Source organism: Aquila chrysaetos, chromosome 19 (assembly GCF_900496995.4).
Source record: "Aquila chrysaetos chrysaetos chromosome 19, bAquChr1.4, whole genome shotgun sequence".
Lineage (NCBI taxonomy): Eukaryota > Metazoa > Chordata > Aves > Accipitriformes > Accipitridae > Aquila > Aquila chrysaetos.
In genome coordinates, this window is record NC_044022.1 from 25,136,118 (window position 1) to 25,280,296 (window position 144,179).

Below are 144,179 nucleotides of genomic sequence, written 5' to 3' on the forward strand. Positions count from 1 at the left end.
GGGGTGTGCAGAGCCGGGCAGCACAGGCTGGCCTCTGCAGAAGGGGTAATCCCATCACACAGGGATGAGAAAAGGTACCCTGCCAAGGGGATGCCAAATGGAAGTTTAAATCCCAGGTACAAGTCACATTTTGGATTTTAAAGTCATTCCAAAATAGAAGCCAAGAATCAGATACACACCTTCTCTAAATAAACGGTTTTGCTAAAGTTTCTATGAGCTAGGTGCTAATGTTATTATCTGCAACCTTGGTGTTCTCCCCAATTAATGTCACATTCCCTGAGATTTCCTCCTAAATCCTTCTCGTGGAGACTCTACAGCCTGTTATGGTTAGCTGGATGGAGAAAATACTTGGAGACAAGGAAGGTCAAATTTGGTTCCTTCAACTGAAGGTCATGGGACTGGAGTCTTAAAAAACAAAACAAAAACCATCCCTAACCACCCTCCAAACAAAACCAAAAACCACCCCTCACCGTCCCCCCAAAAATGAAAACACAAACAAAAAAACCCCAACCAAAACCAAATGACAAAACCAACCAACAAACCCAGATCTCCCCTCTCTCTCCCATAACACTCTAGCCAGTTTGTCGTGAAGCTGGCAATGAGATTAGACCATTATTTGCTTTGAGGAAACTTTGAGTTGCCTCTCCCTTGCACATACACACACACACATGCTCAGTTGGGAGACCGCGGCCGTGGGCCCCAGTGCAGCTATCGAGGTCAGGGATGGGGTTTGCAGGGCACTTGCAGTCTCTTTTCCTCCCTGCAAACCTTCAGCCACATGAGGAGCTGGCCACCTCCATCCCTTCATCCATCCCTCCCTCCCTCCCTCTGGCTTCCAGTCACCGGGAACAGCTCACGGTGGAGGTGTTCACCCCAGCCAAGTAATTGAGAATCCCCCTTGGAGACTGCATGCTCTCCCTTCCCTCCTCGATTTCAGTGACTGCTTGTGTGATTTATATTCCCGAGCCTTTAATTCACTGCGCTCTCACAAACTACACCAGCACCAAAATGAAAGTCAGGGATCTTGGGTCGTGTTTTAAACTGGTTTTGTCAGGGAAGAAGGTAGATCACAGAATCATAGAATCATTTAGGTTGGAAAAGACCCTTCAGATCACCGAGTCCAACCGTTAACCTAACACTGCCAAGTCCACCACTAAACCATGTCCCTAAGCACCACATCTACACGTCTTTTCAATACCTCCAGGGATGGTGACTCCACCACTTCCCTGGGCAGCCTGTTCCAATGCTTGACAACCCTTTAATGAAAATAATGAAAAGCCTTGGGTCTCCTTTGCTTTGGCAGGTAGGGAAGGGTTGATGGTGTATCTGTTTTACTTGTTCATCTTACACTGAAAATCACAGCAGAGGCAGAGGAACTGAAAATCACAGTTCAGAGATACTCAGCCAAAGAGCAGGAAAAATGCTGCTCTACTCTGCTGGTCCCCAACTCAACAAATACTCGCTCGAGGCAGCAACACTTTGTTAATGCTGGAAGCCTTGCTGCACAGAGCAAGCCCACGCTAACCAGCCCACGTACTCCAGTGCCCGATATCTGGCTAACGTCAGGGCAGGGAGGATTAAAGCTTCCCTCTTCGGCCGTCTGCAGTTCCCAGCAAAGCTGACAGCATCTTGGACTTCTCACCCAGGACAAATCCTACCCCAATTTAGCAAGTCTCCTTCGTGGACGAAGAGGTAGCCAAACAACCGCTTCGTGTTGTCGCACTACGCGCTGTTGACAAAGTTATCGCTATAAAAACAAGCCGGAGCCAAGTCAAACGGGGCCCTCCACCTACTCCAGCATGAGAGCATTTCCTGCTAGCACGGGGGAAAAGGTTATTAAAGATACATATGGAGGCAAAGGCAAAGATAGCTGCCGCAGGTTGTGGAGCTGCACTTGCTGTATATCAGTGTTCAGGGTCTGAGAAAGGTGATCTGTAAAAGGACTCCTCCATCTGGTAGATGAAGAGTATGAAATCCAAAGGCTAGATGTTAAAACTACTCTAGGCAGATGATAAAAAGGTGCAACAGGAACACGGTTGAACGCGCTTAAGCTCAACCGGGAATTAAATGAGAAGATGCTGTGGTTGCAAGTACAAGTTTTTAGCTGCCCAAGTTAATGCTCTGAACAGTCCTTGTCTCTTCCTCACCATCTGCTATGCTAGGAAGGATTTCCACACTTTTCTGAAATACTGTGGCTTATATTGCAAATAATACACTGAAAGATCTAGGTGAAACTCTGCAGCCCATACAGTATAACTGGTTAGGCAAGACCAGCCTAAAAACTCAGCCCAGCCCATTGGCACATGCTCTTCTAGCAAATGCAGATGGGAAATGGGACCGCGTGTAGTGTTATATAGATATTAAACACCCCTTTCACAGAAGATCTATGAAGCAGAACATCTCAGTGCCTCTTGCCCTTTCTCCACATGCAGCTGGATCTCCTCCAGTGGTTGCCCTACACGTGTACAACCAGGTCTTCACAACTGTGATACTAATTTTTCAATCGAGCACCAAGCCTATGGTTACAGCTGACAGGAACATGCTTAAACCTTGCTGATGGCTTGTGGTTTGGCAAACATACGAGGAGAGAAATATCTAGGTAGATCTGTTATCAAGAGTTGCTAGTAGAGCCTGGCAACTGCAGAGCTTGCAATTAATTGCATTGCAAACACCTATTCTGCAACGGTGCTAATGACAGGAAAAAAGGGAGAGATGACAGACATCAATGGGTGGAGAAGCCCTACAGAATCCATAGGGCACTCTCTCCTTCGAGGGCCATCTGAAGATATGTGAAATAAATTAATCTCTTTTGGAAGCAAATGAATTCGTATTTTTTTTGTTACAAATTTTACTGAGAAACAGAAAATGGGGAATGCTTTTAGAGATCCCCAGCTATCCTTCAGCCTGCCAATACTGTTTTAAAGAAGGGGTTCCTGGACTGCAGGAAACCACCAACCTGTTGCTTTTGTCCTTCTCTTGCACAGGAACTGAAGGTGTCCTGCCCGAACACACAACACAACCCGCCAACAGGGGAGGAACAGCCCATCACCAAAGAAGGGCCGTGTTCCTGCTCTTCAGACCAAGTATCTTGGAGCTGGAATCACAGTCCTGTGTTTCTCATCACCAGGAGAGGTGCTGCATTTGTGCACTGCCCCAGCTGCCCTTACAGCCAATGTGGCATTACCTTTATTTGCTTACAGTAAGTTGCTTTTTAATTCCAGCACAGCAGCTGAAATTCCTCCTTTTAATCCATCTCACCACACACGCTGTTCCAACGCGATGCCCACCCCAAGGCAATCACAGCCAGGTCATAAGGAGGGACCTGTAGCTCCTCTGTAGCTGCTCAGCTCTGCATTCACTGCTGGAGCATTACCTGTAGTGAACATCTGAAAAAAACAGCGTTGTAACCAGCGTTTAGTTTTTGAGGTGAAGGAACAGCACACTGATGCTGCTGTTGGCAATAAGAGCACAGAGCACCTCTGCCTGCTGCAAAGGACTGAGGAACCCCAACGTGCTTCTGGAGCTGAGTAAAACTAGCAATTGTAGTGCTAAAAGCTCAGACTCCTCCAGACCCATAGCTGTAGTTGCCCAGGGATCTTTTAAAACCAGGCATATGGGATTTCGGCTCTCTAAGGGACAGGTGTTAAGCTGTGGCCAGGAGCACCGTGGTCCATTAACAGGAATCCTCAACGTCTTTCAGACCAGGCATCAAGACACAGGAGAACTTTGTAGGGACCAAGTTAGACAGAGGTGAACTTGGTTTATTGCCACTCCTTCCAGCATCGGTTTAAACAACTGTGAAAGAAAGGAGGAACTCAGTGAGGTTACCACAAAGCTGAGATGTTATCAGAACATCTGCACTGTGTCTGTCAGGTGCCCAATCTCCCCTCGAGGAATCGTTCCCTTTCAGTCCCCACATAGGGCACGTACAACCAAAGCCATAGAAAACAGACACACATAAGAGTCCTCTGTCTTTCTGCCAGCGCACTCATGTCTCCAATTAAACCATCGAGGATGTATCGGGTTGCAGTGAAATTTCACCATCATTGCAAATTTGCAGGGAGAAGAAGATTAATATGAGAAAATGATTTCCAAACCCAGCAGCCATGTTCTGAGCAGTGCTAGCCAGGTCAGATGAAACCGCAGAAGACAACCCCAAACTCTGCCAAGACTCTTTCTAATTTCAGACCAACAACCGAAACCAGTCTCCTGAAAACAAGACCAGAGTAACAAGAGCTGAAAGGAAGGGACAGATTTCTGCTGCAGGAATGGCAGAGGAGGCATGCATGTCCTCCATCAGGAGATATCCTGCAAGGAAAAGATTTTTTTTCCTGAAAAGTGCCTCACTTGTAGCATGTGTAAGTCTTAGCTGAAAATACAAGCACTCAGCACTGGCAGCAATGAACCGGCCAGCTGGAAGAATATTGCCTTCCCGAGTGGAGAAGCCCAAGGAGACTTAAAAGCAGAACAGTCGCTGAGAGGTAGAGCTAGGATGAAAATTTGGGTAGGCACAGGTAATCTAATCATTGTACCATGCTGCCCTGATCTTGCACCTTTTGTAAGAAGGAAGATGAAGAGATAAATTTCTCCTCAATGGCTGGATTTCTTCTGCCTGTCCTGTCCATGGGGTGCAGTCCCCACATCCAGGCCAACATGCTTGGCAGAAGTGTGACGGCTGGGCTGGCCGGTTTTCCACCTGTACCAACTGCACATCCAAGCTTAACAGCTTTTCATGCATGTGCAGCTTAATTGACTGAACTACCTTATTACACTATTTAAAAAATACAGGCATTTTATATGAAATTTTTAGGCAGCTGGGACTGTTCTATGTTTGTAGATCTGTTTATATCAGCATTAGTATGCTACGGCACTTCAGGAGTTGCCCATTAGGAGTTGTCCATGATTTCAGTTTAACACTTGAGACATGACCACGCAACCTGATCTGCAAATACTTTTTTAACAGAGATGTGAAAAACACACCATGTAAGACAGCTGACAAGATTGACTTTGAGCAGTTTAGGCTCAGCTCACGTTTCAAGCACCATCACTAAAAGGCATTAGCTGCTTTCAGTGATATTCGTTGAAGAGCGTTCTCTCTCTCACAAAACCGGGACGAAGGTCTTGCTGGCACTGCCTGCGACCAAGGTAACAGCACAAACCCCTTCTGACAGGTACCCTGCAGGAGCTGAGGGTTGGTTGCTGCAATTACATGATGCCTCTGGCACTGGCACACAGACCGTGTACCACTGCTGGCAGGTGGACACGTGACGGAAAGCCAGAGCGCTGCTGCCAAAAAGCCAAAAAAAAAATCAATAATTAGAGCAAGTGTTAGATTTATTCCCCATCTCACCTCCATCTGGCCAAGCAAACTACATTTAGTTTTGCCTAAATAAACAGCCTGAACTTGTTTCAGTTACCGTGGGTAATCAATACAGGCGCTCAGCATCAGGCTGAGGGCTGCTGCCCCCCTCTCCTGCGAGAGCTGGCTGGCTGTCCAGGCTTGGAGGCACAGCAGAAAACACAGGTTACATTCTCCTCCGCTAACGTTCTTGGGAGAATGCTTCCCCTGTGCAAGAGCAGAAAGCATCTGCTTGCTGTAGCTGGGGAAAGCAGCTCCAGTTCACATGGGTTACCCGAGCCAATTCAAGGCTTAACAGACCTGTGTCAATGAAACCTTTGTAATGCCTGACTACCAGAAAGCATTTTTTCTTTTTTAATATTTTTTTTTAAATTTTTTGATGGCCAGCGCTTTAGTTTCTTTTAACAAGTCAATGCGACACAGAAAGGGACTTTCTGTCCCCGCTAAAACCAAGACAATCCAGATCAGAATGGATACGGCTGTTCCAGAAGTCAGAAACTCAGAAATTCAACTGTGTTTTTATCAAAACAACCTATTAAAAGTAACTTAATAAAGCTAGATTGAAGAGTCCAACAGTTTAAAAGCCAAGCTAGTCAATGCAATACATACAGGACAAATTTCAGCAGCAGCAGAGCTGACGTCTGACAATCAGTTACGTAGTGGAAAAAAAGTTTTCATACTACTTAATGAAAAATCATAAAGCAATGTTGCATTCTTCCATATACAAAATAAGCTGATATCAACATAACCAGCAATTAAAAAAAGTCTTAGTTACTTTTTTTTTCCTGGAAAATATTTTTTCACCTGGGGTTAAGATGACCTTGCCTGCAGACAGGAGGTGCTCATGGCTGCCCAAAGATACCAGCTACACTGGATCATTTCAGAGGACAAGAGCACCTGCAAACACTTCCATCTGAAAAAACGTCAAAATCTGGAAACCAAGGAGAAATACCCTCTCTGGCCATTTGAAAGGTGACAAGAATGACGTTCAGAAGAGCCCAAGGTTTATCTAGAACAAGTCCATTCTCAAGCAGCACCTCCAGTTACATTTCAGTAAAAACCTTTTCCATTCATAGTTTATGATTTACTTTAATGCAACTACATTTCAATAAAACTGTTCAATGTTGCAAAACAGCTTAAAGTAATATTTTTCTCCTGTTATCTTCCCACTTCAGCTCCAGGACTATACAGTTGGTGTCTTGGCATTTTACTCTCTGCTGACAGACAGATTGGGTGGGAGAAATGAAAAAAAAAAAAAACAAAAACCAAAAAACCACAAAACCAACAACAAAAAACCTGTTGCTCTGATGATGCCTGGAAAGTTCCTGTAGCTCTTCACATTACACTGCTTCCCACCAGCGACTCCGTATAGTGGACAGTCTCCTCCCAAGACTTGTGCAGTAGACTCCTGTTCAAGGGGAACATAAGCTTTTTAGGCAGACATATGTTGCTTATTAGCTCGGATCACAGAAGGTGCTGGATGAGTAGCAATGCCTCCCTGATGAGGGAACACGGCATTTCCACTATCCATAAAAGTTTTGCAAATCCAGCTGTCTCCCAGCCCCACCATACGCTGTTTTTCCAGCTGCGTGCCATCTTTTTGGAAAGAGCATGAAAAACAACTGCAGTACCAGCTTGTGTGAAATAGGATTTGGAACCAACAAGGCAGTCAGGTCTTCTAGCAAACCCTCTTGCCCAAAAATTCACATTTTGACCAATATGGGCCTGATGAACAATAAGCCAAAGAGTTTGTGGGGCTGGGGAGGACACTGTGGTTCAAATCAGGCTTGTAAAGAAAACAAACACAAAGGAGCCATTAAGAGAAGACACACAAGTTGAGAGATACTAATCAGTTTTATTTTATAAATACAGATGAGCTTTCCCGCAATTACCAACATAGTTTTAATGTGTCATTTACTATGGGATATTCTGGGTTTGCTTATTTTAAATACCTGGTCAAGCAAGGATAAGCCAATGCTGTGTGCTTGCTATAAAAATATAGTGGGATATGATCTTCCAAAACTAATATTCTCAAAAATCTTAGGAATTCCTAGTGAGGGGAAAAGATTGCAATGAAATGTTTTCTCCACTTGAAGACATTTGCAGACATTTAACAGTGTCACAGCTGTGCAGGAACTGAAAGGCTCTTGACAGTTTAAAGCACACTGTGATATATCATCTCACCTTCAAACCTACTATTTGTTTCTCTCCCACTATGCTATTTTCAAAGTAATTTACAGGGGGGAAAAAATAAACACAAAAAAGCAAGCTATGAGGTGACTGCAGTCTGTACAATCCCCCATCCTCACACCAACGAGAAGTTTGTCAGTGCTTTAATTAGCCCTGCGATGCTGTCGCCCTTCACACCACCTTCTACATAGAAAGCGATGAAAGTGGAAGAGAAACATGGGGACAATTTAAGGCCTACTAAAGATACAACCATAGAAAGCCCGTGAAAGAAGCTTTGTGTGACAGATGCAGAAATCAACCATCGTGTTTGACACATTAACAATTACAGGACTCAAACAGGAACAGCAACACAACATCAGGGAGGAAAACTAGACTTCATTTGGTTGGGTGCAACCTGAGAAAGTGCGCAACTAATGAAAAAAAAAATATCCAAAGTCCTGCTGATGCTCTACGAACCTAATTTCAGATGTCGCTTAATTGCACTGAGACGCTCCGTGTTTGCCTACGAAACATAGCGACTTCACAACTACTCTTTGGGTTGCTTTTGAAAAGTCACCACCACACGCAAGCTAATGCCTTTCCGTTATAGAAGAAAAGGAGTGTGCCTACAAACAGAAGGTCTGTGCTGCTTTGAGCGTGCCAGATCCCATCCCACAGGGTACACAACTGACTCAACATTCCCTGATTTCACCTATAATTACAATGCTATCAGAAGACGGTAAGATATAGTCACAGGACAGAGTACCTTATGCCCACTTCATTAACAAGGGCTTCAGGATCCCAAAGACAGTGAGAATTTCCTGTCTCTTCTCAAAGATGATGGCAGTGCTTTAAGCTGCTGCAGCATCTGGCTTTAGGGAAGCTTTTCATGAGGTTGGAACAGACGAGCTTATTCAGGGAAGAAGATACTCATGAACGTGTCCAACTTCATGCCCAAGTTTGCACCTGGCATCACGTTCAATGTCTTACGGAATCGAGGTCTCTGCTTCTGAGTGCTTTCAGCTAGCACATCGTACTGGGACAGACCAAAGATAATGAATCGCTGTAGAAAGGCTCGATCCAACAACTCAATTGCAGACACAACCATTAAAAGCTAACAGAAGAAATGTGAATATAATTTTAATACAATCATTAAGGTGTTACCTGGAAAAATGCATATTCTAGAAGAGTGCTATTATGTATATTGGTTCTCACATACACGTCTTGTTCTGACAACAAATAGCTGAGATTATACATATCCACATTTTAAAAAGTTAACTTAGGCTAGCCTTACGGTGAAGTTAGGAAAAAGACTAGGCCATTGGTTCAAAAGAAAGCATAGACCAGGGAGGAAAAAAAGCCAGGCATGATGAAGTGTTTTTTATTCTGCTATATATTTTTATATTTGAGAGCTCACAACCGAGCCCAAATTCTTGGGTATACAATAATAGAAAGCAAGAGCAATGAAATCCAAACTGAAACAAATACCAGGAATCACAAAGCAGGCTGCAAATTGCTTTCCCATTAGTGCAGCTGAACACATGTGCCAGTGGTAACCTACCTAACAGCAAACCACACCTCCAGTGAACCGCTGGAAGTTTCTTCCTTTAAAGTACAGATGGTTAAAAAGATATTAATTTAGATGAATAATGTTAAGTGCCTCCTTTCTACAGTGGGTGGAGCGATTCCACAAATTCACCTAATTCCAAAGTGCTGACTGCATTTTTCAGTCTGGGTTTTTACGAAGACGTCTGTGAAGTGCCTCACAGCACGCTGTCCCTGTTCGACACCTCGGAGGGTGGCAGCTGAACCCCACCTAGGAAGCGCATTCGTTAGGTCTCTACTGATGAGGTCTGTGCCCAACTGAAGTGGGGAATGGTCAGGCTGAGATTTTCATACAAAACCTTAGAGGAGATTTACTCCTCAAGGCTTCTACTGGTAGGAACAGCGAAGATGGAGGAAAGGAGGGGGAGGAAAAGTCATTTCTGATTAATCAGGTGCAAGGAAACTGCAGATATCACACGGGTGCTCATTCTCTGGCAAGTTTACACCACCAACTGAAGACCCATCAGTGCAAACTAGAACTTCAAAGGCTACAGAGCACAGCCAAGAGAAAGCTGTCCAATTATAACAAATTCATGGTATTCCTGTAACACTGACTACGTTGCTCAAAAAAATCACAGGAGTACATATGGGAGAAAGTAAAGAGGTCTTACCATAAATGGTAATTTATGGTCTTTTTAAATTAACTTTTTTTTTCTTCTTAAAAGATTAAAATAAATTTAACTCTAAATAATAATTAAGAAATTAACAAACATTCATAGAAGGGCCTGATCAGCACTAGAAGTTGTTTCCAGGAAAGCCTTTATAAATGGATTCCAATGCCTAAAAAAAAATTTCCAACAGATTACAAATACCAGACATAAGAGGACTGGAAGCAGAATCAAAATTTACCTGGGCTGTGAATATACCATGATCCTGTGTTATCGTGCTCAAGTTCATTTGTCTAACACCATAGGAATAGCTTTAGCTTTTTTTTTTTTTTTTTATAATTATATAAAGAATAAGTGCAATTTTATCTCTATTCCAGATCACTGACTTCACCTCAATGTCTGCTATCAAATCCCTGTCCAAGCTCACTTGTCCGAACTTTTACGCGGTCTGCGGAAGCTGGACATGTTTTCATTCAGTGCATAGATCCTTCGAGAGAACTCCTCAAACTCCCCTAGGACTTGTTCATCACACTCCACTGCCACAGCATGCTCCACCGGGATGGAGTTAAAGTCTTCTAGCTGATCCCCCGTGCTGAACCCTGTCGCTTCCATCCCCATGATCTCCTCTGCTTGCTCCACGGTGCAGCAAAGGACAGGGCCGAGCGAGGGTCGAAACTCACAGGGCTGCTCGTTACTTGCAGTGCCAGAGCACTCACCAGGCAGAAACGCCCCATTTATTGCACTAGTATGTCCTAGGAAAGACTCCTGCCGCTCTTGGGTATTGTTTAGGCTCCCGTTCTCTCCATTTAAACTGCTGCACATGTCCTCGCCTTTCTTGGTATTTCCTTTTGAGGAGTCCATAGAGGTATCCAAGGAAGAAGATATCGATCCAGGTTTTTTATCTAACTCTTCTACATGGGCTGTGATGGCAACAGGCTGTGTTAAAGCAGAGTTGTAACTAGGAGGAGGAGTTTTGTACTGTAGTCTTTCATTTCCCGTGCTGGCTCGTTTTCGGAGTCCTTTATCTGGAGAAGGAAGCCCACTGGAAAAGCCAATATCCAATCTGCCGAAGCTAGAGCTCTGTCTCTTTGGAACAGGAATTGCACTGGATGTATGGTGTCGATCACTATAAAAGAAGGAAAGGATAAATCACAGCTGTCAGGCATGCTCACGAGCAATACAGATGTTTAACCAAAGGCTGAAGCAATTATTTTATCACAACTCTGGGCTCCGTTTGGCCAACTACTTGTATCCTAAAGTGCTAAAACCCCAAATGTGTTTAATGCTGTATGAACTACAGAAGACACCCCAGAGGACAGCTTTACTGAAAACCAGTAAGATCGTGTAGGAACATTCACAAAGCTCTATGGTTTGAAGAGTCAATCACCCAAGAAACCACCACGTTATGTTAATTCGTACTGTTAACACCATTTTATAGGACCAAGCTGTACTTTATGAATTATTACTGTTGACCGTATATTTATGTATTTATGGCCTGTACTGGGCCATCATAAACTCTTCAAAAGTGAGTAATAATCACCGAATCCTCTAAGAGCGACTTCTTCCAACAGTGGACTTTCCTGACAGCTGCACAAAGGAGAAAAAAACACACTAACTGCTATTTGCGGAGGATTGGTTTTGCCAGATCTTCTGCTCTTCTGTGCCAATCCTTCCAAAACTTTTTGGACAAGCGTCAGCCTCGGTTTCTTGAGGAACATGAACTAATCAAGCTTAATTTACAACTTTGATTTTACTATTTAATACAGTTCCACAGACCACTTACACTGTCTCAGGTCTATAATTTGGAACATCCGCTTTACGTCATCTGGGGTGTGTTATATGAATTTTCCTTCATCGGCTTAATCCTTATCCAAATATAATCACCATCCTATATGCAAATAGTATGTTGTAGATTAACTTAAGCAACCGGTTCATTTTCCTTCCAAATTTAAAAAAACAATAATAATAAAATACAGCTATTACTGATCTGCTGAATATGTAACTCCAAGGTTCAACTGCTGTCAGTACGAGTCTCCTTCACTAACTCCATTTAAAAGAAACTCCTCCTACTCAAGGCCTGATACATTTTGGGATCTGTCTTGCAGGGGAAAACCTTGGAATAGCAGTTACGAGTAGTCCCTATCGTGGATCCTTTTCCATGTTATTTTTCTTTTTTTGCTCCCCTTTGTAAATAGGATAAGTTAGATTGCAGAAAGTCCCTCTGAAAAATAACTACCTCTCTTTAATTTCCCCTCCCATCTTACCTCCTCCCAGGCTGCCCCTTAATACATGTGTAGGGTTTCCTTCTCTTCCATAAAAACCACAGATTACCTTAAGAACAGTTGCTTTTCAGAATTTACAGTTGCGGACAGTGAAGTAGAGAGATAAGTGCCACACATGCAGCTAGCAGCAAAAACATCAACTTTCTTCTTAGATTTCAACTCCTGTTTCAAACCTTTTTAATGCAAACTCCGCATAGCATTTGCAGCTTTGTTTGCAAAGGTTTGGAGCATTCTTAACAGAGGTGACTAAACAGAAAGCAGTACATGACACAGATGCTAATAAGTGCTGTAATACATGGTCTTGGAGACTAGCCTGCAAGTCCCTTACTGACCAGAGACTTTAAAATACTTCAACTAACCCCTACACAATCAACCGTTTATTTTTAAAAGGATGTAATATGACAAACACAAGAATCTGAGGCAGGACACTTGTGAACTTTACTTAGGAAATGTGCGCTGCAGACATATTGGGGATGGTCTGTTTTCTTCTCCCCTTGCCCCAGCTTAGTGCTTTCTGCCTTGATTCAGAAAATAAATGAATACTCAGTATTACTTATTTGATTAGATTCTCTTTATCTTAAATCTCAGCTAAGAAACTTTTTCACTCTAGGTCCCTCTAGGTTTGCTGAATCTTCCTTAAGAGGGAACACAGAAAATAGAGTGCAATGTTTGCAGCTTTAACAGCAAAATGCAGCAAAACAATGTATTTTGCTCTATATCGAGTTATTAGAAACTTTACAATTAAATTGTATGTTTTAGGAATTTACCCAAATTTCAAGATGTGCTTATATTCACAAAGCCAGATACCATTCAAGACACTTCTCTGGGTCCAGGGGCACATCATCCTATGTTTACATGAACTAATTCTTCATGGACAAGTGATAACTGACTACTACAGATCACTGTTCAAATTATAAGACACTTTGCAATTAAGTAGATGGTGCTTTTTAGTGCAAGACATCTAAGGTTTTGCTACTGTTTCCATTCCAGATATAGAGATGCTGCAGAGCTGAATTATCTCCCTTCCACTCAGACAGGATAGTATGTAACATGGTGATCTGCATGTCTTACCAAAGAGATGTGGCAAGATGCATGTCCCACCTTGAGGCACAGAAACAAGGAAAAGCAGCGGCTGTGTGTTGTGGAACTGGGCAGGAAAGGCCTCCCTCCTACCCTCTTCCTTACAAAACCGAGCCCAAAGCACAGGCTGGGGCCAATCTTGCTGCTAAGAGGAACCTAAGCCTGCCATGAGTCTTGAGGAATACAAAGGGGAGCCTCCAGACAGGAGAACTACGAGCTTTGTGCTACAAGGGCTTGGATATGTGCACTGTGGTGATCCATCGCTTTGTGGCTCTAAATGCAGGAGGATCAAAAGAGAGATAGGCAAAAAGGAGAGATGGGTCCCGAGCTCAGTCTAGGATTTTAGGTTGGGGGAAAACAAACAAACAAACAAACAAAAAACCCCAACCTTGTTGCTGAAGTTTATTTTGTTTTGTTTGTACTGTATTGTCAGTTCAAGATCCTAAGGGCAACACACTTGCTTTTTGCAGCTCTAGAATGAGCTGTATAAAATGTGTTCCTAAGCCTGGACCTATTTGACAAATCAGTTGTCTAATACCATTTAAAATAGTGAGCATGTATGCAATTCAAAAAGGTGGGGTTTACAAGAACACCATTCTCATAGAAGCTCCTTTTCAAACTCGAAGGCCACTCACCGCCAGCCCTTTCCAAAGAAACAGGCTGTTCCCAGAACTGATTCTGGTGTTACATCCCCTAAAACAGTAATGATAAAAATCATTCTGCTTGGTTTCTATCAAAGTGTCAGGGATGAGTCAAATGGGAATGTATTCCTGCTGAAGTGGAACCCAGGAGGGCTGCAGATTCCAGAGAAAGAACCCCACAATTTTGAAATAAAAAAAGCAAGAGTAGGAATAATAGAAGATGTACAGGCAGAAAAGGATAACTTCCCCCCCGGCATGTACAACAGATGGCAGATGCATAGATATATCATGTTAGTTGTTCTGCAGACAGCGTGGGTCCAGATTCAGCAAGGGACTTCAGCAGCAACAGCTGGAACAGTCTATGTGCTAGCTGCAGAAGTTACGGCACAAGACACTTGTACCCTTTACAAAGTAAAGGAAGAGTTTGACATCAAAGCATCAGATCTGCAACACCCCATATAGCAGTGAGGACTTCCTATCTCCTGATCTAGGCACAATGACAAGAAGGATTTATAGGAAATTCTGCCATTCCTCTGGATTTTATTCAACCATCCACAGGTTGAAATAGGCATTTAAGAAATTAAAATCTAATCTAGCAAGAATTTCAAGCTGTACTTGTGGCTTTAAGTACAGGTACAGATCAGCGTTTCTCAAAATAGTCACAAGGCTATCTACTCTTTGCACAATATTTTAGTGATAAAAGCTCTTGCCTGAAACATAAGCAGTCAGAAGAGGGTCCAGACAAGTTACAAACACACCAGCCTACAGGCAGGTTTGGAGTGGTCCCTCCTGTTGAACACATCACCTTGCAGCACAAGATGCAAGATCTCACAAGAGTAAGAGCCATCTCAGATGAGGAGGACATGTAGGGAAAGAAGGGCAGAAAGCAAGCCCAGGTTTAACCCTAGCTCCTGAAGTTGCAGAGGCACACCGTCATGTAAAACACAAGTAATTCTTGGAGAGATCAAAGTCAAAGCAAAGCCTCTTCACCATCTGAACGAGTAATAGGCGCTACTCTTATTTGTTGTGCCGGACTGTGCTTCAAACTTACTCAAATTCATTTATCTTACATCAGACTCTTTAAAGGACAAAGACTTGAATATGGCATTAAGACTGGCTAATTGGCAAACCCCAAATTACCTTCAGCAAGTGCTGATCAGCCCAAGTTAGGCACAACAGCAACTTTTCTATGCAGCAGAAGAAATTTAAGCGTCTGAGTATACCAACATGAAAACTGGTGTCTAATTAGGTCGAGAAAAGTAGCTTTACAAACTGTTCCGGTGGGCATGTAAATTTAAGTTCCTCCTAAAAAGAAACATGCCTGAATTCCTTTGTAAATCTAGGCCTTACAGGCAAATGGGTGAGAAATTAATTAGTTTGCAGGACCAGGAGAGTTTTCAAAGAGCTTGTTATGACAAGACTATTCAAGCTAACATGTTATGTATGCCTGAACAATACCTCTTTAGTCCAGCAGCCAAAAAAATCTTCCCTTCCTTAGTAAGTTGAACTGGCAGAATGATCTATACTAAGTGATCTAACAGCCTAAACGTAGCAGCAATACAAAGCTAATCTCCCTCATCTACAAAATAACTTCCCAGTTAATAGAGTATGTAAGGGCTGCCCCATAGGGCAGTAAAGCAGGAACGATCTTCATTTATCATGCAAGTGTTCAAACTAATGAATTAGAACAAAAAGCACTTGCAGCCAGGTTCCTTAAACTACATGCAATGAAATGGACCTTACTTAAGACTGCAAAACTAGGTTTTAAGCTGCTGGAGACATATATGGGCAGATTTCTGAAACTGTCCATTGCTACCAATAAACATGAATAGGATGGGTTTAGCTTCAGTCAGGAATAAACATGAGGATAACAGCCCAAACCTGAGAAAGCAGGAATGAAGTCAATATTTGATAAGCAGTTAAGCCATTCTATTGTCTAAGGCATTTAGATAAAAGTGAACATGCATGAAGGACTTTGGGGATCAGCTATCTAAGAGTTCATTGCCTAGGCTCCTTCCACAGTCATTGGAGAAAGAAAATGAGTATTGGAGAGAAGGGTGGGTAATACTCTATTAATAGAGAGCCATTTATGATGAGTGGGAAAGTCACCCTCTCTAGATGCCTATTCTTGACCACAGGGGCAACCCAGGCAACTAGTTTAGGCTAGTGTCTAGAAGGCAAACATGAGAAGATGAATAGCTCTCTGTATACTTTTAAGTAGAACAGTGGTCATAGTCTTGCAGGCAACTAAAACCAAAATGGCTCTAAGTACAGTGGGTTAAGCAGTTAAGGCAAGGGGTCTTCTCCTGCTCCATCACCTCCCCCAGGTGAGAATGAGAAGTCAAATTGAGGGTTTGGTTCAACAGTAATGTTTACAGAATGGCACAGAGCTCAGAAATACTAGGTTGCTATTAATCTTCACAAAAACAAGCAGCTGACGAAGGGTCACTATTCCATTTGCAACTTCCTTGAGGAAAAGGCTGTACTGTTACCAGAATTCAGACCACTGTATCAAGGCAAAGTCCAGAGAAAGAGATGCTTTATCAGCTTCACAGCTGATGGAATTAATAAAATGTATAAAAAAAGCAAGTCCCATTAGAAAACTGTCATCCAATTGCCCAGAAACTGTAAAAGACCGTAAGGTATCGTCACCAGTGAAAAGAGTTTGGCTTGCAGGAATATAGCACTTTAAGGTACAACCTTGACCCGAATTACTAGGGTTGAGCTGGTTCAGCTTCCAGCCACAATTACTTGGTCAATCTTCTGAGACAGCAAACAGATGTGGACACCTGTCCAAAAAGAACAGCCTGCAACTAGTGGAGTATAAAAACTGATTTGATGAACTGTCATCAGGCCTTAATGACTTTTAGTCATCAAGTTGGATCAGACTAGAACTGGTTACGTACATGAGTACGTATAGTTCCTATCAGGAAGCAGGATTTCTAAAACTTGAAAAAAAAGAAAAGAGAAGAAACCTTGATTTATTGGACATTATAGACAACAGTTACATCATCACCAATCTCAATGTTTCAATTGCATCCAAATCTCAAAAGCCAATTCATAATAGTCTAACTTCAGCTGTAAGTTCTACTGGCAGCAAAATTACAATGTAGCTGTTTTCTCCCCAATATTACTTTTCACTAGTTAATAATTAGTCGATTTGGGCATTCTTACAGACCTAACGCACAAGACACAGACTCTATGCTGTAAACAGGCAAGATAAAGTGAAGTAGGAGACAAACATTTCTAAAGTTATTTTCTTAGTGAACAGATTCTGGTTGTAATCTGTTTGCAGTTTTGATAAAAAGAAAAAGTTTCTTCAGTCAGATTCAGTTGTGATTATTTAATCTGTCTGCAAGGGGCTCAGAGAAACTGTAAAGCAGTATGAGAGACAGAATACAATTCACAGGCTCAAATATGTATCTTTTCCTCCCCCAAAAATGTTTCCTCTGAGGAACATTACTGGATCACAGCTGGTCAAAATACTAAATCTTGATTGTCTGGCCAAAATCCAAAATCCACAGCTACAGCTCTTTGGTATGAGAATACTTTAAAAAAAACTTAAACACCATTTGATCTTTTTTGTTGCAAACTATGACCTCATGGCAGTAAGAACGCTAAATGAAGGTGTTTAAGTTGGTTTATAGCCATCTGAAATGTTTGAAGCTCCAAGCGCAGCTCCGAGCCAATATCATGTCAACTGTGCTAAAAAGCAATAATAGTTTCTCACCTTCTTAGAGATTACTGGTTAAATAACGCACAATAGTGACAGGGCTGCAAAGGGAGGCTGCCAATATGAAGGTAAGGTGAAATTGCGTCTTTTGGCAGCTAAGAAATTCTGACACACGCTTTAAAAAAAAAAAAAATCTTCATAAATTAAGCTACCAGAGTTTTCTTAACTCAAACATTTAAGTTTTAGGCTCCTCTTGAATCTAGCAGTATATGAATCAAGACGTACCTTCGAAACACAAATTTAAGCCTTGGCACGCAAGTATTTCGAGTAAAGCTTTTAAATGCAGACTCAAAAGGACATCTCCCTGACTACAGACAAGACCTTCTAAAGAAGTACCTCCTATTTGCCAGCATTAGATAAGCCTATTGTCTCATCTATTCACTAAGAAAAAATCTCCTTCTCACTGGACTGCTCAAGTTTGCAGTGTGCTCTTTACTTGCCATTAATAATCACAAATACTATCCCTCAAAAGTTACACAGAGTAAATAAAATTAAGCTGAAGAACGGGAGAGAAAATGAAAGAGTCTCTTGGTTTAATGCAACCATGATCTAAAGAGCCTGACGTGTGAAAAATAAAGCTGAATGCGCAAAAAGGAATAAAGCAATGTTCAAAATGTACAGGCTACCCGTAAGTAGAGATTTGGTCTCAAAAGCTGGAATCAACTGCATTCTCAAAAGAAAAAGAATTTAAGAGAAAAACTGCATAGGGCCATCAGCAAAAGATAATCTTAAAAATGAGCTGCTTTTCTGGAAGCCAGTAAGACTCCAGGACTAAAAAACTGGGAACAGAGAGAATTATTCCCAAAAGGAAACAGAAAAGATTTGGGGGACCACAACTGAGACAGTCTAAATTTGCAACAGCTTTGGTTCATCATCTTTCACCTTAAGAGTCAACATCCAGATCTGATATCAGAAAAAGTAAGTTTTTTGCAGTTCTGTAGCCTCCATAACAGTGTATGCGGGAACCAACAGATCTGTCTTGATTTCATCTCCATACAGTACAAATAATATTTTGCAGTAGGGGTAAGGGGGAAGAAAAGTAAACATAGCAGAATATAGGTGCCAGGAGAGATATGAAGAGGGAAGCAGAGCTTGTAGACCTGCAAGCTTGCTGCAATAAATCACGCGTGTTGGGATGTGAAAACATGTATTAATCATTTAAGTGTCATGCCTGAGAAACCAAAACAACACAAATCTCACCAGGCAGAGGGATCCAGCAGCAATGCAATTAAACCTTGATGCAAAAGCACTGGACTCCACAGACCTTCAACAGGGCTGAGGGCTGCCCCAGAGCTCCAGGCACAACAATGGAGTTCATGAAAGCCTGAAGCAGAGACTTTAAAGAAAAATTTGCTCAGATAAAAGTATGAAATAGGTGGGCTCTTCTACAAAAGTTGTAGGGTTCATTTGTTTGTTTGTTTTTTAATCTGAAGGGGTAAAGAAACTATTTTGTACTCAAATCTAAACTGATGCTTATCAGAGAAAAAGATTAAGCCTGAAATAACTACATATTTCAGTTACCCTATGTATCTAGGGGATTCAATTCCATTCCAGACTGCAGAGAAATACAGATATCTCTAGTCAAAAGCAAAAATGAGGACAATGCATGGGCTAGGAGTTATAACCAGTCCAGTTCAAAGAGAAACTAAGTACCGTGTAAGTATTTTTTTTTTTTAGCAGTGTGATTATGATTTGACAGAACTTAAATTCAGCAAAACCCAGATACAGTGCTAAGAAAGGAAACTGAAGACCAGCAACAACAAAACCAAACAAACCAGGCAATGCGAGTGAATCTGTAGATAAGAAAAACCCGTCACTGCCTCATATGTTCCTGCTCTCAACCTGCAAATGAAGGATAACCTGGAAATACTTTACTGACTACGGTTTGTGGCAGAGGGTCATATGACTCACCTACAGTATCCTGAAAACAAAAAAATTCCTTCAAATCTTCATTTTAACAGCTGGTGGTTTTTATGCTTGTTTAAATATATGTAATCAGATATTATCCACAAGACAGTGGGCATCTGTACTCTGCTATGTATGTGCTCAACTGCAATGCCTGATTATGAAAGTCTAGCCAGTTTTCCCCTTGAGCTAGACTCCCTGTAAAGCCTCATTTCCATTTATATTATTAGGAAGTACTAAGAAGCATTGTTTAGAATCATTAGCCTTAAAAAAAAGTTAAAAATGAACAACTATTCATACAAATTTTGGAGGTGAGAAGGAAATGAGGCATAGACATTCATGGAGGGGGAAGGAGGGAATGTGATACTCCCAGAGAACTATACTTAATATTTCTATATGTTTTGAAATATTATCCAGCAAAAAAATGTGTTTTGTCTTGCTAATGACTGTGTATCACCTATAGGAAAAAAAAAACCCTGGCTGTATGATGGCTAAACCTCTAAGGCATAACCAAAGCTTCCATTATCAGTTCTTCAAAGCCAGCACACACCAGAAGGGAAGAACAAATACCTATGCTTTGAAAACGATTCCCATTTAATATGTCCCAGAGTCATCCCACCTCTGCTTCTTCAAGACTGAAGGAGACATCCACGACCTATACCCCTCCCACTCTACTGATGAGTACACAAAAGCACTACAGAAGTCACAGTTTAGGTATTTCAGCCCTTCATTTTCAGATTTGCTTAGGGGACCACATGTCATCTTAGGATTTTTACATCACAGTGATGGATACCACACAAATACTCATAGTAATACTTTCCTGATGAAGAAAGCTTTTCTTTATGCATCTTGCTAGGGGATAAGAAGAAAAGCAGGGAGAATCTTTTCGGCTGTGCCTGAAATTACTGACAGAATAAAACTGCACATGGGACTGAGCTTCCTTTTCTCAGGGCCTGTTTACTTCCACTGTTCTGTTGGCTGAGTTGAATTTTCATCAGGCAACACTTTTTACAGTATTGCTCAAAGATGATTCTTTTTCTACTCCTGTATTTGTTTTCCTTTGCCAAGACTCTCCTCCCAAAATAAGTGATTTAGATGCTAGCTTAGAGTTCACATGGATCAGCATTTATGTGCAAGGAATGAAAGATAACAAAGGCAAAGAGTGACACAGAAATAAGGGCTGGTAAGAGCTGTGGCATGATGACGTCCCATAGGCTTTTCACCACCATTACCCACTGAAGTAGAATTTTTGTCCCAAAGGTCTGATATATTGAGTTGTGCTACTCTGAGGCACTAACCCTGCTTGAAGCCTGCTCTTATAATTTTTAAATGGAGCAATAACAAAAAGCTTGTTTTTGTTTTTGCATAAAAGGATGTGTGATCACATACTGTCTTTAGAACCGATGTGGTGTTCTTCCCATGTTCTGCATATTGCAGGAAAAAATAAAAAAAGACTTTTAGAGCTTAGCAACATTCTAGGACTCTACTAAAATACAGCAGTAAGAATGCTGTTGGAATAGTAAAATTCTTCAAAAGTTGCAGAAATGGGTACATAAGAGAAGGCTGTATACGAGCAGTTTGCCTGCTGTTTTTCAACCCAAACCCATAAAGGCTTTGCTAGTTCTGCTGGTTTAACATGTAAGGAATTCAGATATAATATGAATAGCACTAGAAAGCTTTAACTCCACTGTTAAAGAAGGGCCAGTGCCACAATGTTTAGTGTCATTTCACGTCACATTTAAAAATTAGTTCAAGCCTAGTTTTCAGTCTCCCCTATAAGCCATGTACTAGCCCAAAAATATTAAGGTTTGGCTATTGGTGCTTTGTAGTTTGTCATCTTACTAAGAATAACTAGTTTCCATTAGGAACACTGGAAGCATTGTTTCACCTCAATTTAACATAATATGGGCCAGAAGAAATTATTTCTCAGACCAACTGAAGCAGTGAGGGAACCCATATCCATCACCAGAGCACCTGGAGGCAAAACCTGATGGGGTTACCTCAGACTGGATGATATTTTCAACACTTTGGAGCATCCAGGACATCTGCATGGGGCCAGGTATGACACAGGGACCACATAAGACCTGTGCAACTTTGGAGCAGTGAATAATTAACCTAGGCATCCTAGAACAGCACAGTGTTATGTTTGGGTGGGATGCAGGCACCCAAAGAATGAAGATGAGAATGCAGGACAAAATAATCGCTTAAGGTAAGAGGCTGCATGAGTGCACACAATTCAAAGACCATAAACTTAAAAAAAAAAAAAAAAAAGAGAGAGAACACAAAGCATCTAACACCTGCAGAAATACACTTGCTAGTGAATTGTGCCTTCCACATTTACTAAAGTTTATCTCAGTGGGTTTAAGGAGAATTAGTCAAGCCTCATGCTCAAACAACTGCTGCAAGATAAGCCCACGCTAGCTTTAGTCTTATAACATAGAAACCAGTCTGCTTTGATTTTCTGCACAGACAGTGGAGAGCAGGTCTGGATCCTTCAGAGTGAATCTGAGCAGAAGCACTCAAGATTTCCCTGGAAGGTTACTATCACCTTCAGTTACTTATTAACATAGCTTCCCATTTAGCAACAACACTCAAGAGGCAACAGCTGTTTTCATTAGCAGCAATTATATTCAACACAAATTGTGTCGACTATAATTCAGATTCCCATGCAGCTCACCTGAATTACACATTTAAAGCAATGGGAAGCCAGGTACTGACCAGGCTAAGAACTCTTCTGCTAAGGTTGTTACGCCTTTCTACTCTCCTGGGCTATCATAATACAGAAGGTGCATCTGCCACCAATCCTTAAACACAGTCTGAAGAGAATGATTAATTTACCTCCCTCTAGAGAAGAACACAGTTTTTCAAACAGTCTTCCTCCCATTCCGTACACCTCTGAGAAGTGTTGTGGGCCCATCATATAGAAGATATTATAAGAGCAGAAGAAAATAGCAGAATACTGTAGACATTTACATGGCGTGTATTCTGGGAAAGTCACCGTCTTCACCAAGCATGCTTACCTCTCGTGAAGAGGAGCTGCTCGTTTGTAAAAAATCCTTACATCCAAATTATTTTGTGGTATCCACCTCTTTCTTCTTAATTATAAAAAAATACTTACCATCTAACCATTAGTCCGAGCTCCATGAAGTTTTTCAGGTTAGGAAGAGTTTGCCTTAGATCTGGAGTACTCAGCCCATGTTGATATCTAAGCTACAAGAACAGAAAAAACTAAATTAAGACCACTTTCCAAATCCCAGATTCCAAGGAATATAACATTATGGTCAGTTAATTTACTAGGTTTTCAAACAAAGTATAGGATAATCAAGCAGTTCCAAGAGATCTATTCCCCTTAAGGAAATGTTCCATTTAATACTCATAACCTCATATTAGCAAAACCCACCCAAGAACAAGGACAAAATAATCAGTCAATCTGACTGTTAAATCTCATTACACTTTTTCCATTTCCTATCTGTAACAGGAGAGCGGCCTCACAGCTTAATAAAACTACAGCCATTAAGCGAAAGACCAAATTTTAACACAAAGTTCTATATTCACTGATTCAAAACATTTATTTGTATGCAAGCGCCATCTGTCATCCTGAGTATATCAATGTATGCTGGAATCAGTAGTGGAATTATTACAGTAATATCAACTAGTAAAAATACATACTGTCACACAACTGATCTAAATCTGTGTTCCTTATACAGTTTATATCAACATTTAAACTGCTGCTATTATTCTTATAATTAAACCCAGCATTCAAATAAAACGCCATGTAGCTAAGAGAAAGGCTTCAAACACTGACTTTAACCCAAGTATTAACTCCTATGTGGGTGTAACCGTAAATGAAAAGATTCAATACGCTGACTCCATGCAAACTGCAACTTGCTTTTACCCTCAGACTATCAAATGAAGTACACATGACTTAACTGTCACCGCTGGTAATTATAAACTACTTAATTAAGAAGAAAACAGCACACGGAAGGGAAAAAGTCTTTCTTTCACTTTTGAATCTCAAAACTTCAGGTAAACTTTGCAGGGAAATTTATCCCTTGTGTGGTTAAAATATGAAAAAAAAAAATATCCCTAAATTCCAGTATCTTTAAGACTATCAGAGTGAAGCAGTATCAACTTAATATGCAGTTCTCAGCAGATGTTAACGCCCACTAGAAGTCACAGCTGACCTCCAATATACACAAACAGTAACTGCACAAATTCAATACTAATAGAGCTACTTGCTGAAACATGGAACAATCCCACTCAAAGTTAAATTTGTTTTTTAGAATTCCACACGTGTTTCCATAATTCATGAAAGTAAGGTGTAGGCAAGCATCCTCTAAGTTAGAAAGTTTTCTGACTTCTCCCAAACAATGGACCAATCAGTTTTTCACAGAAAAAGACTCTTGAAATTGGGAATGATTTCTATGCTTGTCTGAATTTTAGTAAGAAAAATTGCTTTGGAAGAAAATCATCCTCAGTACTGCATTGTACAACAGGAGGCCATTTATTACACAGTTTATTATTTCCATATGGACACATCCAAGTCATATGGTGGGCTTGGATTCATATTTTCTGCTACAGTGACAGAACCTGGATTAAGACAACCATACAATATAAATTACTAAACGATCACCACGTTCTCCTGATGGGATTACTGTGGATTTGGTTAACCAAAGGACTAGCCTGGGGCAAAAGAAATAAAAAAGAAAAAAACCAAAATAAAAACCCATTACATTTGTTCCTCCTACTATAATCAAATGTTCATAGAATACCCCTTTTTACAGTCATCCTTAAATTCTAAGGTTTCAGAGCATGAAAAGAATTGGATTAAGGGATTTCTTTATTTCCAACAGCCAAGATCAGAGGAATGCATGCAAGCCTCTTGTATCAAAACATGAGCAAAACCACTGTTTCTGCTAAAACACATTTTCATATTGCAAATAGTAGAGATGCACAGTTAATAAAGTTAGGATGTCAGTTTTGTGAAACCTCTAGGAAAAAACATATGATTTAAATTTATAAACTGCATTCTATTTTGGCTTTGTAATAGCTTAAAAACAAAGCAATATTCCCTTATGTGTCTGTATCAATACAAGCAGATGATGATGTATTTACAAAACAAACCTACAAGTAAACCCAGATGCTGCTGAAAAACTCATCTGCCTTCTAGTGACAGAAAAAAAAAAAAAAAAAAAAAATCAGTTGAAGCATCAGAGCCATGAGTTACTTCCCAGGTTTTAGTCTGGTTCCAAAATTACCTCCTAATTAATGCCACAAGGTTAACTCCTACTTCGCAGCGGTCTGCAGTAGTCTCACATACACCCAAAAAAGAAATCTCTCTACCGCTACCGAGTCACAGAACCCACTACATGGATAGCACACAGCAAACAGGAGCATTGCGGGGAGCGGGGAGGCAGGGGAAAATATTTCTCTTTTAAGTAAAAGAGCAGAACTCCTCTTCCTCCTACTCTTACCCGCTGACGATGCTGCATCATTAGTAAGGACTGGTTTTTTTTTTCCCCCCAAACCATAAAGCATTTCTCATACACCTTTCCTTAAGTTTAATATTTTTTAAACAGACCCCACTACCCATATAGGTATAGTTACTCCACCTCATCCAATAAATAGTAAGACACTGAACGACAGTAATAACCATCATCTGTGACCTCTTACAGCAGATTCATACAAGTACCTCTGAACATCAAAAATCAATTTTAAAAAGAGAAAAATGTAGGGAGAGGACAGCTGCTTTGCTCATGAGATTTAAAAGGGTAGGACAACAAAAGCAGAAAGAGGTGGCCGTGTGCTGTCTTGATTCTTTTAAGAAACTGCGTTCACATTTCAATTGTTGCTATTAAACATCACCCATTTCCACCCACCCCACACTAAGTTTCCAAAGGAACCAAGTATAATTTGCAAAAGCAGCATTTTATTTAAAGATTAGATTGTTTCTTCAGGATATTACAGACCTGGCCATCCAAAGAAAACGTGCCTGTTTTAATTTGAGTGAACAAGTGTCCAAGATTTGTGTTCACATTTATGACCGTGTATTCTCCATGGGACTGTGAGTAAATCATTAATGATGTTCAAGTAATAAAATATTAATTGCCATTTCCTTACTAATATTTAGCTCCTATATACAGCTTTGTTTTCCCAAGTGCTGTGTGAAATGTTACTTGATTGAACAAAACCACGTACTAAACATGAACTGGAAAACAAATAAGCTAAAGACCTCAGACACTTCAGAGAGGAGTCTGAGTCTGCTCTCATACCAGTTACTAGCAACACTTACTCCACAGAAACAAGATGTAGCAGATGAGATGCATCATATTTTATGAACAGTTCAAGACAGAAGAACTTAAGGGTACTGACATTTAAGGGGGGGAAAAAAAAAAATCTCACTTTGTAATTTCCTTAACTTACACAGATTAATTCCTTTTACTCATCTCAGAGACAGAAAGTTTCAACATTTTACTGTCCTTTGTTACTTTGGATTCTATGTTAACTGACATAATTCCAAGTTATTTAATTAGAGATGTAAAGAAGCAGCTAGTGAAATGTAACTTTAAAAAAAGCACATATTCATGTTTCCATAAGATTTTAGAAAACAACTCCAGATTCATCAAATTTGATTCCTTTCTCAGAAAACTTGTATTCCAAACCTCTGACACTGCAAATCCAGTGTAATAAACTTAAAAGAATTTCAGCATTATGAAAAGACTTTGAAAAGAGGATAGACAGCATTTGTAACTATCAGTAGGTAACTGCCTAGACTGCTTTTGTAAAATCTGAGTTTTTTGTTTGTCCTAAGACAATTTCAGGAAGTACCTGTACAGAAGAATCTGAAGAAAGAGGATATTAAATTTATATTAAGGCCAACTCTACCTCTATAGAAGACCAGCCTATCATACTGTGGGTAGTTTATATTATACTTGCTATTTATTCCAACATCACAGAAAACCATAAATGTTGAAATAAGCTGCATTTAAAACAATGGTTCTCAGAGTGAAAGGTAGATTTATTCTTAAAACTTGTATTAGCTTTCTAATAAACTGTGTAAACACTTAATTTCCATCAAAGACTAAGAAAATTGTTCCAGCTAACACAACCACAGTATTAGCTGTAGCTGAGGCATGACAAACAAAGTTAATTCGTAACAAGGCAGGCATAATTGGTTTAGACTCTTAAGTAAGAGGGATGAAAAAAAAATAAAAAATCAGCTGCTCCAGTTTCTACCTGCATTTCCTTGTATGCAACAGTTTGAACTTCTACTGGAAGGAAGCTGTCAGTCCTCAGCAGTGAATCAGCTCCACCCTGAGCATCTCTAAACCACTCCTGCTATCCAAGCATCTTCCAGGTAATTCATTTTGTCAACCAGACAAGCATACTTAATTAAAATCATGTCAGACAACATAAAAGGTTACCACCTTCCTAAAGGTAACAATTCCATGATAAAACACTCATTCACCAAATCATGACAAGTATAGCTATCTCATTTGTTAATGTATTAAAATACAAATCTACGAAGGCTCAGTTACTCTCTTATAAAGTAAGAGATAAGAAGTACTAGAACTATTAAAGTTTTTTAAAATAAGCTGGCTTAAAAATAAACCATTTAGCTATCTTTCTATTTCCAGGTAATATCAGATTGCACCCATGATCAAAATTGGGGCTTTTGCCACTAAGGGACTGCCTCTTAAAAAAAATAACAATATCCTGCATTTACGTGCAAAGAAGAATAGCCCATTTCCTATACTAATTCCTGTAACAGTATTTAATGACTAATGGTATATGAGCATTTACCTTTACTTCCAGCCAGAAACCACAGAGTACCTGGACTGGAATATCCTTTTTTGGGAGTGCAGAATGAATTCATCTGTTCATCATTTACCATATTGTTTCCCCAGCCATCTTGTTCTAAGACATGTGGAAGCTGTCTTCCAGCTCAGACTATGTTAATAAAGTTCAAAATACCAGCCACTTCAGTACATGTTATGCATAATACTTGAGTCTACATCGAAATCTCCAGCATTTTTGCTCTTCCCTTAGTCTCTACTGTAGGCAACTGGTCCTTGGTGTTGTAGCACTGTCTGTATCTATACAAGAGGTGGACTCAACCCGCTACTACACTATGCAAGCTCATGTACTGCTAAAGCAGTCAAGAGCAATTTTGAATTATTTTTAGTTCAATAAGGAGTTGTGCTTGATAGCATCAAGCATTTAAAAGGACATCTGCTCCACAAATGTGAAAACCCACAAACAAAAATAGAAGCAAAAGTGTTCTTTCAATCAAGTTCGCAGTATTGGTTAGAAGCCAAGCATTTACATAAGGTTTTTAGAGAATGTCAAATGCTGGGACAGAAATATAAAATGCAAGTTTTAATAAAATGACATAGTTAATTGTTTTACAAGATTCTGGATGACTTTTCAGAGTATGAAGGAGCACTGGCAGGGATTCAGATGACTAAGCACTGCAGTAATGAAAACAGAAAGTGTTGTTACAATGCCTGTTGCTATATAAACAACCTTGGGGGATCAGTGAAATAATGCCTGCTGCTACATAAACAGTTGTGTGTGTTTATACCTTTTGGGGGAAATTATAAAATTTTAGATTATTTGCACTCTTAACATGTTGCTTGCCTTTGTTTTATTAAATCTAGCTAGTTGTTCTAGCTCTGAACAGCTATGCGGGTTTACTGAAAAACCCTTAATCTGCAACATCAGTGAAATACATTGTGGTATCAATTAGCTCTTTAGACCGCATATCTCAAAACTAAACATCTAAAATTAATTTTTCATATTTAAAAGACTGTCAGTATACATCTATCACAGTTTGGAAGTAAGCCTAACCAAGGCTTTTTTTTTTTTTTTTTTTTTTTTTTAAGCTTCTTGGGGAAGTAGGAGAGGAAAAAAAGCAACGTAGCAAGCACTGTGATTATAACAAGTCTTCAAGTCCTCAATCTTGCTTTCAGAAGGAGCAAACAGAGGACTGCCACAGTAGTGACAGCCCTCATCCAAACAAGAGAAAGTGCTCAAATACACAGCTATTTTTATGGAAATGCTGACTTGTATGTTGATATGCCAACGCCTGCCTCTCTCCCTCAAGTGGATTTCCATGCTGTTCAGAGGTCCACCCTGAAAAGCAGATGTTTACTTTGCAATTCTTCTAAGAGTACTAAACTAACATGAAAAACAAGTTACATCAACATCCTTGAAGACCTATGTCCTTCATTAATCCATTGGGCACATGCTTTAAAGTTTCTCAAGCTGACACAGAGTGCTTAAAAAAAGCCATCATTAAAACCACCTTAAAGGACTCCCATCACAATTTTGATTTAGCAATAACAAATAAGGCATACAAACAGCAATCAAAGCAGTAACAGGAGATAACTTCATTTTCTGCTGTCCCTTCAAAGCCTACTTACATTCACACTGTTATTTTTAAAACATGCTTAGTCTAAACTAGCCTGATTTCTCCCACGTTTACAAGGTAGAGGCTGCTATCAGTAAAATACAGATCAAAGTAAGAGAAGAGGAAAGTAAGTGATAACTAGCAGTTGAGATGCTGCAAAGTCACTGGTCCAAGACAGTCAATGCTACAGTTAGGAAACATTGATCTCTCCGTCATGGCTAAGTGTCTGCACACATTAGGTTTGCATGGAGCTCTAACTGATTCAGTTCTCACAAACTGCATCAAATTGATATGGTAACTTTTTCTCACCCACTGGTTCTTGCTACCCCAGGAACAGCCTGTCTCCTTTCCTCTCTCCTCTCAGCCTGGAGAATTTTAATTCACTTCCATCTGAAAGGCAGGGGAAATTCATGCATGAAATCTAAGTACAGGAGTGATTTGGCAGTGACCAGGGAAACTATATTCTCATCTGATAACAGATCTAATTGCCTTCTACCTTCTTTGATTTGCCTTAGAATTATATTAAGCTGCTTCTTCCCCTCACATCCACCAAAATAAAAAGTCTGATCATTATTCAAATACAGCAGCAGCCTGGACGCTAATGCTCAGCAACTTGTAATATTCTGCCAAACATTTATGAAGTAGTTTTCTTCTAATTTTTAAAACTGAAATGTGATAATAGGCAATATTTAATACTGGATTTTGGTTTCACAGCAATAGTGTTTATTGGAGATAGACCACAAGAAAATAAGGAAATAGGAGTACGTGTTTGAGTACATGCAGAACACACTGTAGAACTAAACATTTAGATGAGCCAAAAGCCGCGTTTCCTCCAGGACTCTCTTGCTTATATTCGTGAAACCCTTCCTGAGAGTAAACACAATATCCCTCCAGAGAGATCTCAAACATTAGCCTTCATGGTTCAAGTCTGGTATCCCAGTAAGGATATGGGAAACCATCGTCAAAGACAGGCTGGGGGAAACAGCCACTTACATAAGTAAACTATTCCTGTAAAATTTGGTGGTTTGTGGGCTCGTTATATAAATAACATATATGGGCCCCCTTGCCCATAAAGGTGCCTCATATACCATGACCATTTTACAAAAAGAACATTAAAAAAAAGCAATTTAGAAGATAGAGCAGTTACTGGCCTCAGAACAGTTTCCCTCCTTCCCCAGTGAAGCACTCAAATAACTAAAACCATGTTTACTCTTCAGCTGTAGTCTTGCTGCATTATAGCTTGATGAGATGAAACTATACAGCATAACTTTTCCAGGTTCAGGTCAGAACTTCTTAAAACAGCTCGGTATCACAAAGTGATGTTTATTGGATTATAAGACATGGGCACACTTACTTCCTATGACCTCATTCATCCTGAGCTTTTGTATTAAAAATCATTACATCAGGCACAGAACAAAAGGTCAGATGTGCAAAAGCCAGAAGGAGAAAGACAAGTAACATTTTGTACATCTATCTTAAACACATTTTCTTTATGCATTTAGCTCCCCAAGCGTAATTTTGTGTTGCATGAGAACATCTGATGCTTTTTACCTACATACACCAAAAGGGCAAGTGTCAGGAGTGCACAGGTAGGTACAGAGAACTCACCCACCTAGTCCTGGCTGGAAATCAGAGTGAATATAGCACAGAGCCAGGCTGAAAGGCTTCAGGGCTGCACCGGGGCTAATCCAGCAGCTCAGGGGGTGGACGAGCATCCACACCTATCTGCATATGCCTGTGAACTCCTCTCTGCTAGTGATGAGGTTTTATCACTTGATGACAGTTCACAGCAATATAGTAGAAGTTTCCAAATAAGTTTTGGGAAATTTGCATACGGTGCTACTCACTCCTCCTACATTTGTTCATTACCTTCATATTTTTATAAATCCACTCCAAAACCAGGCAATTCTCCCATTTGGCATCAGTCCAGCTTTACTTTGTACCTTAAGACATTGCAGGAAAGGAACCTGCAGAATTATTTCAGTGTGCACGAACAATGTGCTCCATTAGGTATTGCAAACTCCAAGTCTTTCAGCTATTTGTTCTTTCATGCTATGTTGGGAAAGCCCTTGTTTTAAAATAGGTAAAATTGAGCTTTTGTCAGTTTTTCTCAAGCATTCATCCGGGTTTGTGAAACCTGCTCCTTCAAGTGAAAAGGCCCTTGCTTTGAGAAAGCATTACTCAAAGAGCAAGTGATTCAGGCCATGCCACAGAACCTAAATGTAGGAAGAATTTGGGGATTCTCAGCTCCCAGACCCATGTTTCACCTAAGCTGAACTGCTTCCCAGGTATTCATTATGCTATTTTTAATAGGCAAAGGAGATTGACTTTTAAATCAAAAGGGAAAACCTCTCATTTGAAGAGTATAGAATTAATAGTTTAAACTGTGTAAGGCTTGCTTCCTATCAGGTTAACACTATCATTCAGTGAACACCAAATGGCACTAAGAGACACCGATACTGGAAATCTTTTCTCATATGATGGATGATATTTCAAACTTAAAAGTTGAGGTCAGGGAACATTAAACCAAGGTCTGTTAAGCAACAGCCTTCCTGAAAACAACAAGCAACTTTTATTTGCTAAATTGAACCAGAGCTTGTTTTTTCTATTTACACAATATTAACTTGAGAAATGTTCACATGAATTACAAACAAGATAGATACAAAGAAAGAAAGATACAATAGCCCCTTTAGTATTTCCAGTCTCTTGAAAAACAAAATACTTTAAAGCTCTGGATTTCCAAGTGTTCTGGACTGATCAAAACATAAATGAGCCAATACATATCAGACACTTTTATTCCTTTTGTTGGAGAATAACTTGCTCTAAACTTCAACCATAGTATATAATAAGCCTGAAAGGCATTTATGGATGATTAAGCAGCTGTCATACCCAAAGCTTTCAAAACAGGACTTGTGCCCTGATGTGCCAAATCCTATGCATAGAAGTATGAGACAAACTCTGCCTCACAGAGTACAAAACATACATATTAAACTATACAACAGAAGAACAAAGGATGTGGGTGGATGGCAAAGTGAAAATAACAGCAGCTCAGCAAAAAAAAAAAAAAAAAAAAAAGTCACAGCTTGTCACTTGCTTGCTAATGACAGATAAGAGTAATTTTTATGTATTAAAGCAAGCGAGATTTCAGGAAACGATATGCATTTTAGCATGACTTTTTTTTTTTTTTCCCCCATTAAGAGATGGCAACATGGCAGAAAGTGAGAACACTCCTGAAGGAAGAGACAGGCTCACAAATGAGGTCCATGAATTCCACAGGTGTTAACACTTTATATCTGAAAGTCAAGCTTTGTCTCCAGAGCACACACCCTACTCATTAGGAAAAATTATACACTACATCTTTTTCCTACACTAACACATTGTGCCATGCCTTGATAACAGACTTCCCACTTGCCTATCTCTTTCAATTTCAAAATGTAGTGCTTATATATACTACAAAGCAGTTTAAGTTGGCAAATCACATGTGTTTATGTCAGCTTAACTATATCAGGAATCCATTTTCTTTTTGATTACTAAATTTCAGTTCTATTTTAAACACATACTCATTTTTAAAAAAAACTTAGCAGGCTGAAGAGTTAACGCACAGAGATGATGACAGCTACGTAGTACACAAGTGATCTAACACCCAGAGCATGCTTGCAGGGGGGTGATCCCCAAAATTATTTGGGAGAAGTGACTCTAGGCAAACCTGGTGATGCCACCTCTCCTATTCCACCCAACGACGTTCACCCCACCTCATCTGCTCCGTACTCTCTGCAAACAGAGCAAGAAGCACAGCCTCCAGCACTGCCTGGGCTCAAGCTGCAGGTGCGGTGATCAGCACAGGTTGGAGAGCCAAGACCTGCTCCTCCACAGAGCAAGTTAACATTGGCCTTTGCTGATCAGTACAGATTGCCTACAGGCAAGGATAGGCAGGCTTTCATCTGAATGAAAGGGTGACTGTTGTTACAGCTAATCCAGTCTCATTTCAACCTATTTTATCTTGGCATGGGCGATAGGAAAGGAAAAAAAAGAAAGCCGTCCAACAAGTTCGCAAAAAACATATGTAAATTCCCCAATTCTAAATGATCTGGCTAGGTATCAGCCCATTGCTACCCTAGGAGACTTTCAGGAATGAAACTTCTCCTAAAAGGTTTTGGCTCTATGCAGCTGGAGAAGGTACTTTGTGGTTTTTCAGGTGCAGTCCCTTCCTCTTAACATTAAAATGAATGCTTGGCACTTTACAAGATGAGGACTCAACTCTGGCTTCAACCTGTGCTCTTTCAAGAACACTTTTCCCTATGCAGTTAAATTGGCCACAAATTCAGACAGTGCATTCTTTCTGAACTGTACATTTTATGATCTTAGTTTAGGGGCCTCATAAAAGACGTAGTGTGCAAGTCACAGTATCCTACACTCAAAGGGTCATAACCACTGCATCTACACCGATACCCACAGAACTCTTAAAGACACTTCTGCTTGGTAGTGTTTATTGCCAAAACAAATTTCTAGTCCTAACATTTCTGCCGTTCAACTTCCCATGGAAAAGTTTAATAGTTTCTATTATAAAGTTGATTTTCTCACATGTTTGATCGTCTAATGGAGCCAGAAACTGAACATCTTGCCTCATTTCACGTTTAAGAGCTGAATTTCAGTTTAGTTTCTTACATATGGCACTAGTACATAAGCATTCAACTTTTATTCCATGCAGCTATTAGAAAGATATCAGTTTGACTGCAACTAGAATATGTCAAGAAGTATTTTGCTTTTCTTCTATGCTTCTGTAAAAGTTACTTACCTCGTGCATTAGACAAGCAACTGAACCAAAAAGCACCATTCCCACGAGAGTAGCATTGGCTGATCAACATCTCTAGCAGGTTACATAAAGCACATAAATGTTGTCTGCCACCATGTGGACACAGCAACTCTGGACACTTGAAAGGAAGGCTAGACACAAGTTACTTGCTTGGATCTGTATTGCATTGATGTGAAAACAAACATCCTTGGGGGAGCTGACAAAAGATTGTTTGAGTGATTTTTTTTCATGTCAAATAGCAAAGTTCATCTGTTGCTAATGACTGTCAGATGAAAGCAGAACTATTCTTTGGCCAGGGCTGAGCAAATCATGCCAACGTGAATAGGAGTATCAGTCTAACATCACTCAATAGTTGTCTGACAAAACAAATCAGGGCTGGATCAGAAGAGAAACCTTGCCTTGTGGGGCGATCGTAAGCACGCATTCAGCCTGAACAGAAAAAAAACCCAAAACAAACCTTAACTCATGCAGCGTAACAAATCAAAAAGATTTCACAAAACCTGGGAGTAATGCCTGGAAGGTATGCTCCAACTGCCACCAACTGCAGAGCCTCCCTGACAAACACCAGCAATGAACTGGGGTAAGAGTAGACATATTCACTCCTTAGCTTGGCTCTAGGAAATCAAGGAGTTGTAGAACAGTCCAAATTATTTGATACCTGGTTTTGCAAGTCTCCTTTCAAGTGCCAATAATTTAGACAAGGACAGAAAACCACTTCTGAGGCCACCTCCCCTAAAGCCAGATGGAGGCAGTGACCAAGGTCACAGCAGCAACAAGACTAAAAGGGGTCTCGCACTGGTTATAGTTCTGGCCTACAGTTCCATGGCGAAGCTGGGCTGAGACTCAGAATAAGAAATCCAGAAGATCAAGAGACAAATTAACTTCCACCCCCTTCGGTGGCTGACTGAAATACCAAATCATCATTTGATACTCAGAGCTGCAAATAAGCTGATTGTTCCGTGCAAGAAAATAGCTGCAGTAACTCCCCTTCTAAGCAGGACCAGAAGAAACTAGCTCTACAGCTGTAATGCAATTATTTCCTCTCCAAGCAATCTTGCAACTGGACGAGGAATAGTGCCTGTCAAGTATCGTGCAAGAGACTACCTTGTGAATACCTAAAGGAATTAGAAGTTTCATGAACAAGATGCTCATGCTCTCTTCAGTGGCTATGGGTTAGAAATAATGACCAATACAGGAAAGAAAACACGTAATATCATCTTGTATACAACTTCAGGCCAGGTATTCTCCAGTAGTGACACTGTACATGCTCACCAAGGACTCGCCTCAAGGACAGTCACTAAAACAAGATCATCTCTTCATATGTAATGAAGAGCCTACACTGAAGTCAGGCCCAAGCAATCAAGGCTCTGGGAATGAAGGAAAGAGACAGCAAAACAGCAATAAAGCTTCTTTCTTTCTACAGGCCTGAGATTTGAAACTTAAAGCCACTGTACTCTCACCCACACACACTCTAAGGTTAAAAAAAATTTTAAAGAACTGAGAGGAAAAAACCTGGAGAGCAAGACCACTACTCAAGGACTTGTGAGAGCTCAGCTTAGCAAGGTCCATGCCTATGCCTTAGCTGAGCTGGGTGCCACATGCATTACGTGTTCAGAGCGATGAGAACTCTGAGAGATGCTAGCTTGCCCATGCTGTGTTCGCTTATCACCCACAAAAAAACCCAACTCACAATGCTTCAGGGAGTTCCTAATATTCATCCACTATAACAGGAGGTTTTCACAGTGTAATCTCAACTCCTCTGATGTGAAAACAAATGCAGGAGTTAATTTCATTCTCCTGCTAAAGCCTCCTCTTCCTCAGATACTCCACACACATCCATAACTTGGCAGCTGCAGAGTTTGTGAGGCCAGCTACCTACTGAATGATCTCCCAGTGCCTAATGCTTTTGAGAGCCAAGCAATTCCCTCCCATTTTTAGCAACTGTTTTGTGCTTCACCTTTGAAAATGCTCTGGAATGACAGTGATTTTTTTGTTGTTGTTGTTGATATTATTAGACATAAGTCACTAATTTCCCTTTGAAAAAAATAACACGCTTGTATGTTTGTTAGAGTCAAAGAACTGAAATCTTAACTGGAAATTTATGGTTTTACCTAATATAATCCAACTTAAAAAGCTACTCTGCGAACTTCGTGAGGGATTCAATTCAATTTTACAAATAGAAAATATGGGGATTGAAACAATTTGTGCTCACATACAGATGGAAGTTATTATGAACTCTCGGAATTAACACACATTGTTTTGACTTCGGAATGTAACAGCAAAGCAAGTTTCTCCAAATAAATGCTCTACCAAGCTAGCACTGAGCTGCTTCTAATTCCAGCTGAATTCTCCTGAGTGCAAGATGTGGTTTTCATTGTTATTATCCTGCTGTTTTACAAAACAGTACCACTTTATCTCTAGAAGAATTTTTATTTCAGCAATTTTACTTAATATCAACCCAGTCTCACTTCTTCCCCACTCATGTTTCTCCTTGTTGCCATAACTCCAGGTAATTGTGAAAGGAACAAAAATATAAAAATCTGTGAAACCAGGGAAGCTTATACAAATCCTTTCAAGTATTTCTTTTAAGTTGATACAAGTTTTTCTGGGTTCTTTGTTTCTCACCCACAGTGATCAAGACTTGCATGAATGATTCAAGTAAGGCGATGGAGACCCAAGTTCTTTTAACACTCCAGTAGAGTCAGCACTGTTCCTCCTAGGCACCTCCAATCTTCCCACAGCAACCCAGAGGGAATTAAGCAACTGATCTGCATTTATTCATGACAGAATAGTTTGCAGGACTGGTTCTCTGAATTAAGGCCAACACCTTTGGGCCTTAAAAGGATTCCCTCACAGGTTGTGATGGTCTAGAGGTAAAAGGAGGCAGCTGCTCATTCTCCAAACTTAATTATTTTCACACATTCACATGAACTAAACACACCTGAAAGCTTCTCTCAAAGCAGCCTTAAGATCTTCTAAGAGCTACTTAAATCCAACAGTTCCAGCCTCCAAAGGAACACATAAAGGATTCAAACAATTTCAGGTTTTTAGATCAAGTCAGCCCGAGTACAGGAGTTTTGTGATGTATTTCTGCAAGTTATCTACCTGTTCTGCTTTCACAATGGAATTTCCCCTTGGCAGAACTATAAAAAGCTGCAATATTTGACCAAGGATATCAAAACAAAGATGACTACACCAGTTTATATGGACTTCAGTAACACTTTCCTGATTAAATAAGTAGTAGAAGCCTCCCAGAAATTCCGATTTACTTTTATTATGTTTTTATATTCAACAGCATACAATCTCAAGCATTAACATGTGAACCACTGGTGTTGTACAAACCACTTCAAAGTTTGGCCACTGACTTCTCTAGCTTGTACCAGCACCAGTGACCCCATGTAAATTTGGAAACTTTTTTTATACAAATACGTACTTAAAGTCTTGATTTACTTTTATGAGTTTAAACACACGCCAGTGATTTCAGAAACCAACTGCAAGGACTTGGAAGGCAACATGGGTGAGTGACCATGTGTTCAACTGTTCACAGTCCTTTAGAAATAGGACAAGAACAAAATCAGAACGAGAGATTTCAGTAGGTCCAACAGTGGCTAACAACTCAAAGATGACAAGTCTTAAAAAAACAGGAAAACAAGCGAAGTGGTGACAGTTCCTATAAAAACAATACTACAGGCACAAGCGCCAACTAACCCAGACTACAAGAACTGGGAAGACTACCAACTTGGGCTCAATGAAGACTTCATAATCTCAATCAAGAAAGAAGCACAGAGTGCTTGCATCACATAACTGAACAGCAATCTCCAGCATAGGAACAAAACCATGAAAGGCTGAAAAGCAAAGCAAGCAGCATCACGACTCACAAGTTACAGAATGAACTAATGTATTTACATAAGTAGAGATTAAGGAAAGCATTGATTTGATAGTAAAGGAGAGAGAAAGCTATCAAAGCATTTGAAGGAAAAGAGTATTTAATCCCTTTCTCTCACTGGTCTTCCCTATGAAAGTCAAGTGTGAACAGCTGGCTGCCATTATTAATACCAGCAACAAAGAGCCACAGTCTAAGTTACATTAACAGCTTGGTTAAGTGAATTTCCAAGATTAGCAGGACTTGATTAACTTCATCTTAAGATATTTTAGCCTTTAAGTAATTTCAGAGCCATTGGAGGTTATCTTCCAAAATACACTAAGCATGGGCAAGATACCAGAAGTCTGGAAAATGGTAAATGCAATCCAAGCTTAAAAAACAAACAACACAAAAAGACTCAAAAGCTTTACTTCAATTTGGGGTAGGCAATGGGGAATGAGTGGTGGAAGAGAGAACTGGAAAAACAAACCAAAAAAACCTAGAAACTAAGCATAAAAAAGACCAGATTTTTCAAGAATAAAACTGTCAGACCAATCTAATTTCAAGCCTCACAAACAGGTTAGAAACTAAAATGTCATATTTCTGCTGGAATTTAAATAAATCTGGGCACTTTATGGTGTAATATGCTCGCAAGCATGCCAGGGAAATGGGATATTGATAAAGTATGAATGAATACAGAGCAAGTAAGTACTCTTTGGGTGTAGTTAAAACAATGTTTCACTGCTATAAATGGAAGTGCTAGCAAAGCAGGGATCCACCTGAGTCTCAGCTTTACCCCAGTTCTATTCAATATTTTAATTAGGTGAGCTTGAGAGAGAATAGGCTCAGATGCAGATAGCACAAGGCTGAGATAGAGTTCTCAACCCACCTTTCCCCATCTTCTACAGTTACGTCACCAAATCAGAAATGTGATTAAAAACAAAAAGGTACATCTTTAAGGATACATTCAAGGTACAGCATGTAAAACATGAATTAAACGAGTCACCTGCACAAATTCAGAATGGACTATTTTGTTGCTGTGCAGAAGACTTGGGATGGCTAGTTCCACTGACTCACAAAATTCACCATGTTAGACTGTTAAGAGTACAAACCTATCGGGACATAATGAACTGGAAAAAAATTACAAGACCTGTGAAGCATTTCTCCCATCCTACTCAATGTTTTGAAGGCAACAGTTGCGTACTGTATCCAGCTTTGGGCACTACAAGAAAGATGTGGATTCAGATGGAGAATAGGAGACAACAAGAATGCTCAGAAGTTAAGAGACATGACCCACGAGATAACACTTTAAAAATGAAAGGTTATCTTTCAATGCATAAAAGTTTGCAAAGAGGAAGAGACTTAAATAAACATATTATTATAATAAGTGATTATGTGATTAAAGAGAAGCAAGACAGATTTGGATTAGATGTCAGAAAAGACTTTAATGGCCAAGACAGTCAAGCATTGGAACTAAGTAGTACTTAGATCACAGGCTCTCCTTCAGGGAAAATTATACACACATCTACCAGGGATAGCGTATGAGCCGCTGACCCTGCCCTAGGACTAGGCAATCGTCTAAATGGCCTCCCCAGGTCCCTTTCAGACCAGCTTTTTGAACATTTTCTGAATTCCATACCAAGTGTGTTAGCAGCAGGTATTAGTACCATCTCAAATACAAGCTTGTGAACTTGCAAACTCTCATGCATTTGCCAAAGTAAAGGATGATTTTTAAAATACATTAAGAGCAAGGAAGTAAGGGTGATTGGAGAACTTTTTAATATAAAGTCATACATTTGCAAGACTTCCGATTTTCCAGCTTGTGTGTTTTCTTATCATACGTATAGAGGTAGAATACTAGTTAAAGTAATAATACAGCAAAATTAAAGACACAGCAATGAGAATGACATGAATGGATCTTCAAGTATGACAGGATAAAAATAACAGAAAACATTTGCAATTTTCAAAACAGTGTGTATAGACTATTTGAAAATGAAAAGATTCATTATTAGCTGGCAAGCCTTTCTCTAAGCACCATGCAAGAAAATCTCAAGCACAAAGCTGTAAGTTAAGTGAAAACAATGACTTGAAGAAAACCCCCACTAGTTCAGATGTTTGCCATAGAGAATAGCATCACAAGACAGTAGATGTACACTCATGGCATACTGACACCAAGCAGATAGTAGATATAAATAAAAAAAATTTTAAAATCTCAGTGTACTAACCTGTGCTATATTTTTGTTGAGAAGATACACTCCATATTCAAACTGAAGCTTCTCCCCTCCTTTTGGATATAAAGGAAATCTGATGGGAAAGAAAAAAAGGCAAAAAAAAAAAAGCATGTGAGATGAAATTATTCAGATGCTTAAGTAAACTTTAAAAAGCCACAGACTCCTTTTCTGAGAAGGTAAACCTTTAAAAAGTCTCCCTTGCTGACTTCTCCCAGGAACCCTTCTCCACAGGATGTACTTAGGAACCCTCTGCAACTCCAGTCAATCAGCCTTTTAAAAACTGATGTCAAAATTCAGCTAACGAATTAAATTTTCTAAAGCATTTTAGGTTTTTAAAAGATGCTTTATGACTCTCCCAGTGCTGCAACATTCCTCTCACTAAGTGAAGCATATTTTAAGAAGCATACAGCATAATACCAGATCCCACGTTATCTCTTTGTATTCAGCCATTCGCATTTGGTTAGCTCATTTCCAAATAGAAATAATCTTTGAAGAAAGGTGTTCTCTTGTGATTGTTATTTTGTGATTGAAAGAGCACAAATCTCTTCACATACAGGAGACATTTGCAGGCTCACTTACCATCACACCAGAGCAACGCTCAGAGAATATAAGTGATTCCTTTCCTTTCAACAAGCTTCACACGTGCACCAAAGGCTCGAGTCAGTTACAGCATCATAGGTCACACCAGCCCTTGCAAATATTATATTCCTAATGTTTATTTCTCCTATTTAATAAATAAAGCATTTTTCACAATTTTAAATACCTAAATGCAGCAAATAGCTTATAGGAAAGTAGCACAGCTTACTTCGGTCTTAACTGCTGTATGAGATCAGAGAACCAAAACTTCAGTCCCTAGAGTATTGAAACTGTTTGACAGTCTGCATCAAAGAATATAAATTTATGTGTATGTTCTAGAAAACTTTGCTTAAGTGAAGCAAATCTCATAAACAGTTTTAATATTTGTACACTGCATTTCTTAGGACTGTCTTTTGACTCTTCCTTACCACTAGAAGTTATGAGGTCATCGTGGTCAATACAGTAATCTCAGTACAATCTAGATTTTATGTTTATGGGAACTACACCATGAAACGAGCTTTTGCCTTTTCAAGAACTGTATGCTCTGTAGCTCCTAATCAAGATGCTGAGCGTATTATCTGCACAAAACCCACATTACATCAGAAACCAAAGTCTTTCTCAAATGTAAGATAACAAATACAGTAGATCAATATCTACTAGAAACAACACACATTCTAGAGGGGTGATTACGGAAAGTGTATTTTATCATCAATCAGCCCCACAGTAGAGTACATTTGCAACTTTTAAGGAGAATTATATAGCACCATTAAAGCTAAAGGTTAACAGGTCATGATCACAGCAGATCAAATATTAAGATGTCAGCTTCAAGTTTTATGCTACTTTCAAAATCACTAGGTCACTTCAAGTTGAGGAATATAAAAATCACCGTGAATAGTATATATCTAGCTCACCTTGCTTAATAGATCTATAAATCCAACTAGTTCCCCATGTAAGAAAATAAAACCTTTCAAAATGAACACATGCTGCAAAAATTCCACGACGCATTATCCTAAGTGTAAAATACAAATCAAAAGGAGTTCATTTCCATATCTACAATTACACTACCCAAATAGAGCAGGATTTAGATTTAAAAGGATACCTTTACAATTAACAGTATAAAACTAACTCAAGCTTGACAATAAAAGCACCATTAGGAACACAAGCCATGTTTCACTGGAAGATAGTATTTCATTAAGTCACTAGTAATGGGAACCATGTATTTGATTATTAGACACAGAGCTTTTCGATACATACAGTATAGAAGAGAGGATAAAAACTGTTTTACAGTGCTCGCTACCATCTCCCACACAGTTTTTCTAAGTGGTAAAGATTAAGCTTTTTCTGTTTATCACGTTGGTCCTGCTTCTTTGCTAATATTCACACTTTTGTCCTCTAACTTCCACTAATTAATCCTGAAAGACTCTGAACTACATACATCCTCGTGTCAGCTTTCATAACAATCATTTACATGAAAGTCTTGAAAAATGTCAGTGGATGTCTTTGTGCATGCACATTTATGACTCAGAGAAAAATATTACCAACTTTCACATCTCTCTCTTTGTGTGTTATCTTGCTTGCCCATTAAGCCTGGTCACAAGCAATAAACTTAAAGGAGAGGAACCACGACATTTTATACAGTGCTTCATTGAGTATAATTGAATGCAACTTTAACTGCTGGCTCCCTATGTGAAATTCTTCTTGCCTGCTCCTTAGAAAAGCACGACTGTAAGCTAAATCTCTCACTTTGGCATGCTGCAAAAAGTTTAAGTCTGCTGTATAAGGTTTTAGTTATACTTGCTCAAAAAATACATTTGAAAACTACTATTTTAGTATTTTTATAATCACGAAGCACTCAATAAAATGCAAAATGGCATCCGCCTGCCCATTCTACTCCAACATGTACCTTCCTTGTTTCCATTCTTGCTGATACATTTGGGAAAAAAATCATTAAGCTCTTTTAAAGCAGAACAGAGATATTTACTCTAGGATGACAAATTCAAAGGAGTAAGTGTGATATGTTTAGTGGAAAGAAGAAAAAAATCAAGCTACAGGTGTCTGTTGTGTAATCACCAGAAGACATCATCTGAGAGAAGTTACCAAGTAGTAGGAAACTTGTTCTGAGTACATTCAGAAGGTGAGCTCTCGTCCTCCTCAGATCAGTACACTTACACACTGTGAGGAAACCATACACCTACCATGCTAGCAGGCAGTAATTATGAACAAAACAGCTTCTGCTCAGTGAGGTTCAAAGTGTGCCCTTGTAAAAATATCTTGATATTTATCTTGTGACTATGGAATATTACTTTTTAATAGTGTGTAGACGTCTTAAAACACAGCCCTAATACACCCTGAGTTTACAGTAGATATTCTATTTCTGTATATAGAGCGCACTGCTCAGCTGGCATACAGCAGTAATAACTTTAACAGTGACTCATAAAGAAGATCTTAGTTCAGAGAACATTAACTTGATGCAAGAAAAAAACACAGCATTTAGTAACTTATAACAGGTTAACCCCATTTGGAGTTGTTTCTGCACCTCATGTTTCCACCGTACTCAAGGCTATTCTTGCTTCCCTGCAGACATCTGATACATCAGCAATGATAAGAGCCTGTGCTGGTGAAAAGCACAAGGAAGAGTAGTGATAAAGGGAGGAACAAGCTAGCAGGCACGTGGAAAGGCAGCTGTAGGATCTATGACAATTGTGCCAAAGATGCTGAAATTAAACAAGTCCCACTTTGAATTCAGAAGGTGGAGAACACTGTGTGAGAGTGATCCAAACTGCACACCAGACTGATTTTAACCAGATGGTCAATATGTGCCTTTAAGATCTAAGATAACATAAAGAGGATTCTCAATCTTAAAAGCTTATGTTTGTTTTGGAAGTTTTATGTTTTGCTTATTCAATCCTGAAGGACTGTGACAAATGCAAAGTTTTTATTAATTTCTTTGAGTCATGTGTTCTCTTTTATAGGACTCACTGGGATACAAGTCAGTTGACCAGTGTTACCCAGCTGTACCACGCTGCAGGAACAGAGACAAATCCATAATAAACTGCAAAACATACACATGCATGACATCTTTAGACACATAGCTCACCTCCCCTTTCATGGCATGTTACTTTGGACAAAAGTTAATTCTTCTACTTGTGATACCACAATGACAGAATAGTTTCTTCTGTAGTGAACCAGAACAATATCATGCTTACAGCCTCAAAGCACACATGAGACTTATACTAACACTAATATGTTCAAGACCCAAGTTTTCCCAGTCTCAGAAGAAGAGGTTTTGATTGCCATTTCTCATGGACAACAGTAAAAAAAAGTTAAAAAATTAAAAATAATCATAGAACCAGTTACAAGGCACTTCTAACCATCTCTGAATAATTTCATTTTAGCAGAGCTTAGAATAGAGATGGCAACTCATCTGCTCCCACTGTACCTCTCTCCCATCTCTCCTGCTTGGAGGGTTCCCAAGAATAAGCACCTCCTCTCCACCTGCAATCTTAATTCCAACAAGTCAACATCAACCGCTTTATTTCAACCTATCCCCTATTAATTACTGCCACACTTCCTAAGCAGACGTCAGCTGCTGGATAAAGAACTCTTCAGCTTAAACCTCATCCAAGAAAAACTGGCATGGAAGTTGGAAGGGAGCACATTACTAACAGCTAAGTCAAGAAACTCTCCTCTTCCATTGAAGACACCTAATATTCAAATAGGATACTATTCTTAGCACTGAAATCCTGTGTTTAACACAACTGGGTGCCACCAACCATGAGCAGTTCTAAGAACAAAGAACGGGTTTTTGAAGTACATAAGGCAACTGATTTTCAGTCTATTTGCACATAAGGAGGTTTTAGTGATAGGCAATGAGTAAGCAAACAAGCATGAGCAGGTCAAGGCTTAGAGTACTGCTGATCTACATAACCAAATATATCTACGTAAGAAACTCAAATGAGACCGACAAATCAAAGCGTGCACTCAAGTATCAGAATACAGATTAGTGCAAGCCTAAAAGGAAGAATCTCTAATTTCCTTGTAAACTGCCCAGGTAAACAGGGGTGGAAAAGCAAGAAACCCCAGCTAAAAGGAGTGGCTAAATGAAGTGTCAACATCAGTGTGATTTTATGCTGTAGACTCCATGTGAAAGTTTCTAGGGTACTAAGCCTCATTTCACAACTCCTTGGGGAGGGTTTAAAGTAAAAAAGCGAGGCAAAGGTTATGTGCTTTGTTCACAGTTACTCTGATGGGGAAAAGTAACCTCAAGTCAGCCTTTTAAATAAAAAACAGGGTTGAAAGTCTACCTATTGTCCAACTTGAAACTACAGAACCAGCACCCTACCATCAACAACGGAATTAAATTTTGAGTTCTTCAGGGATCTCACAACACTTTATGAATGCTAACTTTTAAAATAGTCAGTTTGAACATTTGCATAAGAAATACCATTCTGATGAGTATCAACCTTACAGGCATCCAACTACATCATCAACAGGACTGTTAAGGAGCTGTTACTCTGGAGTTAGTCTTTAACGAGCTTTTTTTTCCTAACGTGGTATTTAGTCAAGTAGAACACATCTTAGACATAACAAACACACATACCTCTAAGAAACTGAAAAGCAAAGTATAATCTTACTGCAGTAAATCACATTTTTAAGGGTACAAAGACTGTGGACAGGGTACTAAATTGTCAACTCTGGTTTAAAAGTCTTTCTAGAAAAGAAAAGAAACTCAAGATACACATTTCCAGTCAATATACAAAACTAATGGTGGTTGGTAGCCATTGTTTCCACTCCAGCTGAGTCATTAAGATGCAAACAGCTAAACAGAAATATCAGTATTAAACCAAGGCAAATTTCATTTTTCAGTTCAAGATGTATTCTTGAATGTGTCTAAACACATTTGTGGTCTGGGGGCAGTACAGGATGAGCAAATAGGAGTTTCAATGAACGCCTTTGCCAGCTGAACCTGTCTACAGGCCTGAAGACATTTCTGCTGGAAGTGGACTGTGACTCTACGACATCTCTGCAGCAATCTCGTCCAAGAGCTTCGCAGCATGCCCCATGAGACCACCAGCCATCACTCTATGTTGCTGAAACTACCTGTTCATCCAGATACAAGCAGACCATCTTATAATCATAAAGCTACAGGCACAAAGAAGTCTAATGTACCGTCTCTAAGGCAAGTTCAAACTGCCCTGTATTCTCAGCTATGGTAACACTTCCCTCTAGATAAACTTCATCCTTCCTTGGGGTAAGAAGATTGTCTCAATTACTTTCCAGTGTTGATTTCAGTCTTATTTTCTACGACTCAAGGCATAACAAAGGAGATTATGCTTATGCGCTGATGACAGCAAGTCTGAGAAATTTCACGGGTAGATGAAAAGCCTCTTGCAAGGATGTTTCTTTTTCATATTTGCAGTTTAAGGTGAGATGCCTACAGTTTGGATCAGTCATGTTTGGTGGGGTTTTTTTCCTTATAAAAAGTATTAGTTACTACTTAATAAAAGAAAGGGGTTTGACCCATCTCTTACTGATTTTTTTTAATATAGGGACTAAACCGTTGGTTTTGGTAAGACAGCATGGGCAGGAAGCTTGCTACTACAGTGTCTCCAACCAAAACTGCTCACTAATACTGATGTATTTAAAAACCAGAAAACTGACTACAGAAAAAAGGTCTTTTAAAGATTGCTTATATTGCCCACAGATACTGATTCTGGAAAACAAGAGGTATGTTTCAAAGCTAAAAATGTGATTAGCCTAATTTCAATGTTTTAAGCATTAGACCACCCTTCTTACAGCTCATAAATAAATTGTGCTAAATATTCTATCCTAACCACTAAGAACTCTTCTTCCACCTTTTTCAGCTGATCTTAGGCAAGTACTTATCAGCCATCAAGATCTCATTTAATTTTATATCCTCAGCTAATCTTTAGCTGCTTTACATAGTAACTTCAGTGTTTGATGAACATGCAGTAAATCACCCCAAGATTCTTGGTTCAGTCAGATGGTAACTGTTAAGAAAAGCTGAAAGAATCCTTATTCCATACATTTATTTCAGACCTCAAGTATCTCTTATGAATTCAAGTCCAAATACATTTACTGTTGTGTTCTGTGATTTATGAACTCCTCCGTATCCAGAAAAATCACATATGTACCAATATATTGGTGGCCAATTTTTATTGTCTATAACCGCCTGTCTTTAATACAAACTATTTTTAAAGCTTAAGAAATTGCTTCATTTTTAACTGCTTTCACCTGCTTCTACTTTGGTATTACACCATATGTTTTAGATCTTTTATTCTCTCTTCTGTTCAGACTTCTGCCATATCCCAAATTATATTAAAGTCTCAAAGTTTAATCTCTACTTCAGAAAGCTCTTTAGGGAAGAAGTCAGTAAAATAATGATTTTTACACATCACATCTAACTGTTTCCACAGGCTGAAGTGTGGCACAATTGAAATAGCATATTACATCCCATTTGGCAAATGTAAGTAAAATTCCAAATCTAGTTTGGAACTGTGTTAGATAACCTTAATTTTCAAAGTGACGAAAAAGTTCAAGGACTGGTAATATTTGTAGCTTTGCAAGCTAAATTAACAGCAAGGACATTTATGTTTCAAGAACAAATAATTATAACTGAAGATCAGAAAATTAGTCCACCAACTAAACGAAGCCGATACCACTGCATTTTCACATCACCATATTTGCAGTACCTTTGATACTTCCTGCCCAACTGCAGCCACTGGAGAACAAACTTGACATGGCTTTTTCCTTCACTTCTTATTTTCAAGGACAGTAAGCAGAATGACTGCAGGGAGATTCCTGTAGACCAGACTTGGCAGAATGCAGCTGAAACCCAATTATTCACTATTATACAGATAAAGAACCGATGTAATTTCTGTGACTGTAACAGTTACTGGTGTGATAGCAGAGTCATCCATCAGATCTAGGGAACAACTGTGCCTCACACAAGACTACCAAAAAATATGGCCATTTAGAAAATGATTAATTTCAAGCTTAAGCCCATGGATAGGACACCCTATACAACGATAGAACTAAATAGCCCAATCCAGATACAACAGTGAGCTGAAAAAGTCACAAGTTCTTGCTTGATATGACTGAACTATGAGGAGTGTACAAGAACAAGGTTTAAATATTTACTGAAGTTTGAGTTATTTCAACCTCACCCCCTTTTGGGGGTCTGCAAGAGTGGCAGGCAAAGGAGGAAGGAGCTGGTGCTTTCCCTCCAGCCTCACCACATCCTGTTTGCTCGTTGTAAAGGAATGTTGTATCCAGAGAAGAAAGCTTGTGTTATTGAAAAGTGCTGGGACTTTTCTGAACCAGAAGAAAGCAAACCTTGAAAGCCTTTTAAGTGAGAAGGACTAGCACTGTTCAGCCAGCTCACCTGAAATCTCTATTCCCCAGGACACTTCGGGTCAAGTATTAGGAAAAGTAGGCTGCTGAAGAGCCACAGCCACCAAAATACCCAGCACTTCCAACCTCTTAGCACTCCACCAGAAGACCAAGGCACAAGAAGCTTTGGTTGCACAGCTTCAAAACCTGTTTCCTTCTCAGATAAGCTGCTCCATGGTTACATCAGCTTCAGACCAGAGACCGGCACAGATCTTAAGTAGCAGACCCAAGCAACTGAGTGCTTGTTGGAAGGAACACAACTAAAACACAACACTGTGAAACTGCCGTCACCACCAGACTTCTCAATTATAGAAATACAACACAGAGCACTTCAGATCCTTTTTAGATCAAGCTACCAGTTGATGGTGGAGGCCACAAACTGACCTTAGGGTGACTACTAGCCTACCAGGAACAGCTAACTAGCCTGCTAACTATCAGCATGATTGTAAAAGTTTTAAGCAAAAAAGTTAAGATCCCCACCTGGTGAGCAACGCTGACATCAAACGAAAAGGCAGAAAAAAAAGGATTACAAGTGTGCACTTTGCTTTGTTAGAGATGAGATTAAGACATGAATATGAATCACAAGTGTATTCAGATTTGATTACTATATGGGGTTTAGTTTCTACTTGAGAGAAAAAGCTACACTTGTAAAACAAACTTGATGACAAAAATACAGACTGCCAAGGGAAAAAAGCATATCCTCATTCAAGCTTTACACGATACAAAGATAATTAGTTTACTGGGAAAACATAACATTGGCAGTTTAACTTTATGAAATGTATTTTCAAAATGCCTATCTGAATAGCTCAACAAGAAGATAATCGAAAGCAGAAGAACTGCCATCTTTCTATTAAGAAGTGTAACTGCTGTGACCTTGCTCTTGGAGAATGTACAATAGCTTCAATATGTACAGGCTGTATACAGGAAAAGAAAGGAAAGACCCAGATTATGAAAGTCAGGCAGTTCTCGATAAGACAGTCACAAATTTATACAAGAGGGTATCATTACACTACTTCAGCAAATAATGCTTTCAAACACCTCAAAAACACAGCTAGCAATCCACGGAACAAGCAACACTGATAGCTTTTTGTATATTGTGCATTTCTGTGATACATTTCAGCTTGAATGCAAGGGCTTGCTACACACAAGCCATGATGGATATCACAACGCAAGGACTATCTGAAAGGACAGAGCAGACAAACTCGCTATCAGAACTTTAAATCTCCCTGCCACTGAAGGATCATTTTTAACTAGAGGACACTTTATACAGGTCAAGTCCCCGCTTATTGAAAAATGAAGTAATGTTTTGAAAAATAATCTCATCAGGAGTATAGTGTTCCAATGGGAGTAAATTAAGACTAGCATGTCTTCACAGAAACATTTCTCAGCTGTAGATGTCTGGAGTCAGTGGTCTCATCTACTGCAGTAAACAAAATCTGCTTTCTCAGACTGGCCAGGAGCATGTAAAAGCTTCTAGTTCCCAGAAACAGTGTTAACAGTATCTAAATTTATTAAAGAACACCTGATCTAATTCTTAATCTACACACAGTAATATTTGCTGACCCAAGAAGGCAAAAGCATTATTTTGGTGATCAAGAATAAAATAAGCCAGGATTCTAGCTAAATATCCTCAAGAATGTGGAACGTAAAAATACAGTTCAGGATAAGTTCACGGCAAAAAGCATTCTTTGAGCAATACAGTTGAACACTTAACACACACTCAATCTACCACAAAGAATCAACTTTACTTTGACAGATATTAGATTTCTCAACAAACCATCTCCCTCCATCTGATTTAAGTTTGCCAAGATTTCTTCCCAAAGCTGCCATTTTATTATCTCAGCCGAAGTACCAAATATGATTAAAGACTTCTCGATTGAGTTGGGAGATGTTAATGTCAGTGAAAAGTCATTCTTTACTTGCTTGTGTCATGATTTTTCAGATTGCTTTATTGCAAGTACCTTATATGTTACCAAGCACAAAGCAATAACCACCTTCAGTTACACTAAGTCTATTAGAGCTGAAACTCTGATTTTCCCATTCTTCAAAACAGGAGCAAGGCCACAGTAGCGAGGACCACTTCTAGACTATGCTCATTCAACAAGCAGTTTCCAAATGCTCCAAAATTATCCACATGCCTGTTCAGCAACACTTATCTACTTCTTTGCAAATCCAGCTTGTCACACGTAAAAGAAATGAAAGACAACACACTGAGAAAGGTAATCTGGAAGCAGTCTTGTAGCAGAACTGGCTTTGATACAACCTTTGCTCTACTCGCAGGCCTGAGAAATGAAACTTTTTACATCAGAACTTATGCTGTTAGTAACTCATATGGCATGACAACACCATGCGAACCACGCACAATATAATGGAAGTTTTCTTTATCAGTGCAAACAAGTATGTCTAAAAATACAACACCAACATATCAAATTAACTGCTTGAACATGTGTGGATTAAAAGTACATCTGGCCTGACTTACTCTTAACTTTTCCACTTCTCTGAAATTTGGCTCCCTAAACTAATTAAAAGCATCCCAAACTGGGGTAAACCAACCTGCTGGTGTGAATTCAAGACTCAATCAACAAGCCATGCAGATACGTTAACATTCACCACACACAGTGCTGCAGCCCTTTGGGCCTGCACTTGCATGTCAGCTTTAGCTGTAGAGAAGCTGCATGAGGATAAACCCACTCGTGGCACTACATCCTTAAGGAATCCAGAAGTATTCTGAAGATCCAACAAGGGCAGCTGCATTTCATGCTTGATGCGCTCTTCAGTTGCTACAAGACTGCCTCATCCCAGTTCTTTATTATTCATACCTTTGTACTTCCCACATGGGCTACAGCAATGAAATGAAACTGGCCTTTAAGTTTTCAGCACCCAGAGAATTACGGCTAGTTTTGAGCACTGCAGTGCTGCTGTGATATAAGAGGTTGGATGCACCCAGACTTTGTTTCCAGATCAAGTCTGATGCCAGCAGATCTTCACAACCCTGGCTCAAAACAGCTACTTCTAGAACCCCTACCTAAATCAAACATCAAGACAAAAACTGACTAATAAGTACAATCTTCTGGCATGCTTGAAGTTCTCAATAACGATGAAGCTGAGCTCCAGAAAATGCCAATTTTGAGGTATAACTCCACATCACAGAAATAGTTTCCAGGAAATTATTTCAGGATCAGACCTATCGCTTTTAGCTGCAAACACAGCATACAATTTTGATCCCGTTTTCTATGAGGACACAGTAGTGCAATAGACAGTCATTTCCTATGTTTAGTGACAACAGAAGGTGTTCAGACAGGACAAGTAGCATAATTTAGAAAGCCATGGCAGTATGCTCAATTTCACTCCTCCTTAGGCCATTCCATACAACTGTTTGGTTCCTGAGGTACATAAAAGTCATAAAACATAACTGCAAAGATGTCAGATGCCTCTGAATGCAGATGACCAAGACCGCATCACAGCTGTTTGTGTATTCTTTGGCCTGTTGGCATCTGTCAAGCAGAGTGGAAGAAAATACCTTAAATCTTCCTATAAACTATAAAATGCTAAGGAAACCTTTACAGTAGTTTAGTGTTATCTCAGATCAGTTAATGCCAAATATTCCTGCAAAAAATACACCAGATTAGATCAGGCTTCTTCCATGACTGTCTAGGGCTTGTTTGGGGTTTTTTATTTTATTTTTAAACTTATATATATTTTGACCTTTATAACTTTAAGTGGCAATAAGTTCAATATTTAAACATACAACACAAGAAAAAAAATAGCACTTCTTCAAGATCAGACACCTCTGAAATGCCTGTATGTGCTCCAGTAGCTAGCTATGCTTGAAAATGATGATGCTCTTTTTGCCTTTTAAATACAAAGTCTTTTTAGATCGTGCACTCTACCCCTTCATTTTTTTTTCCCTAATCTGAAATATGACTTTGAGGTGGTTACTTTCTTACTACAACTAGTTTTCTAATCCTCCCTTAACACATTTTGGTGGGAAGAAGGTGTAGCATAAGCCAGAACAGACTGCATGTACTATTTGATTTCTCTTACTACAGAGAAACAATGTTAGCAAAGCTATTTCTTGAAACCATTCTCATTTCCAAATTAACTAGCAGGGAAGTAAGAGTTCTTGAAAATCTTTTAAAAGACACAGTATGAATGAGAATGCAAAAATACAACAGAAATAAATTTCTCCAAATGTGCATTTCACTTGTCCAAACACACATAGGGCACCAGAAAGGTGATTAAACTCCAAAGAACATTATTTTTCTTAGGGGAGTATACATATTTCTAAGCTGTCTAACGTGATTTGATTAAACAAGTATTCTACTCTTAAATATTCAGCAGGCAGGTTGTAGAAGTGTCATGTGAAGTCTCAGTTATAAAAAGTAGCAACCAAGCATAGCTTTGAGTCAACAGAGATGCCAAAAGACTCCCAAACAGATGGCATAAGTGTGCTTTACTGTACTCTCTTTAATACTAACAAGGAGACTGATATGGTTTCAAAAGATTCAGTAGCTTCCAGCCAGCAAAATGCAGGCGTTTACTTTGCGAGATGTTTAGCTTGTATCAGAACTGGAAGAAGAGAACTGAAGACTATATAAGAAAATACTACAACAATTGCAGCAACACCAACACAGGCAATTTCACAAAGTATGTCTCAATCCAGACATAACAATCCTTATTTTGCTCTAAACTGGAAGTTATTCTTTATTTAAAAATCTGGGAGCAGACTAACAGAAGCATTAAATGCAGTGCTTGACAGACAGTGTCAGAACGTATCATAGTTTAATCTCAGCATTCTTACTATGTTTATGAGAGTGCAATGAAGTGCTAGGTTTCAGTTCTGCAAGAACAGTGCCAAAGAATTTAGGTGGTTTATTCAGGAAACATGTTTGTTTGTCACTGGAGAGAGGAACATGCTGCTGTCCTAAGTAGCTTAAGTTTGGGAGTTATATATCCATTATTTGCTTTGAAATCTTTCAGACTACAGAACTTTTGAGGAATGGTACTCTTTCTTCCTACATATTCGGTACACTCTGGCAATGTTGAAAGGGACCACTGAAAAACTGCATTAATGAGATATTTAGTGACAATCGTATTCTTGTCTTACCTTGGTGGTTCAGAAAGTCATAAAAGTAGATTTATAGGAGAAAACTTACAGCCTTTTAGTAGTACCAAAATTATTTCATGGAATACAAGGAGGGAACAGTTAGGGAATATATTATAAACACTAGTATCTCTACAATTACAAAGCTGACCATATATTGTATGCTACCAGCAGGTATTCTATACCTCATTCTACCTTCAGTAATGGGGCCAGACAAGTGCTAAGTTCTCACCACAGTCTCCTACTTCTTTTGTACACTCTTACGTTCCAATGTAACAGTAATTGCAGCAGACAAAATTGAATACTTCTACAAGAACCTTGAGATTTAAGTGAACTGGATCATCCAAGTAAACAAATCTGAAGCAGACAGAGTGTTTCCCAAACATAACTTACATTCTCAAAGCTCTCAAAATATTTAACCAGCTTATTATAAGGGCTTTAAAAAGCTGGTAAAGAAACTTGAAAGTGAAGTAACACATTTATACAGTATAACATTAAAACCAAACACATGTACTTATGAAATTGCTCTCGAGTGAAAACATCAGCTATTCCCCCAACGTACGATTTTTAGAAGCTCTTAATATAAATCTCAGGGCAACCCTGCAGTCCAAAAAAAAATAAAAATACAAAGCCAAGTAAAATGTTTAACCTAGTCAATAATCATGATGCTATGTGTTATAGTAAAGATTAAGTATAGAGAAAACCTCACTGTAATTACTCAACAGTTTATGTTGGAGTTTGAAAAGCTGCTAAAGGACAGGTGACTGAAATAAAGAAATTTAATAACGCCTGTTAATTGCTATGTTCAATTCAGTTAGGAGTAGGTGAGAAACATGAGCTATTAGTTCAGAAAGAAAACTGCAAGTTAAGACATTTGAGGTTTTCTATAGCAACCAAAATCCTTTGAGAGTTGGTAGGATTGACTCTCCAATAGCTGGGAAGAGAAGATCCCAGGCAGGAGCTAATCCTGAAAAAATCTTGCAGAACACAGGTAAATGGCCCAACAGGGATTCATATACTTAGCTAAACTTTCTCCTTTTCAGAAATCTATTGTGAAATAAAGTATTAAGTCATGAGGATTTGGAAGGCTATAGCCTGAAGAACTAAACCTTCCAATCTGTCTCAGACAACAGGAAATTGTTTTAATCTTTATACACCCACACACAGGCAGCTCTACTCCTCAGAAATTTATTTTCCAGATATAAACGTTCTAGTTTGCTACCCTTCTGAAAGTGATGTACAGGAAGGACTATGATCATATGCTTAGAGAACTAAACTGAAGCAAAACAGATTAATGTTCTATTAAGTTACCCAGGAAGCGTTTGGACAAGTTATTATGGTATCAAAACTAATTTGCAAGACATAATTATACAGTCATATTTTATTGTGTCGAAACAGGAAGACCTCAGTGAGTTTAACTCTTAAGGCAAGTTACGTCTGCTGTCCTGGCAAAAGTCACTGAGTTTCAAAGAGAAATCAGACACTTCCAAGCATCCCAGTCCTGTCAACTATGCACAGTAAGACCCTTCCATCTTGATTTGGACTATTAGGAATTAGTGTTAAAATATTATAAGACTTTGGTTGCATGCTTCCAAAGAGAAGAGGTTTTTTTACAGCGTTCATGTCAATAGAGACAACTACTTTCCACAAATTCATGTCCCCTCAGTCATTTCCTTTGCTCCCTTTTCAAACCTCGCATATGGAAAAACAAAGTTACTGGTGCTGCAAGCCTGACTCTGCAGCCATCCATACATGCACAGGATCAGAGCCGAGCAGCTGGCCTCCCACAGCTGGTCAGTATTGCATTCCTTTTGAGTTCTGCGGTTGCAGGCTACAAAGTGCAGCTTAACCAATAATTGCCACTATTTTCATATTAGAGCACACAGGTGCAAAGACAGTGGGAAAATAGGCAAAGTGCCAAATGCAGGAGAAGGCATTCAGGGAGTAAATTTAAGGGCAGCAAGATAGTTTCCTAGTAGCACAACAATAACAATAGCGTAGCTATGTGTTGAAAGACGACGATTACAGAACAAATGAAAAACTCTTCACTGAATATTGATTTATAGTAGGTAACAGTTTACAGTGCTCTTTTTCAATTGATTAAAATCCTCTGCATTAAAGCAAGCTATTTATTTTCTCATGTTTATCAACCACTACTCCAGTACTGGCAGTAACTCCTCAGTGAAGCTACATTTGTTATCTGCAGCTTTTTCCCACAACCAGTGGCAAAACATGAAAGGCAAGTTCTCCAATCAGCAGCCAAAATGTACCTATAAGACACACTATTTAAGTTCTTCTAGCATTATTAGAAGCCAAATCAATAGTATATGTGTGCCTGGAATGACAAAGCTGAACGAGTCTAGTAGATCACAGAATTCCAACACGATAAACTCAAACAACTGTCCCCCAGCTACTGAAAGCAGTAACAAATCACTTCAAACTCTGTGTCACTTCAGACTACCCAAAACCGTTCAAGGTTTTTTTGTTGTTGTTGTTGATTTGTTGCTTCGAAGAAAGTACATAAGCATATTTACGACATACTTACTCTCGCTCTTTCTCCGTCAGTTTGTCATTGATATTATCTTTGATTGTGGACCGGGAGCCCTTGTGAATTATAGGATACCTGAGTGGCACTTGCAAGAAGTAGGATATCATTGAAACCAAGTGAGCAGTGTAGCCCAGGGCAACAGCAATGCTTCCATCATCTTTTGCTGTCAACAGCAACAAAAAAAAAAAAAAAAAAAAAAAAAAAAAAAAAAAAAATCCATTATTTAATCAACTGGATCTCACTGCAGGCTCAGCACAAGTTCATCCTTATTGCTTAGAGAATGATATAATTAATGAAGCTATCAGAAGTTATAACTTAAGAACAGGTGCAAGTCTGCAATAAATTTAGACTGCTTTACAATTGTTTGCGGTGCACTATATTTGCCTCTTTCATTAAAGGGCAATGTAAAATGGGTGATGGCTTGTTCTCCATCCAATTTTACACTTTCAAAGCTAAAAGTTACTCTTGTCAACGTTTGGCTGGGTGTGGGAGGGTAAAGAAGAGATGGGAAAAGTGAAACAAAAATCCCAAGACAAAATTCAAGTCTTAAACTTTCTGCATTTCTCTAGATGTAGCTGACATGTATGACTGGGGTCAGGGAAAAGCTGCATTCCTCCATAACTTTATTCATTACTGAGATCAGTTGGAGAGACATCGACCCCAGGGTATGAACTCTGTTCTCTGCCAATAACTAGAAGAACTTAAGATTAACCCATTGTTTTAAAGTATAATTTTCAATTTGACATTTAAGGTTTCAACCTTAAAGCTTCACCTGCCGGGAATACACACAGGTCTTGCGATTCAAATTACATCCTTTAGCCACGTAAGCCCTTTTCCTTTCCGTTTTCTCTATTTTTCTTCTTTGTAAGTGAACACACCAATACAAACAACATGACAGAGTCAGCCCTTCTGAGGCACAAGGGAGTCCCATGAAATCAACTAAACAGAGGACCTTCGAAGAAAGCTTATAATGATGTTCAACGACAACTATGAAATCATACTGAGCTCTATTAGAGCACAACACGGTACATGGATTTAAAAGTTACACCCCTTTCAAAAAGATTTTGTAAAAAGTGTTCAACATTTGCAGCAAAACAGGCTTTTTAGGGAATAAATTTTTTGATACTTCAGATGTCTGATTTTTTTTTTTTTAAATATTATCTACCAAGAGTCGGAAAAAAAGATACAAGTCAGACAGCTGGTTTCAAATTTAACTGCATATTTCACTAAGTTGAATGCTTAGTACTTCTTCCTCATAATACAATATTTCTAGACACTTTGATAAAGAATTAATAATTCTTTTGTAAGGAATTAATACCCGTAAACTGAAAATGGGCCAAAAGGTGCATGCCACTGATTTCTCAAGAACTACTAAAATGAGTTCATGACCACATTTAGTGCAATCAGGAAAGCAAAGCAATAGACAGATTTTTGTCATATTGACAAATCAATTTCTTTTAAAGAATATCCTTCATTATTCTAGCATCCAATATACATGCTGTTAACACAAGTTAATTCCTGTGGGATGGCTTTGAAGAGTTAGACAACTGATTGAGGTTTTTGCCCAATAAACCATATGACTTGCAGAGTGAGCAAGTTACTGGGAGCAAGAAATTCTCAAGGGGATTTTAGTGAAGTTTCAATTCATGTCAAACATTTGTAGATGAATGCGTGCAGTTACCTGTACAACTGTTATACAGACAGTCATATTATATATTTGCTTCTGCAATAGGATGACTGCAGACAGTTAAAGTAGAAGCTGACTTGTAAAATACTCCATACTGTCAGGCAGCTTGAAAGTCTTACTTATGCAAGATAGTTATTTGGTAAGTTCACCAGCAACTACAGCAAACTGAATGGGGATTCATGCACATTCCCCATCAAGATTTATGGACTGAAAGTAGCCACAATAGAATTTTAGGTCAGTGATTCTGGAAAATATTTGTGTCTAAGTTTGGAAGGCACCTCTGGATATTGCATAGTCCTAGCCCCCTGCTCAGAGCAGGGTCAGCTACAGCAAGTTGCCCAGGACTGTCTCCAGCTGGGTTTTGAGCATCCCCAGGGATGGGGACTCTACAGCCTCTCTGGGTAACCTGTTCCAGCAGTTCCATATTGAGTCTTAGAATACAGAGGTACTTTTCCAAGAGTCAACAGTAACTTCCTTTGTACTAGCTAGGAAGTAGGAATAAATAATGAATAAGTTTTCTTCTAGTCTAGACCTTTCCAGTCAGAAATTTGGATCCCAAGCCATTGCTATCAGTTTACTTAATTTTATGAAGTTTAGAAGCAGTGTCAACTGTAACAACTAAATTAAGAATAACCAGCTACCTTGAAAGTCTTCAGAATTAGGAAGCTTGACTCCACAAACAAAGTAATCCTTTTGATCATTCTGTAAGTTTAAAATCAACAATGGAAAGTGAGAATGAAACAATAACATCCAGAAAACAGAAACCTGCACAAAATGTGATGACAACAAAGCATTTTTGTGAAGAAAAACCTAAATATTCAAAGAAACCCAGAATGACTTTGACATAGTGTTTTAGTCCACATTTCATATAATTCAGAAATAAATGCAACTTATTTAAAGAAGGAAGAGCTTCATCTTAATAAATTCATTACATAAAAGGCATTGGAGCTCAATATTTTGACATCTGTTCATGTGCACTCTGTTAAAGTTCAGCTAGCCTACTGTCAGGGTTAGTTCATATAATTGTAGACAAAATGGAAAGTATCCATTATATTACAGCTACAGCTATTCTACTTTTATAGCAGAGACTACTTGAGAGATGGTGGCATAAGTCCTCTCCCTGTGAGGTTTGCAATCTCAGGACCAAACCCAAGAAAAAGCTGGAAAAAACAGCATGAGTGACGAGCAAGTTCCATCACGAATAAAACATGATACTTGCTCACAGTGTAACAAATAGGAAGTTCATTTCACATCAAGCAGATTTTTAGAACATTAAAAACATACCAGATCAATAGGGTAGATATAGGATAGCTCCGATAGCAATTGCTTGCATCGAATAGTCTGCTGGGCATTTGTCTTCAAAAACAGTTCTCTTTAGGAAAAGAGATCCCAAAACCATTAGTTTCTTCAAAAGCTTTAAGTAAAGGTATCAAGCCCTCGTATCCCTCTGCATCTTCCCAAGTATCACCTCCCCTCTCCAAGAAAGCTAGGTAATTCCACAAAAAAAAAATAAAAAAAAATACAGAAGACAAAGCTGACTTTTCATTTTCAGTTGTACCTCATATTATAGGTGTATTTTGACTATGACAACTAAGTATTACAAAGCCATGTTACGCGAAAACAGACCTAAAAGTCCTATCATAGTCTACACGTGCAACCATGCATCTGTTTTCTTCTCTTCCAGACTTGTCACTGTTAATTATCACTTAGATATCTAGAAATTGTAGCAGAGACGTCTTAATAGAAGTTTTGGGGTGACATTAGGAAAAATTTGGTGCCAGGAGTCCCGCTTCAAATGACCTACTCTCAAGCCTGTATTTCCTTTCCAATTGCAGAAAAAGCATAGGTCCTTTTACCTCTTAGCAGTGCATTCCTTTCTTAATTCATGCAGGGATTCGTTATGCTCTTGAAGTTTCTGGTATTCAGTCCCAAATGCATTTTCTAAACAACATGAGGAATCAGGAAAAAAAATTAGTAGCAAGTATTTTCTCAGTTACCTGAAGTTTTAAAAGTAGATACTGACACAAATGTTGGCAATAATCCTTCATTTACTCTTAGATGCCCATTTTCCATGTTATGCTGCCTTCATGCACTATACACCATTTGCCAGCCAAATACAACCAACGAAACCTCATTCTCCTTTAACAGCTGTTACCCTCATGTCCACAGTAGTGGAGTAATTCAGTTAAGGCATCTTAATACGTACATAGTCAGAATTAAGTAAATGGCAAAAACCTTATTTTTAGTAGTCACTAATTATTTTAGACTCAACTAAGTATTAAATAAAGAATCCTGCAACAAGATCAAATGTCTGTGTAGCTTGGTCTCTGGTGAACTCCAAAGAGACAGCGATATAGCATTTTACTATGAGACACCTTCCCAGTAAAAGAAAATACCAAGAAGACTGAGCATTTCTCCTTTCATTACATAATAAGCTATTAAGAGGGATTTTTGTCCTCTAGTACTTAAAATGGGATCCTAATCACAGGTACAATAACATCCCTCATGACATTATGATGTGCCTGCATCAAGCCACTGTTTACTGTATTACAGTGCAGCTCTTCTGATTTTCTCATAGAATTTTAATTAAGCACAGATTTAAGATTGCTTTAGAGAGGTGCCATAGTAAGAAGTTATTTAGAGACAGGATACCAGAAACTGCTGTACAGAATTCAGCATAACACAGATGGTGAAGAAATTATATATGGCTGCAAACTTCAGATAAAGAAAAACACAAGCACATTAGAACCAGACAAAAAAAAAAAAAACCACAAAAAAAACCCCAAAACCCAGCACCTTAATTTTCATCACCATGATCATAAGCTGGGCTAAGACTCCTCTGATCAGCAGATTATGAGTATCTGCAGTAGAAGCAGTAACGTTTCTACACTCACCTCTGTCATGCAAAGTACTTTTTTCCTTATGCAACAATGCTACTTCTTGACCAAGGGCCTTCTTCTGCCTCTCCAGTTCATTACGTAGCACCAAGATCTTCAACTGTAAACATTCACTCTCTTTTTTCTATTGGAAGAAAAACAGATTTAAAAAAAAAAAGTTTTTCTGCATACAAGCAGTTCCATAAAAGGGCTAATAGGAGGGAAGGAAAAAATAGGACAAGACCAGTGTCTGCCAGACTAAATGCTGAGTTCATAGATTACCACAGGCAATAGATTACCAAAGACCCTAATCATTTTGCTGCTTTGGAAGGAGAGAACCTCAGCTGTGTCCCACAGTGCTTGTTCCTGCTGTAGGATGCATCCCCCCTCCTGTGCTCAGTGACACAACCTGGCCCAGGGCAGAAATTTAGAGAAGGAGAGGTGGGAAGACACTTCTGCAGGACACGTACATAGAAACTAATAGCAGAGCGCTAGCAGCATGACGAGCATTCATTGCCTGGCAAAGGGTTCGGCAACAAAAGGGAAGATGAGCAATGAGGAGTCTACACTAAGTTGAGGTAAGGAGCTGGGAAAAGGTTGGAGATGTCTGAGCTGCACTGTTAGATCCAATTCCCAGCTTCATGGTGATGAGGAAAAAAAAAAAAAGGATACAAAAGGAAAGAACACACAGCAGGGAGCAGATTATGTCATTCCACACAATTATATTTGAAGGATCTCTTCTTTGAAAGTTTCAGGATTTGTCCTGTACCTACTCTACATATATTCCTGTGTTTAAAAAGAATCTGTTTTTTCTTTGATGCACTGTCTCCACTAAGAAATTGTGCTGCCATGTGTATAGCAAAGCAGAATTTTCTACTATAAGTGGGTTTTTTGCTTTCTTTTAAGGCAGAAATAACTATCATGTTTAATAGATACTTATTGAGAATAACAGAAGACAGATTCAAAATGGAAAAGAGAAGTTACATCTCTTCAGTCCAATCATAGCCCTGATAGAGCTCAAACCCTGAAGGGACAGTCAGACATACTTGTGAGCAAGTCTTGCGTAAGTACTGCCAGACAATGTCGCTTTGTGTAACTCTGCCAGCTTTCACTTTTTCAAGCAGTTAATGGAGATAATGTTACTTCAACACTAGCTGCCTGAAAAAAAGTCAGCTCTTGCTGAACTCTTCTTTCCACTTCATATTTCCTTCAATTACACATGTATGCTGAGCCTTCTGGTTCAAGACTGCAGCAGGAAACATGACTCAATATTAAGGAAGGAAACTATATATAGTTCACACACTTATAAAGGGGAATGGAAGCCCAACAACAGTTTCCACTATTAAACAAAGGAAAAGAAAAACAGGTAATTATTTCCTTATACCATAGACCATGGTTGCTATGAAATTGCATCACATGTACAATCATTGCCATTTTTGGTTTTAGTGTTCTTCACATAGTTTTGCTCACACATATCTATAAAGGAAAAGCCTTTGCATACAGGGACAAGGATATCCATAACTGAAAAAAAGATGGTTAAAAACCTTTTAACAGCCAAGATACCAGCAGAAGGCAAAGAAGCTCTGGGTTAGAGACATTCACAGGAGGTGTTATATTGTCCCTTAAGGGAGTCAAGTACTTTGGTTTTTTGTCTACAATGCAACCCTGTAATTAGAGTGGGTAAACAAACTCCCATTTTCCCATTTTGTCAAACCCTTAAACCAGTTTGACACTTTTGGAAATTAGCTGAGTACTCTCAACCCAGAATCCACCTTACAGCAATAAAGTAATTTCACATCACAAGTTCGCTCCTTCCTATGCAAGGCACCAGACACATGCCAGTGAGTACCAATATAGTGAAATCACCATAAGCCACTCTCTTTCTGGCAACTCACTGCTTTGAACTAAGCTAAGCCTTTCTGGGCAGAAAGTAGAAACTACTGCCAGTACACTTTTTTGGAGAGGGGAAGAGGACAGGCAAAACAAACTGTCAAAAGCTATTGCAAGATCTAATATAATTCCTGCTTAAAATGAATGTGTCACTTGAGTGACAGCTTTTGCATGAATTCTATTCACCCAAAGGGAGCAGGGTGCAAGAAGATACAGCCAGTAGACTCACCTCACTCTAAATCCATCACAGGTTGCTGTCAAGATTTATCTAAATCATTAAAAGTTTGTTTTTCCTGGTAAACCTCTTTCATGCACTGTGCAATGTTTACACTTTTACATTATAAAAGCAGTTATACAAAGTAAAGGTAAAAATAGGATAAGCAATCTATCAAACCATCTAAGTAACATACACAAATCTAAAATCCATTACGTTACACTTCTCAGATGAGTTTCCATTTTAAATGACAGGTTTAAATAAAGATATCAAGTTCAAGTGTTAAAAACCCAAGCTTATGGTCAAGACATCAGCCAGATGCTTCAACAAGCCTGTAGAATATGGTTTTAAATAATCAAACTCACCAGTTCATTGCTTGTAGATGTACATCTCAGCTTTTCTTCAATCTCCCTTCCTATTTTCTGAACAGTTACCTGAGTCTGTTTAATTGCACACTGGGCTCTGTGAAGCCTGTAAGAAGAAGAGAAGTTACAGCTGTACTAAAGGTTCCCCACACATATCCAAATGATGAACGCGCCAGCCACCTCAAAATCAGCAGCAGTAATATGAATTCAGATTGTCAGCTTCTATTTTGAAATGAAACATTAAAAGAGGAATCAACTTGCAGAGTTTAGAAATGAGCATCCAAAGCAAACCAGGAAGTTTCTAATTTTGATCAAGTGCCAGACGTCCTTTTCATTTGTTAAATTCAGTAGATGTCAACAAGGCAACACTCTAGGTAAGAGGCAATTATAGGGATCTCATGTAACAATTATCAAGTTATAACAGAGTTAATGTCAAGACAAGGATACACACGACAGTTACCATGAGCATTGTTAACATAGGCCAGCTTTAAAAAAAGTGCAAGTATCCTATAGATAACACACAGCTACCGAGGCCACGAGCATGAAACACCCTTCAGTATCCCCAAATGTGCTATGGGCCCTTCTGTAACAAAAACATGGTTTTCTTAATTGAAACACATTTGAAGCATGAAAAGGATAATGATTACATGTTTCTGATCATTAGCCCTGGCTTTAGGGTGAAGAGGGAAAACTGATTATTTGCCATATCTATTGAAAAAAAATCAGGCGGAGGAAAGGAATAGCAAAAACAGGTCTAAGAGGCATTAATATCTTTCTTAGAATTAACATGGAGTGGAAATTAATGTATTTATTAGGAAAAATTAGAGTCGGTCTGCAGACATAGACTGTATCTTTCAAGGCATGCAAACCCAGACTTACTTTTCCCATCCAAAGTTTCATTATTAATGGCTTCTCCTTTTGTAAGGATATTCTTCAGACAGCCTTGCTGCTGGGGTAAACATTTAGCTCAACTAAGGTCTTGTCAGAACAGCAAAAGTGGTCAGATAACCTACTGTATGACATCAGTGCTTTGCCAGGCAAACATAATGAAAAGACCAAGCCTGCTTCAACACATGCTTTAACGACCACCTCCGCTTTGCCAAAATTAAAAACTTCTGCTTCTTCATAGAAATGCTTAGTTTTACTAAAGCAAGGCTACGAATTTGCTGTGCACCAAAAACCAAAGCACTAGAGCACAAGAGAAGGGGCTATTCAGCTCCTTCCTTTTACATTCTCTAATCTCTTGCAGATTTATAAGCAATTGAGGCATTACTATTTAAAGTTTTTGCCTAGCAGTTTTTAATGGTCTGTATGCAGCTAGACCAAGATAAACAGGCTACATGCTTCAAGTATGAGTAAACACAAAGCATTACTCCTCCTCACTCCGTCTCCCCTCAGCATCCCATCTCAACTCAACAGCACGTGTTACATATTGGTTAATCAGTGTGAGGACATTGCCTAAACCACCTGGCCCAGCAAATACGCAGAGAAGAGATTATACATGGACAACAAGGAACAAGCAGTGCTAGCAATATTAAACAAGGTAATTGCAAGTTAGGACTTCTACGTGTTATAACTCTAAGTGAATACATGTAGGTCAGATACCTCTAGTTCCTTCAGACTACTGCTTTCCCTAAATGACACTCTCTGTAATAGATTTTTGTTTCAAATAATACTAAGTGATTCCTTTGGTTTCTTTAGAGCTTCTTGGACTGCTCATAGCACAAGCAGCCTAAGAGCTTTTTAGGGGTAGCTGTACCCCATCCAAATCACGTATCAAGCCGCATGGCTCTGCTGGCTGCTACTGGGTGTAAGACTGCTGAGGCCAACAGCACTGGGTCACCAAAGGCTTGGTCTCACATCCCTAATGGAGTACTGAGACCTCCTGGAAACACTTTTGCCTACTGGGAACTACTACTTATACCTCCCACCTTCCTGAATGCATCTTGAGGATGTTGGCTACGTAACATAGTTACACAGGTCAAAGCCAAGGTCTGCTGACCATTCTGAACATCATTCAGAGCTCTGCTGTCACATCATACAGCAGGGTCTATATTTCCTACTTCAACAGTTTCCAGCCTGCCTCTTTCCAAAAGTCTGGAACATTTTCTTTCCAGACATAAGAAAGCCTTACCCAAAGCTAAAACTTGTAAGTAAAGAATAATAACTGAGTGACATTTCCCTTTCCCCTTCATCTGATTTTATACTGGAAGAACATTCTTGATTTAGTCTGTTAGGTGGTTAGAGAAAGAAGTTTTACAAGTTTTCACGTCACGCTATTTAGGTAGCAAAATCTGACTGCTGAAAGGTGTTTTACTCATTAAAAGAGTATTTATGTAATTGATAAATTGTCAGAAGGGTCATTTGCCATGCGAGTTCCTCACAGTGATTTGATCAATACTCAGCTAAAAACCTACAAATTTTGTAATAGCTTCAACTTCTTCTACCCATGTCCAAGTATAAGGAACAAACACCTATGCAGGCTGACTTCTCCAAACAGTACACACATTAGCATACTACTTCAATTTGGTGAATCTATATCTAAAGGTATATTCCTAACCTATAAAGACTGCTATACAAAATAATTCACCAATCAAGTCTGTTTTTAATAAGAAATGGTTTTCTTTTTAAGCCAAACTTCATCCACTCATTTCTTGCAATAGAAAAAAAAAACAAACCTACAGTTAAACTTGGCTGCCTTGATGCCAAATAGTGCCATTTACATTGCAAGACAGAAAACTTACTGATATTGGTTGACTCAATCCCAGTATGTTCACTGTTGTTCCAAGAACTTTAAAATGGTAACAGTAAGATCATGACCACATCCAAAGTTAAGCCTTCCAAGGTTAAAATTTTAGGGGCTTCACGTCACAAAAGCAGCAACTATCAACAGAAATCTCCCTTCCCCAGCCAAAAAAGCCCTCACTGCACCCACACGGAAATCTTTGGTCATCCAACAACAGGAATACAAATTAAGCCATAAGAGGATAAGCATGGAAATTTTGTCCATCATTTCTGCATGCACAAGACAGACTTTGGTGGAGGCAATTATGATTGCACCAATGAATGGAGATCAATAAGTTGAGGCCATAAATCTGGATTAAAATTTATATATAATGAATGGAGAGAAACTTCAATGCTAATTGACCGCATATTGTTTCCATTTCTAGTCTGAATGCAAGTCCAACGTTACAGCCTAAAGTTAGTACAATTTGTGCTTTAAGTACAATCTGGCTTGGTTTAGTAATTGACAACGATGAGCCAACTGATGGCATAATCTATATGCTATCAGCCAATGCAGGATTCTTCCTAGATTGTTCAAGAGGGGGTTTTTATTATTTTTTTATTAAAATTAGCACTTCCATAGCACTTTAAGAGCTAATTCAGGGCTTCAAGAGGCCACTGGCCTGCTACCAAATTTCCTTCGGCGGTCAGGAAAGCCAAGCCAGTTACAGCAGAAACTGAACCCTTTTTAAAGAGATAGCTTAGCCAACAGTGTCGTCATCCTGTGTCTGCAGGCTGCTCTGGTGTCTCTGCAGCAGCTCACAGCCATTGTCAGCCAGCAGCAGAGTAATACAAACGTTAAGTGTGACAGATTTACTGCTGTTGCTTGGGGCCCTGAGAGCTGCTGTGCAATTGTCCAACATCAGGTGAGTTGCATGCTGCTGCCTGAGAAAGAACTGGAAAGCAAAACAGACATTAAGATTCCTTCCAGGGAAAGGCCACCCTATTACAGTTTGGAGGTGGAGATCCATGAAGCTGTTATCCTACTTCCATTCTCATATCACCTGTTTTCTGAGATGAGGGAGACTAAGAGGAAACAAAATACTCTCCCTTCCTTTGGAAGTTTAAAAGACAGTGGGATAGATACAAAAACATTAGCCATGTACTGTAAGCTAAGACCAACAAAAGCTGCATCCCTAATCAATCTAGGAAGAACCAGCGTGCAAAATTTCAACATCTCTCTTCTTCACTTGCTAGTTCCCAAGTTGCTGAAATACAGGCTATTTGGGGTATTTCTTCAAGGCTTTTAAAGTCTGACGTAAAATTGTTCCACCCCCCCCCCCCCCCCCAAAAAAAAAAAACCAAACCCCACCCTACTTTCTACCTCGGCTGTAAGTTTTGAAACAATTCTAACATACAACCTTCTGCCAATCAATTCAACTTGGGTACTGACTTGGAGGGGGAAAAAGAAGATGCCGTTTCGGTCCTCCTCACCATTACAGGATTTCTTTGCAATACCATCCTCGTCTTGTTTGCAAGATCAAGCAGTTTTCCTGACTTCCCAAGGCTGCACAATGCAGTGGTCCAGCATAACTTGACTTTACAACTTGGGAATGTGCTGTAACAACACATTTGCTCTCTTTCAGCTTGCAGTAAGTTTGAGGCAAAGTTTGAAGGTCCAGCTGAAGCCCTTTCCTTTAAGACACGCTGCAGTATCCTGCAACTGAGATATCCCTCTCGGTCATGAATTAGTCTAGTGATTTACTAGTTTATATAGCAAGCTCATTCCTGGCTGCAATCTTTAAAAAACTGAAAGCTGGAGTGTAGTGACAGTTGTGCCAATTAAGCTAACATATGCTTGTATTTACATTAATGAAAGTCTCAACTTTATTAGACTTTTGATACATGATTTTGTAGTTCTATCATACACTCCAAATATCCATTTGCTTCTATCAGACACATCTGGATTTTTCAAGTACAGAACTTTAAGACATAAATACATCAATTAATTACAGCAGTCACATACTACAGCTACTTCTCACAAGAGAAATAAATGCCGATGGTCGTATTTGCCAGAACAACCTTAGTTTACAATGAGACTAAATTTAAACTGAGAATTACTACCAGGGATTTAGAAAATAGAACAGAACACTTCTGGCAATAAGTGAGATGTAGGATCCTGGAAGTAAAATACCCAAACCTATTATTAAAGAAAAAAAATAATCCAAGACTTTCCTATTAAATACAAAAAATGGAACACATGCTACTTTATATCAGTCCAGAAATTAGATTATGGAGAGTGCCAGCCAGCTATAACATATTTTTTACATAGCCCCTTAAACCATCATTTGCTACATCTGCTTTCCCACAAGAAAAATTTTTCTAATTTATAATCATATAGTCCCTTTCCCAATTTCCTCAGAAACCTATACCTACAATTTGTCAAAAGCAGATGTAGGGCGAGAGAAGACAGTAGGGAGTAAGCAGAGAATAAAATCCAAGTCTGACTTGTTCATTTATGGCATTAAACCTCTACAAGAGCCAGTGCTGTAAGAAACTCAAACAAGACAGTGCTGTTGAAGCACAGATACTTTCCATCATTCTTTTAAGCAGTTTTGAATTGACTTACACATTTAAGACTCAAATTAAGTTTCTGGACAATCAAGTTCATGTAGACACTGCAACACTGGATGCTTTGAGCTATTTGCAAATGGAGAAGAAAAGGAAAAAACATGTCTATCAGACTAGCAGCAGGCGACATGCTGGCCTCCAGTGTGAGGAATATTTAAAGGAGCTAGCTAGTATATAGATCACCTTCAATACACACAGGGCATGAACAGAAGAGGAGAGTCTTAATGTGAAGCACAATTTTTTCCAGAAATGAAGGCACAAAAGCCAAGACGTTTCTAGTCCTCTTATTGCAATTCACAGATTTGACTCCAGCACTGGGATGGATTTATGGCTTGATTTTTTTTTTATTCAAAGAACAAATGTATTTGTGGCAAATACCAAAGGATGTTTCTTTTTGTTCTTTATACTGGTGCTTATCAGCTTATGATTACAGAAACCTTGCTGCCAGGGCAACAGACAGAATCACATTCAAGACACTGCATATAGTAGAATGGTAAATTACATGCAAATCAAATTTCCAAAGGGCATAAACATGTAAAGATGACGCCTACCAAAAGGACAGTGACACTAGTAGAAGCCAACAGCCTTTTGCTGACATGTAACTTGCCAACAAATCTTATCACTCAGACAGTGAGCAAGCCTAAGATGAGTTCACTGCACAACTGTAAAGGAAGATGCATAAATTCAGCTTGAATGGGTTACAGGCTCCACCCAAAAAGGGAAACAGCTGCTCAAGTTGATTGTGTTCTTCTAATCGCAGTCCACACAACTCATAAGGTGTTTGTGACAATTGAGCACAAGCCTTACCCAGTGGAGGGAAGAGAGGAGAAACACCAGTCAATATTCAGGCGACTCATTTTTTCAAGCTGCATACTGCTGCACTTTTTCCTGGAAGCTATCCCCAAACTCAAATCAAAGTTTACTTCCAAGAGAAGAAGAATTCTGCAGCTGAAGTACAAAAGAGAGATCTCCCACCAGACAAAGGGGTGGTTGTAACACTCACAGGAGTGTTCTGCAGCTTCTCAGTCATAGGTGCATTCCCTACCCTGCCCTGGTTTTAATTATCAAAGATATTAGAGCATTTTCCCCAATGTGAGATCTTTAATCCATTTTATTTGTTCTCAGTCAAAATGCAATATTGACTTTCCCTGATGTGGGACAATGTGAGATCTTTAATCCATTTTATTTGTTCTCAGTCAAAATGCAATATTGACTTTCCCTGATGTGGTTAGGCATTTCTGAGCGTTTTGGTGACATGACTGCATTCACTGAAATCTTTGCCCAGGCTGAAAGATGAAGCAACTAGCAGCACCATTCTTATGGCCATATCCAGGACAAAGTCATAACAAAAATAAAGAAGAGTCCCAATGCCATTGTTCAGAAAAATCCTCCTTCTTAAACACTTTCAGGTATCTGTTAGAAAATTATTTAGCTAAGCGACATGCTCTGTTTTTCACCAACTCCAATAAAGCCAGAAAAAGGAGGAGTGGGTTATGACTTTTAATCTAATTGAACATTGCTTCATTGATATGGTCTTTTACTTGCCGTCACAAATAAAGAAGCAGAATAAAGCTATTTTTGAAGTTCAGCACAGCTCTGTGTAATCTCTCTCTCACACAGCGCTCTGAAACCAAATTTGATCAAGAGCTAGCAACATGCCTATCACGCTTACACTAAAAAATCTGCCACTGTAGGGGTGTTTTATTCCATATGGCATATTAGGAAAGCTGAAGATAAGAGCAGCAGCAGTGGAAGACTACTAACCCTGCAGTTAAGTTAACATACAAAAAAACTCCACCACTCTCTCTTGCTTCATGGACTGTTTCAACTTGCTATGACCCATGCCGCTCTCTTCTACACGTTTTGGCAAAAGTCAGGCTTGTAAATTGACTCTTCTGATGACTGATTAGCCTCAGTTTCCATATAGCTTAGCACCACACAAGCAACACGTCTGGGAACAGACTTGTCCAAAAGTCTCATTCCACAGATCAGAATCCCTAAAGAACCTCCCAAAAAAATTCATATCCCAGTTTTCAATCTCCATCACTACTTCCCACGAAGACACCACCCTGCAATTCCAACCCACATGGTTTTTAGGCCAAGAGAGATGACACTTGTTATACTGTTCATCCATTTCAGTACTGCTTATTAGAGTATACAGAGGCACTCAAGAGGTCCAATTACAGTTCATATTTATTTATGCTGGCCTTAGGCCACCTGGGTTTTCACATCCAAAGCCAAGGGGATGCCTGCCTTGTCTTGGCTGCCTATACAGTATGAAGAGCCAGGTCCTCCAGGTGGAAATCTTTCCTAGTTAGAAACATCAACAGGGCCATCACAGAAAAACCACCACACTTATCACTAGCAAAGGGAAGTTGTAGCAGCGGAACTTACTGATGTAAGAGCACAAGTCACCCTAAGAGGAATCCTACTATCCATTCCACACTTGAGACAGCGTATTTCCACATCTCCTGGGAGAGGGTGATGGCGGCAGCAGCACCATTAAAGTCTGAAAGTCTGCAATGTGAGCCAGCGATTTGACTGCTAAGATACTCACAGGAAAAGCTAGAACAAGGGACTGCAAGAGCATCAGGCTATTAGTGACAACCTTTTCCTGGCACGCACACGCCATCTTCTCAGGACATGGCACTGTTCCTACTGTGTGAACATCTGTAACTACAACATTTAGAGAGGTTTTTGTTGCAGCTGAGTTGGGACCCTTCTCCGAGGAAAGAAGAGCAAAGAAAAAAGCTAGAAACAAGAGACTTAACTGTCAGTGCATATTTAAAAAACAAAAAAAAAAAAAAAAACAACTTTCCTACCTCTCCTTACCTCTATGCATCTACCAGCATGCTAAATGGAATAGGATAGCGAAGAGCAACTCTCTATTTCCATGCAGTCAGAACTGAAGAGGCTAGAGGCTGAATCCTACTTACTGCACAGCTCCATTGGGTTCACTTCTTTCATGGAGATGAGGATGGAAATAGAGGAACATCAGGGAAGTTGAAAAGACAGTACAGGTTTGTGTGGCTCACCTGTGGGTTTGTTATTAGATGCTGTACAACCCCAAAAGTCAGAGAGCAGCTGATAGCGTGTTTTCTTCCTGCTTTCCCTCCTTTTCACTCACCAAACATTTGGACGCCTAAAGTTTGGAACTGCTGCTTATAGCAACTATATAATAGCAAAGTCTGACTGAGCTACTGGCTGTCAAGACGGGACACTGACATTGTTTAAGACTGACTTGTCTTGTGCTTCTCCTTAGCTGTAAACAGGTCAATGTACCCCTGAGATACACCTTAGCACAAAGCAGTTTAAGCCCATTAAGACCTTGCTTACTCTATCATTCCCCACCTAGAGAGCTTATGAAAAACAGCTTCAAGTTTAGCATAATTTCCATGTGTTAAAAATAGCTGCCCAAAGGCAGTTACTACATTTGGCACGTACAATGCCACTGATACTGTAGTCTCAGAGAAACTACTCTGAGCTACTATGAGTTTTTCAACAATACAACTGCTTACATTTTTCTCCATTTCTAGTTTTAGAGATTAACTTGTGTAAGTTCTGTTCATTCAATAAGACTGCTAATAAAGATGGAAGAATTTAAACACACAAGCAATATATCTGTTAAAAAGCTTCTTTCCTGAGATAGGTAGAACTAAACAAAAGCTGATTTTATATTGGGTCCCCATGTTTTAGTCCTGGTCATTTAAGGTAGTTGATTTTACCAACCTCTCAGTTTCAGACTGCACACAAACACTACCTACATTTATATTCTTAAATAATACTTCTTTGGTGATAAGACATGCACTCTTCTTTAAATTAAGTTATATTACAAATGGCAAATCCTGAAACAAAGCCTGTCACTTGAAGCATACCCCTGGCCTATGACAGATTATGAAACCTGAAGAAGATGGGAATACTTAAGGCTCTGGGACTTCAGACAATTTCTAGTAAATTCTATTTCTATTTGTCATGTATCAACATGCCCAATGCTCAACAGTGCACTGCAAGTTTGAGCCCCTAACCTAGAAAGTAGTAATTAGCTGCTAGTTCAGAAGTTGAGCTCTGATCCTCCTCAGAGCAGTCTTGTCACTGGCAACCTTGGACCATTTAAAGTCACTGAACCTGGGCCATCATTGCCGTGATGCAAAATACAGGGAAACTGTTCGCTTAGTGTTATAATTTGGTTCGAAAAGTCATGTTTACTTGTCCAGGGAACTGCAGCCAGATTTATTTGCTTATCACCAGAACTGCGAGAACATTTTGTTTTTAATGAAGGCACAGCCTGTGTGGTCTCTGGAGTTGCTCTAGTTTTCAAGATTTAATCCACTAGATCAGATGTACATGTGGCAGTAGCAGAAGAAGCCCTTTAACACCTAAAAGTATTATTTAAATCAACTTCAGCCAGATTAGATATTAGCAATATTACAGCAGTTGCCTGGACCTGGTCTTTTACTCATCTCCAGCACTCAAATTGTACCAATATCAGATTTTGTTGTTGTTAAAAAACAATATTTTTTTTTAAACAAAAATACAATCAAAAATGTTTTCAATCTGCACTAACTGGCTAGCTAAATAGCACAAACTTGCCATCCCATCTGCTTAAGGAATGGTTAAGCCATAGCAAAAGCTGTTTTGACTGGAGAGATAAAAATACAGGAAGCAAAATTTCAAAGGGGCAGGTTTCACTAGTTCTTAGAGCACTTCTTGTCTCCAGGCAGAATCTGGGAGGATTTCAGGCACTCACGTACTTAAAGGCACAAAAGCTATTAGCAGGCCAACTCCTCTAAGTGTCACAATACCATGAAAAGCTGTTGTAGAATACAAGATACTACTTTTTGTATTTAGGAACTGAAATAAAATTTTAACATACAGGATTTTAAGCCCTTTCTTTAGTGATTGTCAGCATATCCCATCTTCCCAACACCACTTAATACTGAAAGGTCTGTTTTTCAAAGTTTAAAGAAAGGATACAAAACTAAGAGAATACTAAATATAAAGCTATTCCCATTAGTGCTGCAAACGTGCTGAGAGCTTGATTATGGAGACATGTCCAGAACATGACCTCAGATGAATTTGGCCCATCCTGAGTGTTATGTGAAAGGTGAAACGTGTTACTGTATAACCTATTACCACCAGCTACATAATATTTAGAAAGCCTTTAAGTGACCTCTTTTCAGGAAATCTGACAATATGGCCAAGGGACAAAAACCTCAAAATTTTAGCTTTCCAGTTGGGGTGGTTAATTTTTGTTAGTTAGCCTTTTTAAAACAAATGGCTGGAAGAACATTCGTCATTTCCATATGGCATGAACAACTTATTAGCAGCACTATGTTTGCCTGAGGATCTTGTCCCTGCCCCAAAACAAGAAGGTTCATGAGCTGCAGAGGTGCTGAGAACTTCCTTGTGTAAAGCTAAGCTGTCTGGGTACTTAAACTTTTCCTCCTGCTTAATTAACTTGTAAATCCATGTAATTAAGCATCTGAGCACACAGGCACTATTTTAATCCAACACTCGAAAAATTTTCTACTGTTCACACACTCTAGCATTCCTAATTAATTTTTTTAATCAACATAATTTGAGCCAAGCACGTGCTTTTCATTAAGGCCTATTCACAAGCTTCAAAAGTTTTAGCTATTCACTTTTAAGTAGTAGAAAAAAAAAAAAAAAAAGAAATCATTTCTTCCCCAAAAAGCAGTTTTGATAGCAGACAGAGATTAACCATAGAAGTTCTCATTTTGCAGTTTTTCAAGAGTTAAGGGTTGAGCTAGAATCTGCACTCTCAATTGATTTTCACACTGTACAGCTGATCACAGTGGCTATGCCACACCTGGCAGCACGGTACCATCAGAATAACTGGGATGCAGATACCATCATCACCAGGAACTGCTTCCTTTTTTGAGAGGTTTAAACAAAGCCAGTACAAGCTGTTCTTCATATTCATGTCTCGTAGAAACATTAGGAAGTGACATGTGCAGCTCGTGAATTTTTACTAGACAAAAATCATATCATGAGAAAGTCTTCAAAATGTGGGATTTATGTGACCAGATGCAAACCTTTACGGTGTAGACACCTCCCTATTCTCTTTATAGCCAATGGACAGAAGCAGGCAGACATCAATCCATTTCCTCCCAAAGTACATGTCCTGTCAAATGAATCACCAAAGTATGCCCATCTCTCTCTTCTGGTTGTTAAGTGGAATATGCTCTCACAAAAACTATCTTTGGAAAGAGTCCACGGGCTAGTTACTCAAGCCTGGACACCTGGAGGAGGTGGCAAACCAGACTGCTTGGTAAGAGAAAAAGGAAACCTGACAAGAAGAGACTAGAGATTATTTTAAAAGAAATAAACGCTATCACCAGTCTTTTGAGCTAGATATCAAAAGGTAAGCAGCAGTAGAGAAAGTGTACCTGTAAAAAAGCAGAGTTAATATGAGAGATAATAGAAAGGATTCTGGACTACACAGCGGACTTTTCCTCAGTTCCTGAAGAACTTTCCTAGCTAGGAAGGAAACAGGCAAAAATAGCACCTAGGTATGGTCACAAATTATAACTTCTAACTTTTGCTGGAACTAGACAATGCAATATATACTGCTTGATAGGGTATGTAGACTCCACTGAAATATAATCAGCAGCATTCCTGGTGCTGAGGTCTGGAAAAACTGTTCCTTTTAGGACAAAGCAAAAACAAAGGAGGAAGTCTTATCTCAGAGGCAGGGCTAAACAGGAGCTACACCCAACAGCATGCCTAGAAACTGTAAGAGACAGTGCCTGGACTCTCACCTTCCCAAGACTGAGCAAAGCGCATGGTTCCAGTAATCAGGTTTCAAAACAGCACTGGTGAGCATCCAGCAAGAGGAGCTTTATCAAAGCTGACATCTTCATTTCTTGTCAGCTTTGTGATAGACAGTCAGACACTTTCAGAAGAAGGACCACAGTTCAGATTAGACAGGGTTAGACAGGGCTCCAGTTGGTCAAGTCCATGACCACCTGGTATAATAGCGAGTGTTTTTTCTGGAGCATGCTTCATACTACAAAGAAGTGCAAAGGAAATGTGAAAAAAAAACGCGTGAGCAAAGCAAGCAGGATGACGGGCACACATTTTCTTCTATTTAACAAAAACTTAATGTTAGGTAGCATAAGAGTTCTCTTCTAATGGACTGTGCCAGAACGTAATCAGAACTTCATAACACGCCCCCTGGTTGTTTTCCGCTAAAAGTACAGAAGACAGACATTTCAAAAGCAGCCTTTAGTTTAAATATATTTTACAGAATCAAAAAACAGCACATTTAAATTTTAAGAGAGCTTATAAAATAAAGAGTTCTGAATAAGCAACCTAGAGTTAACTTTTCCTACCACTTTCTTCACTTTAGAATAGAAAGCTAGTGCTTTATGCAGGCAACAGTGACACCTACTGTTAACATTATCAAATGGATTCAACTTTTACAACAGATAAAAAACCAAATGCATTTTTCCAAAGACTTTTGAAAGTATATTAAACATTTCCTTTCCAAGGGTTTCCTTTGTAGCACATCTATTGCTATTACTGCAGAACTGAAGTTATCCTGTCTTGTAAAATGCCTTTTAAATACAAATTCCTCAAAAACCAACCTACCGACAGTGTTTAAAACCTCTATTATATTTCCCCACAGCTAACATTCTTGAACTATTATAATTAAAGCAGATCTGAAAAAAGCCTTCTTGTTTACCTTCGTACTAGCATTTCATGTTTTTCACCACCAGAAACACCTAAGTAACCACCCAAAAGCCCAGTTACCATACCTTTCTTATGCCATACATGTGTTGGAGTAACTGGGGTCCTGACTATGCAGTGCCTCTTTTCTGTATTACAAGGGAGAATTATGCAAAAGGTAAATTCAATTCAGTGGTTCAACGTTAAAAAAAACCCACAAAACCACACACACACTTAGGTGTGTAGCTGTTTTGTTCCAACTACGGGATCATTCTACCAAGTTAAGTTTTGGCAAGTTGCTTTTTTTATCATTGTTCTAATTTATTTAAACAAATTTTAATTTTGTTGAGGAAAAGAGAGTAGGGGCTTTCCACAGAAGATCTCCAACAAAGAACCTCCATGATTTCAACATTCACAAGGCAAGTCCATGGTCTCGCTCCACAGCCAGCTCTAGTTCAGAGCACTCAAGCATCCATACAGCAGAAGCCTAGAGACCGCCAAGGAAAGTACACACGTCAAGGCCCATCTCCTTGCTACCAGCGGTAAATCGGCACTACTAGATATCTCCTTTGCACATGATAGTCCGGAAGTTTTTTTAATATCTGGAAAGGCTCCTTCCACGCACACTAAAGAATTTACAATAGCTACGCAGAATATTCTCAAAAACCTTACCTAAGCAAAGAGAAGACATCGTAAGAGTTACGAACACAGTTCTGATCCACCTGGAGAAGACTATTCTTCAGGGTACCTGAGTGATCCTTAAGGCAAAGAAAGAATGTTAATTTAAGAATCAAAAATTTTTCCATCTTGACTAAAAACAAGCACTTCTGGTAAAAGAACAAACTATCTTGCATTTAATGTATCTTAAATCTATCTTCATACAGTTTTATGTATGGTAGGTAGAAACAATTTAAGGCGTCAATAGCACCAAGTTCAAGTCTGGCCTACAACAGCACTTACCTATAAAAATGTTAACAACCCATCACTTTAGCTGTGTTCTAGACCTGGAGTGTGTTTTCTTGAACTTTATAATCCATTACTGCACAAATTTAATGCACAGAAATACTGAAGGATGCAATTTACAGTACTGCCATTCTTCAGCTTCAGATCTGAAAGCCTATTCAGTAATGTGCCAGAGACGTACAAGACCACGAGATAAAGCTCTATTCTTTATCCATGCTGTAACACGTTTAAAAGATCAAAGCAATCTTAGTTTTGAATGATGTGAACAAGTTTCTGGAAGTTACAAAAAAACCAAAAAAAAAACTTATGTCATTCTTAAGAGACCAAAGTGTACATTCTGCACAAGAGACATCAAAGCAGTAACAGACAAACCGCAATTCTTCACGCTGCAAAGGTCAGATACCGAGCTTTTCCATATCAGGCAGAGTCACACAAATTCCTAGAAATGCCACAAACTCAGAACTGTTTCTTCACATGATAAAGCGAATTCTAAGTAGGTCAAACCACCTGGCAGCATTGTCAGAAAGTTTATGGATTGTAGGAAAAAAGGCATTTATTTTAGTGTATGAAGTGGCCCCAGCTGGTACACATGATCAGTTAATTTTCCAACAGTGATACAGATATACTCCGAGTACCACAATCCCTGCCTACGTAATCTTTCCTGCCTCAACAGGCTGTTTCCATATAGAAGACGTTGAAATGCAGAGTTACACGTCAACATCTGCTGACACAACCGCATTTGCCACAGGCCATGCAGCAGACATTCCTTTCCACCAAAAATAAGGTTCCACCTAAATAACTGTGAGATCTATACACTACATTATGCATCATATTGCAACAGAGGCACCATATCATCAGCTGTCTTAGCTCCTCATTTCCATTCTCAAGATGTTGGATCCTACATGCTGAAATCCATACATATATCTGCTGAAAAAAATACCAAAATAAAGTCATCTTAATGCCTGAATGAACTAGGATGGTGGAAAACTGAAAATGCACAACTATCAGCATCACCATTTTACACCATGAAGTTGATGTTGTTTCAAGAAACACTGCCTTCAGACAGCGAAGTGCAAATTTTTCAGAGAACAAGTGGAACAGCCTAGAATAACTAGTTTCAGGAAGGAAAGAATTTGGAGCAGCAACATATTTTAGCCTTTTCTTTTTCCCCTGTACTACAGTGTGTTGAAAGGAAATTCCCAAAAAGTCAGACACCACGTCGCCTATACAAACTGTTCTACCCCGAGGAAACTTGCAGTATGTGCAATGGAAGCATTTCAAACTTCGTTATTAAAGAAGTGTGCCCTTTGAAAGGGAAGTTTGTCTACTTCTCTGCCACAGCACTTATTAGATATAGGCACGTGTATTTGAAAACACACAAACAGGCTTTGGTTGTGCAAAGTGGCCAGGGTCTAGCTGCTAAAAAAAAAAAAAAAAAAAAAAAAAGCATATGCAGGTAAAGACTCTACCTACATCGATGGAGACCACATACCAAAGAGAGAGATGCAGCTTTCCAGAGATAAGGGCCTTTCCTGCTTGACAGTTGAAAAATAGCTACAATTCAGTATCCCTGAAGAATATAACTTAATCTTCTGTTTCCCCATACCCCTGGCCACAGCCAAATGTTTTGAGTTATGGAGAACTATATAGACTAGTTCAGGTTTTATTTCTTTCAGGAGACAACAGAAAGCTAGTCATTAACTAAAAGCTATACTTGCTTCCCTAAATGCACTTTCTGAAAAGATATCACTGCAATAGCAAGGGCAAGTCTGACCGATTAGTAGCAGCAAGCATAAAATGGTTGAAAGAAAATTTGAAAGCCAGGAAAGCAGAGGAAACCAGAGAAGGAGAAACCTGGTTTTAGGAAAGCCAATATAGCACCCAGAACTGATTTTGTTGAACCTGGGTAAAAAGTGGATTTACACACAAGCATGCAGTCTCAGACAAAACCAAGCAGATTAAGAAAACTGCTAAAGGACTGGGAATACTTTAAGTCCACGCTGACAGCTTCAAAAAAATCTTTGACGCTCATATCTATCTTATTCAAACATTGGTCCAGTTTGAGCAAATCCAAATAGAGTTTCACTGTATGACTACTAGAGAGGATGAAACTAAGAGAGGAACAAGTGCTCCAGTGGTCCCATGCCAGAAAGGAAACAGGAAAATAAACTGGACATGATTGTGACAAAAGCAGCAGAATCCTGCTGAAATCTTCTGGCAAAATTGCTCCAGAATTTACTACAAAAAAAAACTTGAACAAAAACAGAAGTTGGAGGAACAATTATGTGAAAGTTAAATGTGGTTATGAACAAAGCAACTATATTGGGAGCACACATTTGTATTTACATTGAGAAGAAAAGCTGTAAACACTAGAAGAGGAGTCACATGAGCACTGTCAGACACCTACAATAAAGCACTAATACCCTTCAGGGCTCAGAAGGCACACACAAAGGCTTCTGAAACCCTACTTCCCAACTTTTTTCTTGCCATGAGCTAAGTATCCATTGCAGCAAGAAAACTGCAACTTGAATAAGAACATTACCCAAAGAAAACATTCATTTTTTCATTGCGTATCAGCAACAGCTGAGTTGCTGTTGGACAGAAGAGACGGAAGAAATGTAAAATTTCTAACACCTATATATTGTCAAGGATACAGAATTTAAAGGCTTTTTGACATCAGTAGGAAAAAAAGTGAAGAGTCAGTGATGATATTAACAACAATAAAGAGGCCCTGGATATGGTTATTTTATTTTAAGACAAAAATTGCAATACTACCATTGTCTGGTTTACCTAGAATTTCTCCACCAGTGTTGCTGCTAGAGTACTGCTGCTCCTTTATATGACAGGAGCTTCCTAAACAGCAAGCATTTTGAGCACAAACCTGCATTTTGAAGGTTACCTTATACGCAAGCAGGCTTGAAGGTTCTAAAACAGCAGCTAAAGTGCATTACCTAGTAAAGCTGTAAGCTTCCAGTCCTTTGATTTTAAATTAAACAATTTAGCAATCAGAATATTCCTATTTGAGCATGTTGCTCTTGCTGGTTTTTTGTTTTGTTTTTGGTTTTTTTGTTTGTTTGTTTTTTTTTTTTACCAGGGAGATATGCGTTTAATCAAGAAATCTACCATTTTCATCAATAAAAACAACAGTTGTGACAGTCACTAATGTTCCTGCCCTGCTTCAGTTTATTCTGCTACAATAGCTTTTAGGCTCCCACCTCTCTTATTACAGGTAAGTTTACAGGACAGAAAATGGGAATTTGCATTTAGTTCCAGATGGATCAAGCAATGCTCAGAAGTACATCTACAGTGCATTTTGAAACTCTGAGTTCATTAAATATTGCCAGAATGGTTCAGTCAGCTTCCAACAATTTTCTTATTTTGGCTCATAAGTGGTCTTAATTAATGACATAGACATTTAATACACTAATAAAATGCACTTTATTGTAAGACTCCATAAATCTACTTTGGCAATTAATTCATAGTCCAAAGAATTATTAAAGTAAGAAGGATTTTTTTGAGCAATGGTGAAAAAAATAAGAGTACGATACCTTAACTTTGTCCATACTGAGACATGCAAAAATAGAGGACGCTTCCAACATTGACTGAAGTGTCTTTGTGCACAAGGTTTTCATTAGACTCTCAAAATATTAGCAAGCATCTGTTTTGATAACAAAGTTTCATATGTGCCAGTGCAAAGAAAAAACTGCTATTCCATCCACGTATTATCTCAAAAATTGAGGCTTATTACTAAGATGTGTTGAAGTATTACAGAGACTCACTATGACCACCAGAAAGAAAAAAACCCATAGAAGATAAAAAACCTGACACCAAAAATCCCTTTCTACAGAAGGTTTCAGGTGGTGCTTCATAGTATTTAGTATAACCACCAAAGTGGGGCTGTGTAATGTTTAGAATATCCAGCATTGACGTGAAAATTATGAAGCAAGACCAACTAAAAGCAGAAATACCCCTTAGGTGCACACAGCTTCTGCAGATTACAGGAAGAGTTTACTTGTGTCAACTAGTTTGGCTTGAAGGGCAGACAAGTCACTTAAAAACAGGAGGTATCTACTATACAAGAAGAGATTTAGGTCAAGGAACTGACAAAGAAAGCCATCAGAAGCTACAGAGCAGGGTGACAAAATAAATTTCTAGCTCTTGCAGCCAGAAAGAACTGAATAAATTATAGGGAAGCACAAAGAAGGAGATTATTTGTGCTCTACATAGGCTATGACTGTATTTGCAGCTTAGCTACGGAGCACGTACAAGAACCAAAACCAAGATGTACTTGTAAACCTTATGAGCTAGGGAGCAAGTCCTGACAACAAACAATCAGGAAAGAGGATAGCATTACCAACATTGAATTCAGGCCCAGCTTATTAATACTCAAACCATGAAAAACTAGAATTGCATCCTGCTTCAGGAAAACTCAGTTAACAGCACCAGGAAGCAGTCTGAGCTGTGTGCCAACCCATCTACAATTTGAAGGATAACCATCGAAATACTAAACAGAGTTTGGAGGCTTGCATACAGCCAGAGTTTTGAACACATAGCCACCTTGTCCCTTGCTCCACTCTCCCTACATAAGAACGGTTACCTGTGTTGCTGACTATAAAGGCACTGCCTCCATTCAAATCCCCACAAGACTGGACTTGCTGGTTGTGGCTAATGCAGAAACTGTAGCTGTGTGTCACAAGTCATTTTGTCTCCAGCCAAGGACTCCTTATACAACCTATCTATACCACAGTACTGCCACCAGCAATTTGGGATTAAAAAAGGACCCTGTCAGCTGTGCTATTTACAATAGGTAAGTTTAAACTTTTTCATCATCAATGTAGTAATCAGCACTGTCATGTAATTAATTTGGCTGCAGTCACAATATTGGCTGAACAAGCACAAATACTACAGTGGAGCCTTTAGGAAAAAAAAAAAAAAATGGGGTGAAAGAGTTGCAACACAGAGCAAATAAATAGCTTTCCATTTAGAAGCTACAAACTCTGGTTTTAAGAGCAAGAACCAAAACTTAGTGGACTTCTGTATTTACCATGAAAACGAGTCTGAACAGCCACACCATTTTCAAAACATTGTATGTTTGAATGCCTCAAAGGCATTCAAGGCTTATTTTCAGTAACCAGGCTTTTTTTGGACTTAAAATGCTATGCTTTAAGTCTTTCCAGAACAGCTCAGATGTACATGTAACAGAGGCGAGATAACAGTTCTTATCTGTCATGTCAAAAAAGTATTTCTTCTCAAAACTAAGCATTTTAATGTTCTGAGCATCCAAGTGTGAAAATTTAAGTTTAGAAGTTGAATTGCAGCTTGTCACCAGTACTAACAAGCCAGAACAAATACAAGATACCCTTACCTTCTGTTCAAATGAAGCTCCGTAATAACCATCATTGAGACCAAAAATAATCTCATTTGGGTTTCTTGCATGTATCTGTGAGAAGAAAAATCATTTTACGGTCAGCTTACTATGACTTTACACTGCAAGTGAGCATAAATTGCTCTGTTTGATAGTCAAATGCAGTTTTTCAGCACCTGTAATTCTAGACACACATGAAACCTAAGAAAAAACTGAATTTAACCATAGAGAATGTATTTGCTTCACAGCTTTAATAACTGTCACTGAGTATGTTCAGCCATTCTATCCTGAAATCAGAAACACAGGCCAGAGCATCTTTCCTATTGTTGCATTTCCAGCTGACAAAACTAAGAGACGAGGAAACTAATCAGAGAGGTAAGTCTCAAGAGTAATTAGCTTTCACATGGTATTACCTAAAAAGATAATTAAAAATTAGGCTTTTATGGTCATAGTAGACAAAATTAGCGTGCAGTATTAAAGCTAAAATCCTACTATTAATGCAAAGAACATTATTTCCAATAAAACCATGCACTAGAGCGTATTATTTAGGGAGCCATCTCTCCTGTCTGGTAAAAACAAACGGAAAGAAAGCTACAATATGAAGGGTACTGGATTTGGCTGGGATGGAGTTAATTTTCTTCATAGCAGTCCGTATGGTGCTGTGTTTTAGATCTGTGACTAAAACACCGTTGGTAACACACCAGTGTTTTAGCTATTGCTGAACAGTGCTTGCACAGCACCAAGGCCTCCTCTGTTTCTCGCTCTGCCCCTGCAGTGAGTAGGCTGGGGGTGTGCAAAAGCTTCAGATGGGACACAGCTGGGACGGCTGACCCGACTTGACCAAAGGGATATTCCAGACCATATACATCACGCTTAGAAGTAAAAAATGGGTCAGTCTTTGCAAGGTAGCTGTTGCTCAGGGACTAGCTGGGCATCTGTCTGTTGGTGGGAGGTGGTGACTGACTACCTTTGCATCACTTGTGTGGTGTTCTCTCCCCCCCAGCCCACACTTTTTTTTTTTTTTTCCTTTCAGTTATTAAACTGTCTTTATCTCAACCCATGAGTTTTTCCTCACTTTTGCTCCTCTGACTCTCTCCCAGCCCACCAGTGCACAGAGTACTGGCCAGGATCAATGCACCACGTGAAGCTAGAGCAGTCGTTCCCTATAAAGCTTTCTTCCCAGGCTTTGAAACACCCCAATTTAAATGATTTTTTTTTTTTTTTTTTTTTAAAGTGAGAAATAAACTATGATCTATTCTAAATAGATCCTATCAATTAATCAATAGAAAAGTGCCCATTGGAATTAGGACAACCTATTTGATTCAAAAGGCACCCTATTTTTTGGTTTTTATTATTTAAGTGATATGGGTTTCTTTTTGAGCCACTTTTACAATAAGCTCCACGATACAGAAAACACCTCTTTCAAAAGGCTACTAGTAAGAGACAAATAGCAGCATTAGAACAGATCTTATACAGTAAGCTGCTTGGACTGGAGATCTTTAACAGGATATCACTACCATGAGAATGGATTAAAACTAATATACACAAACATTATGATCTATGTTCATTTAACCATATGTACAATCATATTGCTATTTCCTCAAATTGAGGCATTGCAATTTAAAGTACCACGTACTAGCAGTATCATTTGAGAGTCTCAGTCAACAACGATAACTTAAAATATTCAGCTAGTCAAGATTTAGAGCTCTGAGGTAAGCTAACATGAATCTCTGCAATCAAACTTTAAAATACACCCTTCAAATGCATTAATTTCCTTTCTTAGCATCCTATCTATTTGTTCATCCACGTGTTTGTTTCCTTACATAAAAAGTTGAGACAAACTGTTTTCACGTTACCTGCTGGCCCAAGTACTTTAACCCATCTAGATTGACCTTCCATTCAATCAAAAGCTGAAAGTGCTCCTTCTTGCCACCCCAGATCCTCACAACAAAACAAGAGACAGAAGTATCAAGACGATCAGGCATTATTCCAAAGTCCAGACTCCTCCATGTCGGATTCTGTAGATATTCAAAGAGGGACAAAAACAACTCAAACAAGCTGAAAGTAGTCCTAAAATTGACAATTCAGAAAGTAGCAAGTTCATGTCAAAGACTAAAAAAACCTTAAGAATAATGAACACCAGCCATTTCAAGTTTTACACAAGAGTTGAAGCCAACAGGCTCTGCTGCTTCCTTATTCTGTTTTCTAGAAAGAATTCCAGGGTTGAAAGCTACATGCTGTAAAGTACTTCAGAAACTCAGAGCGGGCTCTGCTTCCTCCCACTACAAGATGTTGAAGAATTTACTTCAGAATTTACTAATTCAGTTTAGCCAAATCAGGAACTTTAAAAGTGGAAGTAACTTTCCAAGTTATAATTCAGCTTCTGAAAACTAGAGTATAGCTTACATTGCACAAGTTCAATTTAAAACGCCTATCTATTCCCCAATAATTAAGGTTGCATAATTTATTGACAGGTTTGTTCACATTCTTCTCCTTGACTGATGCTGATAGCAATCCTCAGATGTTGTCACTAACTTACCCAGTAAGTATCACAGAAGGAATGCATTAATCAAGTTTTCCTAAGGAGAAGGTATATTTGGTAACTATTCACATCCAAGAATAACAAGCCATTAAAACACCCATAGATGACGTACAGAATTTGCTCAAGACATCTTCTATTCAGATTTTTGTCATTCCACCTCATGTTTCCTTTGGTTAGATTCCCTTTTTGTTATTCCTTTTCCTGATTTAGAATAGGCAGAACTCAAAATCCTAAAGTTTCAAGGAAGATGTCTCTTGAACAATTTAACAGCCTTGAAGATGTAAGCAGCTTTTCCTCCATTCAGCAGGTTTTCAAAGCATTTACAGCCCAGTGTGCCATAAATGGTGCAGTTTTACCTTGTTAATGGAGACATTAAAATGTCTATTTAGCAGGTTTTCAAACTTCCTTACCCAAGACTTGCAACACCATACTCCCATCAAGAGACCTACCCCTTCTCAGTTGTAAACAGTTCAGTTCTGGTCCATTCACTGATCTGAACTGGAAAATTTAGAAATTCTAAGGCATTTTCAAACTTCAGTTCCTTAAAGCTATTAGCTCTTCAAAGAATATAAAGTTTATATATGCAGGTACATGTTCCTTACTGTTCACCTATACAAGAAAAAGATGTTCAAAGAAATCAGTGGTATATTCTGCAACACTGTTTTGACTCTCCCTTTATTTGGGGTGTTGCAAGCAGAGCCTCTACTTCTACACCAAAGTTGCTAAGCTGCAAAGCATGAGTTTCTAATGAATCTGTACACCCAGCAAAGTAATGTACAAGTGCTCTCTGAATAAGCAATTTGCAGACATTCAAATAAAAGCAGCTATTTCTGTTACCATCACCAGCTAGAACAGGAAAAAAAAAAAAAAATATGAACTGTAAACAAACCTGAGTTATGATGCATACAATTCTTACATACTGAAAGAAGCTAAACCAGTGAAAATCCAGCCAACATTATTTTGCCTATTTGGTGTTCTCAATATTTAAAATGGATATATACTGTAAAGCTTAAACTGAGCACTGAACAGTTTTCACATGAAAATGCCCTGCCCTTGGAGTGTTTAGTCCTATCTGCAGGAGTATTAACAGAGCATTGCTCCACAGCTGTTAAAACAAACATGCATTTCTACTATTCAGTAACTCGCTATTCCAACCCTTGTGAAAAGAACCTGAGAAGAAGAATGTGATGCTCCCAACAGAACTGAAGAGTGGAAATAAACATTTAACACTTATGGTATTGAGCAAAGAAACCAATATACTGCAGTACATATACAATTTTTAAAAGAAAGTTTTTCCATATTAAAATAACTTACCAGAGAATTCTTGATCACCTCACTCTTATAAAATTCTAAAGAAAAATGAGTAAAAAACACCTTTAGATTAGCTTAAACACTGATACAAATCTTAGTATTTGAAATAGAAAAAGCTAAAATAAGTAACACTCATGAAAGACAAATGCTAGTGGGTCTAGTTTATCAGTAACAGATTCATGAGAGAGATTTTAAAATGCAGTCATGCTTTTGACTAAAAGTACTCATTCACACTTAATTATTAGAAGTCATTATTTAAATTTAGCATTTCATCTTTATACCCAAGATAATCCTCAAGATTTACTGAGGCTTTGGTTTCTGGGGAAAGAACATGCCTCAGTACTTTACAGTATTTGGATGACATTCACAAAGCGACTAGTTTGTCATACAACGTCTTCCTGGAGGAGTGCAGCATGGATACACTAATTGCACTGCTTTCCTGAAGAGCAAGGATGACCTGTTCCAGATGCTTAGAAAGTGAACAGCCAAATTACCTCACAGAAGTGCCAAGAACCCTGTATTTGAATGGAAATAAGCAAGTGCTGACACATGGACCCTGGCTTCCCCAGCCAAAATAAGAGCTTAAAGTCTTTAGGTAGACAGCTCTGGAGGCTGGAATACAGATTTTGTACAATATCCCTCAGTCCATTGGAGTCCAAGGATAAAGCTTTGATGGAGTGCAGAACAGTCCCTTACACCAAACACTGTAGAAACAGTGATCAGTTACAGGTTCAACCAACCACTACAAGAAAATCCAGGTAGCAAGCTCAAGTTATGTACTCTTATCCTTCTGAAACAATGACCCTGAAAAAAAGCAAGGTTCAACTACACTAGCTGAAAATAAAAATTAGGAGAAAAACAAAATTTGCCTACAAAGCTCCAACTGTTGACCGTATCAAAAGGGGCATAAATATATATTTTTAATAATATCTCTCCACAACGAAGAACTATACGTTGCAGTGGAAAGCAAAGCATTAAAGAGAAACAAGATGTAACACTCAAACACAGTTATCAAAAGCAGAACAGATGCCTGGATGCTTTGTGTCATTGGCTGACAATTCTATTTTTGGAAAACTTCAATAATAGTAAGTGATGGTTTATGCTCCGTAACTTAACTGGTACGCACAGAGTGGAACGCTCTCCCCCACACAAAGCAACTAAGGCTCCAAAAGCTTTAACTTTTCTGTGCTCTTGAAGTTGCCAAGTTTCTTAAATTGGGGGGGGGGGCAGGGAAAGGAGAGCAATAACAAAAATAGGCTGATTTAAGAGACTTTACCAAATCTGTCATCTGTTTTGCTTCCTTGGCTGCTAACACTGAAAGCTTTTATGAAGTTCAGGAAACTAAAGAGGTCTTCTCCACTGTTAGTATAGATGATGCAATGGCAGCAGGTTGTCAAGGAAAAAAAAAAAAAAAAGGACAAAGAATTCATGCCATAAGAATTCAAAGATTAAGTGGTAAAAAAGTTGATAGCAAGCCTGGTGTACCTTTGTATATCTTGGTGTTATCACATAAGTGAAGAGTGAAGTATGTATCCAAGAGGCGATAACCATTCTTATTGATAATGTTACGTGCAGCGATATTCCGAAGATGACGAAGCCGGCGCTAAAAATAAGAAAAAAAATGTAAAAAGTTAAAGAACTTCCTTAAATTAAATTGAACCCTTTTTTATTGTAATAAAGCATTTTAATGATTTCCAAAGCACCATTGTCCAAAGAATCCCACCAAGCACTCAATTTTCTTTGGCAGAAAGCTAGTGTAAACAATAAGCATTCAGCAAAGCCACTGACTGGACAAGCAACAACTAGCACCTACGAGATCAGAATAAGCAACACTGATATACAAGACAAGCTATTCTTACTCATGTCCTATACATAATTTTTATTCTACATATTTAAATCACCCCAACTATTTGAGCAGTTTCAAGCAAATATGTGACACTATTAACATCAAACAGCAGCAGTATCACCCAGGTGTTCTGCATCATCACACTGGAAACACTTCCTAGCCAAAGCTATTTTCAACAAGCACTAGTGGACCAAGAGCTCCAAAATAAACCACCACCTAACCCAGAGTCATACATAACTGGCTGAACAAAACTTCCTGAATTCACAGTAATCCTGGAAACTGCTGTAACAACCTTAACTAAAAGTAAAGTACATCAGAAAGGTATATCCAGATTTTCAGGGAAAATTAAGGGCACAGTCAAATTTCTGATGTCTGTCAGCTACCATCTGCTTGGATAATTGAGTCCTTTTCTCTTGGATTAAATACACTAGAATATGTCACTAAAATCTTTAGTTTAGGTGATTTCATCCAACTCCAACACTATGTTAGTTTGCTACATTACTGTATCTCAAACAAAAATCATCAGAATGAATCAATCCCTCTCTCTCCCCACTCCAAGTGCCAAACAGCTTTAATAGTTGTGGCTAAAATCCTCAGCTTCAAAGCATACCATGCCCTTCGTCTCTGACAAATACTTAACATTATTAGCTTATTGTTAAATTCAACTAGTTAACAAAGCAATTTTGTAGGACTGTCCAGTCTTAAATCATTGCTTAGCTATGGTTCTTATTTTAACTTTGAAAACCCATGCATGCTTAAAACAGACTACCATGAACTTAGCACTTGGCAAACTGCCACTTCAAATATATAAAGCTCTCACCAAATCCTTCAGTATCATATTCTCCCAATCAATCTCTCAACCTACCAGTGTTTCACCCATCTACCATGGGGGTGTTGACAAATGGCTCCCTATCCTTTTTGGATCACCACAAACCACCTACAAGCCTCAAACAACTGGTTTGGTGCATCCTTTTACCACAGAGTTCATTTTACAGCATACTACTTTTTCCCAAAACCTTGTTAATTTGTAAGTCTGGATCCACCTTAAAAGAAACACTCCCACATTGACCAAAAGCAGATTCAAAATGCTTTTGAAACCAAAAGACAACTTCTCTGTTTGCAGCTTGTCCTAAAAGGCTTTTAAGAAGAGTTGAAAGGCCATCATCTGTTTTGGAATCAGTATGACACTTTATATCACTTAGTATCACTTAAGTGATATATTAGTTTTCCTTCCTGGAAATATGTAAGAAGAATATTAAATTTCTGTTCACGTGACAGACTCAAAACCACTGGTGGATTCATTCCTGCAAAGTCTATTTATGAGTTACACTAAAAACAGAGCCTGAGATGGGATGCCCAAATAACTCTACTATATACATGCAATACAAAATAAAAAAAAACAAACAAATAAACAAACAAACAAAAACAACATAGCCAACCTTCTAAGCTGCTTATTTGCAGAACCACATGGTCTTATTTTGTTTGAAATTGGTATCAGGAATGTCAACAGAAAGATTAAGCCTCACTTAAAAAAAACCCACACAAACTATATGGACCTTGTACATTATTTCAAACCTATCCTTAAAGTTGTGTAGTTTTGCTAGCCATTTTTATAAGCAACTTAAACACTCCTTAAGAAATGGCTTTGAACATATATTGCACTCCCTATAAAAATGATTCAAGGATTTTATGTGCCATTTCTCTCCTTTAATTAACTTCAGTAGCATACAAATCAGTCATGTACCATGTTCATCTCCCCCTTCATTTTTGATATTTTTTTTAAACCCCTTAAAATCTAAGAAGAATAGCCCACATAGCATCTAGCTGAGGGGGTAACTTTCTCCAAATCTTTTTAGTATTGCAAACTAATTGTGTGACTGGTTTAAGTAGTATGCTACAATGAAGTAGCCCTCAAGCAAAGCCAAACAAGTTTCTCATCTTTCACTATGTGCAATGAGGTTTGGAAAAAGCCGTGGAGTGTCATAACCTACAGCTACATCTCTGGACAAGAGCAGAGTCCTTATCTCCATGGTTTGTGACTTCTGTGCACCCTTAGTCTGGAATTTATCCCAAAGTCTAAAGTCTCACTTCTCCCAAACCAGTTGGAAGAGGAACATTAAATCTGGGACTGTGAGACCACAACACAGTTCAGGACTCAGCATGCAACAGGTAATGAATGTCTATTTAAATCACTAACTTAGTCATCACTCTCCTCCTCCCTCCTATCCCATTACTTGTCCATTTAGCCTAGCTGATAGGGAAGAAGTTTCCAGTTACATGGACAATTTTCTTGTTCATATTCTTTAGTATGAGGTCATGCTGACAAGGGACTTGGATCCTGAAAATAAACCTTCCAGCTTGCCCACTACATTGTCACTGATATTATATTGCATTACTCAGATTTCCTCAGAACTCCACTGAGGCAGCATTCAGAGTTAATTAACCTCTCCTGACCAAAGATAATTAGCTTTAGCCAGGAGACCATCAGCTATGAAGACATATCCAGAAGACAATTCAAATAGGCTCTAAAATTCCTCATCAAGAGCTTGTGGCTGTTCTGTGACAATAAGTATTATTTCAAGGGAATTTTCAAATCTCTGTTAAGTGTTGCCTCCTATGTGTTTACTATCATTTTTTGCTCAAGATATTTGAATACACAAAACAAAAAACCCACTGTGTTGTAGTTCAGCTATCATTGGCACCAGCCAAATCGCCCTGCTGCCAACTCCGCTGCTTATTTGCAGTTCTGCATCGCCCTCCTCATTTGTACCACCATAAATAAGCACTTGTGCAGCTGCTCAGTGAATCACCCTGGGGAACCGATCTGGATGAAAACTAACCACCTCTCTTTCACTGGGTTAGTTTCACCAGATCAGTTCCTCAATAGGGTTCACAATGTGGCTGTACAAGCAGCTGTCCTGATGAAAGGAGGGATGGCGCAGCAAGAAGCAGCCAAAGGCAGACAGGACCACTTAAATGGAACCGCCAGCTTAAAATATGTGCGGAGCTACATACAGCCTGGCATTTCCACAAGCAAAGTGAAAAGCGGTTCACAATGAGGTATCAGTGCATTTCAGACTGCAAAAGCAACTCTTTATAGAGAAGTGACCCATTACACTTTACATTTAATACAGTAGCTGCAAATAATCCAGAGTTCTTTCATTTCCTTTTTCTTTTAGGTGAAGTGGGAAAGAGTGGTTACTTCTCCTAAGAGACAAGTTCTAGCTAATTGCTTTTTCTATAAAGGTATCAAGAAATCTTCACCACAAGGAAGGATTCCCCCACAGATGAGATGTTCTGCAACCAGAGCAGCCATTCCAAAAAGCCCAGTTTAAAAAATCAAAATACAAGTGCTAAAACACAAGGCAAGTGCTTTGGTAGCCTCATGAGTCACATAACTTAAGAAAGACCAGTTGTGTTTGCAAGCTGATAGTGCAGGATCTGCTTTCATAAAAAAGACAAGCAAAATATGCAGATGTGTATAGATAATTTTCACCGCTATCTCCTCAAACAGTTGACAGTCCATCAGTAACACAGTACTGAAGATCTCAGACACTACAACAGGCATCTTAATAAGATATCCTACTGCAAAAAAAGTTATTTTTCAGCAGAGCACTGATTTAAGTAAGCTCTGACAAGCAGAACTGATACCATTAAAAAGGTTATTTAATTTTCCCAACAGCTCTGAATTTAGTGCCTGCAGCCTGAATGACGGCGTATCTGGATCACTGCTTAGCAGAGCAGTAGAGCAGGTTTAACAGCTCATTCTAGGGGGTTTGTGACACAGAAGTTATTTCGATTACCACAGTTGCCCTAGTCCTTTGCAATTCCCAAGAAAGTCAATGGAGCAGTGAAATTACATGGTAGGCCTTGTTATCATTTGATTTAATTGCTGGTCTAAGTTGCAACTGAGTAAAAGCAACTGCTATATAGCAACGCTACACTGACCTACATGAAGGAAATCAGTGCTTCCTTCTACCTTGAAAATAAATTACTACAAACCAGGAGAAGAGAGCCACTAATTTTCCCTTAGAAGAAATCCTGAATAGTAGTTTATATTTTAAAAACACTGCTGGAGGTAAAGATATCGCAGGTTGTAAGCATACAGCTATCCCGAAGAAAGGCTGATCAGGAAAGCTTTAGAAGAGATCAGAAGAGCAGAGCCTACCGTCAGGTTTCATCCCTCATGCCTGCAGAGCCACAAAACTGGCTTCCCACAATTCAACAGCAGCATCTTGACAGAGCTGCTAGAGTGCAGCGAGACCATTCACGCTCAGCAATGACCAGCTTCTCTTAAAAGTCAGGGATCTTTTTTTGTTATTTAAGAAAAGCACTCAGTTTTCATCACTCTGAAGAACTATTATCAGTTGTTTAATGTATCTATCGTTCCCATTCAATGACTTTCTGGGAACCTCTCCAGATTTACCGCAGGCCATAAACAAAAAGTCAGACTGCTACAGAATAAAGTATTTTGATCAACAACCTTGTTAATACTTTGCTTTTTTCATCAGCTGATCCCAGAACTCTAGTGTCTACCAAGTTGAGATTTTAAGGACTGAAACTGCCTGGTCCCTTCATGCTTTAGTTCCCTCAACACTAAGATACATAACCATCATCTTTCACTACCTCTGCCTAAAATACCACCTTCTGCATCTAGACACTTGTTCCCATCCTGCACAATGTTTTCTTGTGCATTTGTGCAGTCTCACTCATGGTGAGGGTCAGAGAATTTATCCAAGCTACAGCTGACAAAAAAAGAAGTTAATTTTAAGTGTAAGTTCCTCCAATTCAGCTCACTACAGCTACACAGATGTGCCCACCACAAAAGCAGGGCAGAGCAGGCAGGAGTAGAAGGCAGCAGAGTTTTTTTTAACACTGCAGTTTCTTGACGGCTTAAACTGATCCAGACACCATGCTCTGCTTCCCTCTGGGCCTGAGAAACTTAAGCGACAAAGCTATTCACTTGGGTTTTTTGTTAGGTTAAGTCTAACAATCTGGTACCATTAATAAAAATCACTGCAGAGCTGGAAGGTGGGGAGGAAGGGAAGGAAAGGGAATAAGTCAAAACAAGAGAGAGAAGTGCACTGTTGTTAACACAAGGTCCAGACTGTTCATGGAACCACAAGAAGAACAGTGACTACCTACAACAGCCTAAAGTATTCGTGGAATTTCATAATTATTTGTTCAAGGTCACATAATGGGTAGCAAAAACAAGCACAGAGAGTTCTGACTCCTCTTCCATCTTAACCACTTTATTATTCTCTTACAAGAATCTGATGACCCTGGGAAAAAAAAAAAAAAACACCAGTGTAAGTATATCCAAGCTGGATGAGAACACAGCCAAACACCATTTTTCTATCTTAGCCACTGATCACACTTACTAGCTCAGGCTCCAAGTATGAATTGTGAAGCTCAGGTCATTAATATGGGCAACAGCTAAGTCTACTCTTTATCACATGGAGCCTATCATTTTATTAGCAGCTGAGATGATCTAATGGCTCACTGCTGGGAAAAAGGGGAGGTCTGTCTTCTTTATGTCCCAAATCTGCCTCCTCCCACCCTCTCTTCCAGTTGCATGGTCTGCCCTCTTTAGCACTGTCTCTTTCACCAAAACTATTCATGAATCCTTGCTCCCAGCAGAAACACTAGCACTTTGACACATTAAATCAATTTGCAAAGGTGTCAAAGGAGCATCTAAACTTAAGCAAGGCAGGCAGTTTAGTTTCTTCCAGCAACAGCCATCCAAGATGCTGTCAAACAGCCCCCTCTGTGAAAGGAAGGTTAGGCTGAAAACTCTTCCAGATGTTAATCAAAGAATGACAGTGGGCCTGCTGCATCCATGTCCACGAGCAAGTTTCAGAAATTCTGTTGGAATAGTTTAATTTTTAAAGAACTTAGTAAACTTGAATACGTTTTCCAGAATGAAGTTTAAATTCAATTGGCCACAAATAAATTTTTATAAATCTATGGCTGGATTGGAAAAAGGCTTTTCTTCCACCACCACTGCATTCCTTGTGATATCCCATATAATCAATGTAAAGTGCAAAGCATCATACAGGTTCAAGAGAGCATTTCTGATTCAACAAAGAACAAGGGGGGGAGCACAAAAAAAAAAAACCAGCTTACTTTTGCCTGAAGTACAAATACAAGGGTAAAACCAGTGTAAGAAGGCTGGGAAACCATCTTGTACAAGCAAAGTCAAAATTTACAGAAATTACTTTAAAAAAAGCCCAAAGTTGCCAAAAGCAAATCACCACTCAGGCTTCTCACAGAGACCTGATTACCTGAAAAGCAATCATTTTTTCTCCAGAAGACATGCTGTACAGGACTATCAACACTGGCTACAATTTCAGCACCAATTCTCCTTACTCAACCTTTAATGGAGCATCCTACCTATCAGATAGTTTTTAACATAAACACCAAGACATAGTCTTCATCTCTGGACACCATCCCTGATTTTCAGACTGCTGCCCTCCTCCTGATTGTTTCAAGGGAGAATATTCCATAAATTCTTTCCAGGTCAGGATCAGCTCTGACCTCTGTACAAGCTGGTACATATACTGGTTTTACCTGGCTTTCACATGAGTTTCCTAGCTTGCTTGCTTTATGACCCACAGTAGCTCTGGAAGAATTTAAGCAAAATCCCTCCAACTATTTTAGCATTAAAGCAGGCTTCAAAGATTAGTTAGCAACACAAACATTACTACAGCAATTCTAGTTGTTTTGAACTTAACAGAACTGAGCTTGCATGGTCAGCTATTTGGGTCTCTGAATACTTGTCATAATTAAGTCACAGAAAAACACAAGGCTCTGTGTGCTTTGTAGCTCACAGCAGTCAGGTTGGTTTGGGGTTTTGTTTAGGTTTTTTTTTTCCTCCTTTTCTTAAAAAGCATAAAAGCTCTAGCTCTAAAAAAAAAAAAAAAAAAATCTAAATATGAGCTGTATTTAGCCAACATGAACATTATTTATTAGCACAGCACTGCTCAACATCTTATTATCTGAACTTCCTACCTCCTCAGATTTTCACTACTTGCTTTCATCTGTCCGTACCAGTTTGACTTATTACCTAGCAATCATGTGATCTGAGTTCTTGGAATTCAAATGGTAGACAAGAATTCACACTTAATTCAATTTTATATAAGTTTTCAAGCTGCCTTGTTTTCCAATTTGATACACTCCACTACAAAAAGAAAAAAGGTACCTCACAGAAGGTGTGGGTCAAGTCTGCTGCAGTATACAAAGCCTCGAACAGCAAAGGAACATGCAGTGGGAAGTTGAGATACTATTCAGATGTGTTGTTACCTAAATCCACAGGAAGGATGAGAAAATGCTTGTACTCCAATTTAGACACTTGCTAGGAAGATTTATTTAGAAGTTTTGTAATTAAACAGTTTTCCACAGTTCACACATGATTTCAGATCGACTTCAGAAGCAAAGCAGAAGCATTTGATATGCGATCTTGTAGCACGCACAATAAGGAATTTTTGGAATTCTATTTTAATGTGCTTTCAGCACACACTTGAAGACAGCAAGGCCCCGAGAGCTACACAACCATCATTAGTTCAATGAATCACTTGCGGATCTCATTATAATTGCACCCCCTTCATATCTCAATTTCCTCAAGTCAAGTAATGGCATTCAGCAGCAGTTCAGTAACTCATTTCTCCTTCTAAGACTTAGATACTTTCTGGCAACAGTCCTTCAAAAGTTATGCCCGCTATGAATCATACCTGAGGCCAACACCAATTCAAAGATGCACAGTAGGAATGTAACCGCATTTTTTCCTGTGAAGATGCAGAATACACACATACAAAACTTTCCTCCCTCACATTCCTAAAGATCTGATGCAAGCAATGAGACACATTGAATCTGTGCAGTGTGATTTACCCAGACTAACTGACCACGAGAAAGGTCAAAACTACCTTCACCACCACAGGCCTGAAGTTTTCACAGACGTGCAATTGTGGATTTTAGTTTACAGTTCCTTAAATCAAGGTGCTGGCTTTCCTTTATGCTTAGGGACATCTGAAAGGCTTTTGAAAGGTTCATATGAGACAGAAAACACCTATGAAGCTTTCACTTGAACACATCAAAGCTCAAAACAGGTTTCTAATCATCCATACTGTGCCACAACTACTCCTGTTTCCGTACTGCAATGAGAGTTTCAACAAAGAGTCAGTACATGGAAGATGTTGTCCAAAAGGCACCAAGTCTTCCCTAATTCACACAGGGAGAAAGTGAAAGAGGAAGAGTGAGGAACATCTCTACACTTGACATGGCCCATGTAGAAGTATAATTATTCTCCAGCTACTTGAATGCAAACCAGCCGTTCATTAGCTCAACTCAGAGTTAAAGTACGCAACACCTGAAGTGAACGTTATATCTGACAAAATATGCCAGTCTATGGCACAAGCTGCTCCTTTAATGCTAATTAAAACAGCAACAGTAGTATCAGAAAGTAATAAGATGGCTAATTACATAATAAATGAAAAAAAAGATGGCTATATATTACTTTTAAAGGTAGCCAAGTCCTTCAGTCTATCCTCCCTTGCACCCTCTCTTAATAGCTAGCCCACTGAACTCTTTCCTCACTAAGTAACTGAATTTACACTGAGGAGCAAGTCAGAACTCAAGTTCTACCTCAGAGCAATAATGTAAACAGCTGGTAACTGTTCAGCAGGAGCAAGAAATTTTCTCTTTGTACACCATAATCACACGTAGAAAATCTACGCTGCTTTTTTAGAGCTCAGAACCAATGAGACAACCAAGACCAAAACTGACATTCCATGCAAGCCCACAGTGCTCACATTCTTCACTAGTGATTTTCTGCATCCTCATCCTTCTTTCAACATCCAAAATTTGTGCTCATTTCTGCAGAAAGACTGAATGACCTGTTATCTAAACTAGAAGGTAGGGACAGGTACAGAAGACATGGGTATTCAGTCTTAGGATACAAACAGGATAGCTGGTTAGGTGTGACAAAACTAGACTCAAAACATAGAATTTACTCAAATGTAATGTTAGCAGGAAGGGTTCAAAAGCAAAATCATAAGCCCATGCAGGGATTTAGGCAAATCAACTTCTTTCTGTGTATTGTTTCAACAGCTGTGTTCAGTTATGGTCACTACAACATCAAGAGCAACAGACCAAGCAAGCTGGCAAACACCACAGCCCTGAAGAATAAAAACTGTCAGCACACCCTAAAAAATTGCTCTAAACTGGGGTTAAGAAAAAACAAAAAAAAAAAATCTTACAAGCACCGACCACTTGCCAGCCAAAGCTCCTCTTGCTAGGTGTTTATATAAGATACAAATAACAAGGAACTAGATATACAGTCTTTTCATCTTTAACCAAGACCTTTAAGAAGCAGCAGCTAGAAATACCATCTTTCCTTATTGATGTTTTCCTCTGAGTTTGTCTAAATAAATATTTACTCACTTGCAAAATGAAAGACCAAAACTGTAACTGCTTCTTTGACACAACACGGGAACTACGCCATGGGGTAGAAAAGCGAACATCGGGGTGCAAGTCCCACCTCATTAATAACGCACTGTAGCAGTTCAGAGAAGTCCCTTAAGCTTCTTAATACCACCTTGGGCAAGAGAGCTTTAGTCCATATTAGCAGTGAGAATGACCTGGGAATACCAATTAAGCAATAGAAAACAAGATGATGCTCAGAAGGAAAGACACAAAAAGTAAACAGGGCCTTATGGAATAAAGCATCAACAAAACCGAAGCAAAGGCACTTTTGACCTTAAAGAACCACTTGATTTTAAGTACGCACCAAGTTGCACAAGCAAACAGCATACACTGATTAATAACCGGAAGCATATTAATGTTTATCATGTTACTGGATAACAAACCAAGGGCAAACCAGTAAGCTTCTTCATAAATAAGGAATGAGTCTTTAGTTACCAGCTACCAAGACCTTTCCTTCACTCAATTAAGAATATTCCTTAACCCCCCACAAATCTCCCAAATAAAGCATCAAAAGTGATTTACTACAGCTTTCTGACAAAACAGTCTCTCTCTAACTTACCGCCAGACCATTCAGTCTGCAAAACACACTTGCATTCCTTAGGGAAAAAAAAAATATAGTAGTACACTGCAGATAGCAAAAATCTAGCCCCAGATTAACAGCCAACCTTTTTGGCTGCAATTACAATTTTACAGTAACTTTAACAACTATTTCCTCCTAATTGTCTCTAACAAACACTAGACAGTGATACAGCTGGACACGGATACAACTGTGTAAGATCACTAGATCAACACTCACATTGTGGTGTTTTACTGGAGCTGCACTTCCCTCCCCACTCGGCGTTTAAAGACAGTGTATGTCAAAGAGAAGTGAAAGCAATATTCAAATATGACACTTTCCATCTGCTATTCTGACTTCCCCCAGCATATTTAGTAGGAAAGAGGAAATGAAATATTTAAGAGTCAGTCTTTGTTTTCATATTGCTCAGTGGTATATACAACAATAGCTACAGAAAACTATTTCAAAAAAAGATGCTCTTTTCACACTGTTTTAGTTGAAAAACTAGTTCATGTGCAGCTCTGAGCCCGTACAGTAGCTTTCTTCACTTCTCCCACATACAAGACCTCTCAAACTCATTTGCCAGTGCACTTGAATCGCCCATTTCTGCCATTACCCAAGTTGTTGTGTATGAGTGGTACACATCTTTAAATAAAGTAACTATGAAATTTTAGCCTTGTTCTAATTCACCCATGTTCTTCTCATTCTGCTTTACCTCTACTCACTTGGATCACCAAGTATCTAAACATATACCCAAGGTACTGGATTACACTGGATTGTCACTTCCAACTGCTGAAAATAATGGTTTTATTTATTATTAGAATGCAGAAGTACCTGCAATCCAGAAGTACTTGTTCTTTTTTTCCTGAGAAGTTCTTTCCAGAAGTACTTTCAAAAGAAAAAAAAACACCTTTTGCTTTAAAGTTCACTTCGCTCATGACTTTCATACCTTTCCATCCTGGGTTCAAACAGGGCAGCAATGCAAGTTTCTGAAGCATGTGTATTAAGCTCATGTAATTAGTAAAATCCCAAAAGCTCAAAGACTCTTAAATGTTTAGTATATATAATTTCTTTGAATGTAGCTCAATGGAACAATTTCTTGTACATGAAATTTTACAGAATGGATAGAATCTTCACTACTATGGTCATCAATGAGATATTCAGACCTTGTCATCAACTTCCCATTTCTTCATAGGAATGGAATAAGAGTATAAACCTGAAAAGGACATTCACAGTCTCTGAATTCAATCCCTTTATTACAGTCAACCAGTTCATGGAAGGTAAACATTACAGCGTGTTTTCATATTCAAAGTAGATTTTGGGGGATTTTCTTCCTACCAGTTAGGGGTCTGCTCCAGAACTTTGTTTGGTTGAAAGAAGTTTTTCAGTTCCTAAATAAGATTTTCGTATTCAAAACAAAGGACCCTTCCCTTCAAAACATGCTCAGGACGGGGATAACCCATTGTCTGAGCAGTGGTGAGATGGCAGAAAACATAGCCTGGCCATATGATACTTTTACCCAGCTACTGGAAATGCCAACATGCACCTAGTCTGACAAGTCTGTATCAGCACTGAGTATAAACAAATGTGATGCTCTGCAGTTTGCTGAAGTTCAGAGTGCAAGGAAGCCTCACATGGCTCACCATGGAACCATGTCGGGTACCTTGCCCTTATCATCTTAAACCCCACTATATGAGCTAAACTGTTCCCAGAGTTAAGCTAGCATGGAAGCCACAGCAGCCATGTTTGCTAAGTGTTGCTCTCGGGCTCCTAAAGATTCATCACACTCCAGCTGGTTCTTCATGAATCCCAGTCTGAAAGTGAATGGAGGCTACAGAGTGTCCTGGGAAAGTTTCACTAACTGTTTTCTCTGTTTCACTCTGCCCTAAACACCTACTTCTGACATCTGTGGCTGAAAGCTCATTCCTGCTCCTTTCCACAGAAACTTTCACCACCTGACAAAATATGTCTATGAACTGAAAGATATAGAAGATATTGTGTCACCTGGACTTCAGTTTAACACTGTTCACAGCTGTGCACAGTGGCACACTTTACCCCTTCCCTTCTTACCACCGCATCCATATTCACCAGACCATATCTAACTCTGTCATGTGCACCCTCGGACACAATACATCCAGTCTTTGAGGAGCTCATCTTGGAAACCCACCTTGGATATCACTACACAGGGCATACTGAAACGTGATTGACTGACACTGAACTGGAACTAAAGCTTCTGATGGAAAAGACCTAACTCCATGTACAGCTTCTAGTATATCCCTTAGTATCTATAATAGCTAGGGTTTTTTTCTCCCCATTACCCAGGCTCTCTCCAGTGAGCAGAAAATTGCTTACATCAAGGTATCAATAACATGGGTCCAAGAGTTGAACAGTTTCCTGGGGAAAAAAAGCAGATATAGATGGGGGTGATCGTGGTCCCGTTATAGGGCTGCCTTAGGTACAGTCTGAATGTCACATATTATTTTCCCCCTATAATTTGGAAGTAAGCCATAGATGATCTTCAGAAGAAAGCTTCTTGCACCTGATCATCAATCAGGTCAGTGGAAATTAGCAACATAAGCAGACCAAACTTTTAGCTTACAACTGGCAAGTACTGGTGGCAGAGATGCAACTGGCTGATGAGCATTTTCCCTGTGGTTGGTGTACGGTCAAACCACTTGGGAACAAGCTGTTGAAATACTTTACAATCAGCCAAGTCAAACAAGTGCTAAGCTGTTACACGTATGACTAAGTACTCATCTACTACACTGGAATCCACATTGGGTTTTGTTCACTTTTCTTCTGTCATCTATCTTTATCACAATAAAGTAGTAGGGGACATTTTTGTCATTTTCTAAAATGGTTCTAGCCATTATTTCTGAGGGATCCTCCTCTGCTCCAACCAAAACCAATTATACCCATAGTTTATTCATGCCCTGGTTAGCCATCTAGACAAGAGGGATGCTTCAGTCTACGGACATGGATCTGACTGAATGCCTGAACCACAGACCGACTGGAAATCATTTGTTAAAAAAAAAAAAAAAAAGTATGGGTTCTTTTTCTTCATTACATCTCCCCAGTCATTCACTACAAACTGTGCATCAGTACAGCTGTTTGTACAACAGTACATGCAGTTCAAGCTTGCGGGTCTTCAAACACTATCTCACAGTTCATTAAAGCTTCAGTTTCTTTAATGTTGGAATTGATAGTAAAAGCTTATCAATTTCAGCATGAAGGAAAAGTTTGAAGTGCTGGAGGCACTGGTGCTGGAGTCCATGAAGATGTGCTTTCCTATCTCTAGACAAACACACGTGACATCTGTTTTCGTCAGCAATTAGCACAGTAACATTCAACAAATCATTTGACTGCAGCATGACTGGCTGTCTATGTTAAGACTGCATTTTTTTTTTGTCCAGCCCCTTCCATCTAGAACATAAGAGTCTGAAAGGTTTGACTCCCCCACCTCCCATTGCTTTGAGCTGCCTATGATGACAGGACAGAGAAGTTTGTTTTGAGCATTTAGAAATCAGTAAGTTATCGTGACACTCCTGGCTTTCTTGCATCGAGCAACTAGGAAGAGATAACGCTAAAGAATCTCTGCTTTTAAAGCGTAATTATTTCATGACACATTTTCAGTTCTGTTTAGACTCACTCCTCCAGCAAAAGAAAACATCCTGGCACAATTACTTAGGGATACAAATTGGAATATTATGCTTAACCAGATGCACTTCTACACAGCCATATCCTCTATTTCTCCCACTTAAAATGTAGAATACAACAGCAAAAGGCATTCTTAGGCCAGGTCATCCTGTCACCACCAAACAAGTTAAAGAATAGGTTAGTCAGTCTGACACAAGTGTGATCACACTGGCAAAAGGTTTTGGACATGACTTTTCACTCCTGCAAATGTGTCAGTAGCAGGAACTTCGCTTTCTAATCAATGTGAATTTCACTGGCACAATTAAATCTAGACTAAACCCAAATTACACCTTCAACACTTCAGTCATTAAAAAGTCAATTCGGTCATTAAAAGCACTCACCTTAAGTTTGAGAATTTGGTCTTTAGAGAGATTTATAGCCATGACTCAGACCATCTTACTCTCATCCTTATAGTCAAAAGATGCAGCACTGGGTGTTCTAGAGAAAATTGCCTACTAAAACAAATTAGCAAGTTGATTTCTGTGCTGGCAGGTAGCAAACAATTACCTCCCATTGCGTAGCACCACACCGGATCAGCCAGATTTTTGCATTATAGAAGTGGTACAATAGACTGGAATGACTTTACCATTCTTTTTCATGATTCTACAGTAAAATATCTCCAGGGTGATTAGCCCCTTCAAGGAAAGTTATCTTGCAATTCAGTAACAGACTTTTAAGATCAGATAATACAGTCGAAGAGGATGATTTGTTATCAGTGTAACCGACTGTAGTTTAGTTCTGGAGCTTCTTGATTTGACTGCAATCACTGACACAGCATACAGATACCTCAGCACACGGTCCCTATATTTGCAGAGCACACAGGAAAACAATACCTCAAACTTTGTCACAGCCTTACACTGGCTACAACTAACATTTCTTCAGCACCCATACAAGCATCCTACATGGCTTAAGCTAAATATTTACTCGACTGGAACATCCTATAATTGATGGTTCAGTTTCTGCTCCTACAAACTCCTACAAAAGTTTCTGCTCCTAGAAAAGAGCCTGTGTTTTGGTCTCACTTTCACAAATGAAGTCCAATGACTAATAACTAAGGCTTCTCCCTGCAGCATTCACCTGGTTCTTGCACAAGCCGAGGAAAGAATAAAACCAAAAATTCAGCAGGGAGAAGGCCATACTTGGTCTCCTGAAAGATCCACTGCTCCCTGTAAAGTTCATCCAAAGCAGTGCTCACATCTGTGTTCATTAACATAAAACAGGCCCACATTTTAGAATAAGGACTTGCTCTCAAATTAGGGTCAATACTTGCACAGCTCCAGTGGCCAAGAGCCATCTCCCTTCCCTCCCTTTGCCCCTAAGTGGATGTCCGGTAAATCATGTTTATCTGAGGTGCAGTTATATCTTCATTTAAAGTTGACATCTATTGATTTTTCTCTAGTAACTCTTCATTTTCACACCTGGTGACACATAGCTCAAGTAACTCAGATTGTGCGTCTACTTCTCAATAATGTCGCCTGCACCGAGGCAATGAACCAAAACGTCAAGCGCAGACTCAGATCTTACAGTATTTCTAAAGAAAAGCATGCTTTTGCTAAGCAATTATTCCCCCCTCCAGCACTACTGCTTAAGCTCCCGTACAATAAAAGTCACCGCATGCAAGAGGGGAAAGGGCACAGACTTAGTTTGATACGGATTGCTAAACCCTCATCCAGAGCCTAGACTTCCTCACTTAACCTTGCTCCTAATGCTCTCCAAAATTAAAACGTGGGACGGTTGCCCAGTAAACCAAAAGCCAACTACCAGCAAACAGGAAAAACAGAGTTAGCTGAAGGAAGGATGTGATTGGGAGGGAACATTTCACGACTTTTCAGAGCACACAGTACATTTTATCCATGCTCACCCCCCAACACCGCAGGAGAGGAGAGGGCACCCCAGCTGCTCCGGCCTCATCAGTTACCCAAGCTTAAAGCCGATTTATCTGGGTGTTATCCATGCTGCAACTCCCTGCTTTAGTTTGCACCCAGCACCTCTATGGGCACAGAAGCAGCCTCTCACGGAGAGGAAACCCGCACCTTGACTCTCCAGTACTGGTGGGAAAGGGGCACAGACCCCTGCTCCAGCAAAAACGGAACCTCACCCTCTCATCTTCCTACCAGCCCAAGAGAAGGGTGCTCAAAACCCCTTGCTTCAGGGACCATCCTTCCATCAAGCTCAGGGACTCTGGCTCAGGCATCCCCATACCTCGGGTAACTCCCCCTTACACCTCAGGCAGTACCTCTCCGCCCTTTCACCTCAGGGCACCCCCACACCCCAGGGAGCACCCCTCTGCACCTCAGAAAGCACCCCACACCCCAGGGAGCACCCCCTCCTTCACCTCAGAAAGCACCCCACACCCCAGGGAGCACCCCTCTGCATCTCAGGGCACCCCACACCTCAAGAAGCACCCCCTCCTTCACCTCAGGGCACCCCACACCCCAGGGAGGACCCCTCTGTACCTCAGGGCACCCACACACCTCAAGAAGCACCCCCTCCTTCATCTCAGGGCACCCCACACCTCAGGAAGCACCCCCTCCTTCACCTCAGGGAGAACCCCACACCCCAGGGAGCAGCTCTCTGCACTTCAGGGCACCCCACACCCCAGAGAGGACCCCTCTGCACTTCAGGGCACCTCCACACCTCAGGAAGCACCCCCTCTTTCACCTCGGGGCACCCCCACACCCCAGGGAGCACCTCTCTGTACCTCAGGGCACCCCACACCTCAGGAAGGACCCCCCCTTCACCTCAGGGCACCCACACACCTCAGGGAGCATCCCCCCTTCACCTCAGGGCACCCCTCTCCCCAGAGAGGACCCCTCTGCACCTCAGGGCACCCACACACCTCAGGGAGCATCCCCCCTTCACCTCAGGGCACCCCTCTCCCCAGAGAGGACCCCTCTGCACCTCAGGGCACCCACACACCTCAGGGAGCATCCCCCCTTCACCTCAGGGCACCCCTCTCCCCAGAGAGGCCCCCTCTGCACCTCAGGGCACCCACACACCTCAGGGAGCATCCCCCCTTCACCTCAGGGCACCCCTCTCCCCAGAGAGGACCCCTCTGCACCTCAGGGCACCCACACACCTCAGGGGGGACCCCTCTGCACCTCAGGGCACCCCTCTCCCCAGAGAGGACCCCTCTGCACCTCAGGGCACCCACACACCTCAGGGGGGACCCCTCTGCACCTCAGGGCACCCCTCTCCCCAGAGAGGACCCCTCCTTCACCTCAGGGCACCCCACACCCCAGGGAGGACCCCCCCTTCACCTCAAGGCACCCCCACACCTCAGGGAACACCCCCCCCCTTCACCTCAGGGCACCCCCCCCCCAAGCTGAGGGCCGCCTCTCCCCCGAGGCCGGCCGTACCTGCTGCGAGGGCAGCTCCACATGCAAGGCCCGGGTGGTGGAGCCCGGCGGTAAGGCGGCGGAGCCGGCGGCCGAGCTCATCTTCACGGCGGGGCAACGGCCGGGCAACGGCTGCAGCGCCCGCACATGAGCCCCGCGGGCCGCTGCGCTCTCGCTCTCTCTCTCTCTCTCTCTCCCCCCCCTCCCTCTCTCTCTCTCTCCTCTCCCCGCCCGCCGCCGCCGCCGCCGGGCACCCAGGGGTTAATGGCGGCAGCAGCACCGGCCCGAGCCGCTCGCTAAGGAGCCATATTACCGCAGTGCTGGGGGGGGCGGGCGGCGTGAGGGAAGGAGCGTCCCCCTCGCTCATTGGCCCGTCCTCCACCGAGGCGGGAGCCCGAGTGCGTCTTCGAGACGCTACTGGCTGAAAGGAACGCCAATCGACGCTCCACTCCGCGGCCTCTGTCAAACCGCTGAAAGGGGAGCGGGGAGCCGATTGGAGGCCCGACTTCCGGAAGGCGGGACGGCGCCTGAAGGGGCGGCTGACGATTGGAAGAAAGCCGTTTTGATTGACGTGGCTCCGTCCCCCGTCACGTGTTGAGGGAGCTGTTTTTATCACGTGGCGGGACGAAAATATTTTGCTGGGTGGGGGCGCTGTCGCCATGGCAACGCGGAGCGGCCTGGCCCCGCCGCGGCCTGGGCCTTGCTGAGGGGCGGCCGGGCCCGGGGTCCCCAAAAAGGGTGAGATCCCTCGGCTGGACCCTCATGGCACATCCAACCGGCCCCACATCCCATCCACCTGCCCCGCGTCCCGCCGAGGTGACGCGTTATTACACCAACCTGCCCCACAGCAGGCCGACGCGCCCCACGAAAGGCCGACCTCTCCGCCCTCCACGTCACCTCGGCCTGCCCCACCACCAACCAGCCTGCCCCACCGAAGACCGACCGGCCCCCCGTAACAGGCCAGCCGCCCCCACGGCGTGCCAACCAACGCGACATCACACCAACGCATCCCGCGTCCCAGCTTGCCCCCGATGCCAACGCACGCCGAAGCCCACCACAGCCACCGCCACCCACCTCCATCCCACCCAGGCAACATCCATCCCGGCCAGAAGGACTGTCCCCACCCGGGGCCGGCACCGTCCCCACGTACCGCGCAGCACCGGGAACGCCAGTCCTGTCCCCGCACCCTGCCGTGGCCACCCGTCCCCACGGCACCCTGCAGCACCTGCCCGGCGTAGGCAGCCCCGCTGGAGATGCTCGTCCCCATCGCGCCGCTGAGGACCGGCATGGGTTATGCCAAAACACCCGTCTCTGCACCGCCGGGGACGCCTGTCCCCAAAACACCCCGGCGGCAGCAGCGCTGGGAACGCCTGTCGCCGGAGCGTGCCGCGGCACTGGAAATGCCTGTTCCCACCGGGCTGGCCGGCTCTGGAAGGATAGAGCGTGGCATGCAGTGCTGGAAAGCCCTGTCCTCTTCTCCTCCCTCTCCTCCTGTCCTCAGCCACGTGCAGCTCCCACACCGTGGAGATCTTCCCCGCTGGAAGCCCACCAAGCCTTCGTTCACCTGCAGGACTCGTGGTTTTGCAATATTCGTGCTGTATTGACGTGCGTTGTACCAGCGTTGTCTTCAGCATGCATTTTGGTCTTGGGTATTCAACGGTGAACTCATTAAAAATAAAATAAAAAAGAGGAAGAATGATGAAAACTGGAGTGTAAAGCCAAGTTTTCTGGAGTTCGATGGCCATGCTTGCAGAAGTCATCCTCTTCCATCCTCACCCTCCCTTGCAGCCGCTCGCCAGGGTCTGCCTTTCCCCAAAGTACTTCCTAGGAAGAGTGGAAAATGGAGCTGCCAAACTCTCCCCCTCAGTAATTCCCCGTTTCACCACTGAGGGACATGTCAGTGTGGACTTTTTTTACCAAATTGTGTGATTCGAGGTGTGGGTGCCCAGTAAATCCAACACCTCAAGCTTAAGTTTTGGGCATCGTGAGCCTGGAGTTGTGTTTGAGTTCTGGATGTTGCTGTCTCTGACAAGGGAAATTATTTCACAACAGTGGCCTTTTTTTAGAAGAGCTTCTGGGAACCAGTGCATGTCCTTTTTTTTCTTCTGATGAAAAAAATCCCCTACTACTTCAGTATTTTCAACAGCAAAGTGTGCTGTTTTCCAGCATCTAGACTCCTGAGCCACATTGTCAAGATCAGGAGGTTCAAACATAGTAATTTTGGACCTGTTGTATCAGTTTGATTCACCTCCTGGTTTCTGGCTCATTACAATACATATGCTCTTTCCTCTTGAACTTTCCATCTTCACCTTGGAGGACTGAAACTTCCTGTTTAAGGTGACATCTGGGGTTTTTTTTGCCCAAGGAGTGAAAAAAGCATTTGGAATGGCAAAAATGATCTTAACATCAAGAGATTTGGGAATGCTTTCTGAATCTGAAACTCTTTAGATGTGCTTCCTCCAGTGAGCAAAACTAATTCCAGCTCAGAATTATATATAAAATCACAGACGATCACAGTTGTAAGAACAGTTATTCCTGAGATAAATCACTAAAAAGAGTTTATGGAAATACCATGAAGATTCCACTGCTTGTTTGCCCAAAACATCAAAGGATTCAAAAAAAAAAAAAATCAATCCTCAGATGATATGTGACTTTTTTGTGACTAACTGATGCTGATTTGGTGAATTTAAAGTCCATACGACACTACCATAGGAGGATTTTCCTCTTTTTCGTCATTTCCACAGGAGCAGATGACTATCTCAAAACTTTCTTAAAATACTGATGTTTAGAAAAGTCAAATGAGTTACTTAACATAGCAGCTCGCATGCTCTATATATGGAGATTGCATTGAATTTGATGCTTAATGTAGACTGAGAGCTCTAACCCATAATTCAGGGACTAAAAAGCAAAATTTCCCCCAGAGGAAAATGCAGATATGACCCAAATTCCATGTTAATTTATTATTGATTTTGTAGCAGTGGAACTGATATAGCTCCAAAGAAGTGCCTGCAGGTTTCCAGCTCATGCTAGCTAAGGCTTTGGCCTCATATTCTCAATTTCAGACTTATCTTTGCTTTTTGCTCTCTTAGTGTAACAAGGAACTGTTTGCAAAGGCATTATAAAATGAGGAGTTTCCAGGGATAAGGTTTCAGTTTTACATTTGATTTTTACGAGCTTTGAGAGGTTAAGACCATGCCTTGGTCTATGGTGAACCATAGTTCACCACAGTGACCATTCAACACCCTGAGAGTCATGTAATAATCCAGATTGTGCCTGAATTTGAACAAAATAATCATCCCTTTTGGGCTTAAAATAATTAGTTAATTAATAAGGATTGGTGGGGTTTTTTACCAGCATATTTGCAAGCTGCAGCCGGGGAGGACTGTGGCTTCTTTTATCCCTGGTTTCTGAACAGTCACTCGGAGCAGTAATGCTGGAGCAGTACTGCCAATCTCAGCTGTATACGTGGCATTACGTAGGACCCTATATAGTTTACTGATGTCCTAGGAAACTGTCGTTTGACTTCTTTAACCACATAAAAAGGCTGGCGTTATCTGTCTGCATCGTTTTGAAGATCACAGCATGACCTTTATTATGTTCCTGTGGATGTTCCTGCGGTTGATTATCATAAAAGATTAAATTCCCGGGGCTGCAGTAAGTGCACGGATGCACGCAGCAATCCCACCTCCATGACATGCCCATCTGCCCAAGTTGAGTGGTGCGGTCTGTACTCTAGAGGGATGGGATGCCATCCAGAGGGACCTCAACAGGCTTGAGGAGTGGGCCTGTACAAACCTCTTGAAGTTCAACAAGGCCAAGTGCAAGGTCCTGCACCTGGGTCGGGACAATCCCAAACAGGGATACAGGCTGGGGGATGAAGGGATGGAGAGCAGCCCAGCAGAGAAGGGCTTGGGGGTACTGGTGGATGAAAAGCTGGACATGACCCAGCAGTGTGCGCTCACAGCCCAGAAAGGCAACAGTATCCTGCGCTGCATCATCATCAGTGTGGCCAGCAGGTCGAGGGAGGGGATTGTGCCCCTCTGCTCCGCTCTGGTGAGACCCCACCTGCAGTTCTGCGTCCAGCTCTGGGGTCCTCAGCACGGGAGAGACAGGGACCTGTTGGAGCGGGTCCAGAGGGGGGACACGAAAATGATCAGAGGGCTGGAACACCTCTGCTATGAGGACAGGCTGAGAGAGTTGGGGTTGTTCAGCCTGGAGAAGAGAAGGCTCCGGGGAGACCTTATAGCAGCCTTCCAGTACTTAAAGGGGGCTTATAAAAAAGCCGGAGAAGGACTTTTTACAAGGGCATGTAGTGATAGGACAAGGGGTAAGAGTTTTTAACTGAAAGAGGGTAGATTTAGATTAAATGTAAGGAAGAAGTTCTTCACTGTGAGGGTGATGAGGCACTGGCCCAGGTTGCCCAGAGAGGCTGTGGCTGTCCCATCCCTGGCAGTGTTCAAGGCCAGGTTGGATGGGGCTTTGAGCAACCTGGTCTAGTGGAAGGTGCCCCTGCCCATGGCAGGGGGGTTGGAACAAGATGATCTTTAAGGTCCCTTCCAACCCAAACCATCCTGTGATTCTATGATTCTATGATCTTCAGTGTTCTTCAAATGAATCCAACAGGCAAACTGGAAAAAAAAGTTTTCAAAAACATCATCTGATTACTGAGCATGTCTTGTGTTCAGATGTGGTCTAAACTCACACCAGCAGCTCCTCACTTTGGCATTATGGAAACCCAGAAGCAGTTTCTTCTGGACATTTTTTGTGGAAAGCAAATCCAGAAAATAATTAAAATTATTATTAACAGAATTTCAAAATGCTATTTTAACAAAATAGGGTAAAGAGTCTTACAGAATAAAGCATATTATTGAAAACCCTCTGGAGAAAGCTGGATGAAATACCACTCAGGAATTGTCAGAAATGCCATTTGAAAACTTAAGTGTCATTTCTTACTATATCAGTGCTCTTTTTGCTTGGTGGCACTGAGTTTGGGACACATGGGCTACTGTCCATTCAAATGACATGTGGTGGAGAGATACTGCCTGCAGGTCATTACAGAGATTATTTAATAGACTTTATTGCAAGTTTTGGCATGCTAGAAGCTTTGGGAAAGGAAGCAATGACATTGTGGCTAATGGTAATTCCTACTTCTGCCACAGATCGGATCAAATATGCTTCTTATTGGGGTATGAGATCACTGCAAAATCACTCAAATGAGCAAACCTACTTCAGTGATGGATGGAAGGATTCCAAGTGCAGAGCCAAATACTTCAAGTTTGTGAGCTATATAAAGAAGAGGAAAAAGCTAAAGTTTTGCCACTGAATGCCTATTAAATAATACAATTTACAGTCAAAGATGTGGGGTTAAATGAGTTTGTTTAGCTTTGCGTTTGGAGAGATCAAGCTCAAGCAACAGAGACTAACATAAGAAACTGGGTCTGTGGGCACTAAACCCGGGACCCTTTTATGTCCAAGGTATTTCTGAGTGTCTGTATTTCTAGTTGCAGGCGAATATGTTTGCTCTATCCCTAGAGGTTGTTTTAAACTGCTGTAAGACACCTGCAGCTACCTAAGACTTTCTAGTCATCCCTATGCAATATATCAGAGGCTCATAGTGAAAAGCACAATAAAGGTCAGATCTTTTTGCTATGAAGGCCCTAGGTTTTGAATTAATAGCAGTATATGTCTGTGAGCATCAGCTGAAGAGCCATTAAGAGATCAGCTGGTACTATAAAAGTACTGGTCTAGTGAAAATGTTCAGAAAAATGCTGAAAACGTGTGCTTGAGTTATACCACATTAAACTCCATGGGGGGGTTATTAATTTGCAAGTAAATTGGCCATTGTTTGCACTTCACCATCACTGTCAGCTGCATAAATGGTTTTCTTAATTGATTTCATTAATTTACCAGAAGTTTTCTGAGTGTCCCAATATAGATAAACCCTACCTCAGATAGAGAGACTTCATTGTATTTTTGACACATCATCAGGCTGTTGTGGTCACATTATATGCACAGAGGAGATCCCCTTTCAGTAGAAGACATCTTCAAGTCAGCTCGCAACTATTAGACAATTTCCACAGAGGACACAGAAGGGGATTCCTGCTGCTCTGGAGTGCAAATGATGCTTGGAATATCTATTATTATCCTGGCGCTTAGAAGAGCTATTATTCTCATGGAAAAACTTCCTTCTCAGACGCAAGCATATATTCTAAATATATATTTAAAATGAGATAGGGAAACAAATTACATTTTAAATGAGATACAATCATGAAGGAGAACAGCAGCACTATCTCAGAACAAGGTGATCCCCACATCGACCTTTACAAACCAGCTTTATTCCCACACTGACTAGATTGTACAAGAAGTAATTGCTATTTTTGGTAAATTCTTTAGGCACTGAGTGTCTTTGCTATGTGGACTTTAGCGTTTGGCACCTGAGCTCTTCCCCTGTCAGAGTCTTCACAGCACAATTGCACAATATGGAGAAACAGCCCATAAACCAAACCTAATTTCTGGGAAAACACTTCTTGCTTTAAACCATATTGCTTTAAAACTACATGTGTATTATTTCTTTGAAGCCTTCAATATGCTAAAACATTGTGGTTTGGGGGAAAGGGTGTTGTTTGTTTTGCTGGTTTTTCTGGGTAGCTTGAGAAACGTGTTGGTAGACTGAAGTCATCCGACCAAGATAGGCTGATCTCAAATCCACTGAAGTCAACAGATTACATTTAAGCATCTCTGGTGGGTTTTTGATCAAGGTTATGGTGAGGATTTGCAAAAAAAGCCTCACCAAGTCATGCTGGCTTGGGATGAGGTTCACTGAATGGTCAAGACACCGTGATGCAACTCAGTTCAGCGATGAATGCTGCAACAGTAGTTGTACCTGAATTAGCCCTGACACACTTTTTTCAACCTTTTCTCACCAACCTGTGATGGATTCAATCTCTTCCAGCCTTCTTAACTATCCTAAAAAGTTTTTCTTTAATAGCAAATCCAAATTCTTTTTTCTGCTGCCTTTAAAACCTGTTGTTATTTGCCTTGTTTTCAGGGAATGATGGATGCATGGATCTAAGATACCGGCAAACTTTAGGGTTATTGCACTCAGTTTCACTACAGGAATCTCACCCACCGGTTATAGTGTATCCTGAGTATGTGAAGCTGAATTTTTTTTCTTTGGAAAAGATATTTCAGCATGTTTGCTCCTGCAAGAGGGTTGCCAATTAGTTTAGACATTGTTTGAATTAGCTTGTTGAAAAATCCAAACAAAAGCTTATTGTCCAAAAGAGCTAGAAGCGGGGGTCAAGTGGCAGGGGGTTGTAAAAACTGCCTTCAGAAGGATGTTATTACCTCATCACTGTGGCCATAAAGAAAAGCTTTTACCAGGAAAAAGTTTAACAAGTTCAATAAATGTTCAAAGAACCTCACAAAAGCTTCTCGGTTTGGAAACAACACGAGCTATTTCTTGATGCTTTATGTTTTGCGTGTGGTAAAAGAGAATTGCTGCCACGCGAAGTCATGCTGTGATCTTCCCAGGTTTCACAAGTGAGGCAGAATCAGGCCAAGATAGTTTGGGATGAAGATGTTTTAAAAAGCCTCCTGGAAATGGCCCTTGGGATTAAAGCCATGAGCCTGCAGCGTGCTTACTCAGGGCCACATCTGCATTGAACACAGGAGTTTTTGGCTTTGTGGGGACTACACATGAGCTTCGAGTGAGGGAGTGCTTGCATCCTGCTTAATCAAGGCTTGGCAAGGTGCTGTTTTGCCCTCTGAATTGCTCTTGCAATAGTTGGGAAAATGATATTTTGGATCAGATATAAAACCAAAACCCCAAATCATTAAATGTGCTCTAGAATGGAAGATGCTGTACAAAAATACATGATTACTGGACATGCTTCATAAGTGAACAGAGGCAGCTAAACCAATTTATTTAACAACACGGACAATGAACTAAAAGGCAGAGCAGGCAGGAAAAAAAAAAAAAAAAGGAGGATTTATCAGCTTGGGATAAGGAATAGTATTTTCCAAGATTTTTTTCCCAGAGTTTTCAGCTGGTTATAGGAGAAGGCCATATCAGTACTCACTGAGTACTAGATTACACCAGATATAAATGTTACAGGTCTCAGCTTATGTACTACAGTGTTGAGCATTCTGGGGTCTGTCCTAGGGGTGTGCTGATAAAAGTGGGCTACCTCTGAAACTCCCTGTTCTAACACACATGCTTTGTCTGCTGTTCATGATGTTTCTTGGACTGATGACAACATGTCTACATCTTCTGTGTTGGTTTTTTTTTTTTAAATTAGAGGAGTTGGAAAAGAAATTAGAAAAACTGTTACAGGATCATACGTTGAGTTGAAGTGTTAGCCTCTGATAGCTTAAGTGCATGGCACAAAAATAGCTCTAATGCTGTTTTCCCTTGGGATCATTATTCTTTAATAGAGAGTTTCAGTGTATCTAACTTCAAAGGAAGACAAGTGATTGCTCTGGAGAAGGAACTGACAACAAGCAACTTCTTTGCTCTGAAAGTGATTCCCCAACCTCAGATCAGCCACTAAGCCATCTTTTATGTCAGAGAAATTAAATCAGTTACAGCTTTCTGCTTGTTCACAAGACACTGGCTCTGCACAGGACCATCCACACCAAAGCAGCTCTGTGACCTTTTAGCACATGGGGTCCATCACACCCACCCACCTCAAAGTGGTTGTTACCATCACTCACTCTCACTGGAGACTACATTGAAAGCCCATGTAAATCAACCAGAAGAGGTTTTCTGATTTCAGTGAACCATATATCACGGCCAAAGGCTGGTGATTCACCACTGAATAAGCATGGGGTCTGCAAGTTGCTGCAAGGACTGTCTTCCAAGCAAGATGCAAAAATCCTAAGCTCCTGTATAGGTATGGTCATGCAATATCCCCTGCCACATTACCAGAAGTCCCTGAAGGAAATTTCTCTCTGAATTCTGCTTAAATTAAAGTCCCTCCCTTTACTGCATCTGCTTTTTCATCTTGCAGAGGTGGTATTGTACTTCCCTCACTTAATCTGATGTGTAATGATTGTGCTTTCCACCCCAGAAGTGGTTGCATTTCACCAATGGGCAAAGTAAATCCTTCTGTGGAATATATATATAGAGCTCTTTGAGGCCCTTTGAATGGAAAGCCTCTGCAGGATGATGTGTTAATGAGTATGAAAGCTAAGCATACATAAGGAGAAAAAAAATCAATATACACATTGGCTGGGAGCCCACTGGCTGTGAAGCATCCCCAGGACAGCATTTGCACCAAAACCTTGTACTCTCATAGACTGTAAGCGCCTCCCAGACAATACCGTGCCGTTATACCAAACCATCAAGACTTTCTTGATCTTTGACTTATTAGGTATCATTTTTAGGTCATAACATTTTGACTGACTCTTCACCGATGAAACCTGTACATCCATTTAGAAAGAATTTGTTGGAAGGGACATCCAGGCCCTCTGATGTGACAAGGAGGTAGTCTGGATGGGTACTATAGTTGTTGCTGCTACACAGCCTATTTGGATAAGATGTCTGCCATCTACTACCCCCAACCGGTCATACAGGACAGCTATACTCTACTTCCTAACCCTCCTGTTAGTTCATTGAACAAGATGTGTCTCAAGACATTCAGCAGCCCAGTCACTTGGTCAGGGATAAACCTGTGGTCAGCATGGAGGTCGATGACTCTTCACGCTCTGTTGGCATTGTGGGCTTGAGGTGCTAAAGCTCATGTGACAGTAGAGAAATCTGGCAACAGCTTGATGACAGCTACTGCTGTCTATGGCAGACTCTACTCAGAGAACTTAATATTTGGAGAACTGAGCTAGTTTCTCCAAAACTCATGTTCTAAGGGTGGGAGAATAGAAATAAATGTCAGTCCAGGTCTTTCTGATGCCTGACTTGGAGAAGTTTGAGAGACAGGAATGTTTGTATTAAGAAACCAACAATCAGAGTGGTTTTGGGATGCCACACGATGGGAATATGAGATCTTGGCAGAGGGGCTAATATTTGGCTCAGTCAAACGTGATGGGAGGGCCATCCTGCACTGTGTAACTTCAAAGCACAACAGAAGGCACGGAGCAAAGCCAGGAACTATTTGGGAAAAACTCCCCAATGTGATCAGCTAGCAAGGGTAGATCAGATCTAGGAGAAACCAGGGAACCGGTAAATGATCAGACTCTGGATGGAGTTCAAATTCCCACCAGGCTTCTCTTATAGCCTTCTATAGCCTGTTAAAACATTCTCAAGCCCAGAAGAAGGAAAGGTAACCACAAAGCAGAGTAGAGAAAGCTCTGCATCTGCATTTTCCTTCCTGCCCTTTCAGCTGCAAAAGGTGGTCCCTTGAACCCCTGGCAGAAGTAGGCAGGAAATTGTCCATTTTTGTGATGGTCCAGATTTTCCTGTAGAGGGAAAAACCTCATTTAACTGAGCTGCTGCCAAATAGCACCATTTTCCTAAGGATCATTTTACAGCATGAAGCTTAGAAGGAATTGCACTGTATAAATTCATTTGTTATTCCATGTGGTACTGCTGTTTGGGATAAATTGACAAAATATTTATCTAGAGGGTAATGCATCCATTTCTGCTCTATGCCTCCTTCTCCTCCGAAAAAGGCCGTTTCAGTCTGGGTTAGTGGTTTGTCGGCATTGCTACCTGGCATTTCCCCAAAATGCTTTTGATTTTTTCTTATCATGGAGTTACTGACAGGCACCTCATGAGGGCAGCATGTCCTCTCTTTTTCTCTTTTCCACCACTCAGTAGACCCCGCTCTGCTTCCAGACTGAATAAAAAAAAAAAAGCTGAGTACGCACTACAAATGGCACTATTCTGCTTATACTACTTTACTTTAGTTAACGAGGGTCTCAAAGAAAGCTGGTGACATCCCATCTCACGACATGCTGGTGCTATAGAAAATATTGCTGCCCTGATTTGCAGGTAGGGAAAAAGCAGCTAAGTAAACCCATGTAACATGCTCAGGATGCCCTATGGCTGGCACTCAGGGAAGGAATAAATCATTGCAGGTGGCCTGCACACAACTGCCATGCTTTTTCCATAAATTTAGTCACGTACCCTTTTGTTCCAGTTCTGTTTGCCAGAGGGAGAGCTCTGATTTGAGGCAAAGGGGACAAAATAGGACAGAAACTACGTAAAATCATGAGGAAGAAGAGGTGACAGTGGAAAGGCTCCTCTTCAAGCCTGTAAGGAGGCACAAACAGGTACAAAAACAGGTTGAAAGGCCCCAAGCTACCTTCCTTCCCTTTTTAACATGCAAGTTTGTGAACCAAATCCCAGCAAGAAGGGAAGAGAAATGCATCTGTCAGGAAGGGGCAAATAAAAGAGTACAAGACTGACACCAGAAAGGGCTGATATGGCCCAGTGCAGAGGAAGGGACAGATTTATCAGGACTCTTGCAGGTATAATAAGGAATTTTAGGAGGACAGGGAGGTCTTAAAGCACTGGAGAAGTGCAAATGCACTTAATATCAAGCTAAACAACAGCAGAGGAAGGGGAGGTGGCTGAGCTAAAGGCAAGACAGGTCCACAGGAAAGCAAAGATGCCCATTTCTCAAAAGAGAGTGCAAGAACAGCTTTATCAGGGCTTGTCTATCATCAGCAGGAGCCTACCTCTTGTTATGGCCAAGGGAAGATGCCTGGACAGCAAGAAGGCAAGAGTATAGTGGTACCATCCTGACACTGTCCCAGCAACATGTAGCATGGTCACCACTGAGTCAGGGGTGATAACTTTAACTTGTATTAACATTTAGGTTATTTTACAATATGATCTCTTTTGTTCTGGATGCTGTGTACATCAAAGGCAGCCCCTCCACAAGAAGCCTCTATGTTACATAGGCAAGGGCCTAAGGAGGAAAATGTAGGCACAGGGGAAAGTACCTACAGTACCAGGACACCCCCAGTGAGTCTTTTGCTAAATCAATCAAAATCATTAAACGCAACACAAGCCAGAGATGAATTTTAGCTAAGGCTCTCACTCCTACAATCCTAAGATTGGCAAGAGAAGGGAAAATGAGCCACAGAAAAACAGCTTGGAAGGAATAATTTGTCCATGAGCTCAGCTCAGAAAGATGATTGAAACTTGTATGAGACTAGCATGTCCTGGGCTGGTACATTGGGCACAAGATGAGATCAAAGGAAAATTCCCCTTTTATAGACTAGGGTTAAGTAGATAGAAAAGAACAATATTCAGTGGCAATCTCATGTTAGACCTTAATTAATGGGACTTCCAGCACAGCCAAGAGTTTTGGGCAGAGCTGGTGCAACCTTGCAGTATGGATGATTACAGGATATTCATTAGCACAGCCCTTTGCAGGAATGGATCCTTATTTGAAATAACTCCCTCCCTCCTCTGCTTTAGGGGGATTTGCAAGCAGCAGCTGTGCTTTGATATCAAACTTGATAATTGAAAACACTGCTTGGAAAAAGCTCTGCAAGAACTGACCTCCTCCAGTTTGTGCCAAGGGTGGTTTCTAGTGACTTGCCTGGTCACAAACTGTCAAAAGTGGTTTTAGCAGAGCATTCATGGCTTTTCTTGCTGTGCATTTCCAGACAAGTCACTGGAAACCCAGCCTTAATGTTCACTAGCAAAAAACAGAGGACCAAATCAATTTTACTAGGGGTGAGGAAAATGGGAAGCAAGCAACACACCAGGTTTATCTTCTGCAGCACGAGACTTTCAAACTCCATTAGCCAAGCCTGAAAAGGGCAAAGAATAAGATTGGCTCTCACCTTGAAGAACAGCAGTGTCAGCCTGTGAAAGTCAGCCAGCATTGATGGACCACTTCCATAGCTCATAGGTCAGCCGCAACGCAACAGACAACAGGCTAAACCCTCACTTGTTACTAAAAGAGCCCACATGAACTTTACAGCAATGTGTGCTATTTCTGGAGCACTTTGCACCGCCAGTGGTAGAAGGCTGGTGGCTCTGACAAGAGCTGGAAGCATTGCCTCAGCTGAGGACCAAGGATGCAATCCAGTTCTTTGTGTGCTATGCAGCAATGAAATCCAGAGTAATTTGCTGAAAGGATCAGTAAGGCATGAACTTTTTCTATCTGCTCAGTAAAAGAAGTCCATAGATGTAGGCTGCCTTGGCTCCTTATACACTCACAGGCAAAAAACCCACCCTTAAACCACAAAGATTTGCTTAGCCTTTCCTGAGTGTCCCATGCAGATGAGTGTGGGTCTGCTTCTGGACAGACCAGTCCTCTCCCCATAAAAGCCAAGGGACAGCTGCAATCACACAAACAATTGCTGTAACATGAACCCAGCCACATACCATTGCAACACCAAAGAGACCAAAGCAGCCCACTATTTTTGCCCATGTTTATTTCTAGAAATTTGTACAAAAATTGATACTCCATAATACAATAGTCTATCAAATATGACAGATGAACATTTGTCTTTAGAGGCAAGATTCCAGGAATGTGAAGTACCATCATCTTGCATGGAAGAAAGGCACATTTCGAGCTCAAAATACACTCAACTGAACTGTTGAAAAGGCAGGTCAGACATGCAAGTAGTGCAATGTTTCAGGTTTACACATAAACACATTGTACTCTGAAGAAATCTCACTACAAGCAGTGTTAACATCCACGTAAACATTTTATAAACACCTTAAAAAGCCACTCACTTTAGATGCTATATGTGGAAAGGCTACTCCTTTACATTCACTGGACGGAATATTTAAAAGCCATCTTTGGGCAGAAGTTACTCCTAGCTTTCCCCAAATGCTTTTGGGATCCAAAACACTTGGATGAATAGTCCCATTGCATTTACCCCTACCAGCTACGCTAAGGGTCTGCAACACTGGGGCCACACGATTGCACCATCTCACCGCTCCTAGAACTTGTCCTTGGAGTTTTGTGGCTATGAAGGAGTCCCATATTTCCAGCTACATGCCTCTGTGCAAGCAGCACCTGGGACAGACCTGCTTCTAAACTGACATTCAAAATACAAGTGGTGAAATTACAGCCACTAAAGTATCCACCACACTGTACAGATTGAGGTCCGCCAGACTCATACCCTTTGGTTTCCTGGACTGCACACAGGAGGTGCCACACCAGGGGATTTGGCAGCCTGCTTGTGCTTTCAAGAAGGGGCTTTTCCAAAGCAGAAATGCCCTTGTGCTATGTAAGCATGTCTCAACATGGCTCTCGTGCAACATGCCTGTATTACTGCTGTCCCAGTCAAACCAACCTGCTGCTTTTTTGACTGAAAACCAGATGGATCCTACTCTCCCAAAATAGCTTGTGCTAGTGGGTACAGTAGCTGTAGGAATGCTTCTAATCCAACAGCATTGTATAGCAGATTACAAAGGCAATCATTTCCCCCATCCAAATCCTCACAGCAATGGGGAGTTGTGCTTTTTTGGATAGAAAGACATTTGTAATGGGATTTATCCAAAGTAAAGCCTTTTTTTTATTTTTAAAAAGTGGTCTAGCAATACTTCAAACACTTTCTGTGAAAGACACATACACCCACACATGCTTTCAAGTACACGATGACAGCTTGGACTTCTGGAGAAGATGTGTTGATTCTGAGAGAAGGAGGTGCTGCTAACTCAGTCCCTTCAGTTGACTTCCAAGACTTCAGTCTCTGGCAGGCCAAATTTGCTCTTATACTTGTCAAATAGTTTGATCAGGGAGTCCACATATATGCTGTGGTAGAAGTCCACTTCCCTCTGGGATGGATTATCGATTTTGGGGATGGTGATGGGCTCCCCAACTGATAAAAAAGGGAAAGATCCACATGTTAGGTTGAATGCTCTGTACAGCCTTGAGATTTGTCCTCTGTGGCCACAGCTATGCTAGCTCAGCACGTCCACCCTGGCATAGCACAGCTTGCCATTATAGCAGGGGTTTGCCCAATTCCTCCCAGTTTTGCTAGGCTCTGAAGCACAGCTGTCCCACTACCAGGATCCTCATTGCACCTGCAGTGATACCGAGGGCAAACATGCCGTTTTAGCTACACAAATGCCAGCAGCGCAGAGACTCTACTGCGCAAGGTGGTTGTGAAGTCCCACTTGCTTCTGTTTACAGCGGAGTGATAAATCCCTCCTCAATTAACAGGAACCAAGACTAAAAGCTGTAGTTCTTGTGTGTTCCCCTATACACACCACAAAAGCAAAAAAAGCACTTTTTTTTCCTCTCCCCCAAAGCTTTGCTGCTTTGGGTTGGAAGACTTGAGTGGCAAATTTTAGGGTTGTCTTTAAGACTCAGCTATCAGACAGCATCACGCTGCTAGTCCTAGGAGTGTGGAGGGGACAGGCTGCTTCTGACACTAGCCATCCAAGACCAGAGAAGGTAGCAGCTACAGCATTTTTTCCCCAAAAGAGCTCACTTGCAAAACTGCCTGGTAGTAGAGCATGATGGAAGGCTTGTAGCCTCTGGAAACTCTTCTAGCTCATTCTCAGCTGTGCTGGAAGGTTTTATATAGAAGGGAAAACAGAGTTTTATAGTCAAGACTCCAAGAGCAAGCTAGAGTAGGGGTATGGCATAGACTCGGGTATGCTACTACCTAGAGAAGCACATAGCATGTTTATACCAAGACCTTACCAACAGTAGTGATGGGCTTGGAGTAAGGTAATAATCCCCAGGTGTTGGAGGAGAAGAGGCCACGGCCATGAAAGATGCATGGAGCAAAGCCAATGTGCTTCTGAAACTTCTTCTGAACCCATCTTCCCCAGGAACCCTCCTCAAAGATCACCTGCTTGTACACTTCATTCTCCCCAAAGGAGTAGACAGGAACCAAATCCGCACTAGAAAGATGGAAAGATGTTAGGAACCCACACCCTGGTCTGCAGTCAATACTACAGCACCACACTCACTGCTGTGTACTCTTTCAGGCTGCACCTCTGCAGATTTTACTGGCCAGAGCTTTGTTTGCAGCACAAGGTACTGACATAAGTCAGCCAGACTCGACGTGGTATAGTAGCTATACCATTAAGGCATGCAAGAGAATTCTATTGGCAATGGGCCCATGAAACACTACCCAGTCAGGCATCGAATATCCTTCCATATATTCTCATCTCTGATTTTTGATGGACATCCCGTTTCAGACACATGGGATCCCTGGAGATGACAGGGGCTGCACAGGTGATGCCCTATGCAGGTTACCGACACGTCCCTCTCCTTAGCTTCGGAAGCCTCCTGCTGTCCCAGGCATCTCCCTACCCTGTCCTCCGCTCAGGGGCAGAAGCCAGAGGACAGGCTCATGTGTCTGATGCCCTGGGCATACATCCACACAGCGAGAGTGCAGAATGCAGAATCCATCCAAGACATCAGCTGCTTCAGGGGATGAGAGCACCTTTCATATGCTAGCAGTACTGCTCTAGCATCGAGGTTGCCTCTTACCCGTGCCGTAGAGCCAGTTTCACAAATCCTTTCCGGTTTTTCAGTGTCACAGAGTTCTTCCCTGGGGTGCAGTTCAGGGACTCCGCTGCCCCTCCGACCACAATGATGATGGCATTGCCACTGCCGTTCTTGGACAAGATATAGTCTATGCTGTCACGGTTCACAGGACATATACCTGCATATCCAGGAGACAGACAAAAGGATCAAGCTGCAATATTAAGATGATCCTGAAGACACCAGCCATATTTGTAGCAAAAAGTTTGTGCCTTGATTGCACATTGAGTTGTCCAGCTTCCCTGTGGTCATAGAGGGTTGGGTGTATTATCAGGCAACCTGTTCAACTAAACAAGCAGTTAATAGACCTAGCCAGCACTAGCCTTGGTCATAAACTCCACCAACACTAGCTCAAAAAGTTGCCCTTAACACAAAAGACTTCAGCAAGGATTTTCTTCTGTGCTTAGTGATGCCAAAGGCAATCGTTTAAGACATCCTCCCTCCAAGTAAAGGTTGCAGTAGAAGCTGGTTTATCCTTAGAGAGGGAAAGCAAAGCAGTTGTTTTGAGGGATGAGAGTCTGAATTTGACCAGTTCCTCAGCAAAACCAAGTAGTGGAATAGGTCTTCCTTCAAGAGAATGCTTTAGTGATACAAAAAGAATAAATGGACAAGCCTTTGAGACAGATCTATTATGAATTAATTTAAAAAAAATAATTTATTTTTCTGAAATAACAGCAAGCTCTTGCATAGCAAGAGCACAATCTTTTGCTGTCATGGGAAGGAAGAGATGTATGGGACAGAATGCTCAGGTAAGTCCATACTCTAAGACAAGTGTCTGGGAAGGTCTTTCCCTCTATCCCACACTGGAAGGGACAGGACTGCACTACCAGTGACAGCACTTCAGCTTTACAAAGCAATCCTTGCCCTAAAGCACCAGTCCCCACTCCAGGGATCTTACCATTCAGCCCAATGAAAGAGGGTACCTTTAATTTCTACTCTATGCTTTAAAAATGCTAAGAAGTTTGATTCTCTACTCCTGAAACTCATGCTTTTATCCTACAGTTATTGTCAGAGCTTGCTCATGCCTCACATTTTCAGCCAGGATAAGCCAAGGGTAAGTGCCATGCCATCATTTACATTCCCATCCACATAACACGTCTGAGCTGTGTTGAGTACTTAAGGTCACTGCACTAGGAAGGGCAGTATTACACCATTTAATTTTAGAAGCTGATTCTGCACATCTCATGGTAGTCATCACTTGAACCAAGAACTAAATGATGAATGGGTCCTGTGGAATTATACAGGGCAAGTCTGCAAGCCTTCATGTGTATCTGGGCATCAAGGTCACCACCTAATCCCAGCTCCAGACCACAAGGGAGCAGACCTCACTGAGACAGATCAGCTAGATTTGAAGATGAAAAACTCACTTCTTTCAGTACAGCTACATCTCTCTCTGACCATGTTTCCTTTGAAAGGCTCAGGCTATGCTTGCTGCTCCATAGGACAGCCAGAAGCCTTCATACTTCTCCCATTCTCCACACCAAGGCTCACACTGACTACACAGCCCTGGCTAACAGAGCAGCACAGATTTATGCTCAGCCTTTTCACACTTGTTAGCAGAAGAAGATTACGCCTGCTCACAGCACTGAGCATTGAAATCCTTCCTCCAGGAAATGCAACGAGACATGCAGACAAGTGGCAATTGCTGAATGGAGCTCTTTAGCACATTTACAAAGTATAGGGGATTTTCTGGCCATCTCCTCATGCCTTAGAGGATCCCTGCTGTAGCTCTAGTCTCTAGTAGGCTATAAAATGTTGTAATATGCATCAGTTGGTTATAAACCAACTAAGTATGTGTATTGGTACAGTAATATTTGTTAGGATTTCACTTGAAGTGGTTGGTTCATCCACAAAACAAAGGATTGAGGGAACAATCAGCACTTCCCAAGTGATGGTAAAGCCTTTGTAGTGACACCCTGAAGTTCCAGTACAGGAAAGTAAAGACAAATTATGGCTTTCAGAAAGTTAACTTTGCCCAAGAGATTACACCTATAGTCTTGCTTAAATCCTAAGTACAGAGAAGCAGAATTTCCCACTGATTTAACTGTAATGCTCAGGGACAGCCAAGCCAGCCCTGTCAGCAATGATGTTGCTAATGTCTACTCCCACCTTCCTTCCAAAAAGAGGAAAGCAGCTCTGGCTGGCCACAGGATTTGTCTACCAGTCATCTTGAACAGACCATACATGTTTGGTTTTTTAAATACAGAAAGGCTGATGCTGTGTGGAAGCTTCAGCAACATATGACCTAAGTTTACAGACATGATAGACTGGAAAGCAGATCCCAACTTCTCATGCACTGCTGCCCCGTGGAATTCCCAAATTATGGGAATTCTGGACTTCACACAGCAACTTTCATCTGTGCAGAAAGATAGAAACCAGCTTGAAATACTGCCCTTCCTAGGCAGGGACAAACACCTTTTCTGTACCAGATCCAGTTAGTTTTCCTTTCCCTCACTGAATTAAAGCAGTAATCATGGAAACAGTCAAACCTACCAAGTTAGAGCCAAGTACAGCTACTTCTATCCTCTCCCCAGCCACAAGTCAAGACTCAGCCAAAATACTGTATTAAGATACCTGTTTTAAAGTCAGTTATTGGTGAGTCTGTCCAAGGAACAGCAAACAGGGTACTGGATTGTTCAATTCATGGTCTTTAAACGTTAATGCCTCACATCTACCTAACCAACAGGCATCCTCACTCTGAAAAGGAAGCTCAGGCCATGCAAGAACACCATTTCTTTAGACTGTCAACACTGCTTCCTCTGCCCAGTCATAACCTACAGCCCTCCATCATTAAAATACCAGAATCCATTAGAACAGACCTATTAATGTCATTCAGCAAACTTATATCACTGCCTAATCCCCATGACCCATCTATAGGAATATATTCAGGGAAGGGACTCTTCTGAACAGCTGAAACTATGCAATACCCCAGACCCTTTACTCCTGCCAGGCACCTAAAAATGTGGTTGGATGAAGAGGGCATCTATCACCACCTTAAGACGTAGATGCATGACAGCTCATGTGGTAGCAAGCACAGAAGCAGAGCTAGCCATGGTATTCACATTTCAAAGGCTAATGAATACTTTATATTTTCAGTCAGTGCAACTTCTCCATCTACCAGTACCTCCTAACAATAACTAGGACAACTTGCTTCCATGTCTCCATCTTCCACACCCACAACTAAAGATGCCAGATATCTTTACTATGCCTTTGGACGAGAGCATCCTTGAGTTAAGGATGAATGCGGTGGAGCAGCAGTCCTCACAGCCCAAGCTAGTCCCATTTATTCACAGCTTCCTCTTGACAGCTATATGAAAGGAATGTTTGTGTGATGCTACCAGAGAGAATTGGTTATGTGAGCCTCTGCCACAGCTTTTCACTTAAAAGAGGGGAAGACAGCTCAGAGGCAAGGGCATCAGTAGAAGGAACACTGTGCAGTTGCACTTACCACCAGACATTAAGTAGTCCCTCAAAATTGGCATCCTGAAGTTCCCAGCCAGGGTCGCAAGGTATGGTCGGATCCCAGGGAATTTCTGGCCGACACCTGTGGCCTCTGTGCTGAAGTTGCAAAAGGCACCCAACCCCATGATGCCATGTGGATGGTACCCAAAAATGTAATTCCTGGTGGTCAGCAGATTGTGGGTTTTAACCAGCTAGGAAAGAAAAGAGTGAGCTCACATGAAGACAGATATTTTCAGGTAATAAGGAAAAAAAAAAATGGAGAGAAGAGTCAAAGTACCCAGCTTTTGTCTCTCTTCCCACCAGGGAGAGCAGCCTAAGAGCTGGGCTATGGGCTATCCTGGATTTCAGAGGTAAGAGCAGCCACTTGGACTTCAGTTCCCCAAGCAGAGGGAGCAGAATAAACAGGCTGCTCTTAGACACAAAAAGACCACCAGCCAAGCAGGAATAGGGGTTGGGTTGCAGTAGCCTGTGCCCTTTGTTTCTCTACTCCTCCCAAAGGTATTCTTGCAAGCCTCTTGCCCGAACCAACCAAGTTCTTCATGGCCCTGTAACCACAACTACACCTCCTTCCAGGCCTTCTCTCAGCACATTAGTGGCTCACATCCCAGTATGAGGTGGAAAAAAAATAAAAATCAGTGTCCCGTAACAGAAGCAAGTTTGCTTAAAACCTGAAAAAAAAGACCCAACCACTTAATATGCCTGCTGGCCACCCTCCAAGAGAGAAAATGTACAGAAGGGTGGTTTACCATTGGAAGCTATCCCTCCTTTCAAGAGGTTTTTTGCTCTGGCCTACGTGCCAACAGGCCAACAACACACCTCAAGCCGTCCACAGCAGTGCTCCAATTTCTGCAGTACATGCTCCAGGAGCAGCGACCGTATTGGTTTGGGGTTGTGCAATATTCCTAACCATTTACTCACCTGTTTGCACAGCATGGACACTCCAAAGCTGTCTTAGCCATGCACAGCACAACCCGTGCCCTGGTACCACTACTGCCAGAGGATTTTTTTTTGATGTTAGAAGTAGCAGCAGCATCCCATGCATCAGAGCATCTTCCCCTGGCAGTACACAAGCGGTCTGAGTAAGCATACAACAGGACTGCTGCATCACCCTTCAGAAGTAGGGATCAAACTTAATTTTTTTCAGGCTGCAATGGTGCCCGTTTTTGCTGACTGCAACACCCCAGCAGCTTTCAGACTGGCACAGGACCTACAAGCCCCAGTTGCCCATTCAGAATGAGGTGCTAAACACCTGCACCCCATCTCTCAGATGGTATATGCAAAGGTCACTGTCAGCTCCTATAGGAAAAAGCGCAGATTTCCAACACGTCACATCAGCATTACATACCCCGCTGTCTCGGCCAAGAAGTGCTTTGGCAGTAAGCAACCAAGTCCATTTTGTTGAATCATGCTACAGGGACCTGAAGTGCCATTGCGACACACCGAAGCAGCGTGCCCAGAAATTTGATTCTCTCCTCCACACGTTCCCAACCCTGTCCCTAGACGAGGCTACAGCTATTTAAGACACCAGCTGCAATACAGGCATGACAGCAGCGGGTTGAGAAGTCGACTACCCCTCTCCACGCTTCCCTCTAGCTTTGAGGTCACGCAGGGCTCTGGGAAGTGTGTTGCAGCACCTCTGTAGACCCCCATGGCCTGTGTCACATCACATCATCCTTTCTTTCTTCCCTTTCCCTTCTTGCCCAGTTAGTAGATGACTTTGCTTTCGCTCCCCAGGGTGGGAAGGCTGTCCCTTGACCAGTTAGGAGAAACAGGACTCCCAGACTAGACTGGAAACCACTCTTCAGGAAAGACTGGACGGGGGAAAAAAGTAATGATGTTGTAAGGAACCCCTCCATCTGTCAGCTCTTGCTCAGCTGTAGGAGAGACTCAAGGGCTGGTGGCTACAGACACACATATGGCTTGGTTGAACCAGTGGCAGACACTCCTCCTCAGAGCTCTTGTCAGAGCAGGGTGCTGGTTTCCAGGCTCCAAACCTTATCCCTCACCTGCACCAAGCACAGCTGCTATAAAAGCAAGCTGGCTGAAACCTTGTCGCTCTGGAGCACGAGGCATTTGTGAGCTGAGCTTGGCAGAGCCACACATCTGCTCTCATACAGAAGACATGCTGTTCTGCTATTACCAGCCATGGCAAGCACCCTGCTTCAGCCCCTCCACCAAGTGCAAGGACCCCCAGCTCCCCGTGGAGCCCGTTGCTTGCATACCTTGTATGAGCCCCAGCCAAGCTGCAACCTCACCACTCTGTTTGCTTTCCAAGACCCCCTGTTAGAGGGGCACAGGGTTGGTGATACCCACCGCGCTCACCCACACCACTTACAGAATCATAGAATTGGTGCAGGAGCAAAGCGAGGGGTGTGCAGGGAACCAACCCACCTGCACACCCCGTGCATGGCAAGGCAGAAGGGGAATATCTGAGCAGCACTGGAGACTCAGGGAGAATCAAATGGTCACAACAGGGATTTACAGGTCTGAGGGTCAGCCTGACATTCATACATGTCTGCTTTTCCCCAGTTTGTCCCACAACAGATGGGTTCACAGAAGGTGAACACATCTTCCTCCACCCAAGTCAAGCCAGGGCAACCGAAGTCTGCCAGGCATCAGAGAGGTTTGTGCACTTACTGCAAGCGGTGCAGAGATAAACTCAGCCCAGGGTCTGACCTGCTGGCACCAAAGGTAGAGCCTTCACATCTCCCTAAATTTAGTCTAGAAACAGGAATTTTTGAAGTGCTGTAATCACTTATTTCTAGTCTCAAGCAAGACTGAAGCTTTCCTTAGGACGCTGATCATTCACTACTAGTTTTCTTGCACCTTTCCCCTTGACAAGCAAACACTGAGCTGCTGGGCTGCCTTATCAGGTCAGCCTAAAGAATTGCTGTAGCTGTCATTTGACAACATTTTTGCGACTCTGCTCTGAACCTCCAACAGGTTTTTCCATTTGCCTCAAAAGTCTTCTCCAGTCCCACACAGCCCTCAGCTCCTTGAAGCCTCAGTGCTCCCATGACGGGACAGAGGCAGCACGTCCTTGCTGCATCCCAGCCAGATGATTACAGTGCTGGGACTGAAGCTGGACCTTCACCCCACTGCACTAACATGCCTGTTCCCACCTGCTATCCAAGACCAAATCTGTTTCAGTGGGAGCAAAGGTCCATCCATTTGCTCTAGTAATAACAGATTTCTTTAAACAGATCTAAGCCTGCTTACAGAAGCAATAAAGCAGTGCAATTACGCTAAAAAAAAAAAGTGTTAATATTTGAGTGCTAGATACACCCAGAGAACACTATTGCCAATTTTATTTGTAGGAATAGGATAAGTAGCACATTCAAGTGTGGAGAAAGGGGACTGCAGAGACACTGCTGCTCAGCACCAGAAGCCAGCAAAGAGCAGGATGAAAATGAGTGATCTAAGTGGGTGCTCAGCCTACCTGCAAGCTGAGCAGCACAGTCACCACAGAAGCATGCAGAAAGCAGAAAGTTAGAGCTCATCCTGCAGGATCCAAGCAGCGGTAGTAAGCATATAAGCTTGCAAAACAACCAATTGCAATTACCTGCATCACATCCACCAGCACTATGGAAGAAAGGAGCTCACCTTCCCGGCAATGCAGGCCAGGACCTGAAGAAGACTCCAGGCTCTCAATATTACCACTACACCATACATAGAGTGGAAATGCAGGCTTTTGCTTCCTAAGTCATCTACAACAACAACAACTAAGAAGCTTTGCCAGGAAGCCAGCCAAGCCGCAGAGCACAAGACAAATGCTGCAAAAAAGGTCACTGTCCTGCACCAGCCCCTGCTCTGGCACACTGCTGACTCTCCCATCTCAGCAGGAGACCGAGAAGGTCTCACAGCACACACCTGAAACGCTCACCGCTTGACAAAGGCGAGCCAAAGGTCTGCAGCCCTTGCTATCTGAAGTGCTATTGCCTACGGAGATAAGCAGTAGCTCTGCTGACATGCTCAAGTGATGGCTTCTTTACCTAAACAAGACCTTTAGATTGTGGCACTCCCAACGTGACATCCTCAGATCAGCAGGACGCGTTTGGGAGACTGCTGGGACCTTGCCAGCCTCTGCAGCAGCAGGGTTGAGCCCAGCCAGGCACACAGCACCATGCTCACACCTGCAAGAGCTCAGGCTTTACATGGCAGTTCAGCACCAGGATTTAGCTCACTGGAAGCTTCCTCAGCTGCTTCATGCACTGCTTAGCTTAAAGCACTATTTGCAAGGCCAGCCACTAAGCAGCAGACAAACTTAAGCTTCTAGTGCCCTAAAATAGCTTATTACTGTCAGAGCAGCTGCATGAAGCCCCAGTGAATGTGGACAATCTCTGCTCATGCTGAGGAATTCAGCCAGATTCAGGCTGGTTCCTAAATCCACCTGGTATTACAAAATATGACCTGGTATCTCCAGATACAGGTACAATAGTCCTACTGCTGTTTCAGGGTGGGAGGCACTGCTGACTCAGGCAGACACCAAGCCTAATCAGCATAAATATCAGAGCAGAGCCTGCTTTATCAGAGTAACTGCATGAGAAGCAAGCCTGATGCCAGCACATAGAGCCGTGGAGGGATGCAGCAGACCTAGCCACAAGTTCTAGCATACAGCGTCGTCAGACATCGATACTGGTGGCATTTCAGTCTGGCCAGATCCAGCCTGCATCCTCAAGACTGAGCTCACGCCAGCCAGGTGCAAGGAAACCCCGGCCTTCAGATCTGCAGCCACTGAGGACATTAACTAAGAGGACTCCCCTCCCAGGTTTCTGGTGCTACAACTGTCACCTACTGGGAGCTGGGTCCCTATTCCTGGGGAGGTGGCCTTAGGGTTTTGGAAAAAAAAAAATCTGCAATACCGCTTCCTATTTATTTCCTGGAATAGGATATTAGCTCACATTTTACTCCTAATGCAGGTGGTACCTGTGCTGATATGGATGCAGCTAGCACAGCTCTATGTGCAGAGCTTGCAGAGGCTGTGTTTAGCATTACAAGTGCCACTGGTGAGATTGTCCCTGGTGTGATCTGTCCTCACAGTGCTCAGTGGACACATGGCACACGATGCGGTGCAGCGGATGACTGCCCCAACAAACCATGAGCCAGGGAGAGAGACCAAGCCCTGCTAAGCCGTTACACGGACAGTTCAGGATCCAGTCAAGGTGAATTTTGCAGACAGAAGATTTAAACAAGTGATCCTCTCTAGACCAGCCTCCCTCTTGACTGAAGACAGGTAAATAGTTTATCCAAGGAGTTCCCACGGTCTTCGCAAGTCCAAGCCAAAGCCATTCTGGTGCTTGGTAGCACTCCTTACAAGAGATAATATTCATGGTTCATCCTGTAATATCAGTCCCATAACTGGAGACAACCACCTCTAACACCTCACAGCCCCATGATCCCTGCAGCAGCTTTTAACAACCATGCAGCCAGCTGGCTGTTCCCCCATAGCAGGTGCAGGAGTTATCCCACAGCTGTCAGCCCTCATGTTCTGCCCTTTGCATACCAGTTACCAGTGGGCTTTGCAAACTTTGCACAACTCTACCCCCTCAGTGACAGCGGAATTACAGCCATAAGGGGTTCTTGGAAATGGACTGCATGAACTAGTAAGTATTTACCTAAAAACAGCAGAGCAGTTCAGTTTATCTACCCGATCTCATCTCTAAACCTACTTGAACAACCCAACTGTTTGACAAGCTTCTAATATCTACAGCAGATCTGACCCGCATGGCTGGTGCAGAGCATGTTTCCATGAGGACAGGGGCTAAATATGCCATCAAAGGAGTGGTGAAACAAGGGGACCAGCCATTACTGATGACCCTTTTGAATCTATTCTTTAATTTCTCCCCCAGGAGAAACTAGCCCATTTTAGCCTTCAACAATATCAAGAAGGCAGAGTTTGTTGCAGTACTGAGGACTTTGTACTAGAAGACAACACATTTAAGACCCATCTTCAACACTAGAGCATGCTCTGTTCTCCATTAGCTACGAGACCGAGGTCAACCAGCCACTTGCAGCCTGTGCTGTTGTAGTCTATTTTTCCATGCATGCCTACACTTGCCAAGAATTACCTGTTAACAGCAGCAAGAGTGTGGCAAGAGGTTTGTTCACCAGCAGCACGTTCAGGCACCCTGAGAGTTCGAGTGACTTTGCAAAGGAGGAATCCAGTCTATGCCACTTCAGCTTCCTGCTGGAATTGGATTCTCTACTGCCTTCTGAGGCTGGACTATCTTCAGAATGGGTAGCTCATCAAAAGCCATGGCAAGGTCCCTCCCCTTTGCTCAGGCTGAGTAATACTTGCCAACAGCCTTACCTAATAGCCCTTTCAGCCCTGTGTCCTTCCAAAGAGGATCAAGTTCCCTCCTAGCTGAATTTGGCCCCTGCTCCCTTCCAAGTCCGTTAGCTAATTCTGCAGTCCCCAGAGCAGACTGGCAGTCCTGTCCTCTGCAACACATCTGAATAAGCAGGGAAAATACAAGCAGAAGGTGAGCAAGTTACAAGCTGGAGAACTGGAGCTACTTCCACTGCTGGAAACCCCCCTTCTCCAAAGCAGCAAGACTTCAGAGCTGATTTCACTGCTCCCTGTGAAGTGGTAGAGCTCTTGGTGCACAGGGTTCCCAGCTATTCTTACCCAATGCACTGCTGCCCTAGGGTGTAACTGGAAAACAGACCAAAACTGAGCTGGATTTACAAGAGGGGAAGAGAAGGGAGAGCTAGGCACAACACAGGAGTGCTGCAGCACAGAAGAGAAGTTGGAGAGATGAACAGCGAGCCTTACTGCTACAGGGCAGATTGCCTCAAGAAGTCTGGTGATAAGACCATCAGAAGCGGCAGCTTCTACAAATCATGATACCATCACTGGTGATGCATTTCAGATTTTATAACCACAGCTGCTCCAAGCAGTAGTATAGCAAGGGTAAGTAAGCCATGTCCTGCTTACAGTTCAGCTTCTTGGATAGACTAGTGTAGGTACAACATCATCTCCACAGGGGTTATTACAATTCAGTCTAAAACAGTTAAGTCCCAATGCATAGAGTTAAACTGTTACTTACTCTTATTGGAAAATAATCCCTGAAGTACCTCCATATAGCCCAGTTTCTCACCCATTGGGATCTTCTTCCACCTGAAAAGGAAAAAAAAAAATAAAAAAATCATGTTTTTAAAGCTCTTTCCACACGGGTGCCCACCAAGAAGCCTAGACCACTCCAGATAGTTTGCTGTCTCTAGAGGAATGAAATTGTTGATTTCTCTAAGTGAGACACCTGCATCTTTCACTAAAATCAGGTGAAACCATCCATGCTCAGGACTTCAGGGCACTTCAAGCTAATTAAGGCCTGACTACAAATTCAGGGTAGGATCTGACTTGACAATTTCTTGTAGTTGGGCCATGGACAATTCAAGCTAGAAACAGCTCACTGTTAACCTCAGATTCATCCTTTGGGAAAGACCAAGATTGTGGAGGATTTCAGTGGTCTTCAAGCAATGGATAATTGTGCTAATCTGGCTATGAAAGGAGTTGCCATCAAAGCTTGTTGTCATTACTGTAGTGGGTTCTCAGAGCTGGTTTCTACAGGGTATTCTCTGAAATAGTCTTATGCTTCATTTGCAGCAACACTGACTCCATAGGGGAGCCGCATCTTAATAGCCACACCATAATCTGAACCTTGCAAGAGCTGGAGAGGACAGCAAGATCTTGAATCTTCATGCAGATCCTTCTGACCTACAGGAAGAACCTAAGCCTTATAAATATGTTGCTGAAAGCCAGCAATGGCATGATATTAGTGAATGTGATCTTGTATTACTCTCAGCATCAACAAAACCTGAAGTCACTGCTTATGCTGAGGGCTGACATTTGAATGCTTCACTGAATAATACTTTTGGTCAGCGATTCAGCCAAGTCCCATTAAGAAGGGAGATCGCCCATTACAAGGAAGTGCTTTTTTTGTCCAAATATGAGGAGAAGGACACTTAAACAGCAAGGATTTATTCTGCAATATTTACCTTTCTTTGGTGTATTCCAGTCAAATACCAGCCAGGCTAAATATAGAGCAGCAATCGCCCAGCAATCTGTGCACAGTATGTACATAAGGATTAAAGTGCAAGCAACACCTGGATAGGTCCAAGAAAGAGAAGAAAACAAGGTTGCATCAGGTTTTGGTCTGCATTTACACTTGCATTAAGAGCCCCTTGCCTTTTGACCCTTCTATACTGAAGTCTTAGTCTCAATCTGATGTCATTAATCCTCAATCAAATCCGATTTAGCTAAAAACCCCTTATGTAGGACTGAGACAGCTTCCTCTAAAGCTACCTGCTTTGAAGTACCTCAACCTTCCCTTCATGGTTTTCTTCTAGACTATCTCCAGGTAGGGCAGCTGCTTCACCGGGCAAGAGCAAGACTTTATGAGCATCAAGATTTCTTTGTGGCCCACACGAAGGGGGTTTCTTCCACAGCTACACAAGTCTTCCACACATTACACCAGCTCTATGCCAGCCACCCCACCAGGGTGCCAGAGATCCCACTCACAAGCGATGTTACCATTTTAGCACAAACAAAATTGGGAAGGAACAGCGAGACTTGCTTGACTGGCTGAAATTGGCATCTTTCTCCAGTTTAATTATCAACAATACTATGGAGAAGAGCAGCCTGAGGCTTCACATAACAGAAGTACCCAGAGACAGTCTTTACTATTTCACTGGTTTAACACAAACACTTCTTGCCCATCTCTGGTACCTCTTGGAAGGAGGCCAAGCCAAGAGGAAGGCACTCCTGTTGCAGTCAGTTGCATCAGTTACCAGTTGGCTTCTAAGAAATTTCTTCTCCGGGGGCATTCCCATGGGTGAGTCAGGTAAGAGATTTCCAATTGCTTCAGTCTTATTTGTATGGTAGACACAGACATGAGCTAAACATCAGTAGGTCTTTCCATAGCTCCTGTGTTTTGCTAGAGCCAGGTAAAGTAATTTATTACCAAAATATCAGAGTATGGAAGTGTTCTTTACAATAGCCACACACCCCAGGAACTGCCCTGCTGCAGTGCACATCCAGTAATTAAAGCTTATATAAAAGTTAAAATTTTTGCTTTAAAATTCTTCCAGAATTAAGGCAAAAAAAGCTTTGCTTTAGGCCGAAGGGTGTTACTTACCCATGATAAGGAAAGTGAGAACCCATTGCAGCACAGAGATGATCTGGAGTTGTTTCTCTACTTTGGATTTAGATAGCCAAAACAAATCCTGCAGAGCAGAAAGAATGCTTGATCCTGTGCCTAAGAAAAAAGAAAAAGTTACATTTGCACACTGAGCAAAGATAACAATATTTTCCTTTCAAATAGGAGGTTTTAAAACCAATGTTCATGCAGTTTGCTTTTAGAGCAAGGCTTGCCAAAGGCTAATATTTCCCACAGAGTTTAAGCATCCTGGAAGGGGAAGGTTGCCATCTGCAAACATCCAGCTGCTTTGGGGATACTGGAGGGGTTTAATGGGTAACACCAGTTCCCAGCTGAGCAAGCCTCTATTCACTTGACCGTAGGAGTGCGGAGGACATCAACGCACGGCTCTAACACAGGCCCCCACGTCAAACTGCCAGTTCCTGGAAGTGGTGTTTGATAAGAGGGAAACCCATGAGTTCACCCTAAGATAAAGATCAGGTGCCCCAAAGCAGAGGCAAGCACACATCAGGCTGTGGTCTGACCTGTTGCTCACCAGCCCGTCACCAGCTCCGTTGCACAACTCCTGCGTGCGTGCTCAAGGAAAGCTCTGCACTCCAGCCTTACACAGCACGCAGCTCAAGGGCTGCTTGAGCAACACCTCAACCCATGACCCCAAGGATCCACAGCTCCAAAGGTAAGGAAAACTATCACCGTGTTTCTAAAGCAGTAAATGAGGAAGGAAGGAATCAAAAGCCACTCTTTTAGAAGTTTAAGCTATTCAAGTGGGGAGAAAACCAAGTAAAAAACTGAAGTGAAAGACTTGATTTCTATATGAGGAACCACCCACTGCAGTGTTTGCCAATATGCTCAACAACCTCCAGAAAGAAGCACTTGCAAGTGGGTTTTCCTTCGTTTCTCTTCATTATTTTACAAGCACCATAATAACTGGCTAAAATGCAAATCAAGCTGCTGGCCTATGAACCAACCAGGAGATGTGTTTACATATTTCCTTTTCTGTTTAAGGATCAGCCTGTTATTAGAAGGGATGTGATGCTGCTAAGCAGCTATTATATTGAATGGGTTCAGTCCTTGCTGTTGTTGGCAAGGCATGACACTGTTGGTGGTGATACCGTAGCAAGTGCTCGCACTTAGTCAAATGAACATGATTGAAAAGAGCTTCTTCTCTAGACACAGACAGGTACTAAATTTTTGATAGTTTCTACAAAGAAATTTTCACTGATGCATCCTTTAAATACGTGAAGCGTCTCTCCAGTCTTTGCTAACTCCTGCCCTTTCTGATAGTCTAGCTCTGCACCTGCAGAATTGCTGTATTAGCTTTGCAGCTTCTTCGCTAACCCTTTTAAATGCCATTTAATGTTAAGCCTGCACATGGTCCCTACACTGACAGCTACGTTCCTTCCTGAGCGTTTTCTGCTAATAAAGGACAGCAGCAGGGAGCCATACCAGAGGCTGCAGTCTAAACCTAGAGCCAGCCCACCCAGCTCAGACCCTTGGCTCTGCTTGGTCTACGTTGAATGAACGATCCTAGCAATGGGTTGGGCATTAACTACCCTGAGCAGACCAAGTTTTGGTCAAGGATAGATCATGTCACTGCAACTGCCACTAAACTGAAGCCTACAGCTCTAATCCAGTCTGAAGCAGCAGCTAGAGTTGAAGGCCATTCTTTACAAGCTAACGTAGTACAGTATTAAGAGTGAATTCAGTATCTCTCCCATTTCTTGGATGAGACAGGAGAGTGTGTCGAGTTAAACTGTCACCATGCACTGATTTGCAACACTGGAGTACCTAAGCAGGAAGGCTCAGAAATCCAATGCTGCAGCTCTTCACATTTGGCAGTAAATCCCCAAATTTGGGGTGAGTGATAAACTCCACCCCATTTTTTACAAAGTCAGAGTCACCTGTTCCAAGGGTAATAGAAACCTGTCATTCCTGCTGAGGGGCCACCGCCGCGAGGCAGCCTCTACCGCAGCTCTAGGAACTTGCTGTCCCAAAAACCTGGTTTACACAATTGCACATGGACAGACCTCGTGTGGTCTGAGGACTGCTAGATACTAGTTTAAAGGAAGCTTTTAGCAATAGTGGTGTTACTGGCCATATCTCTCTGTCCTCAAAATAAGCCAAAAGTCTTACAGATGATTTGTGATCCATAATAAAAGCCCAGCCCCATGTAATTTATCCTTCCAGCACCTGCACTTACACTACCAAAACATCTTTGGATTGATGAATCCAACACTCCAGCCTTGGATCAGCTAGATCCCTATCCTCTTCCCCCAAAGAGAACAACTGTTTATCCCTCCAGATGAGAATTTGTACTTCAGCATTTTCTAGATGCTTTCACAAATTGTAGGCATTGCTAGCCCTGTAAATAGACCGGTATTGGGTAGCATAAGTCAACCCGTCAACTTGTTTCCTGAACCACATTAAGCTGTTTGTGGCAGCGTTCAACTCTTGCAGACAGAGGGAAGGCACAGGTGTGGCAGACAGCTCTGAGCAGGCAGCTGAGCACCTGCCCTTGGACAAGTGGTGTCCTGGGTCAGTTATTTGCCAAAAGCAAACACATCCTTCACAGAGATCAAGATTCCCAACATCAGAAAAGCCAGTAGTTACCATGGGCTGAATAATAGCAACATTTAATTCCCAGTTGAGGACATAAAAGAAGTCCAGTGGCAATGGGCAAGGGTGGCACCTGGCAAGTGCATCTGCCTGTGCACGGTCTACCTTTGCACCAGCAACCTGCACGCTCCACATGGACCCAGTGCATCAACTGCAGGCTGGGCAATTACAGGTTTTAGTGCTGAGACAGCCATTTCCAGCCAGTCCTGAGCTTGCTGTTCATCACGTCAGACTTAACACTTTGTGCATTCAACCCTCCATGCAATCCTTGCCTCCTTTCTCCTTCAGCCACGAGGCATTTTGGGGAAGACCCTCCGTGCTCTGGAGAACCAGGCCGGTTACTGGTGACACAGAGCAGAAGAGGTTTGACAAGTCAACAGAAGTGTGTTTTTTGGGGACTCAGCCACAGCAGAGTAATCCAACACTGATAACTTGGGTTCAGTTCTTTAAAGAGAACCCTTCCTTTTAAGGGCTCACCTGTGGGCCCATGCCAAGCATCGTTCACATATTAAAAACCCAAAGGAGAATTAAGCATAGGAAAGACAATCTCTCTAATTTTCAGGAAATACATTAGCCTAATAACCAAGTTTAATAAGGCCCATTAGACATACCTATGATTAATTTTGAGGCAAAGGACACCGTATACCCCAGCCTTTGGTATCCATTTGTACCAGTCTTTTCCCAAGGAAATATTCTGAATCTTGGAGAAACACAGACCTCCATCTTCTACTGCTGAAGACAGTTGCTTACGCTGTGCTGGCCAGCCAGCGCAGCCCCTGGAGTGTTTCCCAGGTACCTGTTCCAGAACTGGACAGCCCGACTGTTTGGGGTCGCAGCCTTAGCAACCCCTGTCTACACAGCAGAGATCTTAGCAACAGCTTTCCTGGTCTCAGATGAGATCCTGAGCCCCTCAGCTCACGCCCTGGAGTACTGACGGGACAGTCCCTGCACCAAGCCACGCATGGCTCTCAAGGATGCTACTTGTCAAGATGGCCAGTGACTTCTCCAGGAGACCTTACTGCTGCTCAGTGACAGCAGCCATCTGCAGCCTTCCAAGGAAGGTCAGTGACATTAGCCAGCTGTCCCCCAACTGGCGATGGGCTTACTACACTTTTATCATTTAATTCCAGCAACCATCAAATGCAGGAGATGCTACCCAGAAGATCCTGGAGTCAATGCAGGGTTTGACCAAGCACCCGGCTCATGCCTGCAACACAGACTCAGCTAGGGACAGCATCTGGTGCACTTCCAGCACAGTTTATTTCAGATAAAGTGCTCAAACACCATGATTTATCTAAGCAGGGAGGCAGAACCAAATGTCCCAGGAGTGGAAGTAAACAGAACTTCACACTTGGGCACCAGAAAACCCAATCAACAGCACTTAATTAAGAAACAGCCAAATAAATTGGCTGAGAGGAAGTACAAGTGTTACAGATAGTTAAAATTACACTGAAAGCTTGTTAAAGCCAAGCTTCATCTGCTACCTTTTCAAGACAATTAGCATCTTAATTCTTGGCCAAGAATTATACTGCATCACACAGCTTTAGAGGAAAACCAAATCAGATCCTCCAAAGCAGAAGGTCCAAATGGACATTTTGAGCTACATATTTGGCAGAGACGCTGACATTGGAGGCGTAACAAAGCTAGATTAGATAAACAGGCCAATATTAGGATACTTGTGAGCACCCAGCCTCCCATGCAAGAGCAGCAGTCTGCACAGCAAGCTGCTACATCAAACATGACATCTGTAAAAGCCCTTCAGCAACACAAGTTATTCTGTGTCTTAGGTTTACTCAGATGCCCCAGCTGCAGTGCACAGGCTCTCTCCACTTCCAGCTTTGTTGTTAGTGGTACTAGATAGTGAATCATTTGTTAGAGAATAACGAATGACCGGTGTGGAGTATAGTTATCCTGCCCTGTACACAGCTGTATGGCAGTTTGCTCAAGCCCCAGGAGACTACTCAATAATCCCATATTATCTGCAGTAAAGAATGCCTACAACTGGAGGTCAACAACATAGTTAACAGGGACATGCGACAATTATTTCAGCCCCTTTAGAAAGGGGCTGGGCTTCTGCATAGCAAATAAACAAATCTGTTATGACATTTATCTCATGTTAGATCCGCATTTACTCGCAGCACTGAACTTGGCCTTCAGTCTCGACGATCACAGCTGTATGCAGGTTAAAGTGATGTAACCATGCATGCAGACCCAGCTGCCCTAGACCAGCCAGCAGTTTTAGATTTAAGTCATCAAGACATAATAGCTGTAGACAAGAGAAAGGGAACCATCCTACTACATCTCACCAGTGTGTCCAGGAGAGGCATGTAGGAGCTCTATAAGAAGGGCTCAGTCATGAGCAAGTCCAGACCTCGATGTCCCAGGCAGTTTTGTCAAGAGGAGACCACAGCCAGCAGTGATGCTGTACTCCCAAAACAGGAGCCCCCAGGTCCCCCCCCCCCAAAGCAGACGTGAGGTCTGCCAAACCTCAGGTGCAGCATAAGACTAACTCCAAGGTAAAGTTAAGCAAAATCATCTTCCTCACCCCAAACTTCTGTAAGAAGAAACAAGATTAGAAGAGGTACTTCAGCAAAGGACAGCCTTTAAATGCTCTGGTCACCCTAGCATCCTTCCTCAGGAGAGCGGAGCACCTCCTGCTGCTCTGCCAAACACAAGGAGAGCAGTGCCTGGACAGCCTATGGCCAAGGTGGGGCAGGTCAAAATGAGGAGATGACAACCCCTTCTACCCAAGCGAAGGGTCTCGAAGCATCATCCAACCCTAGGCTTTGGTCCAAGGTCTGCTCTGATTTTTGCAATACTGGGTTGGTGTCCGGGAAAGTTCCCCTGCATACACGCAGGGATGGATAGAGAAGCAGATGCCTGCACCTTTTTTTTTTTTTTTTCCCCTCATTTTTAAATAGGATCAGACTTTCAGCCAAATTCACAAGCACTGGGACAAAGCCAGATGCCAGGCAAGCAAGATGACTGAAGGCCAAAGGACAGTATGAGCCATTCAGACTCTCACCCCACAAAAGTCAGCCCTTCACAGAGGCAAAATATTTGGAAAAGACATTCAGGGAGGTAGAAAAAAAGTCTAGTGGGTTTGTTCTAAATATCCTATGTAGTGGGAGAAGTGACCCAAAATGATCAAGCATCACGTGAGGTCCTGTGCATGAACCACTGCACCACGTCGCCTCTGCCCATCTTTGATCTGCAGGGTCCCTCGTCATCATCCCCAAAGCCCAGCCCGAGTCCGAGCTCCTCTGGCAGGCACCTGGCTTTTGCTTTGAACAGGCAGGCTTTGAAGCTGGTCCTGCACTTTGTTGCCCATGGCAGGCTACAGAACTGGCAAGGGGTTGCGTTGGCGGATGCTGCAGTCACCAAGGCAACATCTCCCATCTTCCCAGGCAGAAGCACATGAAGAAATGAGTAAGGAAGCACAAATATCACCGCAGGACCCCCACAAGGTGCCTCAGAGGAAAACTGACCTGAGGAGAGTTAAGACAGCTTTCCATCGCTAAGCAGGATTATCTAGAGATGAGGCCAACCACTGTCCCTAAACCACACTCCATTTTGAATTATGCACGTGTCCTAGATCCATCAACAACACACCAGAGCCAGCAAGGTGGCCACTGAGGTCTCGGGTCAGCCCTACATATTTTATAGGTCTCCTGAATGATTTATTCTCTGTACTTGGCTTGCAGTTCACTCTCAATTTAACAGCTCACATGCTGTTAATTCAAATGACCTCTCAACTCAAAACATCACTTGTCCTCAGCTAGTTGCATAAGCAAGCTAAGTTACTTTAAGGACCAGATCCGAGCATGGGAAACACACGCGGATCTCTTCTCCAATCGGTTCACAACTGATCCTACAGATCCATCTCGACTATCGGCAGGCACCACATCTTTCTGACAGAGATGAGCACCAGCAGCTCTACATGCAGGACTGGGCAGGGCATGGTGCAAAACCAAGAGCTTAGGGGTTAATTCACCAGGTTCAGGTCCTCTTAGCCCTGGTAATGATTTACTTAACCAACAAGCCATTTCACAGGTCTCTTCATCCCAGGAAGAATTAGTATTTTGCTTTTTCAGGGCAGAAAGCCTTTTGCAACACAGACAGAATGATCACTCAAGGGCCCTCCACAGGGTAAACTGTTGTCCAAGCCATTTTCCTGCAAAGCCCCCACTATCTGCAAGTCCTGACACTTCTCTAGACAAGCACCCTTGCAGGAGGGGAACGGGGCTCTACCAAGCAAAATATTTAGACTTGTTGAATTTATTCCTGCAAGATCCCTAGAGCTACTTCTACAAGCACGCAAGAGACCTCGTGGTTTGGGATTTCCCATCCTGTCTTTCCAACATCTTTAACCTACATGTTTCGGCCTGCAGCAGGAAGCATTCAGCGTCTGCAGCAGCTCTGCCCGTGATGGGTGTCAGTGACTGACACCCAACCTGCTCCTCTCGACGAGGAAATGACTTACCAGCATGGAGGGTTGTAAAAGCAAACTTGGCTCTCTACTTCCTAACACAAAACCTCGCTTTTGCACTCAGTCTTCAACTCCCTATTATAAAGCAACAACAAATAGCAATGCTTTTTCTTCTCCCCTGTTGATGTAGGTGTGGGGAACACAGTATTACAAAACAAGGCTGCAACAGTGAATTTTACCAGCCATGCAGCGTTGATAAAACTACTACAATTTCCTTCCTACCAGCACAAGGAGAGGAAAAAAAAAAAAGGCTGATTTTTAAGCAAGTGCCACACACCCGCATTTTGCCAGGGTGCAAACTCCCTTCGAGAAACCAGAGCCGTTTGCAACAGCTTCGGGAAAGCAGCCCGACCATCCAAGCTCGCTAAAAAAGCAAAACGAGCTCAGAGAGCTGTAATCCTCACCCCTAAGAAAAGCTGCAGCCAGCCTCCCCGCCATTGCACATTGCTTCCCCCCCCCCCCCAACCAACCAACCAACCGCTCCGGCAGGCGGGAGGAAGAAAGGGAGTAGAATAAATGAATAAAGCTGAGCTTTTTCGGTGCTGCTTCCACCCTACCCTACGCCTTGTTGTACCACCGGGATGCTGTTCCCCCACCTCAGCATCCTCCCGGCACCCGCTTCTACATCCCCCCCCCCATCCTCCCTGGTACCTCGCAGCACCCCGGAGTAGGCAGCGATGATGGTCTTCATGGTGGGGGGGGGGGGGGGGGGGGTGGTCAGGTCCCAGCCATGGGATGGAGAAGGGCACCCGGCTCCTCAACCCCGGTGCAGCCTGCGAGTGGGAGAAGAACCGGCTGCGCATCCCTATATAGCCCCGGGAGGAGGAGGAGGAGGAGGAGGAGGAGGAGGAGGAGGGCGGGGAGGGGCGGGTCCAGGCAGGACGCCTGGGTCCGGGGGGGGGGGGGGGGGAAAGCTCTTGGCCCCGGTGATGCAGCTCGTTGCATGGGATGGGGATTTGGGGGGTGGGAGAGGACAAAGCAAGGGGGGCACCCCCAAACCCTCTGCAGGGTGTTTCCCTCCCCGTTTGCCTTCTCCCCCATGGGGGGGGGGGAATCCCCCCCCCAAGCCCTCGCTAGCCGTGGGCATTTTAAGACGTGGGGGTCCTCTTCTTGCTCAAATGCTCTCCCAGCCCACTCTTGGCTGATTTTAGCTTCTCCAGTGGCATTTGGGAGATCTGGGTTCCTAAAAGCGTCGTGAAATTGAGACAAAAGGTAGAAAAGAGAAACTTTTAGGAATTTTAGTAACAGAAGCTTTGGTGGTTTCATTAAGTTTCATTTTCATTAAGATAGCCTGCAGGTATGCCACAACCACCGAGCAAGCCTCATTTTCTTCTCCTAACAAGATGTTTAAGGATCTACTCAAGACATCCATAAGAAACCAGGGGTCATTTAGGTTTGCATCAAGGTTTTAACATAGCCGCACTTGCCAAGAGATTCCTATGAATTTTTACAGATGGGGACAGATGGGTCTGTCCCAGCTCCCATGACATTAAACCAGATTCTTTATAACAGGGTCATGTCTGGCCCTGTGGTTAAAGGGGGCGATTTTGCTACGCCTCTGGGCAAAGGCTCAGACCTCTGCTCCTTTCCTAATTTCAGTTTCATCTTCTGTAATTTGGAGAAAATAAAAAGAATCTGCATTTGAGAAGCACTTTGACATCCCCCAAGGAAAAGCCCATTGAAAGCAAGGAGCATGTAGAGCTCCCCATATGCAGAGGACAGGTAGCAATCACCACCGAACCCCCCTCCCCAAATGCTTTAACTTTTGCCTGGTTTTTAGGGTGGGAGCAGGATCGTGCCTTGCTGAGCCAGCAGTTTTTTTCCTGTTGCTCCTGGGGATGCCGCCACAACATCCCCTTTTTGGCCCAGAGAGACGTGTCTACCAGTGTGTTTCGCAAAAAAAAGTCATATTTTCAGCTGTGGTGAGCTTAAGTCAGAGATTCAGAGGTGAAAGAGTGATTTATTTTTCTTCTCGGTCCCCTGAGGCATTCCAGTGCCCATCTTTTTGAGTCAAACTGGCACCAGGACTTGTTCGCTCCCCATTTGGCCAAAGGGCCGTCTTCCAACAGTTGTAGTGGCCTGTTGAAATATGTATAAAAATGGAAAATTGCAAGAGCCTGTCTGAAGAAAGGGTCTTGCCCAACAGCTCTTGGATAAGACCTCCAAAAGGGAGCCCAGAACAGAAATAAATCACCACTACAATACTGCTGAGTGAAAGGGGAATGGTCTCCTGCCTGTCTGTGTCCCCTGTTGACTTAAATAGAGTTATCTGCAAGTGAAGTAAGGACTGAGGTAGCTTTTCTTATTGTAACTGGAATAAAAACTTGCAAACAATGATACTGCCAGGTAGTGACAGCGTGAGCTAGGTAGACAGAAAAATGTTAATGTGCTGGGACTATCATCTGTCCAGATCCATCATCTTTCTATTGACCTATACTCACCTTTTCATACATTTTGGGTGCAAATTCTCAGAATCCTGATCATCATCTTGCTCCGTATGCTGCAGTGGGGTCCCAGCCTGGAAGGACGCTTTAATAAAATAAATTTTAAAAAATTAATAATAAAAAACCCCTCAGTGCTTAATGCAGTATTACAACTTGCAGGAGCAAAGCCTTTACCACCGTAGCCCGAGGGTGAGCAGCAGCTTGAACGCGTGACTTGCAGGTGCAAATTGTGACACCACGTTTCTTGGGAGGAAGGAAAAATTGAGCCCAGCTCCGTGACGCCACGGCTGAGCCCCGGGACAGCCTCTGCCTTCACCCGACCTGAGCAGCGGCAGGGAACTGGCTGCCGCCCAGCTCCCGTCTCACTTGTTTTACCAGTACTCGTTCTGCAACCTGGTTTTTCCCTCTCCCGTTCAGCTCACTGAAAATCAGAAAACACTCCCAAATAATAGATCAGAAATATCTCGTCTCTGTTCGCCACAAGGATATATTTTCCCACCAAGGAGACACGCACTGTGGTGCTAATTTGATAGATGGTTTTGGAAATGCTCGTGGTTTGCTTTGCTCGGTGCTTACATTGATGCAGGAGATATAAAACCCTGTCTATTATTAACCCATGTGTCTGGCACGATTATTCTTGAACAATAACATCCTTTCAAATACCCTACTATTACTTCACCTAAGCCTGAAAAACATGGGTTGTGGACAGAGTAACGTGGGCAGGAGCCAGCCTTGCAGCTCTCCGCGGCCAAGAACAATTCACAATAGTTTTAGGCTCCTTTATTTCTGCTTTTTTAACAGCAGCTGAATCTCACAGCAAAGCAGCAATGCGCCTTTACGCAGTCACTTTTTTGCTTTTTAATGCACATACTGAATTTTTAGGGTGATGCCTATCAAATAAAGATTTTGAGGACACATTTATTTTTCTCTCCCTGCTTCTCTTCAGGGACTTGAGAACTGTTTGTAAGGAGTGGGGGGGATTTACAGTACTTTGAGTCCACCATTGGTGTACGGCTCTGTAGCTTTGTTTCTATACAGTTATTTAGCAGCAGCAAATGCC

At 41.4% G+C, this 144,179-nt stretch overlaps 2 protein-coding genes and 1 long non-coding RNA gene across 8 annotated transcripts; all 3 read right to left on the reverse strand.

Annotated features, from left to right (window-relative positions):
- Nucleotides 1–7,194: 7,194 nt before the first annotated feature.
- UVRAG (UV radiation resistance associated) lies at nucleotides 7,195–104,846 on the reverse strand. 5 transcript variants are annotated; one of them, XM_030042685.2, is made up of 16 exons: nucleotides 104,746–104,846; nucleotides 104,539–104,673; nucleotides 87,087–87,204; nucleotides 85,605–85,639; nucleotides 83,605–83,766; nucleotides 81,749–81,823; nucleotides 76,093–76,178; nucleotides 62,374–62,479; nucleotides 59,923–60,049; nucleotides 58,885–58,969; nucleotides 58,313–58,400; nucleotides 57,670–57,730; nucleotides 55,339–55,504; nucleotides 39,695–39,773; nucleotides 22,501–22,592; nucleotides 7,195–10,867 (listed from the first exon to the last, which is right to left on the reverse strand). In XM_030042685.2, exons 2-16 carry the CDS (start codon nucleotides 104,617–104,619, stop codon nucleotides 10,165–10,167), a joined length of 2,064 nt encoding a protein of 687 aa, XP_029898545.1. In that variant the 5' UTR covers nucleotides 104,620–104,673; nucleotides 104,746–104,846; the 3' UTR covers nucleotides 7,195–10,164. The 5 variants fall into 5 exon arrangements, with proteins under 5 accessions (XP_029898545.1, XP_029898544.1, XP_029898546.1 ...); XM_030042684.2 differs by having other exon boundaries at nucleotides 104,539–104,688; nucleotides 104,739–104,846; XM_030042686.1 differs by lacking the exon at nucleotides 104,746–104,846 and having other exon boundaries at nucleotides 104,539–104,718.
- On the reverse strand, nucleotides 102,781–104,129 carry LOC121232445. Of its 2 annotated transcripts, XR_005930887.1 has the most exons (3): nucleotides 103,881–104,129; nucleotides 103,777–103,840; nucleotides 102,781–103,694 (listed from the first exon to the last, which is right to left on the reverse strand). It is a non-coding gene; the product is annotated as an uncharacterized LOC121232445 (long non-coding RNA). The 2 variants fall into 2 exon arrangements; XR_005930886.1 differs by having other exon boundaries at nucleotides 102,781–103,840.
- Nucleotides 104,847–117,853: 13,007 nt separating the features above from the next.
- On the reverse strand, nucleotides 117,854–141,461 carry DGAT2 (diacylglycerol O-acyltransferase 2). Its single transcript, XM_030042770.1, has 8 exons — nucleotides 141,327–141,461; nucleotides 133,550–133,669; nucleotides 132,411–132,518; nucleotides 131,462–131,532; nucleotides 124,399–124,603; nucleotides 120,897–121,071; nucleotides 120,099–120,301; nucleotides 117,854–119,268 (listed from the first exon to the last, which is right to left on the reverse strand). The coding sequence occupies exons 1-8, from the start codon at nucleotides 141,364–141,366 to the stop codon at nucleotides 119,114–119,116; spliced, it is 1,077 nt and encodes a 358-aa protein (XP_029898630.1). The 5' UTR covers nucleotides 141,367–141,461; the 3' UTR covers nucleotides 117,854–119,113.
- Nucleotides 141,462–144,179: the final 2,718 nt, after the last annotated feature.

What these genes read in the sequence shown, in the direction of transcription:
- DGAT2 (XM_030042770.1), bottom strand. Translation starts at nt 141,366, where the DNA reads ATGAAGACCATCATCGCTGCCTACTCCGGGGTGCTGCGAG. An exon ending in TCTCACTTTCCTTATCATGG is followed by an intron (nt 132,519 to 133,549) that starts GTAAGTAACACC and finishes GGACCTATCCAG; the next exon opens with GTGTTGCTTGCACTTTAATC. An exon ending in CAAGCCCATCACTACTGTTG is followed by an intron (nt 119,269 to 120,098) that starts GTAAGGTCTTGG and finishes CTTTTTTATCAG; the next exon opens with TTGGGGAGCCCATCACCATC.
- UVRAG (XM_030042685.2), bottom strand. Translation starts at nt 104,619, where the DNA reads ATGAGCTCGGCCGCCGGCTCCGCCGCCTTACCGCCGGGCTCCACCACC. An exon ending in TGGAGCTGCCCTCGCAGCAG is followed by an intron (nt 87,205 to 104,538) that starts GTACGGCCGGCC and finishes TCTTATTTTTAG; the next exon opens with CGCCGGCTTCGTCATCTTCG. An exon ending in AGGTGATCAAGAATTCTCTG is followed by an intron (nt 83,767 to 85,604) that starts GTAAGTTATTTT and finishes GAATATCTACAG; the next exon opens with AATCCGACATGGAGGAGTCT.